This window comes from Anabrus simplex, chromosome 1 (assembly GCF_040414725.1).
Source record: "Anabrus simplex isolate iqAnaSimp1 chromosome 1, ASM4041472v1, whole genome shotgun sequence".
Lineage (NCBI taxonomy): Eukaryota > Metazoa > Arthropoda > Insecta > Orthoptera > Tettigoniidae > Anabrus > Anabrus simplex.
Window position 1 is genome coordinate 294049601 of NC_090265.1, and position 144179 is coordinate 294193779.

Here is a 144179-nt window from a genome sequence, read left to right on the forward strand (position 1 = left end):
AAACGTATTCGTCTACTGATGTCATTTTACGCCATCTCTCCGCTGACAGCTCGGAACATACCACTTAGTCGAGCAGCTCGTCTCCTTTCTCCCAAGTCTTCCCAGCCCAAACTTCGCAACATTTTTGTAACGCTACTCTTTTGTCGGAAATCACCCACAACAAATCGAGCTGCTTTTCTTTGGATTTCTCCAATTCTTGAATCAAGTAATTCTGGTGAGGATCCCATACACTGGAACCATAATCTATTTGGGGTCTTACCAGAGACTTACATGCCCTCTCCTTTACATCCTTACTACAACCCCTAAATACCCTCATAACCAAGTGCAGAGATCTCTACCCTGTATTTACAGTCATAATTATGTGATTACCACAATGAAGATCTTTTCTTATAGGCCTATTCAGACCTAGGTACTTACAATCATCCCAAAAAGGGATTATGTCTTTAATTTCATTATTTAATAATTTTAAAATTAGAAATGAATGGAATATATAAATTATCTAAAGCAACAACGATGACGTTGTCATAAAATATGGAGGAATTTAAAACAAATGTATTTCATATCATAACCATAAGCCCTGCTTAATCCAAACATCATATAAAATAAATTATTCATATGAATTGATTTGGAGGGCGATCTTTCGATTCCCTAATAGGGGCGGCTATCAGGTGGATTATCTCTCTAAAATATACGAACAGTTTTATAAATTTAGTATAATAATAATAATAATAATAATAATAATAATAATAATAATAATAATAATAATAATAATAATAATAATAATAATATTTGTTTTACGACCCGATCTGACACTGTCGTTTTGAAAGAAAACGTGAAAAAGATAGGGCAATATTTAATTAATTGTGTGCGAGTTTGGTGATTTTAGACCGCGTAAGAAATACGAGAGGTACATCCCAAGCAAAATGCCGGCCACTTCCTGCTCTAGGAACAGCCAAGCCGAGGTGGTAAAGGGATGGTCTTTTCTTCTTCGAAATCGAAAAATTTAGAAACGAGATTCTGATTTCTCAAGAGGCACATGGCCTTGGAGCTCACTTAGACTTACCCAAACAACGAGTACCATATTAATTTCTGGGAGCAAAGATGATTTGGCATAGTACTAACCACTCTATCCCACTTGCACCGAACTTAGGAAAAAAGCACTTTTAAAAATTCACGGCGTGGAGTGACAGGATATCAAGCTAAAACTTCCTTGGCCAAAGAAGGACATACGCTCTACTAAATGTTGTAGTATCTCTGAAGGCTGACTACATTTTTCCTCGTGAACTTGAAGTATGCTTGCTCTGAACCGCTTCGAAGCTAAAGAAGTGAGCAGTAGTTACAGATGTACCGAGAAGAATTCGTAGCAAACAAGATTGTGATGCAATACAAAATACTTTGCAGATTTAAAAGCCCCGCTAACTACGTTAACGGTTTTGTGAGACGCCGAGGTGCTGGAATGTTGTCCCGTAGAATGCTTTTACCTGCCTTTAATTCTATAGACTCTAGGCTAGCGTATTTAAGCAATTTCAAATACTACTGGACTGATCTGGAATCGAACTCGTCATTTTAAGCTTACAAGTCAGCAACTAGAGCTCTGCCGTCTGAGCTACTCAGTCCGCCATGAAAAACGTTCATCAGTACTATATTTCCAAAATATAGCGTATTGTTCGTTTGTGTTTTCCATTGCTTTTCATGTACTGATTCCAATAGTTTTTTCTTCGGCAAGTTAAAATGCGCTTTGTTAACGTGTAACGGTTTTGGAACATAATATTTTCTTAACAGTTATAACCACGTAGTTAGCTCCACTTTTCCTCTATAATTGCCTACGGATTAGGCTATCTAGAATAGATTATTTAATAAGCTAGTAAAATAACAGATATTCTTATTATTACGTTCGCTAGAGAGAATGGGACAAAGGAACGACATATAAACGCTTTTTCTGTCAATGAGGTAAAATCATAACTGCCACTTCCTCCTTTCTGTTAAGAAATCAACTGGTAAGGAAAATAAAAATGTGAAAATGCAATCACAGTTCCAGAAGATGTAGCGGTAAGAGAGGATTGCAAGAACAGTTGAGTTACCCTAATTTTATTCAAGAAAAGGGGCAGATTGATACATTAGTCAAAATATACGTACTATTGAAATAATACACGATGAAAACAAATTAATGAATGTGAAGGAGAAAAACGCATTTGAAATCAAGTTCGTTTTGATCGGTGGTATAATATAATGGAACAGCATGTTGACGGAAGATGGAGTTTACTAATTAGCCTGTAAGAGTAGAAGCATGGTAACCATGAGAAGTACATCAGTGTAAGCAAATACTGTTTCGTACGCAATACTAATGTTTGTATCTTAACCATGTACTGGACTGACTAATGGACGAAAACTGGTGCAGACCGAAAGAAAGTAGATGTACTAAGAAGTGGCTTTGCAGAAGAATGGTGCAACTGATGTGAATGGATGGGGCCATACCTGAAGGAGAAAATTACTGTATCACATGGGGTGCAAATGAAAGGACCAAAGCTTCCCAAACATTTAGCAAGCGGATTAGTTAAGATATAGGTGAAGTTCAATGGTGCATCATATTAATATAATGAGCTGTTGACTGAAACAAAAAATATTAATGAAAATACCTAGAGCCCTGTCTTCTGGAGCGATATTTATTTTTTCTGCAGACATCAATGGTGGAGTCGGTTAATCGTACTCCTTTTTTTTTCCAAGATAGGGATTCCGGAACATTAAATAACTAGTGTAAAATAAAACTCTTAATACTCTGATGTCTCTTAATAGCAATAGAAAGGACGTTTAAAACAGATAATAATAATAATTTATATAGTATTATATTATTAGTATTTAATTAGCGAAAAGCTATATTACAAATATTAACTTACCTTCAGTTTGTATTCTTCCAATTTTCCTGTTTCTTTTCTTTTTTTTTTTTTTACAGAGGTGGACTCTGCTATGGAGGGTAAGAGAAGTAGAGGGATACCAAGACAACGATGGTTAGACTCGGTTTCTAACGATTTAAAGATAAGAGGTATAGAACTAAATGAGACTACAACACTAGTTGCAAATCGAGGATTGTGGCGACGTTTAGTAAATTCTCAGAGGCTTGCAGACTGAACGCTGAAAGGCATAACAGTCTATAATGATAATGTATGTATGTATGTATGTATGTATGTATGTATGTATGTATGTATGTATGTATGTATGTATGTATGTATGTATGAAAAGGTTGTGGTAGGTATTTTTATCGTGTAGAGACCTTGTTGTACGAGGTCTCTTTAAGGAGAGACTACTTCATGAATAAGTCCAGGCTTTGAGTTCTTGCCGGAAAAACCCATAATTCATACTTGGCTTTGCTAAGGAGTCTCCTTCGATTGACAGCCTTATGTAAAGCTCAGGCGGGATTGTTTAAAAAGTTCCGCGAAGGTTGTGGGGTAAATAGAAGTTCGAAACTTTTGATTAATTATTAAGAAAGGCAGTATTGGGGCGATTATTTTTAAAAAGGAACGTATATATTAATCCACTATTACATGCGTGGGTGCAAAATGAACAACACGTAATATCTTCGGACATTCCATAATATTTCATTTCGAACTTTCATTAAATTAGGAACAATCACCTTAAACTGAATATAACTGAAAGTCGATCCTTATAATAATGTTATTGTTTTTACGATGTTCGGAAACACAATATTCAGTGTTTGCGTAAGTTGTTATTAGGAAAAGAGTCGCCTAACGATATGTTTATCTTTCGTTGAGGTCTTTATAAACACTGAGGGATTCGACTCATCCCGTGGATCGAGGAGGTATGTAATTCCACGTTGCTAAAGACAACACTGCAGATGACCTCGAATTCCTTGTGTAGTAGAGCACGGCCATTGTTTACGCGATGTGCTGGTTATTTGGCAATAAATAGCATGTGTTTACATTCATCACTCTGTATATCATTTTAGGTAAGCCGTCTACACCTGTTCGCATCTCGCTGCATTCTTACTATACAACACCGGACTTTGGCATCGTCGATAACAGGGCTATTTGAATCATTCAATATAATTGAAAAACAAATTATTTAGGATGGACTTCACGGTCATAAAACTGGGCTTGCATCTGTGACACATAGACCACCCGGGATCCTATCAGGCTGTGGGGAAATCTGTAGAAGTGAGTTAAAGAAAATGTTCAGAGATTTGGATAAAAAAAAAATTCTTGTAGCTGTTACGTTGAGAGTAGAGATGATCGTTCTACTTCGTTGTTCATGAGCTACTGTATTATATTGTCACGTAACAACAGGATGAAGTATTCGTCTCTTAAATTTAAAGTACGGTAATGTCTATTATCAGCTAGAACGGTGAGGTGACAGAAAAGAATACTTTTGGAACACATGCATGTTATTCTTTAAAAATGGCCATTTGTAGAGAAGGGTGAGGAGCAAATATGAGAGGCCAGAAAATGATGTAAAATATCGATCTCGTCTTGTAGATATATTGTCTTGATGCTTTGCCATTTTCTGATTAATTTTACGTACAGGAAAGGATGCGTTTCTTCCAGGCTCAGGTAACGAGCTCAAATCCCTGAGGTGTCAGTGGTGGAAAGTTCACTACAGCTACTTGGTCGACGAAAGTCCAATCAATCATTTAGGGCTGCCGCTCAGTGCCAGATTCCGTACCAGTTGTTAACATAGTCATTTCTTAAGTGATATTAAAGAACTTGGACATTTACCGAACATTTCCCTTCCTAAAGTATTCCAATCTCTAATTTGCTCTAATGTGTCCTCTTGAATTCCAATTTTATATTTTTATTACGATCTTCCCTACATTTAAAAGCCCCACTCAAGCGTATTCGTCTACTAATATCATCGTACGCCATCTCTCCACTGACGTTCGGAACATCCAGCTTAGCTGAGCAGCTCGTCTCCTTATTCCCAAGTCTTCCTAGCCCAAAGTCTGCAACATTTTCATATCGCTACTCTTTGGTCGGAAATCACACATCGTGCTGCTTTCCTTCGGATACTTTGCAGTAATCTTGTCAAGCCCTCATTTACTGGAACCAAAGTCTCATTGAGGTCGTAGCAGTGATTTATATGCCGTATCAATTACAACCTTCTTCTTCTTATTCTTATTATTCTTCTCTTCTTCTTATTCTTCATCACCATCATCTTTTCCTACCGCTTTTTCCCACACGTGTGGGGTCGCGGGTGCAAACTGCGTCGCACATGTGGATTTGGCCCTGTTTTACGGCAGGATGCCCTTCCTGAGACAACCCTATATGGAGGGATGTAATCACTATTATGTGTTTCTGTGGTGGTTGGTAGTGTGGTATGTTGTCTGAATTTGTTGAAACGAGTGTTGGGACAGACAAATACATCCAGTCCCCGAGCCAGAAGAATTAATCAGAAGCGATTAAAATCCCCGACCCGTGCGGGAATCGAACCCAGGACCGAAGGCCAGTACGCTGACCATTCAGCCAACGAGTCGGACCAATTACAACCTTATTATAATCCTTAAATTCCCTCACAAGCATATGAAAAGATCTGTAACCTTTATTTACAACCTAATATTTTTTATGGGGTGTGGCTTTCGAAAAGGCCTGCTGCAGGTCTTTTCAGTTGACGCCTTTTGCGCGTCTATGTGGATGCGGCCCTATCTGTGATGAATTCTAATGATGAAGACGGCACACACACCCACCCTCGAACGATCCGAATTAACCAATGGAAATTAAAATCCCCAACCTGGCTGCGAATCGAACCCGGGACCTCACTGAACCAAAGGGCGGCTCGCTAACCATTTATAGCCACTGAGCCGGACGACCTCGTTAATGTGATTATACCAATGAAGATATTCCCTTACATTAACACCTAAGTAATTACAGTGACACTTTCACCACATCAACACAGCGATTAAAACTGAGAAGACTTTTGCTCTTAGTGAAAAACGTTCACTGATTTTGGACTCAGTCGTTTCTAATTCCTTCGCAATGTCGTGTATGGCGGACGATTTCCATGAAATCCAGTACCTGCAGCTGGATTTATGATTAGTCTCAAGCGAATCTTTTCTCTTGTTTTACGCTCGACAAACCTTATTCGTTTTTGTTTTTTTCATTTAATAAAGCCTGTCATTGAAATCAAGTTCCACTAATAATTTTTACGGGTTTAGAAAGCGCTGACGTGCTGTAAATTGTGTCTCGCTGGAAAATCTACTGTCACAAGGTTGATGTATTTGAGCATCTTCACATAACATCAGGCTGGGTGGGAATCGAACCCGTCAACTAGGGCATAGAGAGCAAAATCTCAACCACCTAAGCCTTTCAGCCGGGTGTTTTATTTAAAAGTCTTATGATATGGTTAACAGCCTTTCACTCAATTCATATAAATACCGTTTGCTAAGCTATTTGGTCTTATGTCTGTACTATAAAGATCGTGAGATATACAGCGCATTAGGGGTCTTGGCTTCGTCGTCATCATCGTCTTCGTTACCGTTATCATCATCATCATTATAATCGTCATCATCATCATCAAAATCATCATACAATTCACCTTATTTGACCTGTACTGGTTCGCTTGAGCCTTCCTAATGAAATGGCGGTTAATTTTAATGCTAACTGAAACAATAGCAGTAATTTAAAAAAATCATATGAACCATTAAAATGCAAATAACATTAATTAATAGTAATATCGCAGTTATTCTGTTCAAATCTATACAAACAGAGTTGGTTGAAATATTAATATATTTTAGACCGTGCTTGTACAAGTAGGTTTAATATAACACGCTTGTGGCATCTATAAAGAAATGTCGTGTTTTACACTATGCATGCTGTATAATTACCTCGGAGAATGTCAAAAAGTATTTTAATTTCAGTCCAGAAGAATAATCTACTCAGCCAATTGTGGTTTTATGATAATGTGCAAGACATTTTCGAATAAAAGACAAGGAAATATAATAGATCTTGGGGAAAAAAGAGTTTAATAAATCTCTACACCAGGATGGCCCAAAATTGAATCTGGAGCAATGAAAGGTGGACTTTAGAAATAGCAAAGTAGCATTCCAATTGTTCGGATTCCACGAAATCCTGTCAGCTTACACTACGTGGTTCAAATATGCGAACATAGGAAAGGACAGAACAAGTGCCCAGAGATGTACGAAATAATCTAATAAAGAAAATAAGATTTAAAGTAGGCTAAGACGATGACAAGGAAGGTGTACTAGTGAATGTTTGTACATTTCATACATTGGTCATATCCGTAGAAAAATCTTAGTAACGCAGGGATAATTTGGATTTTGAAAAAGAAAACCAAGTGCTAGGAAGATAGGGAAAAATGATACTGGGTCCTTAAGAATGACTTTGAGGATACTGACATAAAAGAAGGATAAATTCACAAACGAAATTCGAGGAAGTGCTATGAGTCAAACTACACGAAATTACTTGTGGTAATAATAATAATAATAATAATAATAATAATAATAATAATAATAATAATAATAATAATAATAATTTTGTGTGGCTATTTCTAGCCGGGTGCAGCCCTTGTAAGGCAGACCCTCCGATGAGGGTGGGCGGCATCTGCCAAATATATAGGTAACTGCGTGTTATTGTGGTGGAGGATGGTGTCATGTGTGGTGTGTGAGTTGCAGGGATGTAGGGGACTGCACAAACACCCAGCCCCCGAGCCATTGGAATTAACCAATGAAGGTTAAAATCCCCGACCCGGCCGGGAATCGAACCCGGGACCCTCGGAACCGAAGGCCACTACGCTGACCATTCAGCCAACGAGTCGGACAATAATAATAATAATAATAATAATAGATCCGGCCCCGCGATATCGATTTAGCCACGATTAAACAATGCAAAGACAGGTCTTACGGCGACGACGGGATAGGACAGGGAGCGATTTAATTATGCCTGATGTGAAAATGGGAAACCATCTTCAGGGTGCCGACAGTGGAATTCGAATCTACTACCTCCCGAATGCAAGCCGACAGCTACGTGACTCAAACCGCGTAGCCAACTCGCTCGGTACTTCTGTTAAAGTTAAAGGAAGCCCTGTCTAGTTTTGTGTTAGAGGTTTTGCCTCCTCTCAAAGATATTCTCAGCTATTATTAAGAGAACGCGAGTGTACCCGTCAATATAATTTGTCGCTGTTTGGTTTTAAGCAGCTTGAAGCCCAGAGAGGTGGAAGAGAAAGAAGACATGAAGGAGACAGTAAGAAAGGAAGGAAGAGGATTCGTGTTTACAGCAAAGCTGCTAGACAACATTACATGACGTAGCTACTTCAGATTACATCTTCCTAGCACTAATAAGAAGGGGATAATCCGGAGAAGTAATGTGGCCATCACCTGATTTGGAGCAATCCGGAGCTCTTTCAGGATTATGATTTTATATTTATTTCCTTTAAAAGAAGTACTTATTTAATAGGGTGTGGATTGAAATATTGAGGTAAATATAATTTGTCAAATATATAATATTCCCGTCCTTCTCTTCATCCACACCGCATATACGCTGAAATTATACATTTAATAGTTACGTTCAGAGCTACACTAGAGTCCCATTTAACAGAGTTTGATGCGAGGACCGATGGTGCTTCTGTTGGACGAAAATACGGTTAAACCTGAATGATTGGATCTCAAAATGCATTAATTTATTATAAAATGTTTATTTCAAACGAAAATATCACGTTAGGATAGTACTGCAATTCATATAGCTACAAACAGGATTTCATGCCATTTAACTCAAAATATGACTCATTAAGGCTCTGGTCGAAAAAAGGCATAATACTAAAACAATGAAACTTAATTCAGCTTGTGAAAAAATATATATTTGCTTAGGATTAGATTAATGTTCACCGAGCTCGATAGCTGCAGTCGCTTAAGTGCGGACAGTATCCAGTATTCGGGAGATAGTAGGTTCGAACCCCACTGTCGGCAACCCTGAAAATGGTTTTCCGTGGTTTCCCATTTTCACACCAGGTCACCAGGTCACCAGGTCACCAGGTCACGGCCTTTTCCTTCCCTGTCCCATCGTCATCATAAGACCTATCTGTGTCGGTGCGACGTAAAGCCAATAGAAAAAAGAAAAATGAATAACGTTCTTCAGCAGCTGATCTCTAAGACGTACCGTATAATAACATTTGAACAGGGAAGGTTTCGTCTTGTTTCATGTAAACCATGATGTCTCCAAGAACATTCTAGTGGCTTCTGTGTGATTTGGTCCTCTCTTTTCTTCAATGCACGGATCACCATCGTTATCTGAGCCCAGCTCCGTTCCCTGGTGTATCTAAATCAAATCTAGTGTTTTCCCCTTTAAATATTTCTCGTTAATGTATGATAAAAAGGATGGTTAAAAACCTTGTCCATTGCTCCCAAGTAAAATAGGAACCCCCACAGTTTTCAGTAATTCAGTTAACCCAGAAATGTAGGTGAATCGGGATTCGGTTAAACGGGACTCTAGTGTACTCTAGAGCCCGAAACTCCACTCTCTATGGAATCAGAATTGGAAATCGGACCTGAGCACTGCTGGCAACAACGGTGAACAGTCCAACCTCTCCGTCACGTTCCATCTCTCTCCTCGGCCTCTACATCAGTTAGCGTGTCAATTCCCCCAGTCACGGAGTACTACTTGTTACATTACTTGCAACGTCTCAGACGTATATTTCCTAAGGCTTGCTCCACATTTTGTTACGTTGCCTCACCTCCCTCCTCTAACGAAGTTCTCTCTCAGTGTCAAAAAGCATAACAATTGCTAGACCTGCACCACTAATGAATAAAAAAAAGGACTGTTTGCAATAATATAATGAGAGCTCGAGTTGTATTCATTTTGACTATTTAGCGAATAAATAGAAATTAAATGTTATAGTAGTAAAAGGGCATAAATCTGAAACGCATACGCATTCTATATAGAGAATAAAACGTGGAGCACGAAGATATGCTGGCTTTAATCATTTAAACGTTTCGGGCTCCAGTCTCCCAGTATACAGGCTGATGGCTTCATCAGAATAACACAATTACGTCCTGTTGATTGCGCGGTCTGTGGTCAAATGTATTACTGAAGATGTTTCAGTGTCTTAATCTGGTCCAAGCCTTGTTCCACTTCTGTACGGGGTCGGATATGAAGAGGGATGAAACTTCCTAGCGAGTTTTTACAACAGGATGCCCTTTCTGACGTCATGCCATCAGAAGAGTTAATGAGATGAAATGAATTACGTGATATAAGATAGCAGGAAGGGAGCGTTGTGTGGCCATCTCGTTCGCCTGATCTCACCCCCACTTAATTTCATCGTTTGGGGGTCATGACAACAGTGTTATCTACGAGACACCTGTAGAGACTGAAAAGTAGGTCCTGGCAAGAAACCTCTCTGCCTATAACAGAGTTTAAACGACGCCAGAGTTGTTCGACCGGATAAGCGACATTTTCCTTTGCATCGAAGCTGCGGTACGCACTTTTGAACAACTGTTGTAAATGTCTGCGCAACATGTATATGCAGTGCAGGTAAATGATGGTATTACATTGCACAAAAATATTCTTAAGATATTTTGATCCCACGTTCGTAGATATCCCCTGTACCGAGGAAGTGGCCGTGCGGTTTCGGTCACTCAGCTGTGAGCATGCATTCGGGAGATAGTGGTTTCGAACCCCACTGTCGGTAGCCCTGAAGGTGGTTTTCCGTGGTCTCCCCATTTTCAACCTTAATTAAAACCACGATTGCTTCCTTCCCACTCCTATCCCTTTCCTATCCCATCGTCGCCATAAGACCTATCCGTATCGGTGCGAGTAAAGCAAATAATAATAATAATAATAATAATAATAATAATAATAATAATAATAATAATAATAATAATATAGGTACCCAAAACAAATTTGGCTTAAACCTTGCGTATGATGTGTTTCGGTATCCTTATGAACTGAAACTTTTTTCGGATGAGGTGGATTGATGGCATCAAGGAAGCCACGGCTCTCAATTTAGAAAGACTTCGGAAAATAGTTCATGACAGGAAGAAATGGTGCACTTTGGTCTATGGGATCACGGAGAGTCTAAAACGACTAAACGACTAACAAGAACAACAACAACAATCCAAGAAGAAATCTATGAAAGTGTACAGATACAATTATAATTAATTGTACATATTTATTTCATGATATGTGCAGGAGTGTAACCTAACGTATATGCACACTCTAGTGGCATATTATATTACCTCGTTGCTAATTACTGGTGAAAAGCTGGATGAGTATAGTATCAAGGATTTGAGAGACGACAGTCCTATGCGATAACACATAGGACTCAAACTGAGATATAAAGCAAAATATGTTTAAAATAAATTCATATATGATCAAATCACATTAATTACGTTATTGTATGTTTCTACTTCTTTGGTATAAGTGTTCTGAAATTGTATTGCTAAGTCCACATGCGTTTGTGCAACCAGTTTTAATGTTTATTAGCATGTGCCCCCGGCTTTGCCCGCGTTTAGTAATTCAACCGTTACATGTTTCTAAACTCTTTATTTAAAAGTAAATTAAAGCATTATATTTATTAACTCACATCTTTTTGACGTAAATTGCATGAAAGGCATTATTTTATTTTTATTATATTGTTACTTTCAATGCTTAAGATACCGGGTTGATGGATGGTACAGATAATATTAAAACCATGTAAAAAAAAACATGTTATATAATACAAAATACATTGTTTCCTTACAGCTTTGGAATAAAATATTACAGTGTCCTTCCATTTGGAGGTAAGATGTACACTGTATTGTGTTTGCTTTTCGAACTCTTGAACAATCCACGTACAGTTGACAATGGCAAAAGCACCGTTTTCGAAGATGGAGTCCTACAACTTTAAGCGATTGTCCTATGTCAAAATTTCAGGTCTCTGTGTGTTGTATATTTGACTGGGCCTTGCATACACACACACAAACACTTCCGAATATTACGGGCTGGAGGCTCCTCATGTCGCGGACCGAAAACGGCTTCCTACTCAATGGACTTACAGTCCGAGGAATAGTACTTCGCCCGCGGCATGTTCAGTCATGATGGTGGCTTCAATAATATTCGTCATGAGTTTCAGAGCCGTGTTCATTGCAGAGGGAAGGATTCATATTCCTGAGAAGGATAATTGGTGCCACAATCGTCCACTCCAAGATGTTCGAGGGTACTCCAGGTGACTCCAAATTGTTCAAAATCTCCGTCGTGTAGTTGACAGCCTCATCTCTATAACATGCCGTGTCGATAGACTTTTCAATTTATAGGAAACCGGATAATTATTGTGAGTGTTGCTTGTTGATGACGGCAGCTTCATATCTTGGTGCATGAATTGCTCTCAGACACAGCCATGCATCTTAGGTGAAAACCTGTGCCCTCCTATGACAAACATTTTAGATCTTTGCTTTGCCGTGGATTTGGCTGGGCATCGCACACGTGAACACAGACAGACAGACAGACAGACAGACAGACAGACAGACAGACAGACAGACAGACAGACAGACAGACAGACAGACAGACAGACAGACAGACAGACAGACAGACAGACAGACAGACAGACAGACAGACAGACATCATGGAGAGAAGGAAATTGGCTTCCTATTCCACGGACGTACAATGGCATCCTGACTGATATATGTATTATTCCTTGTTTATTATTATCGTCTATCTGGTGTCATATATGTTTTCTCTAAATGTATAAGTGTCCAATCCTTTTCCCCTTTCTCTACGGGGTTTGGGTATGAAGTGAGATGAATCTTCGTAGCGAATTTTTATGACCGGATGACTTCCATGACGTCAACCTAATCAGATGAGTTAATGAGATGAAATGAATGACATATGATAGCAAGAATGAAGAGGATGAAACCCGGCGCCGGCACATAGCCCACTCCTCTCGAATAGATCAAGACTTTACGTCCCGATCCGACGGACGAATCACCATCAACAGCGTCATACGCCCTCACACCATGTAAGACCAAAAGCGGTTTCCTACGCCCTGGAAGTAAAATGACTCCTTGAATATTGTGTTCTCTACCTATATTATGTACGTTGCCTAGCGACAGCGACTCTATGTATTTAATCTTGTTTACAGCACGTTGGATTGTCATATCCCAATGCACGTTTCCCGATGGTTTTTCTTTCATAACTCACCAACGAAAGCGAAAGTGAAAATTCCGGCTTCGAGTTGCATTCGGACGCCTTTCCATGTACCTATGTTCAAAATTTCAGATCTCTGCGTGTTGTAGATTTTGCTGGGCATAGCGCACAGACAGACAGACAGACAGACAGACAGACAGACAGACAGACAGACAGACAGACAGACAGACAGACAGACAGACAGACAGACAGACAGACAGACAGACAGACAGACACTTCCTTTTATAATTATAGATTATAGATTTACAATGAAAGACTTACGATTGATTTTACTTTCACTTTCAATGCCAGTTAATGCAAATTGGGAATTAATTGGCTTAGAATGCTCTATTACTTTACAGCTATGTTTGTTACTGAAGTAATGTTTTATTTGTGTTTTACATTGAATGTCTTGCGAACATAACACAGTTTGTTTATTTACAAAACTCTTTAACGCTAGTGTGTTGCATAAAACGTGCATAACATTCATCAAACAAATAAAATATTGAACACCAACACACTTTCTTACAGATACAGTAATTCCACATCATCTTCGTTCACACTGGCTTGTTCAAATTTATCACATGGTCTCAGAATATTGTAGAAAGTGTGATTCACAGCCAGAATTCAAGGAGAAGGTTTTTAATATCTTTACATTTCAAAGGAACAAGTTACCACCGTTCAGAATATTTCATCACAACAAGCGTACCGTACATTGCATGTATAATGTGTGAATTAATCTGACTGAATCTGTATGTGTAGACACTTGATAACCAGAAAGCAGTACCGTCATCATGTCTATCTAGCTTTCTTGTCAAACTTGATAGTTTGTACCCTGTCACTAAACCTTCTTGCTAAATTACTGCAACATGAAATAGGTTTGTTTGTTTTTCATCTGAGTGTGTTCTTACAGCATACTTCCGCGTCGCAAACAGCTTGGACTCGATTTTTAGAAAACCTTTCAACATTACCGTAGTCACGATATAATGGTGGGTGTGCATGACCTGCTATTCGAAAATGATGCTCAGTACTCTCTGAGCATTTTTGTTTCCCCCTGGACAATTTATCAGAATAAACAACAAGGTGTATTTAAGAATTACTCTACCTTTGCCTTTATAATAAAATAGAACCAATGTTTGGGAATTAATTAGCTTAGAATGCTCTGTTACTCTACAGCTATAAACTCAGCATCAAGAAAGACTATGTCAAAATACATAATTATCATTATTATCTTACCTCGTGACAGTCCGGCTCCTTGGTTGAATGGTCAGTGTCGTGGTCCTCGGATGAGAGGGCCCCGGGTTCCATTCCCGGTCGGGTCAGGGATTTAACTTCTTCCGATTAATTTCTCTGGCTCAGGATTTGGGTGCTTGTGTTTAACTTAATACACTTGTTAATTTATACAAAATACATTACACTAAGAACCACCAGAAAAACACGCAAAAATGAACACGTCTTTCCTCACAGAGTTGGCGTCAGCAAAGGCATCCGCCCGTAAAAATGGGCTAAATCCATACAAAGTACCGACCTTAGTTGATGGGGTAAGGCCACATATAAAAAGGATAATAATAATAATAATAATAATAATAATAATATGATGATGATGATGATGATGATGATGATATCAATACTGCTCTCTGACTTATCTGTTTCTTCCAACCCATTTGGAATCGATTCATTTGAGCTCCCTGCACTTATATTGGCAGCTTTTTCATCACTGTCACACACACATAGCTTTCTTTTGGCGAGTAGAAAATTACTACTCCTTCACTCTCCGCTATCTTGTAAAACTAGCGACATAGGACTGTCTAGTTCAAAGAAATCTATAGAACAATATTTTTACTATATTGGTCTGTTATCTGTTGACCCTGCTTGCGCTTACAGAAGCCAATAGACGTATGACTATATCTTATTTATAATTATAAAAGAAAGTGTTTGTCTGTCTGTGTGTCTGTGTGTCTGTGCGCGATGGCCAGCAAAATCTACAGCACGCAGAGGTCTGAAATTTTGAACATAGGTACATGGAAAGGCGTCCGAATGCAACTCGAAGCCGGAATTTTCATTTACGCTTTCATTGGTGAGTTATGAAAGAAAAACCATCGGAAAACGTGCATTGGGATATGACAATCCAACGTGCTGTCAACAAGATTAAATGCATAGAGTCGCTGTCGCTAAGGCAACGTACATAAAATAGGTAGAGAACACAATATTCAAGGAGCCATTTTACTTCCAGGGCGTAGAAAACCGTTTTTGGTCTTACATGGTGTGAGGGCATATGACGCTGTTGATGGTGATTCTTCCGTCGGATCGGGACGTAAAGAGGAGAAGAGTGGGCTATGTGCCGGTGCCGGGTTTCATCCTCTTCATTCTTGCTATCATATGTCATTCATTTCATCTCATTAACTCATCTGATTAGGTTGACGTCATGGAAGTCATCCGGTCATAAAAATCTGCTAAGAAGATTCATCTCACTTCATACCCAAACCTCATAGAGAAAGGGGGCAAGGGTTGGTCACTTATACATTTAGAGGAAACATATATGACACCAGATAGACTATAATAATAAAGAATGAATAATACACAAATCAGTCGGGATGCCATTGTAAGTCCGTGAAATAGGAAGCCATTTTCCTTCAATCCATGATGTCTGTCTGTCTGTGTTCATGTGTGCGATGTCCAGCCAAACCATGGCAAACAAAGGTCTAAAATGTGTGTCATAGGTGAGTACAAATTTTCACCTAAGACGCATGTCTGGGTCTGAAAGAAATTCTTGCTCCAAGACATGAAGCTCAAGAATTATGCGGTTTCCTATTAATTAAAAAGTCAATCGACACGACATGTCATACAGATGAGGCTATCAACTACACGGTAGAGATTTTGAACAATTTGGAGTCACCTGGAGTACCCTCGAACATCTTGGAGTGGACGATTGTGGCACCAATTATCCTTCTCAGGAATATGAATCCTTCCCTCTGCAATGAACACGGCTCTGAAACTCATGACGAATATTATTGAAGCCACCACCATGACTGAACATGCCGCGGGCGAATTATTATTCCTCGGACTGTAAGTCCATTGAGTAAGAAGCCGTTTTCGGCCCGCGACACGAGGAGCCATCAGCCCGTAATATTCGGAAGTGTTTGTGTGTATGTATGCGAAGCCCAGTCAAATCTACGACACACAGAGACCTGAAATTTTGACATAGGACAATCGCTTAAAGTTGTAGGACCCCATGTTCGAAAACGGTGCTTTTTCCATTGCCAGCTGTACGTGGATTGTTCAAGAGTTCGAAAGGCAAACACAATATAATATACATCTTACCACCAAATGGAAGGACATTGTAATATTTTATTCTAAAGCTCTAAGGAAACAATATATTTTGTATTATATAACATGGTCTTTTACATGGTTTTAATATTATCTGTACCATCCATCAACCCGGTATCTTAAGCTTTGAAAGTAACAATATAATAAAAATAAAATAATGTATTTCATGTAATTTACGTCAAAAAGATGTGAGTTAATAAATATAATGCTTTAATTTACTTTTAAATAAAGAGTTTAGAAACATGTAACGGTTGAATTACTAAACGCGCGCAAAGCCGCGGGCACATGCTAGTAGAATAATAAAAGGAAGTGTGTGTGTGTGTGTGTGTGTGTGTGTGTGTGTGTGTGTGTGTGTGTGTGTGTGTGTGTGTGTGTGTGTGTGTGTGTGTGTGTGTGTGTGTGTGTGTGTGATGCCCAGATAAATGTACGGCACGCAGAGATCTGATATTTTGAACATAGGTAGTTGGAGGGGGGTCCGAATGCACCTCGAAGCCGGATTTTCATTTTCGCTTTCGTTGGTGAGTTATGAACGAAAAACCATCGGAAAACGTGTGTTGGCATACGACTATTGAACGTGCTATCACCAAGATTAAATGCATAGATTCACTGTCGCTAGGCAACATACATAAGGTAGGTAAATAAGTCAAGGAGACATTTTAAGTCGACGGTGTGGGAAGCCATTTTCAGTCCCAGGCACGAGGAGCCATATTCAGTCAGTCCGTGATATCCGAACTGATTGTATGTATATGTGCGATCCGCAGCCAAATCAACGAAACGCAGAGAGATGTGTTTTCAAAACGACATGAAAAATGTACGTGAACAAACGCTTATTTTCTGCAGGATCTGCAGAAGATGCTGTGTTCCATAATATGGTCTTTAAGAAAGCGTACTAAGTGAAAATGATGCATAAATAACGGTATGGTAAACAAATAAATAAGTAATTAGGCGGTTCGTGGTGCATCGCATTAAAAGGACGTTTAAGGGATTACAATAGACGAGAACGACTAAGACATGAACAGTGAAAAACATATCAAATATTATTAAAAATAATAACAATATTAATAATAAATGGACGTACGATTCAATAATACCGTACAGATGGGGGTGCAGTTCACGACTGAGTAACCAGCGTAACGGCCTTCAGCTGTGAGTCGAGCTGATTACCTCAGACAGTAGAAGCGATATTTACTGACACGTAAATCAACTGCTGCGGGACAAAATTATGCCACCTCGGCGTCTCCGAAAACTTAAAAGTAGTTATTGCGACATAAAATAAAAAATAGTACTATTTAGTTTATGGGGTGCTGTTTCAGATCTTCGAATTACACACACAGAACAGCACACTTCCAGCCACTGCAGAAAGGCGTAATTTTCAATACATCCTTCTAAATAGGGTTGGTGTAATGAAGGACATTCGGTCGTAAATCTGGGACATATCCTAGGTCTCACAAACCTAACAACGTTGGGCTCGGATCAGAGTAAGGGATGGGCTTCTATATCCTGTGTTTATGAAGCTATGAAAATTAAAAGTTTGGCTAGGTCTCGCAAGCCAAAAACTGTCGGGATTGGAAGACTACAAAAGTAGTAGAAATATGAATGTGGTGAAGATGGTTGAAGTACAGTATATGGAAGCAATGTCAGACATGCCTACGGGTCCCGTGGTTTCAAGTTTAGAGCCTATGGTTACCACTTTTAGTGGCCTCTTACGACAGGCAGGGGATACCGTAGACATATTCTACGCCCCAAATAACAGGCACAGGTTCTCTCAGAACGTAACAAAAATGCAGCCAAAAGTAACGAAAGGCCTAACATTAAGAAACAAATTATAGAACAATTTAAAAGGCTGTGGTATCTTTCTCTACACGTGTGTGAATTTCTTACTGAATTGCTCTACGTGTTATTACCAAACCACAACAATGAACCAATTAGAGACAGGCAAAACGTCGGCTAAACCCTCTCTTAGAAGCTAAAAGTGGGAATGAAGTGAAATATATATTTCTGTAGTGCATGCAACGAGCTAAAGAGCCGGAAGTGCTGCCTGGCTGAAGTTAATTGAACCAACGTCCGCCATATTTTCAGTGGTGACATAAGCAATAGGATGTGGCTCTCGAATGACGAAAAATGTTGAAAATACGCATTATAGGATCACAGGTGAAAAATTGAAGACCCTTAGACGAAAGCTTAGAGCATTAATAATAATAGAGTGTGAATTGGTTTCCCATTTTCACGCCAGGCAAATGCTGGTGTTGTAACTTAATTAAAGCCACAACCGCTACCTTTCCAAACCTAGTCCTTTCCCATCCCTCCATCGCCGAAACCTACGGAGTTTTAGTGTGACATTAAAAAATAAAATAAAACCCACCTCACTCTGATCAGATTTTGAAGTGTATTGCATCCCCTTGCATGCCACTATAAATTGTTTAACGTAATTATTTATTATAATATAGGTGACATATCCTTTTTTTTCCATTACCGTATCGTACCGGGGTTACTAGCTTTAATATGACCTTGAAAGTTGTCCATTATGAAGTGTAACCTAATTTTAAACATTCATGCACTGACGTCTACAATAAACACTGCATAAATTTCACCAATAAATATTAGATGGAAGGAGGTCCGAATGCACATCGAAACCGGATTTTTAATTTCGGAAAACGTGTGTTGACATTTGGCAATCCAACGTGCTTCCACAACCATGAAATGTAATGTCGTATGGCTTTTAGTGACGAGATATCCCAGGACGGGTTCGGCTCGCCAGGTGCAGATCTTTCTATTTGACTCCCGTAGGCGACCTGCGCGTCGTGATGAGGATGAAATGATGATGAAGACAACACATACACCCAGCTCCGTGCCATTGGAATTAACCAATTAAGGTTAAAATCACAGACCCAGCCGGGAATCGAACGCGGGACCCTCTGAACCGAAGGCCCGTACGCTGACCGTTCAACCAACGAGTCGGACTCCACAACGATTAAATTCATAGATTCACTGTCGCTAGGCAACGTGCATAAGATAGGTAATGCAAACCAAGGGGCCATTTTAAGTCCTTGGCCAAATTCAGTCCACAATATCCGAAAGTGTTTGTCTGTGTGTATGTGTGCAATGCCCAGCCAAATCTACGGCACGCAGAGATCAGAAACCTTTGTCATAGGTGGATACAGCATTTCACTGATCACGCATGGCTGTGTCAAAGAGCAATTCTTGCTCCAAGAAATGAAGTTGTCAACGTTATCACACTATACATCTTAGCTCCAAATGGGAGGACAAAAAATATAGTTTATCCGGAAGCTGTGTTGTATTGTTTTAATATTATTTGTACCATCCACCTACCCGGTACATCTTAAGCATTGGATGTAACAATATTTTTAAAAATGAAATAATGTAATTAATGCAACGTATGTACAAACAAACGATGTGTGTTAACACGTTGAATGCCAGACCGATTTTCATAGGATTGCCGTCTAGTGCCGTGAGCTAATAACATCGAGTTACTCCCTGGTGCCAAAACGTTCACAGGCTTAACCAAGCAAATGATCGCTGAAATGAGGATGTATTTATGATATATTAGGTTAAATTATTATGTATATTAGGTAAAATATTGTGACCCCATATGGGGTCGTATTGGTCATTACGAACTGTACACGTACACGCGCCCCCATATGGGGTCGTAATTATACAGTAGTTACTGACAGGAACCTGGGTATTATTTACCTTTTCCTTTGCAGGGACGCATTAAATGCTGTTGATTATGAGAGATGTGTTAGCTTGTTCATACTGGAGCCGTAAAAATGTACGATCCCCGATTTTAGGCGAGGAAATGTTTGTAAATGACGATCTTCCGATTTTAGGTTAGGAAATTTTCGTATAGAATATAGTTATATAAAGTAATGAAAATCATGTGAATTTGGTAAATTAGGATGTAACAGAATAATATTATAAGACAAATTAGTAGTTAAGTAATACAGAACAAGTATATAATTTAGTTTGTATAAATTTTAATTTGAGTAAGAGAACCTAGCAGCGATGATTGTGCAACATGGGAAACCAGTGACTATATCGTTGAAGACGGTTATAATTTTTGCAACAGCTGGCTTAGAAACCCGGATTACAGTGGGGATACGTATGCTGAAGACAGTAACATCAACGTGGATGAACGTGCGAGATCGCTAGTTGCTCTGTAATGGGTTCAAAATCACTGTAACTGTATACTTCGTCTACATTATCATTGTCCGACTTGTTCGATATATCGTCCAGACTATCTGCACTAAATCTTTTACTGTTCGATTTACTCGTAACGACTTAAAAAAGAAAAGGAAGCTCACAGCTCTGCACACTTACATAAACAATCCGTGCGCGAGATAGACAATGACTTTGTCACCCTACAAAGCACTTTGACGTACCCATATGGGGTCGCGCCAAAACAGGAATTGAGGAATGGAAGGTAGACTATGCACGTACTTAAATAGACGACCAACAGATGGCAGGAAGAGACTTTATAGAGCTTCGAAACACATACTTACTGCGCACCCAAATGGGTTCGCACAGTTCTCGAGTTAGAACGAACGTACGACCCCACATGGGGACGTAAAGTTCAAAAACTTGACTACTCTCACGTACCCAAATGGGGTCGCATGGCACTCAACGTGTTAATAATATATATATATATAGCTTTTAAATATATGGTTTAAAACATCTAGCTGTTGAATTAATAAACGCGGGTGAAGCCGCGGGTACATGCTAGTACCGTATAGGGCAATATATCAGTTTTGACCAAAATGTGGCCAAGCCCATCAGTTTAAAAAAGTTTTATTCTATCACTCATTATGTAGTGTACCGTACCCAGGGGTAAATACCCTCTAGGACGATGCCTCCATTCCTGTATGAACATCCGATTAACTCAGGGTTGGGCACAGAGTGGGTTGGTCGTCATTGGGTCAGGCTAAAAGTCGAAGTTCTACACTTAAATATAAGTAAATGACAGGGAAATGGAGGTATAACTCGAATGAGAAACAATAATATGGGGTAGGATGAGTTTATTCATAAATATCCCCGAATCATACTACTCGAAAATCAAATAAATCAAATAATAAAATATCATTACAAAAATCTCAAAATTAAAGAAATAACTGGACATTAACAACGTTGATTGTTCAAAGAAGCAAAAGTGAAATGAAGTATCAAGCACAACATTGAATACTTGCATACGTTCAGAAATAATCTTCTTCTTATTGTCCATTTTTCATGTTATATGACAAAATACGTACGCATATACTGATACGTATTTATTTCAGATGGAGTGACACTTGAAAATAATCACATAGATAAGGGTTTGTAATTTAACTTAGAGTCGTCTCAAGATTGAACATTAAAAGGAAAATTACAATATAAAGAAAATTTACGATGAAAAGAAAAACTAAGATAAAAGAAAAATTAAGACGCAATGGGACATGATATGAATTATGAAAAATACTAGTGGCATTTGCTACGTTATATTTACAATAAACAGAACAAGCAAAATAACACATCTATTTACATCGGATAAAGAGAAAAGTCTTACATACTACACAGATTCTACGTGAATCGCGGTTCACCACAAAGGATCTAGTGAGAACTAGATTGACCATCAATATAACTCAGCACTCGGGTTGTTCCCCGTTAAACAACAAGACAACATATTCAAACAACATGAAACATCACGAAACACCTTGTTGTAAGAGAAAAATATATAATTATCCATCAATATTCATGTGGAAAACAATTGCCTTCTTCTGCTGCATTTGCGCACTCAACAGCGCGATCATCCGTCACGTATTTCCTGGTGTGCTGTGAGCTGAAAGGAAATGTTAGAACTCAACACTGTACTAAGGCTGGGATTCTGTCCGCCAAGATTGTAACACGGAAATACCATATCATTCACGCCGTCTAAGAAAACACGGCCAATACATCAGCTTGCAATGAGATATCATCTTTCGTCGGCTACACGGAAACTCAACGTATAATCGTATTCCTTCCTAGCATGCTTCGACAATTTAACACACTTCAGACTCTTTGGTCTGGAATCAATTCCGTCAATTCTGATAACTAATACTCTCTCAGAAGACAATAGCAGGTACATATCCACTGCACAAAATTCTTTCACTTATCAGGCATGCAATCGGCCTGCATAATCACTTTATAACTCCTCATGCATTATAACTTCTCATGTCTCTTACAAATCACATCAGCCTTTTACATTATGAGACCCGGTTCATTTCCTGTGCAAATCATTGGGCAAAAGAGATTCCAACCTAAATTCGAAGATCCTATTCTTTCACCTTTGTTATGCAGCTCCTTACGTACAGCTTCTGAAATACCTTGAGTCATGCAATTAACTGTTACTGTCTCTCTAAATGACCAAAAATAAAATAACGTATCAAGTGTTTAACTTTGAAAATTGGATGAACTTGTCAATCTAATCTTCCTAGCACTAATATACAAGGAAAAAGCGGAATAATACTAAACTAAATTATCATGCATAAATGAACAACAAAACAATCCTAACAAATCCCTCATTATCCCAACTATCTAATCATAAATAAAAATAAAAATAAAGAGAACATGCATTTTTCTCTTATCCGTAGATACAACAATATAAAAGTGAAACAAACACATGCCGTCAGGCTTACTTTACGTTACATAAAATCCCTATTCTAAACTGCACTAGCATTTTAACACAACCCATATAACATTCTTCCATTAACACATGCGCCTTATCTTGGACGACTCTCTGGATACATGGCAGCAGCTCACATCTCTGCCTTGCTGGGTGTCTACTCCATGTTGATCACTGCTTCAACACGTAGAAATACACTTCCTTCTTCCATAAGCGAAGCCATCTTCTTGTTGAAAGTTATTGAACACTGCAACACAGAAGGCTTTGGATGAATATCTCTTCACCGCTCAATTCTACACGTGCCGAACAACCCTTTTGTGGCTACGAACTCAGCCAAACACACTGACACATAAATACACTGTAAATTTCACACTCGAGGGTTTATGTACACAGTTTTTGAGAGCGGCACGCGGTGCGAATCGAGAGTTCCTCGCGAAACGCGACCGACACGAAAATATGAGACAATAGAACGTCTCTCCTGCACTTTTTACACTGCGGCTAATTATCACCGTCTATATATTGGTAGTGAACTTTGCGATAATATAATCTGCAATTAACTCTGCATCAGTTACTTATTTCAACTACACGACTGAAACACTGTCTATTGGTTTTATTAACCATTCTCTGTTAATGATATATTCACGTGGCAATTTTTAAGTACAATTCTCGGAGCACATCGAACAACGTTCACCTCACGTCAGTATCCACGATCAGAGTTACACTTCTACACTGTCCAAACTGCCCGATCAGAGTCGCACTTCTACACTCTCCAAACTACCCGATCAGAGTGACGCTGTCCAGAGCTTGGGTCTCTGAAAGAGCGAGACCACGTGACCCCCCCGAAGGGGGGTCGCGTGGTTTTATTATGAATCTTTTGTGGGGCCGCCGACCTTGCCTTAGGTCCTTTGCCCCATGCCTGCGGGTTGGTGAGTTGCTTGTTTCAACTTGCTTTCCTTGTTCTTCCATTGGTTATTCTCTGCAATTTTCGACTATGCCTTCTTGTGGCATTGAATTTCAGCCCTAGCTTCCAGTATTCCGGGAAGGTTGGGACAGGTTCGATTGGGAGTTTTATAACGAATTTGACGGACGATGGGTGGTAGGGTGTTGCTTTAGAGACGGTAGAGGTGTAGAGGAGTTTGTAGGCGTGCGACGGATTTGTCCATGAGGGGCATACAGTAAATAAGGGGAAAAGGGGAAATGAGTTTAGACTCGGAAGATGGTGGATTTATGTTGCGGTGGTGAGGAGAGTGAGAAGACATTTGAGAAGCTCTATGGCAGGTGCGGTGGTTTGTGATGGTTGGTTGTGGGTGGGAAGAGGGTTTATCTTTTGGTTGAGCAGTGTCGGTGGTGGTTGTTGTTGGTTGGTTGGTTGTGGGTGACGCAGGTGTTTATTGGCGATGTAGTGGGCTTTGATTGCTTTCTTGAGGAATGGGCACCCAAGATATGATGTGGCGTGATTTCCCTTGCAGTTTGCACATTTTGCCTCTTTGCGAGGGACTGGGCAGGTGGAGTGATGGTGGTTGTCGCCGCATCTGTTACAGCGGATCTCGTTGGTACAGGTAGTAGCGGTATGGTGCAGCTGGAGACAGTTGTAGCACATAACTACGAGAGAAGGCTTAGAGCTGTGTGCGGTTCTGCAGCGAATGGGGGTGGCAGAATTGATGGTTGTGGGAGCCTCAGGCTCAGATGCAGATGTTGCTGGAGGATTTTCAGTACTTTGAGTAATTTCTGAAACAGTCTGGATGAATGTAGTAGCAGTAGGGGAGGTGATTTCTAGGTCTGTTTCAAGGCTAATGTCCACTGGGGACGGAGGTGGGTCAGTTTGGACGCCGCAGTCGTATAAGCTGGGTTCCTCCTCGAGAGTTTCTTCCTTATCTGCTGCTTCTTCTAATTCGGCTACTGGTTCTTCTTCTTCTTTTTCTTGAAAGGGGCTGTCAGGGTGGGCGTCAAGTGGGTGGAGTACCAGTGGTTTAGAGACACTTTTGTCTTCTTTGAGTGGAAGTAGTAAGTCTAGGATTTCTGTGAAATGCTCGTGGGAAGGGGTAATCATTAAGATATTGGTCAGTGTTTCTTCTATGTAGGCTAAGTGAGTCTCCATTAGAGGTCTGCATTATCTCTGATTTTTACCGCCGAGTACCGCTCGCCTCTCTGGCTCTCGGGAGAATGCGGCCGAGCGTCCTGTGCAGCCGGTTGCGGGCTACCGATCATCAGCGACTGGCCGAGCGCGTCAAACGCTCGGTCGGTCGCCAGTAACCGGCGGGCTAAGTGCTAGCCAGTCAGCGAGCTGTGCTTCGCCGGACTCGAGATCATAGGCCACTACTTTACATTAATCGTTACCTATTTCTTTTACAAATGTCTTTCGTTTTTTACTATCAGTTCTATAACCTAAATATTACAATTGTATATGTTATATTTGAAGTGTGTTAATATGTTGCAGACTATTGGATTTTCGTCTTTGAGGTGATAATGTATCTAATAATTGTAACGTTATGAACTGTAATGTCTTCATATAGTATTTTGTTCCGTTCGCTAGATAAACGGGGACACAGTAACAGTGGGCTATGTGTAGCCTATCTCCAGACTCGGCCACATATACACTGTACTAATATCAAATACAGGATCAAGAAGAAATGCAGGATAGTTTTTAAACAAATACTCATCAATTTTCTTTTTACAAGCGTTAATTTACAAACAAAGTGAAAGTGGTACTGTAAATAAAATTACATGTGAATCATAACTATACAATTCGTTTTTCGTCATTGGTGCTGCCTGATGCACAGGATTCATTTGTGTTCCTGGAGCTACTACTACAGCTGGTGGTTTACACTTCTTCCTGTGAAGTAAATGAAAGTAGAATCATACATTCATAGCGTTTGAGGAATGTTTCCTTTCTTGTGATTACGTGGTATGTTCAGAATACTTACGAAATTGTGATGGATTAATAAGAGATCATCCACCTTGTTTGATTCCAAGCACGATCTTTTGCTGGACAGCAGGTGACCGGCCTGGCTAAAATTTCTCTCGCTGGCAGCACTAGTGGCAGGAATGCAGAGAACTCTTCTGACTACTACCGACAGCCTTGGAAATAACTCCGCATGCGTTTTCCACCACTTCAAAATGTGGCATTCGGCACAGCTACAGTCGGATTTGGAGAACGAAAAGTACCTGTCGAGATCATTAGTAGTATTTGTGTGTCCATCTTCGTCGTCCTCATCCGAACTCCAGTCCAGCTTGGACTTTTTCATGGGAAGAACTTGGTCACTGTTTGCTTGAATGGGCTCTAAAAATGAACAAAACATCCGTAATGCATTCATGTCACCTTTAAATATGTATAAAAGTTAGGATACTGGTTACTAAACCGGGCGAGTTGGCCGTGCGCGTAGAGGCGCGCGGCTGTGAGCTTGCTTCCGGGAGATAGGTGGTTCGAATCCCACTGTCGGCAGCCCTGAAGATGGTTTTCCGTGGTTTCCCATTTTCACACCAGGAAAATGCTGGGGCTGTACCTTAATTAAGGCCACGGACGCTTCCTTCCAACTCCTAGGCCATTCCTATCCCATCGTCGCCATAAGACCTATCTGTGTCGGTGCGACGTAAAGCCCCTAGCAAAAAAAAAAACTGGTTACTAAAAGCTATATTTCCAGTGAATTCCTATATATATCGCAAAAATTACATCAAAACGCATTGTGGAATATTTAGGTTGCGAAACCCTTCCCAAATATTGTACATTTTAGACGGCATAATTGCTGATCTAACGAAAGGTGGAAGATTAGACAAACAAACATTCGTTTTGTTGTCATTAATGATTTCCCGGGCCGTACTTAAAGACATGATACTGTATAGGCTTTTGGGCTTATGCCGTGTCAAGAAAATACAGCCTATACAGAAACATTAGTTTACTATTATTTTTTTTTTCAGTGATTCGACCTTACCATTTACAGGCACATTTGCGAGCACAATCGTCGAACTTCAGCATACGCGACCTGCTTTTCTTCTGCTGTGACTTTTTCAAATGACGTCGTGATGGCCATAGAACCATGGCTTTGTAACGGATAGCCTCCAATTTGCACTTCTCTCTGTTGAAATATGCTGCTCTCGTTTTTATTTTCGTCATGCACTGAAAATGATAAACAATATATACATAATTAAATTCCGATAATTCAGCAGGTTTATAAACGATCGTAACTTATAAAAATATTTCTTACTTCGTCGTCACTATCTTCTGGTTCACAATGATGTAACAGACGCGTGTACCAAGGCAGCACACGTTCCAGCCTTGTTACACTTTCCAAATCCAAACTCGCTTCTTTAAAGGGGATTAGAAAAGCGATAACTTCTCGTATGCACTCTTCATGGAAAGTTTCTAAGAGTTTCGATTGCCCGCGGGATTCTAATAGATCTAGAATATCGTCAATTAAACTTATGATGGAATTGAGCATTAACAGTTCCACCGCGTTACAGCTTCTTGCTTCATAGAGTGCTGCAGACGCCCCGAGTGACCCGATCTCTTTCAAATAACCTACTATAGCTCTTGCTGATAGCAGACACGACAGGATTTCAGGAGCTTCATCTTCTAAAAACGTCTCTTAACATGTGTGACGAAGCGCAATCATCAGGCAGTGATCAAAGCAAGGCAAACGGTCGTAAGATTCAAGTGCCTTCTTCATATTAGCTCCTTGGTCGGTGACAAGGTAACATTTTGTAAGATAATTCTTGTTAATTGCTAACTCAAGCAACCGCTCTTCGATTTCGTGCCGAATGTTCTCTCCTGTCTTAGATATGTCCGCAAACGCAGTTGTTAGCAAAACAAGCGTTTCTAGCTGCCACTCATCGTTAACATAATGCGATGTCAGAGTCAAAAAATTTCTCTTCTTGTAGTTATCAGACCACAGATCAGCGTCTAAAGCGCACATTTTGTTCTTTATGGCACATATTACCTTGGGCACCATTGTCGCCCGTATTTTTTCGGCCTTTCCTTTAATATGCCGTGATACAGTGGTAGGGTGCGGAAGAACATCTTCTATATTGACTTTGCCATAAGTGGCGCCGATATTGATGAGCTCCTGCGAATAATTCTTGAAGCCAATCTTACTACAAGTATTTAACGGTAGCAAATCTATTCCACTCATATCGACCAACTTATCAACACCAACTTTCTTTATGCTGCTTGGTACTGCACGTGTTCGGTCGAATTCTGATCCTTAGTTACTTTTGCAGCGCCAAATCATACCTGTTTTGCTTGGCTGGTAAGAAAGTACAGTATCACATGTGGCACACTGCACGAACCCAGAAGAAGCCTGCGTGACAGGATCCACTACAAGTGCAAAGGATTTCCAAGCTTCACTCTTCGCCACCTCTTCCGACATATCTTTCTTCTTCAGGACTAACGAGCCGCTCCTAATTCTCTCCAGAATACTTCTCTTCGTTTCTTGAATGCAGCGTTTACGACTTGGTTGATCCATAACGCTGTCTGCGCTGCTCAAAGCCCAGTCACCAACCGGTTTTACACACGATGTCTAATGCATTCCGCACTGTAGAGCGCGCGGCGGTTTTACTGTCACCGACCGGGATTATGATTACGCTCGAGCGCCCGGCAGTGCTCGACAGTTCTACTGATCACCGAGAGGTGAAGGGCGACCAGCCACATGGTGTATTAGACGGCCACAGCCTATCGCAGCGTGGGCTTTTCCCAGCCGTCGAGCAGAGGCACGAAGTGGGCAATGCTCGAGCGGGTGTTTTCTTCCAAATGCAGAGCTCTAGTCTCCATGAGGTACTTGATAGTGCCGAGGATTGTGGCCCGGTTCCCAGGCACAGTACCAACGACACGGAGGGGGTAGATAATAACCTTGGTTTCAGGGTGGAGGTGAAGCCGGAACTTGGCGCATGCGTAATGGAATGGTCCATCGAAACAGCCTTCCTCATCCAATGTCGTATCGTAGCTTGTCTGGGGCTCTGGGATGGGAGAGAGAGCTGGGGACGGAAGTTTGTAAGAGGGATGCGAAGCGGGGCTGCGATTTGGGGTAGATCGGGCACGGGTCGTGTTACTTCTGGTTTGGTAGTTTCTGGGAGGGTCTGGAACAGGGGTCCAGCTACTCGGTCCACCGGACTTGTTCCTCGATCTTGGCTTGTTGGACATGGTGGGATAATTCTTGACCGGGATTTATTGGTTGGAGGCTGGGAGGGGTAGGGATAAAATACTGGAACTGTCAAACGCACTAGCGGACCGGGCTGGGTAATTCAACTTGTTGCCTGTGTCGTGTCAGGCTAGTTTTTTGTACGTGGATTACGCCACAGGCAAGACACGAGCACAGGACACCAAGCTATTCTGACAATAAGCTCTGTGGTCACCAGAGTGACCGGTGACTGCAGTAGTCTTCTTGGCTGGGCGCAGCTAGCGGGCGCTAGCGGCGAGGATGTGTGCGTGGCGGGCTTCTCCTAGGCTGTTCGGGGCTAGCGAGTGCTAGCGGCGATGAGTTCCTCTTGACGGGCGGTGAGCTGAATGTCTGGGTATCCAGTACCAGTCGTCGGGGTCAGTCTCTCCGAAGTGCACTCGAGCGTGGCTGCACGGCGAAGGATGCTGGCGACCAGAGCTTGGGGTGCTAAGGAAGCGTAGGTAACGCCGTTGCAACTATGGGATTCCCGCTTGTCTAGACAAACCACAAATCAGAATGCTTGCCATTTATAATGACACAATATCAATTACAACATATCAATAAAACACAGTTCAGATTATATCAAATCTCTTCCTATAATTTTTATACCGTATTCCTGATTATATTTCACTTATAGACCTGTGGAAATCCGCCAAATAACAGAATTTATCTCAAGGAACTGTACACGTTGGTCAACCTGGGATTATGACTTTGCGCGATATAGACTCCATATTTGCCATATCCTCACGTTCTCATTGGCTGAATATTTCGCTTGGTCACCACTTTGTACACGTGCCGAGATGTGCCAACTTTTAGTGACGCTAAGCCATTCTCACGGTCCCGAGGAAGTATTGGGCAATATCCAGCGACTTGATGGCTCCATAAACTTCCGGTATCAGCTATCCTGCGATTCCTTACTTTACCATATATGACTGCAATTCGTATCAATAAAATGTACATATTATTTCAAATAATAATCCGAGTATCTCTTATGGGCCGGCAGGATACGGCTCAGTAGAGTAGCCTATGTTTTAACATCCCTTCGATTATTATAGATTTTAATAGATACCGAAGTGTCGGAATTTTGTCCCCTATGAGTTTCTTAAGGCCGAGCTGAGTAACTCGGACGGTGGAGCGCTGACCTATTGAGCTCAGCTTGGCAGGTTTGATTCTGTTTCAGTCCGGTGGTATTTTAAAGTCGTAGTTAGTGGGATGTAAAAACCAATAACATTATTAGTTTCTTAAGGGGAAGCCGATTCCTAAAATTAGAAGACTTCGAATTTTGTTAATATCTCCATCTTACAAGATTAATTTTCTCTAAATTTGGTGTATCATTTGTCATGAAACTCTTTTTGGAAATAAGTTTCTGACGTCTATAACAGTTATATTTCTAAACTCTCCATTTCCTAAATCAACTGAAACAGAAAACTTTCTTCTTCACGAATTTTAATCATAATGCTATTAGTTTTACGTCCCACTGACTACGTTTATTGTTTTCGGAGATGCCGAGGTGCCGGAAGTTTGTCCCGCAGGAGTTCTTTAACACGCCGGTAAATTTACCGACAAGTCTGACGTATTTGAGCGCTTTCAAATACCACCGTACTGAGCCGGGATCGAACCCGTCAACTTGAACTCAGAAGGCTAGTCCTCTACCACCTGAGTTACCCAGCCCGGCCTTTACGAATTTGTAGATGGAATTTAATTCCTTACATAGGTACTATTACCGTAAAGAATAGAAGAAGAAGTGTTATCTCTTCTCCCTGAATAGCATGTATTGAATACGGATCGGGTTGGAATTCTCCGCTACGCAGAGCTCCAGTCAACTTTGGCTACATGATCACGTGTGTTAATGTACAATATCTGAATTTTTTTATCGGTTGGAGTGTTTTTGTGGTGTTCTGTGTAAACTTTTATTGATATACAAGTGCTTATACTATTACTTGATAATACCTGAAATGCTATTGTAGGAAGTATTAAGTGAAAGGGAATTGAACTTCTTGCCGTGTGTTGAGGTTATCTTCCTGAGTGCTTAATGTGAATAGTGAAGATGCCTTGCTGTTTTGTACCAGGATGCAGATCACGCTATACGGACTGTAAAGAGGTAAGGTGGTTTTTCCAACCCCCTAAAGATGAGGAACATTTTATCAAGTGGAAAAGGGCCATACAAAGTAAGGATAGGAAACTTGCTGAAAAGTCCAACATCTGTAATGCTCACTTTTCAGAAAATTTTAATTGTTAAATTTGACAAATTTGTGATCGAAGGAAAGGAAGTACTTCTCCCAAGAGCCAACTGGCGATTGAAAGACTATTCTGTTCCACATACATTTCCTAATTTGCCTAAGTATTTTCCTAGTACTGTAACTAAAAGGAAATCCCCCCCAAAACAGAAAATCTTCTGATAATCTTCTGGCAAACACATTCCCCATATGTTCGAAATTTCTTGTTTCTGAATCCCCTTGTGATATCAGCAATATCCAGTTCACCAACACGCCTAAATCCGATTATTCTAAATCTGAAGTGTTAAAATTAAAACAACAATTAAGGAACCTAAAACGGAACTTGGCTCGGGTAAACAAAACGATTAAGTTAGTGAGGGCTAAAGTTCATGTTCTGCAAAGTGAACTTGGTAGGATGAAACAGAGACTTTCAACACAAAGTGCCTGCCAGTGTAAAGAAGGGCTATCTAGGGAAAGCATGGAAAACCTCATACTCTTGGGATTCTTTTTCTGACACTTTTGCAACATAATGTACACAATATCTTTTAGATACTTTTCTCTAGAATAATATCTTAATATAGTTCAATAATTCAGGGACAGCAGTAAGAATTAGGTTGATATATGTGACTGCTTATGTGTATATGTGTGTTGATACGTTGTAATAATTATATTTCAGGTTGGTAATATTTGCTTAGTGGTTCCAATACTTTTTTGTATAGGCCTATAGATGACGATTTTATCTAAGTGGATATATGTTGCCATGTGTGTCTGACAAAGATACCATTGTCGAAACTGTGCTATTACAGGAGACGACTTATTAAATTATATTTGGGCACAATAAAATAAGTGGAGATGTCGAAATTATTAGCGCCAAAGAGGATCTATTACGGTGTTTTAACATATAAAACAGGTCACAAGGGTTTAAAAGTCTCGTAAGAGTTGGTGCTAATTTGAATCCAAGGTCGGAGCCAGCGCTGCGTTGCGGCGGACCAGGCGTACTACGCCAGCGATATCACTTCTTCTTTTTTTTCTTCTTCTTCTATTCGTTATGCTATTACCCTAACAAAATTTACTGCATGAAGTGCTCCATTTTATGACTATTCATAACGAATTATTTTGATCATAGCTTCATGCATTGCATTCCATATCTTTAACATAAGAAGTAGTTTATCTCTATCTGATTAACTTGTGGACAAAAAAATATTTACATTTTCATCAACTTCTTAAAAACAACTTTGAAGACTTATTGAATGAAAATCGTACTAAAATCTTTCTCATTGTCTTATTGGAGCGACCGAGCTCGATAGCTGCAGTCACTTAAGTGCGGCCAGTGTCCAGTATTCGGGAGATAGTGGGTTCGAACCCCACTGTCGGCAGTCCTGAAGATGGTTTTCCGTGGTTTTCCATTTTAACACCAGGAAAATGCTGGGGCTGTACTTTAATTAAGGCCACGACCGCTTCCTTCCCACTCCTAGCCCCTTCCTGTCCAATCGTCGCCGCCATAAGTCCTATCTGTGTCAGTGCGACGTAAAGCAACTTGCAAAAAAAGAAAAAAATTGTTGGAGTGATATGATATTTGTTCCCTTCAAAAATTGGTCTTGAGTAAAAGGAAATTATAAATCGTGTCCACGTCGTCAGAATTATACGCCTCACATGACATGATTTCTACTGGTTGGTAGGCTTTCGTTATGCACTTCATTGCAAGGCCTCAAACAAGTTTTAAACTCATGGCACAATCGTGAATAAAACGTGGGTCAATACGGAAGAAAACTACTACTACGACGGATGACATAGATGAACATTCCTGAGTTCTCTAATTCGTGATTCCCTTCTACTCGGAAGAGTAATTAAATTCTAGACATTTCTTTTACATTCCGTAATGAGCGAGACGCTGTTACTGCATTATCGCGTTTTAAACAAAGACCAGTGAGCAGTTGAGAATCTTTCACTGTTTCTCTTTGTGTGTTTTAGTTGGTTACTTTTGTCTCCCAGTTCCAGAACTGCTAAGTCTCAGACAATGTAGGAGCTGGGAGAGCGAGGTAGAGCTAATGGTGGATGTCTGCTCTAGTAATTAACTGTAAGGAATTCGGGCGCTCCATTCAAGGAACAGGCTGCAGGTTATTTATGTCAGCAACCGTGATGTAATAACAACAGTCACTAGTTCTTTCTGAAGACAAACGGCCCGCTGGCTCACTCTCCAGAGGATTAATACAACATCGTGTTTCTTCGTGAGAAAAGTTTTGCTTCCGAATTTTTTAATTCCCTTAGTCCCCAGTGCTTGTGTTTGGATGAAAAACGACAAACTTACAAACACTCCCTGTTGCCTCTTCCCTTCTTCCTATTTTCTGTACCTTAAACTTTATTATAGGAGGTAACTGAACTGCTTCCTTATCCCTTAAAATTCACTCTTCTATCCCTCCAAGGTATTTTTGAGACGGGAACAGAGAGTGTCATTTTTAAATATGACAAAATGCTTATGAAGTTTAATAAAATTGGGTTGAGTACAAGTTTGAAAGTTTTCTGTCATATTTCCTCTTTAAGAAGAAAGGAAAAAAAGGAACGAGGGATGTCAGAAAGTGTATAAACCCACAAGTCACGGTCAGTCTGATACTTTAAGCTAGACGGTAACACTTCTTTCTGACGTCGCAAACAATTTTCTTGAATTGGCCGTCTGCGTCGATGTGCGAGCCGACAGTGTTGGAGCAAGTCTGTGACTCCCTGGAGACTACGGGAAGATTGACTCTTATTGGTCTCGCAAGACCTTGGTGACCCGTCCAGTACTGTAAGGGGGCAGAGTGGATGACAGTCGGACTGCACCCGCCGATATTGATAGACTCTCCCCCTCTCTCTTTCTGCCCTCTATCTCAACTCTTACTGGGAGAGGATTTGTGGATCGTAGGAGATAATAAGCTGTTATTACGAGTTCCTCTTCGCAGTCATCCTCTATCCCACTTCTGACTTTGAACCTTCTTAAGATGACACAAGTGGTATTAAGTCGTTAAACTTATCAAGGTGGACAGCTTCAAGAAGTGGAGTAGTAGAATATATGAAGCTAAATACTAATGGCTTGTGACAGTTTGGATAGAGAACTGTTACACATATCTTTTACGGGATTACTCATGTCTCAATTTAAGCTCCAAGTACGAAATAGAATTTCATTAAGTCTTTTGTACATAGTATAAAGTAAACTCTGGGAGCAGATTTTCTGCTACACTTAAACACTTTGGACCTGAGTAAACGTCCGCAGTTACACAGATCTCTGCAGTCATCAAAGATCTATTTTAACAGGCTTCTTATATGTACATAATTTTTACCTCATTTCCCCGTTTCAAGTTCATCCTCGTAGAATGAAAATTGACCACTACTCCACGTCGCTCATGCGCGCTTCTCGAACAACGTTCCAAAATCTACCGACTTCCAAAAACAGCAAATGCCCTGCGTGAAATTGATATATTAATTCCCTATCGTCTGCTCACAACTAAATTGACATGTGTACTAATTAAGGAGTAAGCTCTCTATGTCTGTTGACAACGCAGCCAGAACGTTACTAACGGCATGGACATGATTATACTTGTTTTACCGTGTTTCTTCCTTATTATTCAATTCCTAAAGAACTCGTTGATATGAAGTTTCCTCCTTGTTACCTCTTACTTTTTGTTTTTCTTATTGTTCTTATTTGTATTATTATACAGTCAGTGTTAAATGGTGTATTTCGTACCTGTGCTTGAGTATTACTAAACTAATGAATTAATTAAATAAATAAATATTCACACATATCTTCATTAGCAACTGGTATACCTTTCATTGTTCAGTCTGCCAGCCTCTCTGAATGCTATATTTGTGAGCAGCTCTGTGGATTCATCTAGCTCCACAACTCTTATCTTTAAATCATTAAAAAAAGAGTCCTCCCTCTTCTTCTCTTACCCTCCATGATCGAGCCCATTACTCTCCTAGGTGAGCTGTTTTTAACCATAAATAAATAAGGAGTATCCAATAAATTGTGTAGGCCATATATTTATTTGCCGGCCCCGTGGTGTAGGGGCAGCGTGCCTGCCTCTTACCCGGAGGCCTCGGGTTCGATTCCCGGCCAGGTCAGGGATTTTTACCTGGACCTGAGGACTGGTTCGAGGTCCACTCAGCCTGCGTGATTAGAATTGAGGAACTATCTGACGGTGAGATAGCGGCCCCGGTCTAGAAACCCAAGATTAACGGCCGAGAGGATTCGTCGTGCTGACCACACGACACCTCGTAATCTGCAGGCCTTCGGGCTGAGCAGCGGTCGCTTGGTAGGCCAAGGCCCTTCAAGGGCTGTAGTGCCAAGGGGTTTGGTTTTTATATATTTTTTACATCAGTATGAACACGCAAGCAAGTAATTTAATACAACATATAATCGTTTAAACATAAATTTTAGGTATTTTTCAATTTGGTATTCTCAGACGTTCTGCGTAGGTCAGGTGTTTACCTCCTATGAAGTCACAAATTATGCGATTCCGGCGTCTTGTCAAACAACGGTGTTAGGTGCCTCCTGCCGTCAGTGGTAGAGCGTCGGCCTTCTGAAGATCGTGACTTCAAACCTGGCAGAGGAAGTCTGGTTTTCGAAGACCGAAAAATTAGATGCATTCGACTTTACACATCATACGATGTCGGCGTGTAAAAGATGTCTTGTGACAAATTCGTATCCAGTGTTAACTCAGCAACATTCATTAAAAGACCCAGCGATGCATCGCCCAATACAGTTCCGACTTCTCTGCCACCTGGTAGAGTAAAAGGAAAGGTCTGCAATCATACACAGGTGGTCTCTAAAACTGTTGAATAGAAATTCTTGTAGAGGCGCGCGGCTGTGAGCTTGCACCCGGGAGATAGTAGGTTCGAATCCCACTATCGGCAGCCCTGAAGATGGTTTTCCGTGGTTTCCCATTTTCACACCAGGCAAATGCTGGGGCTGTACCTTAATTAAGGCCACGACCGCTTCCTTCCAACTCCTAGGCCTTTCCTATCCCATCGTCGCCATAAGACCTATCTGTGTCGGTGCGACGTAAAGCCCCTAGCAAAAAAAAAAAAAAAAAAAAAAAAATTCTTGTAAACGGAGTCTGAGGTCATATTTCTTCTACCGCGTTTTCCCACACTAGCGGGGTGATAGTTGCGAACTGTGTTGCACATGTGAACGTGACCCGGTTTTATGGATGGATACCCTCCATCACGCCAACCCTATTTGGAGGGGTGTATCCACTATTGCGTGTTCCTGTAGTGGTTGGTAGGGCGGCGTGTGTTCTGCGAATTTCAAGAGGAATGTGTCGGGAAAAACACAAATACTCAGTTAATGTTATTGCCTTTGCGTCCCACTCACTATTTTTACGGTTTTTGGAGACGCCGAGGTGCCGGAATTCAGTCCCGCAGGAGTGCCAGTAAATCTACCGACACGAGGCTGACGTATTTGAGCACCTTCAAATACCACCGGACTGAGCCAGGATCGAACCTGCCAAGGTGGGGTCAGAAAGCCAGTGCCTGAGCCGTCTGAGCCACTCAGCCCGGCACAAATACCCAGTCCTCGAGCCATGGGAATTAATACGCAGTTATAAGTACAACCCGGTAAGTACAAAGTCCGGTCAGTGTTGTGACCTACGATTCATAGCGCCCCAGGTTCGCCCCGGCTGGGCTGGGGATCTTAACCGCGTCTTCTTCTAGCTGGGGGTTGGGTGTTTGCGCTCGTTTTTATTAACGTGTTCATTTATGTACAAGACATCACATTACAAACTACTGCAGAAATACCCAATCATGAATATGTCCCTCTACATAGGTTCTAAATGCTTATTAGAAAGTATTTTCGTTTTATTCCTACAAGCTACTGTAGTAGACATTGTTTTTTGCTAAGGATTTTACGTCACGTAGTAGAAATTAGAACTGCTCTTAAATGCTGAAAGATCGAGGGTGCAAGTATACATTACGCCAGAGACTTGAACTGCCTACTTAGAACGGCAAATAAGTTATCGGAATACCGGAATCAGCTGATTTTTTTTTTTCTTGTCTACACTATGCCCTGGTCAATCGGTGAATAACAATGCAATAATTTGAATACGAAAAGCTGCAATAATCGATACTGTAACAATACAACGACTCTTAGCTATTTCGCCGGGTTTGAACCCGCTATCTTGGGATCCGGAGGCCGACACTCTACCGCTGATCCACAGAGGCAGAGGCATGATCAGTGATAGAATATACTCCGTAAAAGTCACTCATTTAATATCTCTAAGAAATGCACAAAAAATATATGTTCTGTTTTTATTATATAAAACATGCTGTAAGTTTCTGAAGTAGTCGAATTTTTTTTTAAAACGACCCTCATAATATTTACCTTTTTATATCTATAGTAAGTGTAAAATGACAGTATAAATGATGTTGCCATTGATGCTTTCACGGCCCGTTCTTATAGATATGATACTGTATAGGTTTTTGGGCTTATGCCGTGTCAAGAAAATAAGGTGAAATTCTTTACGCTTCGCAGAGAAATAAATGTTCTTTAACACGTCATTTTATTAATAATAATAATAATAATAATAATAATAATAATAATAATAATAATAATAATAATAATCGTATGGCCTCAGCTACCGTGTGCAGACATTTCAACTTGACGCCATCTGGCTGTCTGTTCGTCAATTTCGACGTTCCGTTTTACTCTAGGCCACCACTAGATGGCAGACCGAGTAAACCGAAACTCTCTTGGGCGTCTATGGCTGAGATTTAATTAATTTTGTCGGGTAAACACCAAATGTGTCACCAGAGATCTTTTACATGCCGACATCGTACGACATGGATTTTTGAAGGGCGGAAAAAAGTCCATTCGACACTCCATCTTCAGTTCAGTTCTTCAGCTTCTAGGGGATCTCATGTCATCATACTCTAATGGAATACTTTGCCTTGAATTTCCATTGTTTCATAAAAGCTCATGACCATGATAGATAAACCAAATAATTCAATGCAAGCAAATGATATAGAAAGAAAACAGGTCACAAGTGCTCCAGAACTCACAGTTACAGTAAAAAGGAAAGGAAGTTATGAACAGAATAAATTAATACTTGTTGTAGTATGGGTCAAAATGGCCAACTCGTACTACAAACAACCGTGTGACACAGCGAAACTGACCTCGAGAAATATGGTCTCTCTGGCAGGAAAAGTGGAAGCTATAGAGCGGAAAATCGGCACGCTTCAGCAATCTGACCCTAACCACACTAGTCGAGGGTAAAACAAAATTTACAAGAGTATCGTGCTATTTAAAGAAATTATTAGCTTCGTGATAGGTGTAACCGGCGAATTCCTCTTGGAGATACTGTGTCTACTGTCGGTACGAATGTAAACTCTGCGGAAGTTACAACTCCTTATAATATCCCGGCTTTGTAAATATTCTATCAATAAACCTACCAATATTTGAATTTTTTTAAAAATATTATTTCTACTTTCTCCTAACTCAGAATCGAAACAATGTAAAACCTAACCTACAACACGTAATCTACCAAACGCCTATTGAATGATATATCTAAATAAATATCACTGATTCAATTACTACAAATAAACACTGAACATCAATGCGTATAGAACTAAATGGACCACACATACAAAATGTATCTATATTTCAATAGGTATTAACTACTTTATCACTAAGATAACACAGAGCTCTTGTAACAGCCGACCACTCGGTAGCGCCAGAAATCGAAAGCCATAACCTTCGACCATTTTAATCACATTTTAAATACTTTTGTATCTTAGGTAAGTTCAGCACAAATTCATTATAGCTATTTTTCCACTAGAGCTCCTCAAATTCCAAAATTAAAGTATGAAGTTCCAATATACGTATAATTATTTGAAAAAAAAATAAGCAATTGTTTTAATGGAATGACTTTAGGTGATTGGTGATAAACTGTAAAACTAACTTTAAGATGTCTCTCTTCTACCAAGTAATTTAACTGTTATTTTCTATTTCCTTCTTTTGAGAACTTCTGCCGCCATATATGATACCACAGGACTTCACCAAGGAAAGACGTCACGGTAAAGGTGTGGTATCTGGCCCAAAATCCCGTTCCAGTCCTCGAAAACTTCTCAAATTCCATGGCAGAGCCGGGGATCGAACCCACTAATTGTGGCAGGATCGAAACGTGTATAAAGATACTAGTAAATGCGACGTATCTAATGCTTCCCTTGTAGTGGCAATAGCGATGCTTTATTGCTCGCTTACTCAATGACATGCCGCGCTGGCGTCAAAACAGCGCGGTACAGCACTTCGAAACGTGTCCGCCCATATGTTACCATCACTACTCACCGTGCGTGATTTCACAGACCTTTCCGTTCTTCAAAGTGAAATATGTCCTGGTAGTTTTAAAAATATATAATGCATCTGAAACCGACAATCTCCAATAATTCATCAACTAATCCCTATTTTGTACATTGTACCTCCCTTTGACTATCGTGACTTTATTATTATACATTTCATAATATTGTATTTAACATATTTCGATGTACATAACGTTGCTGTTAATCTTAGTTCATTTTGGAATCATGGGTGCAGTGGGTATGATATGAAAATGAGCATTTCACAGACGAAAATGATTTCGGTAGGGAAGAAACCGAAGAGGATTGAATGTCTGGTCGGGAATACAAAACTGGGAAAGATGGATCATTTGAAATACTTAGGATGTGTATTTGTTCGAGAATGGTAGTATACTAAGTGAAATTGAATTAAGGCGCAGCAAAGCCGATGTAGTGAGCAGGCAGTTGCGATGAACAGTACTCTATAAGTAGGGGCATGATTTTTTAGCATTAATTTAATGTTTGATTTCGCGAAAAGGGAACAAATAATGTACTCGTTATTTCGCTAAATAGGACTGACCCCATCGCTTTAACCCTTTCCTAAAGTTATTCAGAAAAGTTTAATTCGAGAGGTTTGTGAATGATTTATGCGAAAGATAGATAAATAAAGAGAATAAATATTGATAATCGTACATTATTCCTTATGCAATCTTCATTAGAACTATAATTTAGCCCTAATCAAGATTACATAACAAATTATTCTTTCACCTACATGGCCAAAGCTTTCACTCTACGTGGCCATATCATTAAAGGATTTTATAGAATATTAATGCGAAGAGATACTTCAGTCGGAATGGGAATTGGAATACAATTTCATGATCGTTATTTTCCATGAATTTCCCTGCGTTTCCACACTTACCGCAAAATAAGTAAACTTCACTATAAATTGGCCTTTTCGCTTTAATCCACTGTAATTCGCGAAAACAAAATCACTAACTTCTTAAACAGAATCATATAATTCGTTAAGATATTTGAAAATCGCTTCAGAAAATTTTTGTCGTGTGTATTGTTAATGCGAAAAAATGTATAAGAAAGGAGTGAAATAATATTTTCATCACCAAGCAAGTAGGAGAATAATGGGCTCGGCCATGGAAAGTAAGAGAAATAGAGGGAGACGAAGTGGCAATGGTTAGGCTCAGTAATTATTATTATTATTATTATTATTATTATTATTATTATTATTATTATTATTATTATTATTATTATTATTATTAAAAAACATACCGCACTTGGGAAATATCCCGGTGGCCATGGTCACTTACAGTGGTGTGATAACTACGAAAAATTAAAACATAATTACCCAGCAACAACAATAACAACAACAACTACACGAGCAAGAGAACAACAAACAATTCCATTGAAAGAAAATATTACAAGAAATACTACTAGTTTATTTAACATTCTAAATCCTGCGTCTTCATATACAAATTCACACACAACTGAAGTATTTCAGGTGCTTAATACTACTGCTTACAATACAATAGGTTGAGCTTACTAATAGCTTAATATGATAAGTGATAATAAAGCAATAATAAGAGATGAAACACGAATTAGGCCATAGGGCTAATTGCAAATGGAGGATTGTGAAGGTGCTTTGTTATATCACAGAAACTTGCAGGCTTAATGTTGAAAGGCTTAACAGTGTATAATGGAGATGTGGTGTCTACACATGTAGAATCTTGTGACATCATACTTAACACTATTGTAAATTTAGTGCACATAAAGTCTGTTAATATATGTGTGTGTGTGGTTGATTTGCACTCGTATACAATAAGAATGTGAATGTTTTTTGACTCACTCGAATACCTTTTATAAAATAAGAGATATGATAGCTTATATTTAACACTAGTGTTTGTACCCGTTCTTGCAGTGGATTACATGTTACCTTCAGGAATTTACGTGAAGTAAAATAGCTCTATTCACACGTTTCATGTGACATGTTAAAATGATATTTTCGTACGAAAGCGCGTGGTAGTACCATGAAATATGATGAAGCTGAACAAGTCGAGGGAGAATGATGACGATTTCCGAATTTATTCTATGGTACAGTTCCTGGTCCGAAGTTGTGCGAAAATCTCCATGGGTCTCAAGTTGGATATCGTATCTATAACCCCTGGTGTGGCGCTTTGACACTGAAGATACCTCCCTTAATATCTGTTCTATCGAAAAGAGTAAAATGGTTCTTCAGTTTTCCCCGTTGCCCACATTGAAGTGACATGCACGACATGTACCACAAGACTTGGACTAAAGATACAAATTTTCGTAATGATCTGCGTTATCAACCGTCGTACGATAAATACGTACAAGGCATAAAGGAGCGCATATAACATATTCTTAAACGTTTGTTGTATACAGTCTTTTGATAGACCTAATGTTAACGAAAATATTTGAGAATAATCTTTCTATAAATACCAACTCCGTGTGATTACGATGACATCATATGCACCTGATAACACAATCCTGAGTGAGTAGAATCCAGATACGTAGTTTTTTGAAATAAGTAGAATAGTTTTCCACTTTTAGGAATATACAAGCAGATAGATAACCATACGGACAGACAGACAGACAGACAGACAGACTGACACCAAAAGGAAAATTTCTACCTCATGTTACCTCGGTGTTCAGATACACTAGGTGCGGGTGATTTTAAATCCGAAAGAAATATGATGCATCCTCTGATTTTCTCCTGTTATAGATCCTTTAAATAACTGTACGCCTGCGAGGGTGTCCGTCTCAGGCTGCAAAGCATGAAGCCTGCAGAAAACAGTAATTTTCCCCGTCATTTGAATAATAAGCGAAATTATACATAACAAAAAGTATTTAAAACGAACGGGCGTTTCACGTATAGTCTGCAGATTTTACGTATCATAAATAGTGTAAGATAAAATTTAAATAAAAGCTCTTCTGGTCTTCCTATAAACTTCCTACCGAGCTCGATAGCTGCAGTCGCTTAAGTGCGGCCAGTATCCAGTAATCGGGAGATCGTGAGTTCGAGCCCCACTGTCGGCAGCCCTGAAGATGGTTTTCCGTGGTTTTCCATTTTCACACCAGGCAAATGCCGGGACTGTACCTTAATTAAGGCCACGGCCGCATCCTTCCACTTCCTAGGCATTTCCCATCCCATCGTCGCCATAAGACCTATCTGTGTCGGTGCGACGTAAAGCAAATAGCAAAAAAATATATATATATTGCACCCATAAGCGAATTTACGTAATTAATTTACAAATTAAAAGTTGAATATTTCGCATATGGGATACTACAGTAGGCTGGCAACTAGCAATCACAAAGGAACTTTCTGGCGCCAGTCAGGCGGCGAGTAGAATCCACAAAACTCTCCTTAGAGCACGTCCAACTTGTAAACCACCCTGAGTACTCCTTCCAATAAATTTTATGACACCGCCTAGGAGTGGCGACTTTCTTCTGGTTCTCACGAGAAAATCACGCGTTGAGGCCTGACCTACTTAGGTAGGACAAAAGGGACAACGACAATACCCGCCAATCCTTGGGAGGAAATGGAAGTATCCACTTTACGAAGAGCGCGAAAGTCTCAGCCAATCACAAAATTCTAAATTTGAATGAACTGTCATAAGCGGGAATCTACAGTCAGTATTTCGCTATCTGAAGCCCGGTGTGGTGGTGAAAAACAGTGTCCTGATTTCTTTATAATATTTGGAAAATTATCAGTGCGAATCTGTGGTTAATTAGTGCCTAATTAATAAAATTTAACTTCACACGGAGGAGTAAGTGGGCCCAGCAGAATGAAGTGTCATGGCGGGATGGAGCCATTCACCGGAAGAAAATAACACCAGTGACGCGCGCCGTTGTGTGGATTATCCTGTGATCATTTCCCACGGCGCAATATTACATGTAAGTCAGACAAAAATTAGGAAGATTTGTACATAAATTTTGAAAACCTTAACCTACGGATGTACGATAAAGTGCTCCCGAGGGCTAGATCATTACGCCACATCCCTTCCACGGAACTATTTTCTAGGTGGGGGGAGAACCCTTTACAAAACCCAGCGACCAGGGGGTTGATTTCTCAGTGTTTCTTGAGTTTCTCAGTGTGTTTTGAGTTTTCGCAGTGGTTCTTGAGTATTCTCAGTGAAACTTCAGTTTGACAGTGTGAGGCAGAGCGACAGTGAGACAGAGTGCGACAGCTAATTTTGTTAGTCAGCTTTACTTTTGGCTGGTAAGAAAGTGATTAGAGACACTTGTAGGCATTTTGAGAAGGCCTTGTATTATTTCACTTGGGAGAGTAACATTTCAGAAATGAACACTTTAACAAACTTTTGCTATTTATGCAGAAACAACAGACAAGAGCTACACTTTCAACACTTGGCTTAAATAAACTCACATTACGAGTCGAGAGGAACAAATCCATGTTTGCAGCATAATTACATAAAACCTCTCTAACCCACGGGTAGTTTCACATTTGTTATAAGCATAAATTTCTCCACAACATTGGAACTGTATTTAGCTTGCTTTACCATTTAATAAACTGTTTGGCAAGCGAGATGTTTACGGGGAGAGACTTGTAAAGACAGACAGGGAGGAGAATGACTTTTCTTTAATGAAGGCCGCAGTGGTAACCTTGAGCAAACAGTTATGTCCCGTTGGGGTGAATGTACGGTAAGCTGCTATGTAAACAAAGCTGAGAGAACGGTGGCAGACCAACAGGTGATTTCCAGGCTGGTAGCGGGGACGACCGTCTAACTTCACGACAGGAGTCTGCAGTGGAGTGCGAGAAATGCGAGTGTTTTCTGTCAACGTAAGCGTGTGTTACGCCATGGCAAATATGTGTCAAATTTGCGTGTGTAAAAATTTGGAATACCACATCAGCTTGAAGATGGAATTCTAAATTCACCATGACCGAGGCCGGAGGGTGAGTCAACATGCCTCCATCACACAGGTATGAGCATCAATAAATAATGTAAATAAATAATGTAGGACCGTGACTAATCGATGATCAATGTAGCTTAAAGTATTAGGTAGGATTGTAAATAGTTCACATCTTTTAAATAATCATAATTGTAACTATAATAATCATAATAATAATAATAATAATAATAATAATAATAATAATAATCGAATTATGTGTGCACTTCGTTTAGGTAGATGTTGTTTGCGTGTTGTTATGGATTGTTTCTGTAGTATGTCACTTTGACAGTTTAGGCAGCTATGATATTTGATCTATGAGTGTAATGCCGATTTATAAGTAATTTTTATATTTCATCATGTTATTATATCGATGGTTTTGAGTCATATTTTTGTTGGAGTTTTGATCTTGTAAACGCCGCCTAGATGATTTTACTGTTTATTTTTGCTTTTATGCGCATTCAGCTTGTTTTATGTTGTCGGATCATCCTTCAGATGACCGCGTCTGATAGTACTTATCCCGTGTCTTTGCGACGATTTTTGGTTGACGCGAGTGTTTATTTCTGTGTAGTTGCGGTTACACATCTTTCAACATCTGTGTTTTGAGAGGCAATCTCGCCACTTTTTTTTATAGAAACAGTGAGTGCCAGGAAACCATTGATGAGTCAGCTCTGATTTTTTGTGAGATGCGAAGCAGAGAATGATCAAGAGATCGAGCTAGATGATTAATGTCCCTGATGATCTACGTTGATAATGGAAATATGATATTTGGACCATGTCATGTACTGTCGTAAGAAGTCGTAATGTGCACGACAGATATTTTGCCCGCCGGATACGAGCGAGGCCGTATTGTAAGAATAATGAATAATGATGACGTCGAGAATTAATGAGCAAAGAGAATTGTGAAATGAATAATTTAACCAAGAGTGTTAAATGTGTTACGACATGGTTTATGATTGTAGGCAGAAGCCTGTATTTGTTTAAATAATTCCAGGGAAAGTAGATGCTCGGCAAATATGCTAGCCATTGTACAATGTGAGCAGAGCGACGAGTCAATGTTGTTTTTTTTTATTTTTTTATAATCATGTAAAGTCATGGATGACATGAAATAACAGTTATTGTCCACAAAGGTTAAATTGTATCACGTCCAGACATTTATCGTCTGAGGTTAGAGATTGCCGTCAAATTCGCAATATTTTTGCTACTCGCAGCGGGGTATATTTTTCTGGACACTCCGAGGTTATTGTGCGCATTCCATCCTTATTTAATTTCCAGTAGGCCGCGATGGTGGGATCTAGTTTTGCTTATTTTATTTCTTTCTGAGTGTACTTTATTACCGTTTATTTGTAGGACGTAAGCGTATGTGAATTATTTATATTTGATGTGATGTAAATAGATAGGTGTAGATAGGCTAGTTTTGATTTTTGTATTTTCTTTGTCGGAGCAGTGTTTCTCCATTTAACAGATTTAATGATGTAAATAAGATTTCAGATGTTAGGTTAATGGATCGTCGATTAGGTCACAGTCGAAACGATAGTAGTGGTATGCTCATACCAGGCATTTAAGTAATTACCAAACTTTTCAAAATCCACTACATTTTATTTAGAAATGAAGCGATCTTTAATAAACCAATTGTATAAAACTGCCGCAATGAATGAGGTAAATAAGATGGCATCTGCCTCCATCTAGTGGTGGTACCGCAAATAATGAGTTGATAATGAAATGCAGTTAGCGGCAAATTCAATAGAAATTTCAATGTACAAGGATCGCTATCATTTAAAATGTTAACATCAGGCACTTGGCCTAATCTTTTGGATTATTTTTAAGCAGTCCAGTCTATCACAGCTATGCAAGTGAAGTTTAAAAATTGGATGAGTGGTTGTAACACTCAGATTGATGTTTCAATAATTTATTTGTTTAATCATGAGGTGTTTGAATAAGACAATGGTTATGTAGGAAATGAAGGGTGTTCATGGCTGTTTTGTTTTCTTCGATTTATTCTTGATGTGATACACTTGGTTAGTGCAGTCCATGATTATTTTAAAGTTGGGTATTTTTACCAAACGAGCCACATGTGATAAATATTTGATAATTCCTATGAGTCAGTGGATTGATGACGTAACTAATTATTTTATTATGATTCAACTACTTTTAATTTATTTTGAGAGATATTTTCTACGTATTATAATTCTGTATTTCAAGAAGGTGGTCTTTCTGACCAGAGTTTTAATTGATTCACGTTATCAACTTGAAGGTAGTGTCAACATAGTCTGGAATATATTTTAATTAAGATGATTGACCTTCAGTCAGTTATTAGGCAGATTATGGTGTTTTGTAAGGCAGATCTTCAATCTTTAATTTTCGTAGTCTCATTTATTTCATTTTGTTTACATTTTTCACCAGTCTAGTTCACTTACATTCCTTTTGGCATTTTTTTTTGCATTTTTATTCAATAAATTAGTCTTTTATTTAAATTTTAATTCAGTCTTTGGGTAGCGTCATTTTTAGTTAGTTTACCCCCGTCTTTTCATTTCCTCACTCCTTGATTCGACGGGTGGCCTCTCTTCGGGGATAGCGGACGGTCACGACTGAGGAAGAAGAGTCTACATGCAGCGGTGAGTATGATTTACATGTCATTTATTACAGGAGCAGCCGGCGCACAGAAGAAGGAAGAGTTCACCGCAGTTGTTGCCTTGAAAAGGGCACAATATATATATAAAAAAATCCAGTCTCTTCAGTGATTTTTAAATGATATGCATATTGAAACCTGCTCCTGGATGAGGAGACCCCAATTACCAAGTTTGGTGGAGATATAATGAACAATGATGCAAGAAAAAGGAAAAACATCTGTTCTGGTCTTGGTATAAACCCCCAGTCTATTCAGTTATTTTTAAATGGTATTCAACTGAAACCTTCTCCTGGATGAGTAGACCATAATATGAAGTTTGGTGGAGATATAATCAACAGTGTAAGAGAAAATAAAAAATAAAAACTCTTCTGATACTCGCATAAATTCCCAGCCTACAGTGTTTTCTAAATTATATGCATATGGAAACCTGCGCTTGTATAAGTGGACTCTAAATATGAATTTGGGTCGAGATATAATCATTAGTGTAAAAATAAACTGAAAACACTATTTTGGTCTTCCTATAAACCCCTAGTATATTAAGTTATTTTTAAACGATATACATATCAAAACTCACTTCTGGATGAGTAGACTCTAAATGTGAAGTTTGGTGGAGATATAATCAATAGTGTAATAGAAAATGGAAAAAGAACTCTTCTGTTCTTGGTATAAACCCCCAGTCTATTCAGTGATTTTTAAATTATATGTATATTGAAACCTGCTTTGGATGAGTAGACTCTAAATATGAAGTTTGGTCGGATAAAGCTTCACCTACTCTAATTCTCTGAGATCTATTTTCTAGAAATATAGCAACCCATTCAGTCATTCTTTTGTCTAGTCCAATTGCACTCATTTTTGCCAGTAGTCTCCTATGATCCACCCTATCAAATGCTTTAGACAGGTCAATCGCGATACAGTCCATTTGTCCTCCTGAATCCAAGATATCTGATCTATCTTGCTGGAACCCTACAAGTTGAGCTTCAGTGGAATAACCTTTCCTAAAACTGAAGCCTTCTATCGAACCACTTATTAATTTCACAAGAATGTCTAATATAATAAGAAAGAATGCCTTCCCAAAGCAAAATAACCTCTGCCAGCATTCCGTGTATGAAAGCGTAAACTTCATTCGCACGTTCTCTATAAAGGAAGACTCGTTAGCTAGTTCATAGGCTAGTCTCGATATTGTTTTGATATACCTACGGCATGTTTTGAAAAGCATGATCTGACTGCTTCCATTGTCATTAGATCCCTTGCGCTGAGCTTTCCCCATATGTTTTATATTCCATATAGCGATGGGAACTATTTTCGCATCGAATAATATCGTGACGGTTTCTAATGAGATTCTGCATATTGTCTTAATTTCAAACATGGATTTTGTGGCGCCTGTTGCTTTAGACTTTTTATGTATTCTGAATGTTCTAGCTGTGCTCTATAATGTCAGTCCCAGATATTAAAGACGTTGACTGTCATAATGTGTTCCTCTCCTAGGTATATCCTGTTCTCTGCTACTTCACGACCTCCGTAACGGACTGTCATCTTCACAGGTTTTTCTGCGTTGATTTCCAGTTAATTTTCCTTTACAGACTTGGCCAGTTGATTGACTGCCTTTTAGTGTTCGTCTTTGTAGTAAGATATGATGATCATGTCATCAGCACAATTGTATAATTTTTCATTCCCCACCTCATTGCATGTACAACAATGTATGTGGCAACGTTAAAGAACAGTGGGCTTAGTGGGTCTCCCTGTAGTACGCCACTGATTTGTTTTATTTCCTTGGAGGTGATGACTCTGTCTGCGATTTGAATGTAGTTGACTGTCAGCACGTTGAGAAAGAGAGTTGTAAATTTGCTATCTTCTCCCGTTACAGATTTCAGCTTTGTGAGAGGTATAGATTAGTCCTGCGTTAATTGAGTGGAAATTCCTTATGGGGATCACTGCAAGTACCTAGGGGCTAATATAAGGAAAGATCTTCATTGGGATAATCACATAAATGGGATTGTAAATAAAAGGTACTGATCTCTGCCATAGTTATGAGGGTTTTATTAGGGGTTGAAGTAAGAGGGTAAAGGAGAGAGCATATAAGACTCATGTAAGAGCGCAACTATAGTATGGTTCCAGTATATGGGACTCTCACTACGATTAGAGGACTGGAAAATGTCCACACAAAAAAGCAGCACGTTTTGTTCTGGGTGATTTCCGGCAGAAGAGTAGCTTTACGAAAATGTTGCAAAGTTGGGGCTGGGAGGACTTGAGAGAAAGGAGACGAGCTGCTCGACTAAGTGGTATGTTCCAAGCTATCAGTGGAGAGATGGAATAGAATGACATTAGTAGACGAATACATCTGAGTGGTATTTTTAAAACTAGGAAAGTTCATAATATGAAGATAAAGTTGGAATTCAAGAGGACAAATTGGGGCAAATATTCGTATATAGGGATTACAATAATCTTTGCAATAATTTAAGAAAAGACTAGGGAAGCAGCAGATAGGTAATCTGCCACCTACGCAACTGCCCTAAATGCAGATCAATGGTGACTGATTTGTTTGCCGAAAGCCTTCGTATAATCTAAAAATGCGTAAAACTTTCATCGATGAAGTCTTAGAGTGGTTTCTATATCTTCGATGAGATTGTTAGTGGCTTGTACGGTGTTCCTTCCTTTTCGGAATCTGAAATGCTCGTCTGGGATCTTCTGCTCAACATCTTCAGAGATGCAGTTTGTGATAAGTCCTGTGATTAATTTCAATATACATTTTTCTATGGCTATCCCTATGTAGGAATTAAGATCCGATTGGTTTCCTTTTCTCTTGAATAGAATCATAATTGCCGAGATCCTCCAAATTTCTGTTATGTTGCCTTCTCGCAGACATTATGTCTAATATTTCTGTGATTGGCTGGAGTTGCAAACTAATTGAAATTTTAATTTGTTCGTCGCAGGTTCCGACGGGCCCCGGTGCCTTTTTGTTTTTCATTACTTGTATCTTTTTTTTTACGATTTGATTTACGTCGCACCGACACAGATAGGTCTTTCGACAACAATGAGATACGGAAGGGCTAGTGATGGGAAGAAAACGGCCGTGGCGCCTTTGTCTGGTGTAAAAATTGGAAACCACGGAAAATCATACACAGAGGTGTCTACAGTGCGGTTCGAACCCACTATCTCCCCAACGCAAACTGTTAGGTACATAATCCGAACCTTGCAAGGTAAGGTAAGGTAAGGGTGTATTTTGCCCGAAGACAGGTCCGAACCTCCGCAGAGGTGTGTCTGAGCCCTTACTCCCACTAACAGCGCGTGGCAACCCATCCAAATCTTGACCACGCCCAATGTTGCTTAACTTTGGAGATCTCAGGGATCCGGTGTTTCAACACGGTTACGGCCGTTGGCTTTGCAGGGTATAAGCAAACCTAAAGTGGGAATTTTAGATTGTGATTTAATTCATAGCAGATGTTAGAATGTTCGTATTGAGCGTCACAAGGCACTTATCTGTACTTCCATCCTAGGACTGGTAAATCGACGCAAATTTCCCCCCAATTTGACGGTCTTTCGATACTTTTTCATTGCCGTATGACTATTTGACTGAGAAAGCTGTGCCTCGGTTGTCCAAATGGTGTTCTTCCTTCAGTGAAACCTTCTGGTATTGTATGGACCAGTTTTGAATGGCGCATCACATACAGTATTCCCGTCAGGATAAACACCGCTTGCTTAGCGTATAAGGTGTAGGCCTAATAAGATCTCCTGTGGTTTTCTGTCTCAGGGATCTTGGAATTGGAGATTACATCCTTCCACGAGATTTTCATGCATTACCACCTTTCAAATGCTTCCAGATGGTCGGTTTCTGCATTGTTTAGTGTCCAGGTTTCAGAGGCATATAGTCCATACAGAAGTGTGTAACGACGAATTATTTTCTGGAGACTTAATTTACTGGTGCGTACCTGAACTTCATTAGGTAAACTAGCATATGTACCCGTGCTTCACTACGGTATTCTATATTGTATACGGATTTCTACGTAAATGACTGTACTCGCAGTAAAAATTTATTAAATTGCATGGCTGTTAGGGTTCAAGAAACACCATGGTGAGGCCCCATACGTTGTTTCCGATGTAAAGTGCGCATTGGGGAGTTTCGGTAATAATGGCAGGTTCCTTTTTCTAATGCCAGTCAAATCGAACTAAGGAGTTATAAGTAAATGACAGGCACACTTGACTATCACCAGCCACAATCCACATGGGAGTTTCGATTATACTGGCAGGCCTCCTTGAATACTGCTATTCACAATCGAGTTGGGGTCTTTCTTTCTAATAGCAGGTCCCCTTACGAACTACAATATAATTGGGGTGTCATCATTGTAATTAGAGAGGCACTCTCCTGCTACCAGTCACACTCGCGCTGGGGAGTACTCAATATAACAGCAGGCCATCTTTCCTACTGCCACTCGCATTCGAGTAGTCGAGTTTCGGTTATAAGAACAGGCCACTTTGCCTACTATCAGTCACAATCTATTTGTGGAATTTTGTTTATAATAGCAGGCAACCTTCTTTGACTACCGACGGATCAAATCGATTAAGGAAGTTTTGACTTTAATTGTAAACTCCCTTGCCTACTGCCAGTCAAATAAAGAAGGGGATTTTTCATTAGAACGGCAGGTTCCCTTTACTAATGCCATTTACAGTTGATTTGGGGAGTTTCAGTTATAATGGCATGCCCCTTTTCCTACTGGCAATCAAAGTCAATGAGGGGAGTATTAATTACAATTCCAGGCCCCTTTCCTACTGAAAGTCACTATCGATTTCGGGAGTTTAAATTATGATGGCAGGCTCCCCCTTTCTACGTCGCTACAATTCGACTTCAATGTAGATACATAGATATACTTTTATAATTCGCAGACCTTCATTTCTCGATCAAATGCCGCTGAACTATACATCATATCGACAAATAGATTGCGTCATCAGACGCCATTTTGAGTGGTCTATATGTCTGGTACTATGACATTTTCTCGTATCTCTCTATTTGTGGTCCGGTTCCATGGCTAATTGGTTAGTGTGCTGCCCTTTGGCCACAGGGATCCCGGGTTCGATTCCCGGTAGGGTCGGGAGTTTTAACCTTAATTGGTTAATTTCGCTGGCACGGGGGCTGGGTGTATGTGTCGTCTTCATCATCATTTCATCCTCATCACGATGCGCAGGTCGCCTTTGGGAGTCACATCAAAAACCTGCATCTGGCGAGCCGAACTTTTCCCCGGACACTCCCGGCACTAGAGGCCATACGCCATTTCATTTTTTTCTCTATTTATGCATTAGACTGAGTTAGAAACATTGAATATGGTGAAATTGTGGTATTGTTTTCACACATTGCTTCATTTTTCGCGTACTAATGTGGTAGCTAGAATCATAAAATGTGGCTCGTAAATGGAAACTGTTTGTGCCAATGTGCGTGCCAAATGTTATGATTCTATCTTTTCTGTAAGTGTGTCAAACTATAAAATATTCGTGTACAAATTAAAGAATTAACATACAATTTAGAAATGCAGCTCTATCTAACGTACAAGGGATCGAGATACGACTAAACGCCAAAGGACCAAAGTTGTAAATCACTCCAAATTGGGCCGCGATTGTTGTTATCCGCTTTACGATATGACTTATCGTTTGGTCACCAATTACCTCGAAACGAAGGTCTGCACCGTCATTAAAATTGCCTCCATGTTTCGATATTTTTCCGGGGTAAATAGTCGAGCATTTGAATATATTGGAATTTTTCCGTCGGTTACAGACTAAAATCTATACTTTTGCAAAAATTCAATTTTCTAACTCGTCTGGCAGATTGTGTCCGCCATCTTGATTTGCATGGGGGAGTAAAAATGAGGACTTTCAGGAAACTGTTAAGCCCAAGGAAACTATAGGTCGTCGCTTTGGAAAAATATACCCCACTGGGTGAAAGAAATGCTTGACCTTGCGTTCTTATGCTGAGCCCCAAATTTCAAAGCCGATAGTGGGTTTGATCCTGTATGTGAAGAAGTGTCACCCGTGGGAAGCTGAACATTTGCAAAGTTCGTGCCGGTAGATCTACATGTACATAAATTAACTCTTTCGGCACAAAATATCCGACTCCTCGGTGTCTTCCGAAACCATGAGACGTAAAGCAACATTATTAAAAGCAGCCTCAGACACCCTAGATTTTCAATGACGTTCACTCTTCGAGCTGAACCTGCCTGCTATCAGCATTGCTCCCCAAGTGTCTTCCTAAATCTGAGCACATTCAAACCGGCCTCACTTTCATAAGCATTCTTCAGACGCCCTAGACGTCGACTGGTGCTGTTAGGCTTTGAACGAAAGATTTTCCAATGGCAGCTCGCTTTTTAGTTGCAGGCAGAGGCAGGAAATTAAATCAGAAAAGGGAAGTAGAAGAGCAGTAAAAATTATAGCAAATGCAAGAAATCGCCTGACGGTGTGAAATAATGGGCCACACTCCACGGTACTGTCGAAATATTACGAGATATGATTAGTACTATCCGAAGAAGATTGTAACCTCCAACGGTATTCCGAAAATAGCCCACGGAATGGCAGCCTGGCGCCTCTCTCTCTCCCACCCAACGAACAACCACGAGTTTACAGGATTGATGACGAAAATGGTATTACGTTATTTCCCTGCTGGCAAGCAGTCAGAGACGTTGCCATGGTAATCGGTAAAATCGTTGTCGTTCTGCGAGGGTGTCCATCACTCGATGCAGAGCATGAAACCCGTAGAATTTTTTTTATTTTCTCCGTCATTGAAGAGTAAGCAGAAAACAATATTTGAAACGAAGGGACTTTTTACATATAGACTACAGATTTTACAGAAAATCAATGGCGTATGAGAAAATATCAAATAACTCGTTTGATTTCCCTATTTCAAATCGTATGCGTATCAACACCTGCTCCTTGATGAGTATACGGTAAATATGCCATCTGGTGGAGATCCATCCAGCCGTTTCGCGGTGATGGTGGAACAGACAAACTGACAAACAAACAAACAAACAAACAAACAAACAAACAAACAAACAAACAAACAAACAAACAAACAAACAAACAAACAAACAAACAAACAAACAAACAAACAAACAAACAAACAGACTCGAAAGCTAGAAACCACTTATACGGTCTTGAGTTGATCTAAAACGGATAAATATCTGGAAAATGGCCAAAATAAATGAAATTTCAGACAGCAGGCCCCATACAATTTTATTTATATAGATAAAATAGACCTTGATGTGTAAGCCTATTGTTGTATTTTTCAACAATCTCTTCCATTCGCTTCTTTATCTAATCACCTAGCTTATAATAATAATAATAATAATAATAATAATAATAATAATAATAATAATAATACCGAGCTCGATAGCTGCAGTCGCTTAAGTGTGGCCAGTATCCAGTATTCGCGAGATAGTAGGTTCAAACCCCACTGTCGGCAGCCCTGGAAATGGTTTTCCGTGGTTTCCCATTTGCACACCAGGCAAATGCTGGGGCTGTACCTTAATTAAGGCCACGGCCGCTTCCTTCCCACTCCTAGCCCTTTCCTGTCCCATCGTCGCCATAAGACCTATCTGTGTCGGTGCGACGTAAAGCAACTAGCAATAATAATAATAATAATAATGTTGTAATTGAAAATCCACACTCATCTGGATGTCTCGTTGCTATGATGACGAATAAACAGTCTTCTTGACATTGATAGTCTTTTCTCATTTATTTGGAGTTGGTACTACACGTCGATTGAACCCAGTGTAATGGTCACATGTATTGTCTAACAACGACCCTATGTGTACGGATGTATTCACTATTGAAGTGTGTTATTTACAAAAAAGGTGTGTATTAAGATGATCACAAACACTCGATCTCAAAATATGGCTAAAATCCGCCACCCAACCGGAATTTTTTTTTTTTTTTTTTTTTTTTTTTGCTAGTTGCTTTACGTCGCACCGACACAGATAGGTCTTACGGCGACGATGGGACAGGGAAGGGCTAGGAGTGGGAAGGAAGCGGCCGTGGCCTTAATTAAGGTACAGCCCCAGCATTTGCCTGTGTGAAAATGGGAAACCACGGAAAACCATTTTCAGGGCTGCCGACAGTGGGGTTCGAACCTACTATCTCCCGAATACTGGATACTGGCCGCACTTAAGCGACTGCAGCTATCGAGCTCGGTCCCAACCGGAAATAGCATCCAGGCCCCTCTGAGCCGCAAGCGTTTCACCCAAGAAGGACTATATAATACTGTATAATTACATCTTAGTCACTACTGATGCTGTAACAGCTTTCACCAAGAAGAGCGATATAAGGCAGATGCAAAGGTCTCTGTGGATGGCTGGGATTTGAACTTGTTTTGAGAAGCGTAGATTTCCGACGGACGGATCTTGGCAAGCAGTCTGCGCTGATAAGGAAAATGATTTAAAAGGTGAAATGGTGAAGGGCAGTGCAAAGAGTATTAAGACGCTGTGTTGTGACGTTATGGTCAACAGTGAGAAACAGCGCGCATCACAATGAAGAACCTCGTAATATTACTATTTGCTGTCTGTGTATCCTGTGCCATTGCGGCTGGCAGTGAAGGTAACACTTACTCCTGACAATACCTGAATAATTCATTGCACTCCTACTACTATTGTTTTCTGTGGTTAAAAACGCGGTGGCGTGGTGAATAAAACCCACTAAAATCTTACTCTGCTTTATAATTTACAACTGTGTAATTATATAGGGGAACAGAAACCGTTGAAGTCTGTAGCTACCCTATTATTATTATTATTATTATTATTATTATTATTATTATTATTATTATTATTATTATTAAAATCCTACACAAGGCCGAGAGGTATGAGGAGGCTCTTTATCAGAAATTCTTGAAATCAAACTAAACACAGCCATCCTCATTTTCTTGTTAATAATAATGTTATTTGCTTTACGCCCCACTAACTACTTTTACCGTTTTCGGAGACGCCGAGGTGCCGGAATGTAGTCCCACAGGGTTTTTTTTACGTGCTAGCAAATCTACCGACACGAGGCTGACGTATTTGAGCACCTTCAAATACCATCGGACTGAGCCAGGTTCGAACCTGCCAAGTTGGGGTCAGAAGGCCAGTGCCTCAACCGTCTGAGCCACTCAGCCCGACCCTCATTTCCTTCGCTGCATTGAGTTTCGCCAGATAAAATGACCACCAATACCCAGCTTCACACAAATTAGTTTACTGATCCTCAACTACTGTTATGTAGAACCAAATTCCAAATAACTCTAACCCTGTTTATGATACGGAAACAGCAGAATTGCGGATACGGCGTAAAATTACAAGAACGGGTTGGACTGAAAAGAAAAAAACCGGGAAGGTTTAAGAAGTGGTACGAGGACAACAGTTGTTTAAAAAGTGGAAGCTAGGAGAATTAAACGCAGTAGTCATAAATTTAGACTTACATTCCCACTAATATTTCCGGAGATAAAGGATCATATAATTGCCCCATCGAGATAGCGTAACTCCCACATACGTAAAGTCCACCAAATCGGTAGAGTAACGTCTGCCTCTCTATATTTTTGGCATACATTGACCAAAGGCATTTCCTTCTCACTTCTCACACTGATGACCTACTATGGAATTTCAAAATTATCACACTGAAGACTACCATGAAAATTTACAAATGTGATTGAAAATCCTTGATCAATTTATAGGTTAAGTTCGGTTTTGTTAATACTCCATTTCCTTCTTCTAATTTTGTGTTCGTAGGATGCTGTTTTAACAAAATCAATTTGGGATATAATTTTCTGTATGTACATCTTAGGTCAATATGCTGACACGCCGGCTTTAAGAGCTAGTTACAACATAACGCTGAAAATAAGGAGATTGAGAAAGCCATTTGCGGATGCGAAATAGTGAAAGAGTGCTTGGTTGACACAGCAAAACGTCTCTTCCCCACAGAAGCCAGCAAGTTTGAAAATGCCTGTCTGTCCCACCAGTCATTCGTCGCATCTGTGGCATGGCTTGTGATGTACTGTACCGTACCCAGGGGTAAATACCCTCTAGGACGATGCCTCCATTCCTGTATGAACATCCGACTAACTCAGGGTTGGGCAGAGTGTGGGTAGGTTGTCGGTTGGGTCAGGATAAAAGTCGAAGTTCTACACTAAAATATCAATCAATAACAGGAAATGGAGGTATAACACGAATGAGAAACAATCATGGGGGGTAAGATGGATTTATTGATAAATATCCCCGATCATATTACGAGAAAACAATTAAATCAAGAAATAATAATATGTCAAAATGAACTCAAAAATGTAGAAAATAAATGGAAATCAAAACGTTACTTGGATGATAATACAAAATTTGAAATAAAAAATCAAGTTCAACAAAGAACATTATATACATCAAGACTGAGCTGCTTCTTATAGTCCATTGTTTATATTGTCTGGCAACAAGTGTACGAAAACACTGACATGTGGTATTTCCGTATGGAGTTACACACTATCGCATCACAACGATACGGTTTCCAAATTTAAGTCCGAGAGTTGTCGAAATACTACCGTTAAATAAAACTTACATTATAAAGAAAAGTTACGACGAAAAGGAAAATAATTAAGACGCAATGGACGCTATGTAAGTTATGCAAAATACTAGGGGCATATCCTATACTATATTTACAACAATCCAAATAATCAAACTAAACACATCTATATACATCGGATATCGAGTAAAGACTTAAATGCTACACAGATTCTAATGTGAAACCCGGTTCACTGCAAAAGATCTAGACAGAACTAGATAAACCATCAATATTTCAGCACTCGGGCTGTTCCCTTTTAAAACAACGAGACAAGGTATACAATCACAAATAACAATGTAAAACATCATCCTGTAAGGGAAAGACATATAAATAACCCTTGATATTATGAAGAAAGCAATGGGCAACATTGCCTCCTTCTCCTGCATTTGAGCGCTCAACTGCGCGGTCATCGGCCATGTACTTCCGGGTAGATTACGAGCTGAAAAGAAATGTTGACCTCAACACTATGCTAAAGTTTAGATTCTGTCTCCCGAGGCTGTTACTAGGAAGTTTCGTCTCCTTCACACATACAGATAAACACAGGCCAGAAATCAGCTTGCCATGAGATAACGCCTTTCGCCGGCTACACGGAAACTCACGTATATTCATACCTTCTTAGCATGCTTTTACCATTGAATATCATCAGACTCAATAGTCTGGAATTAATACTGTCCATTCTGATCACAATATACACTCAGAAGACACTTAGCAGGCACACACATCTGCACAATATTCTTTCTCTTGTCAGGCATACAATCAGCCTGCATCAACACATTATAATTCGGCATGCAATCTTTATCTCATTATTTCTCATAAATCCCATTGGTCTTCCACATTATGAGACTCAGTTCATGTCCTTTACCGACCATCGGGCAAACAGAATCCAACTTAACTCAAAGATCTTATTTTAACAACGACGTTCTGCAGCTCCTTCAGTCAGCTTCCGTAAAATCATGCGTCATGCAGAATATCTATACCTGTCTCTCTGAATAACCGAAATGAAATGAACTAATACGTATTGAACGTTGTATAAAGATGAACCTGTCAATGTAGCCCTTCTAGCATATATATAAGGAAAACTCGGAATACCCTATACTAAGTAACATACGTAAATAAACAACAACTAATCCTATCAATCCCTCATTTTCCCAATCATCTAATCATAAAGCAAAATGAAAATAAAATAAACATGCATTATTCTCGTATCCGAATCTATCATATTAATAAAATTAAACATACACATGCCGTCAGGCTTACTTTACATGAAAATTAAAAATTCTATCTACACTGCCCTAGCACCTTAACATAATTTACATATCATGCCATAAATAACACATGCGTCTTAACTGAATTCCATCCGACGACTCTCGAGATACCAGGATAGCAGCTTACATCCCCGCTGATTGAGGGATTTACTCCATGTATCAGCATTAACATGTGAGAATGCACTTCTTTCTTCTGCATTCATCGCCATCATCTTGCTGGAAAATACTCCACTGGAACACAGAAAACTATGGTTGACAATATCTTCGCTGCTTAATGCTACGAGCCGAAATACCCTTTCTCTTAACAAGATCAGCTAAACACACTGATATAATTATAATACACTTCACTTAAAGGGTGAGAATACAGTTTGAAAAGCAGCACACGGTTCGCTACGGAAGTTCCTCGCGAAAAGCGCCCGTCGCGAAGTAGTGAAACAATAGCACGTCTCCTCTACACTTGCTACACATCGGTCACTAAGCACCGTCTTTATATATTTAAAGTAAACTCTGCTAAAATATACTATTCCGTTTACTCAAGAACAGTAAAATCTTCAAACTGCACAATTTAAAATATCATTTAGAACCAGATACTGTTACTGGAATCACGATCACCAATTCAGAGTTTGTGCTTGCGCACTATCCAAGCATTTAACACAGAGTGACGCTCTCCAGAGCTAGGGTTACTGAGGAGGCTTCGGTGACGCCATCTCAATAATGGGGTTCCGGGTGTCTGAACCAACCACCAATCAGAAAATTCGTCGTATATGATGACACAATATTTATTGTGATATATTTACAAAAAACAGCTCAAACACTAGCAAATCGCTTCCACCAATTTTTATATTACTTTTTCAAATATATCTGACTTCTGAAACTGTGGAAAACCGATTACCTACAGAAACTGACTTTAACAACTGAGCACGTTGGTCATTCTGGAATTAAGATTTGGCGCGGTGTGGCCTCCATGTTTCCCAAGTCCTTAATTTTCATTGGCTGAAATATATTGTTTGGTCAGCATCTACTACACGTGTCGATCCTTGCCAGCGCTTGGTTACGCCACCCTTTCTCACGGTCATACGGAAATACACTGACTGACAGAGCAAATGCAACACCAAGAAGGAGTGGTCAGAACTTAATGCCAATTGCAGGGTAGACTGACGTCACTGAGGTATGCTCATGATGTGAAATGCGCCGCTGTGCTGCGCACGTAGGGAACGATAAATGGGACACGGCGTTGGCGAATGGCCCACTTCGTACCGTGATTTCTCAGCCGACAGTCATTGTAGAACGTGTTGTCGTGTGCCACAGGACACGTGTATAGCTAAGAATGCCAGGCCGCCGTCAACGGAGGCATTTCCAGCAGACAGACGACTTTACGAGGGGTATGGTGATCGGGCTGAGAAGGGCAGGTTGGTCGCTTCGTCAAATCGCAGCCGATACCCATAGGGATGTGTCCACGGTGCAGCGCCTGTGGCGAAGATGGTTGGCGCAGGGACATGTGGCACGTGCGAGGGGTCCAGGCGCAGCCCGAGTGACGTCAGCACGCGAGGATCGGCGCATCCGCCGCCAAGCGGTGGCAGCCCCGCACGCCACGTCAACCGCCATTCTTCAGCATGTGCAAGACACCCTGGCTGTTCCAATATCGACCAGAACAATTTCCCGTCGATTGGTTGAAGGAGGCCTGCACTCCCGGCGTCCGCTCAGAAGACTACCATTGACTCCACAGCATAGACGTGCACGCCTGGCATGGTGCCGGGCTAGAGCGACTTGGATGAGGGAATGGCGGAACGTCGTGTTCTCCGATGAGTCACGCTTCTGTTCTGTCAGTGATAGTCACCGCAGACGAGTGTGGCGTCGGCGTGGAGAAAGGTCAAATCCGGCAGTAACTGTGGAGCGCCGTACCGCTAGACAACGCGGCATCATGGTTTGGGGCGCTATTGCGTATGATTCCACGTCACCTCTAGTGCGTATTCAAGGCACGTTAAATGCCCACCGCTACGTGCAGCATGTGCTGCGGCCGGTGGCACTCCCATACCTTCAGAGGCTGCCCAATGCTCTGTTTCAGCAGGATAATGCCCGCCCACACACTGCTCGCATCTCCCAACAGGCTCTACGAGGTGTACAGATGCTTCCGTGGCCAGCGTACTCTCCGGATCTCTCACCAATCGAACACGTGTGGGATCTCATTGGACGCCGTTTGCAAACTCTGCCCCAGCCTCGTACGGACGACCAACTGTGGCAAATGGTTGACAGAGAATGGAGAACCATCCCTCAGGACACCATCCGCACTCTTATTGACTCTGTACCTCGACGTGTTTCTGCGTGCATCGCCGCTCGCGGTGGTCCTACATCCTACTGAGTCGATGCCGTGCGCATTGTGTAACCTGCATATCGGTTTGAAATAAACATCAAGTATTCGTCCGTGCCGTCTCTGTTTTTTCCCCAACTTTCATCCCTTTCGAACCACTCCTCCTTGGTGTTGCATTGTCACTGTCAGTCAGTGTATGAAGCAATGTCCAGCGACTCACTGTCTTGCTCAACATCCGGTATCAACTATCTTGGGATACGATGCTGTAACATGTTAGACTGTAACTTTTATGAATAAATTTTACATATTGGGTCAAATAATACTCTAATTATTATTATGGGCCGGCAGGATACGGCTCAGTACGTCGACAATTAATTAATGCGGTGAAGGATTTCGTCACCTTTTCAATCACCTTGGATTTGAATTTGTTTATTGTATAATTATGACGTATACATCGTATTAAAATAATATAATAATATAACATAATAATGTGCGGTGTGAAATTTTCGGACTCAGAATGCTTGACTGCTAGGACTATATGGCTGGGGTGTCGTGCTATTGTTGATCGGTGGGGAGGGATAGCAGTACTCCCTTCCCGAATGGCTAGTCGAGTCGGTCACGCTGGGAGGAGCAATTCCGGAGGGGTGGTAAGCTTGATCTGCAAGCATGAGGCCAGGTCATCGCACAGTATATCAGTGTGCTACACAGGTGCGACATTCCTGGCCACCGCTGATTTAAACCTATAAAAGGGACCCGACTATGGTGGAGTTTACTACCAGGCATCCTAGAAGTGGACGATGGGATGGGATAGGACAGGGCAAGGAAGGAAGCGACCGTGGCCTTAGCTATGGCACAGCACAGTATTAGCCTGGTATGAAATTGGGCTATCACAGAAAACCATCTTCAAGCCTGCCGACAGTGGCATTCGAGTCCACTACCTCCCGAATGCATACTGACAGCTACGTGATTCAAACAATGTTCTTTTTGATTCATAGTAACTACATTTTGGTATAGGCTAGTGAAGCTTGTACTCTTCATTTTGTGGAAGTAAAGCTGATCTCATAATCCGTATCTTTGCGATATTTTTATTGGTGTGTTTGAAGTACGTTCGGGCTAGGATAGGAAGAAGAGATCTGAACTACTGTTATTGGTTTCTATGTCCCACTAGCTACTTTTACGGTTTTTGGAGAAGCAGAAGTGCCGGAATTTAGTCGCGCAGGAGATCTTTTACGTGCCAGGAATTCTACCGATACGGGACTGACGTGTTTTGAGTATATTAAATTTATGGGGGGGCGGGGGTGAGATGTGAAATAGATTGAATTATTTTTATGAGGATACTTTTTTCTCAATAACTGAAGATGTTACATACGTGAAAACTGGTATTTGTAATCTCCTTTAAAAATAAACTCGTATTGTCTTGTTCTCTGAAAATTCAGTTAGTAGGGGTGGCGGGGGGGGGGGGGGGTGAAAAGACATGAAAAATGAGTTGAAATATTTTTATGAGGATACTTACATTTAAAACTGAAGACGTTAAAGACGTGAAAATTGGTATAAATATATATATAAAAGGTAATAGGAATCCACTAAGGAAGGGTTTCAAAAAATTCTGGACCTAAGGGGATGAAACACGGGTAAAACCCCCTAAAAATATATATTCATTACACCGAAACCATTGACCAGATAAAGTTGAAATTGCACTCAGTGATTGCTTCTTTATGTACTAATGTTAAATAAGACAAATTTTAAAAAATCAGCCCTTACGGATTAAATGGGGGTTAATACCAAAACAAAACAAAATATTTCTCTCTTTGAAACCGTTTTATATACGAGGTTAAAATTTAACATGATTTTCCGCCTGTATGTCTTAAATTTTCAATAAAACGTCGTCTTAAAATAATACGCCCCTAAGGGGTTTAGACGGGGGGGGGGTGAGGCGGGGGATGACAACATTAATATTCATTTCTCTCCAACCGTTTGACATATGGGCGTGCAGTTTCACATGATGGTTGTCCTATATGTCTTAGATTTTGAATAAGAAGTGGCCTTAAAACAAAACATCGCAAAGGGGTGGGGTTGACTAGAGGATGTGGTCTTGACATAAATATTATTTTCCCTCAAACCATTCGGCATGTGGGTATGAAATTTCACATGACGCTTGCTCCTGATATCTTAGATTTTAATTAAAACGTGGGCTTAAAATAATACACTACTAAGGTTTTTTTTTTGCCGTGAATGTGAGGGATAAAAAACACAAATACCCTTATCTCTGAAATCGGCTGACATATGGGGTTAAAATTTCACATGATGTTTGCTCCTATACGGAATAGATTTTAGATAAGAAGTGGTCTTAAATTAATACACCCCTAAGGGTGTTTGGCGACTGACGACATCATCATCATCATCATCATCATCATCGTCATCACAGTGATCCAATTTCATATAAAACCTTGCACAGATGTAATATGTGAAGTGCAGTACTGTGAAAAGACACACGTGTTACGAAGGAAATGTTTGGTATAAATGCAATATATAAAGTTATTTTGAAAGCAGGTAGGGACAGCTGAGTGATACCGTCAGTGACTTCACAACAGAGCGTCTATGGTTCCAATTCCGGACAACACCATCAGTTTTCCGAAATGAAGAGTCACACCCCTTTAGTTCCGATTCGACATGAAACTGAAGATTCTGCGACTATGATCGTGATGTCAACAGTCACATATCAGCGTAAACTTTTTTGCTTACTACCGAACTGCTTTTGTTCCTTTGTTGGATGTTTGCTTCTTTCTTTTGAAAGAAGATCGCGGCCACAGAGCAGCATGAAACTTAAATTAATCTCATTGAAACGAATTACGGTCAACAGAACGTTAACGAGAAGATTTTAATAAGCGTCTGTGATGGTGGTCGGATATTGCGTTCATATAATGTGGGCGTACGACAGTAAACAACATCAGTATTGTTTAATGCGCTTCTAATGAGATTTTGCATTCCCTTAGTAAATGTTTGTACGCGTCCAGTAGACCTCATATCAAGCACAAACAACAGATCAATGAACAAGTGTGAAATCTTTTTTATGTTATTAAAATTTCACCTTGTGAAGAGGAAATATATATTCACCCTTAATAAACGGTTCTTTCTTATTTCATTCTCAATCCGTTACCCTCCAGGGTTGAGTTTTCCCTCGAACTCAGCGAGGGATCCCACCACTACCGCCTCAAGGGCAGTGTCCTGGAGTGTGAAAAGTTGGGTCGGGGGATACAACTGGGGAAGAGGACCGGTACCTCACCCAGGCTGCTTTACCTGCTATGCTGAACAGGGCCTTGTGGGAGGATGGGAGATTGGAGGGAAGAGGGAAGGAAGCGGCCGTGGCCCTAAGTTAGGTACCATCCCAGCATTTAACCGGAGGAGAAGTGGGAAACCACGGAAAACCACTTCCAGGATGGAGTGAGTGGTTCAGTGGTTCAGGCAATAAAGCACTGGGCTTTCAAGCACAAGTTGGTGGGTTCCATCTTGGCTCTCCCAGATTATCGGTTTTAGCCTTCGACACCCAGCGCACGAAGTACTCGCCTGTTACCTTTGGTGCTGTTAGTTTTACATTACGGCGGAAGATTTCCTGTGGCACAGTATATGACTTTCGTCTTCACAGGATTATGGGATTATAAATAAAGGCTACAGATTTCCGGACATGGTTATGAGGGTATTTAGGGGTTGTAGTGAGTACGCAGCCCGCCTCTGAGGTGTAGTGGTTAGTGTGATTATCTGCCACCCCCGTAGGCCCGGGTGTGATTCCCAGCTCTGCCACGACATTTGCAAAGTGGTACGAGGGCTGGAACGGGGTCCACTCAGCTTCGGGAGGTCAACTGAGTACAGGGGTGTTCGATTCCCTCTCAGCCATCCTCGAAGTGGTTTCGCTTCCTTCCATCTTCCTTGTCTATCCCTTCCAATCCTCCCATCTCCCACAAGGCCCTTGTTCAGCATAGCAGGTGAGGCAGACTGGGCGAGGTACTAGTCCTCCCCCCAGTTGTATCCCTAGACCCAAAAATCTCACGCTCCAGGACACTGCCCTTGAGGAGATTAATGTGGGATCCCTCGCTGAGTCCGAGGGAAAAACCAACCCTGGAGAGTACACGGATTAAGAAAGAAAGAAGGATAGTAATGGGGATGCAAACGAAAGGGCATATAAGTCTCTGGTAAGACGCCAGCTAGAATATGGTTCCAGTGTATGGGACTCTCATCATGATTACTTGTAGCTGGATGGAACGGCCGATTGTGTATTAAGTGGGAGTACTGTGTGTTTGTGTACTTCTGTGGACCGAGGATTGTCGTAGAGGCGGCGACCGAAACAGCTATCATGAGTGTAATATTGGAACTGCGTTAGTAATCGTGTTGTCCTGCTGCTCAACACTGTTGAGCTGTTGCTGTTTATTTATTCACTGTGTTTGACTGGACTGCCTCGGGAATCGAACCGAGGAACAGTTATCGTGTGTTGTGTAGCCAGTAGCACTGTGTTCAAACCCAGCGGTCGGCACGCAGCTGCTGTATGGAGTGACTGAACTTGTGAGTGCAAGTAAAAGTAACTGAGGAGAATGCGTCGATATCTTTACACAAGGATCTTATTTATTCATTCGATCTAACTGCCCACGTTTCTCCTTCCTTCAGTGTTATCTTCCTCAACATTTTTCGTTCCGAGACATTCAGTTCCGTCATATCATTCCTTAGAACCTTAGTCAGTATCCATCATTGATCATTGTTTGATGAATCAGTTTTAAATTTTCCGCTAGGATTGGTCCTTCTCAGAGCGAGTATCACTTGGCAGGCTTAGTACCATTTGCTAAGTCTGCCTCTACTTTATTTTCAGGTGTTACAACGGAGCCAATATTATATAAATCTGCACACTGCTTTAAAGTTGTATCCTTCGCGTAGAAGACCTCTCCTGCTTTATCTTAGTCTATCAGTTTCATCATCATCTTCTTCTTTATCTGTTTACCCTCCAAGGTCGGTTTTTCCCTCGAACACAGCGAAGGATCCCACCTTTACCGCCTCAAGGGTAGTGTCCTGGAGCTTCAGGCTCTGGGTCGGGGATACAACTGGGGAGAATGACCAGTATCTTGCCCAGCCGGCCTCACCTGCTATGCTGAACAGGGGCCTTGCGGGGTATGGGAACACTGGAAGAAATAGACAAGGAAGAGGGAAGGAAGCGGCCGTGGCCTTAAGTTAAGAACCATCCCGGCATTTGCCTGGAGGAGGAGTGGGAAACCACGGAAAACTACTTCCAGGATGGCTGAGATGGAAATCGAACCCCTCTCTACTCATTTGACCTCCCGAGGTTGAGTAGACCCCATTCCAGCCCACGTACCACTTTTCAAATTTCGTGGCAGAGCCGGGAATCGAACCCGTGCCTCCGGGGGTTGCAGGTAATCACACTAACCACTACACCACAGCGGTGGACCTCTCAGTTTCCATGGACATAAAAATTGGTTCACTGATCTCCAAACAAAGTATCTTGGCAGCTGCTTCTAACTCAGGTAATAGCAACGGGCTGGGAGCGCCTGCTGTGTAGGGAAGAGAGACTTGTGAATATACATCAATTAGTAAGTGTGTCCGTTCATGGATGAATTAAATTGGGTGTGTATATATGCGTGTGTGTGTGCATTTATTGGGTCATCCTTAAATAAATTAGAGTGATAAAAGAAAACGCTGCTTTATTCATAACAATATTGTTAGGTAATCTACATCCACCAATGTTATGCAATGAGACGCGATTGGTATTGAACATTTTGAACTCTTTGATTGAAGCTACTAATTTAACTGAATGTGGCACAGGAGAAGCGCTATTAAAATCGAAAGTTCCTATGAATCCTCCAGATTTGCCGTTTGATTTGCAACGAGTCCATAAGTATCTGCTTTACCATGACAATAAACAAAGTCAGACATTTAGCGTGGCTGGAGTTGATCTCAGTGGAGAATGTTTTTCTTTACGTGTCCCCGTCGCGTGATGCATCAAACTGAAGAAAAAACTATTAATGTCGTATACAGGAAATCTTATAAGTTCTTGGTTAAAATTTACCTTATCATCTTAAATTCATAACTGCTCCCCTGCGAAGCCGGGACGGGTAGCTACTAGCTAGCGCTATTTATAAATAATTCCCGAGCATATCGGAACTAATAGCTAATAATTGAATAAATCACTACGCTCATAATCTGATAAACAGAAATTTGTCGGACATAATTTAATTTTGTAGGCGTATCTCTTGAGATAGACAGTTCAACGGTATTCTGCAAGAAACTTCTGATCAGAACACAGAATCAAGTTTTGTGTATAAAAATAACAGTAGACCAGAACTTTCCATAATCGATGTACGTTGTATACAGTTCATGTAACAGAAACAATTATGATTATTTATTATTATGATACATGTTGAACGCTTTCTACGCAGTTTTTATTTATGTTACCCGCAAAGTAACTAACTAATAAATAAATAAATTAAATAAATAAAATAAATAAATAAATAAATAAATAAATAAATAAATAAATAAATAAATAAATAAATAAAGCCGTGTGGGGATTTACCGGTTACTTCCATCGGGCGCGTCCCATTGGAATTGGGGAAGCTCGCTGGCTCTGCCGCCAGCAGAGTCAGAGGGTAGTAGGGAAATAAAATACCACCGTGAAAAAAAACTGGTCCCTTGCCAGGGTTACGGCGAATACTGGTAAATGACCAGAAGCCAGAAAACATCTTGAGGCAACCTCTAGGGCTAACAACCCTAGTTGTAAAAGGATGGGTACCCGTCCAAAGCAAAGTCAAGTAAAAAAGCATGATGGCACAACATTTCAAGAAACATACCCCAGGGGGTAAATCTTCGGATAAATCCCTCGTCGTGAAAGCCACGGCGCACGAGTCTCGTTCGGATTCTGGGGGAGACTCGACATCATGCAAGAGACGAGTCGGAGCGTCTCGGTGTACCACGAAGTGTCAAAAACTCAGGCCAAAATCTAAAACCTTTCTAGCAACTTTCAACATAAATTCACTTACACAAACTAGCAAGCTGAAAACCCTCACCAAAGCTCTTCACGAAAATCAGATATCCATAATGGCCCTACAGGAAACAAGGTACCCAGATGAAGAGATTTTTGAATCCGAAGGCTACCGATTTTTCAAGAGCAAAGCGCAAAGAGGAATCCTCAATGGAGCTGTGATGCTTGGAACCGCGTTTGCTGTTAGAACCAAGATCCTTAAATCGGTTGCAAATTTCGAACCTGTGAATGACAGATTGTCTATACTCACAATTAAATGCGCGAACAAAACCTACGCCCTAGTTAACGCACATGCTCCTACAAACGATAAGAACAAGTCTGATCCAGACGAAGTTGATAGTTTCTGGGACCTACTGGATGAAAAATTAAACAAAATCCCCAAACACCATGTCAAGCTTCTTTTGGGTGACTTCAATGCCCAACTAGGTCGTGAGCAGAAGTACAAGAAAGTTATAGGAAATTACCCTGCTCACAAAAGAACCAATCCCAACGGCAAAAGACTGGTGACCATTTGCGAAAATCACAACCTGCAGGTCATGTCGACCCACTTTCGCCATCTACCCAGAAAGCAAATGACTTGTCGTTCTCCCGTCCAAGCTCTCGGAGAGTTCCAAATTGATCATGTTGCGATCTCCAGGAGAAACAGCCCTGAGATTATGAATGTCAAGGTAAAGAAAGGCATCAATGTGGCCTCAGATCATTATATGTCTCTTATAAAATTCAAACCAATTCCCGCAAATACAAGGAAGACAACCAAACAGATCACACGCGTCGACAATGATAAACTTCGGCAAAGGGTCGAGGAGTTACAGAAGAAGGCTAGACCAAATGACTGTGACTTTAAGAACGCCAAAAGTCTCCTTGTTGAGGCCGCCAAAGACGTTGCAGAAATCAAGAGAAGCAAAAAGCATGCCTGGTGGAATAGTACCTGCGAATCAGTCCTCCAAGAAAGACTCAATGCGTGGAAACAGTACAACTCTACGAAATCAGAAAATGATTGGGAAACCTACAAAACCCAACGTGCCCATTGAAAAGATAGAACAAAACTTTAGGAAGAATGAAAGCAGAGAGTACTACAGAGCCTTCAAACGCAAACTCACTGGCTATAAACCACCATCTCTATGCTTTGAGCGAACGGACGGCACACTGGCGACGTCAAATGAAGAAAATTGCAGCATTCTGGCAGATTACTTCAAGAATTTACTTAATTGCTCTAAACCGCAAAGCGCCATTGAGACCAAGGAACCCTTACTCAGGTACCCAGATTCCAGACCACCCGACAGAGATGAAATCAAGCGCCACATTGCCCGCCTCAAAAATAACAAAGCGCCGGGGGAAGACTCAGTAGTAGCAGAACTATGGAAATATGCCCCAGAAGAATCACTTGATATCTTGCAAAAGCAAATAGAAGAAATTTGGAACAAGGAGACCCAACCCTAAGATTGGAAAATAGCTTTGATCCATCCATTACACAAAAAAGGCAGCATGAAGAACATCAACAACTACAGAGGAATATCTTTGCTACCCGTGACTTACAAAATTCTATCACTTGCCATCCTGGAGCGTTTGGAAGCACAAGTCGAACATCAAATAGGTGAATACCAAGGAGGGTCCTGAAAAGGTCGCTCAACAGCTGAACAGATCCAAAATCTCAAAACGATCATCAGATATTGTACACTAAGGTCCAAGCAGTATGTGTCTGTCTTTGTGGACTTTAAGAAATCGTACGACTCCATTGACCGGGAAGTCCTGCTAAACATCTGAAATGAATTTGGAGTTGATTTGAAACTGTTGGCATTAATTAGAGCCACCCTGACCGATACAAAATCCAAGGTGAAGTTCCACGGATGTCTCTCGCATTCCTTTGACATCAAAACAGGAGTCCGACAAGGTGATGGGCTATCCCCGATACTCTTAAACTGTGTTCTTGAAAAGATCATCAGAACCTGGCGGGTGAGATTACAGGAAACCAACTACAGTCCATTGAAAATAGGAACCAAATCCAAGGGGATCGCAACAGACTGCTTAGCATTTGCCGATGATATTGCTGTTCTCTCAACCGACATAGAAACCGCTAGAGCTCAAGTTGAAATTTTAAAGGAAATTGCCGAACAAACTGGTTTGCAGATATCGTTTGAGAAAACAGAAGTAATGACTAACATCAAAGAGGCTCCACCAAAACTCCATACAAAATACGGGGACATCACCCAAGTAGACAAATTCAAATACCTGGGTGAGATCATCATGAAAAATGGACTGGACAAAGAAGCACTTCAGAAGCGAGTAAGCAAACTGGAAATATCCTACCAAACATCCCGCACAATCTACAACAAAAAATGCCTTTCCCAAAACACAAAGATACGTCACTATGAAACAGTTCTGAAACCAGTAGTTCTATATGCAGCCGAAACCCTGTCTCTAAATGCTAACAAAGGACTCCTTGAAGAACTGGAGAAAAGAGAACGCAAAATTGTGAGAGGAATCTTGGGATCAAAGTACAGAAATGGAATCCATCAAAAGAGATCCAACAAGGAAGTCTACAGCAAAATAGAGAAAATTACCGACACAATCAGGAAAAGACGGGCACGATTTTACGGTCATCTGAAAAGAATGGACAGAAGAAAGTTAACTAAAGAAATCTTTCACTTTTTTTATTCAAACCCCAAAACCACAATTCCCTGGTTTAGAAATACCAAAGAAGACCTGCGAATGCTACATATCTCAGCTGAAGACGCCTTTAACAGAGATCTCTTCCGCAAGAAAATATTGACGAACGGGCTAAACCGAGACGAGCAACCGAAGAGAAGACACGGTGCCCCTTGGACAGAGGAGCGTAAGCAGGCCCACTCACAAAGAATGAGGGAAATTTGGGCTCTAAAGAAGGCCAAGTTCAGTGTCAAATGCAACAAGACTTAACGTGGTCCTTGATGGCCCCAGCGAATTATATATATATATATATATATATACACTGACTGACAGAGCAAATGCAACACCAAGAAGGAGTGGTTCGAAAGGGATGAAAGTTGGGGAAAAAACAGAGACGGCACGGACGAATAATTAATGTTTATTTCAAACAGATATGCAGGTTACACAATGCGCACGGCATCGACTCAGTAGGATGTAGGACCACCGCGAGCGGCGATGCACGCAGAAACACGTTGAGGTACAGAGTCAATAAGAGTGCGGATGGTGTCCTGAGGGATGGTTCTCCATTCTCTGTCAACCATTTGCCACAGTTGGTCGTCCGTACGAGGCTGGGGCAGAGTTTGCAAACGGCGTCCAATGAGATCCCACACGTGTTCGATTGGTGAGAGATCCGGAGAGTACGCTGGCCACGGAAGCATCTGTACACCTCGTAGAGCCTGTTGGGAGATGCGAGCAGTGTGTGGGCGGGCATTATCCTGCTGAAACAGAGCATTGGGCAGCCCCTGAAGGTACGGGAGTGCCACCGGCCGCAGCACATGCTGCACGTAGCGGTGGGCATTTAACGTGCCTTGAATACGCACTAGAGGTGACGTGGAATCATACGCAATAGCGCCCCAAACCATGATGCCGCGTTGTCTAGCGGTAGGGCGCTCCACAGTTACTGCCGGATTTGAGCTTTCTCCACGCCGACGCCACACTCGTCTGCGGTGACTATCACTGACAGAACAGAAGCGTGACTCATCGGAGAACACGACGTTCCGCCATTCCCTCATCCAAGTCGCTCTAGCCCAGCACCATGCCAGGCGTGCACGTCTATGCTGTGGAGTCAATGGTAGTCTTCTGAGCGGCCGCCGGGATTGCAGGCCTCCTTCAACCAATCGACGGGAAATTGTTCTGGTCGATACTGGAACAGGCAGGGTTTCTTGCACATGCTGAAGAATGGCGGTTGACGTGGCGTGCAGGGCTGCCACCACTTGGCGGCGGATGCGCCGATCCTCGCGTGCTGACGTCACTCGGGCTGCGCCTGGACCCCTCGCACGTGCCACATGTCCCTGTGCCAACCATCTTCGCCACAGGCGCTGCACCGTGGACACATCCCTATGGGTATCGGCTGCGATTTGACGAAGCGACCAACCTGCCCTTCTCAGCCCGATCACCATACCCCTCGTAAAGTCGTCTGTCTGCTGGAAATGCCTCCGTTGACGGCGGCCTGGCATTCTTAGCTATACACGTGTCCTGTGGCACACGACAACACGTTCTACAATGACTGTCGGCTGAGAAATCACGGTACGAAGTGGGCCATTCGCCAACGCCGTGTCCTATTTATCGTTCGCTACGTGCGCAGCACAGCGGCGCATTTCACATCATGAGCATACCTCAGTGACGTCAGTCTACCCTGCAATTGGCATAAAGTTCTGACCACTCCTTCTTGGTGTTGCATTTGCTCTGTCAGTCAGTGTATATAAATAAATAAATAAATAAATTAGTACACATTAGAACTTAAAATATCCTCCGTTCATGTTTGTGGGTTACTGTAGTCACGTCCTAGTTCGTGAACCATGGGCAACGGCTGAGTGGCCTGGTAAGTGGTCCTGAGAGTCGGGATACCAGTTGCTATGGAATGAGATTGGGCATCTCGGACATATTCTGAGTCGTGGCCCTCATTGTGCTCAGGCGGCTAGGACTATACAATTCACCGGTGGTCCATAACCCGTTAGAGGAGAGATCCTCACTTGGACTATGTGCAAGTAGGGTAGCATCCTGCTTCATGAATTTACCGAGCTCAGAACATTTTAAGCAAGCCTCGGGCCTATGGGAGTAACTCCTTGGAAACAACTTGGCGAACGAAATGGAATTCGATGGGGAGCTATCAATATTAATGGGGCTTATGGAAGAAAGAAGGTAGAACTGGCTGAGTCAGCAAAGAGGATGCACCTGGATGTGCTAGGAGTAAGTGATATTCGGGTAAGGGGAGATAACGAGGAAGAGATAGGAGATTATAAAGTGTACTTGACGGGTGTTAGAAGGGGAAGGGCAGAGTCTGAGGTAGAGCTCTCTATCAGGAATTGCACGCAACATAGTTTCTGTTAGGCACGTAAATGAGCGAATGATGTGGGTAGATTTGTCAGTTGGAGGAATCAGGACTAGAATTGTGTCCGTGTATTCACCATGTGAGGGTGCAGATGAGGATGAAGTTGACAAGTTTTATGAAGCATTGAGTGACTTCGTGGTCAGGGTCAACAGCAAGGATAGAATTGTGCTAATGGGCGATTTCAATGCGAGATTTGGGAATAGAACTGAAGGATACGAAAGGGTGATTGGTAAATGTGGGGAAGATATGGAAGCTAATGGGAATGGGAAGAGTTTGCTTGACTTCTGTGCTAGTATGGGTTTAGCTGTTACGAATACATTCTTCAAGCATAAGGCTATTCACCGCTACACATTGGAGGCTAGGGGTACCAGGTCCATAATAAACTATATCTTAACAGACTTCGAATTCAGGAAATCTGTTAGGAATGTACGAGTTTTCCGCGGAATTTTCGATGATGCAGACTACTATCTGATCTGTAGTGAACTAAGTATCTCTAGGCCTAGGGTAGTGAAAGTGAAATCTGTCTGCAAACGATTAAAGGTAAAAAATCTCCAGGATGAGGAAATTAGACAGAAGTACATGGATATGATTAGTGAGAAGTTTCGAACAGTAGACAGTAAGCAGGTTTAGGATATAGAAAGTGAATGGGTGGCATTCAGGGATGCTGTAGTAGAAACAGCAAGGGAATGCCTAGGAACAACTGTGTGTAAAGATGGGAAAAGGCGAACATCTTGGTCGAATGATGAAGTGAGAGCAGCTTGTAAACGTAAAAATAAGGCTTATCAGAAATGGCTCCAAACAAGGCCCGAGGGAGACAGGGATTTGTACGTAGATGAATGAAACAGAGCAAAACAAATAGTTGTTGAATTCAAAAAGAAGTCGTGGGAAGATTTTGGTAACAACCTGGAAAGGGTAGGTCAAGCAGCAGGGAAACCTTTCTGGACAGTAATAAAGAATCTTAGGAAGGGACGGAAAAAGGAAATGAACAGTGTTTTGAGTAATTCAGGTGAACTCATAATAGATCCCAGGGAATCACTGGAGAGGCGGAGGGAATATTTTGAACATCTTCTCAATGTAAAAGAAAATCATTCTGGTGGTGTTGTGAACGGCCAAGGTCATGGGGAGGAGGAAAATGATGTTGGTGAAATTATTTTTGAGGAATTGGAAAGGATGGTAAATAAACTCCATTGTCATAAGGCAGCAGGAATAGATGAAATTAGACCTGAAATGGTGAAGTATAGTGGGAAGGCAGGGATGAAATGGCTTCATAGAGTAGTAATATTAGCATGGAGTTTTGGTAAGGTACCTTCAGATTGGACAAAAGCAGTAATTGAACCTATCTATAAGGAAGGGAATAGGAAGGATTGCAACGACTGTCGAGGTATCTCACTGATTAGTATACAAGGCAAAGTATTCACTAGCATCTTGGAAGGGAGGGTGCGATCAGTGGTTGAAAGGAAGTTGGATGAAAACCAGTGCGGTTTCGGACCACAGAGAGGCTGTCAGGATCAGATTTTCAGTATGCGCCAGGTAATTGAAAAATGCTACGAGAGGAATAGGCAGTTGTGTTTATGTTTCGTAGATCTAGAGAAAGCATATGACAGGTTACCGAGGGAAAAGATGTTCGCCATACTGGGGGACTATGGAATTAAAGGTTAGATTATTAAAAGCAATCAAAGGCATTTATGTTGACAATTGGGCTTCAGTGAGAATTGATGGTAGAATGAGTTCTTGGTTTAGGGTACTTACAGGGATTAGACAAGGCTGTAATCTTTCACCTTTGCTATTCGTAGTTTACATGGATCATCTGCTGAAAGGTATAAAATGGCAGGGAGGGATTCAGTTAGGTGGAAATGTAGTAAGCAGTCTGGCCTATGCTGACGACTTGGTCTTAATGGCAGATTGTGCCGAAAGCCTGCAGTCTAATGTCTTGGAACTTGAAAATAGGTGCAATGAGTATGGTATGAAAATTAGCCTCTCGAAGACTAAATTGATGTCAGTGGGTAAGAAATTCCACAGAATTGAATGTCAGATTGGTGATACAAAGCTAGAACAGGTCGATAATTTCAAGTATTTAGGTTGTGTGTTCACCCAGGATGGTAATGTAGTAAGTGAGATTGAATCAAAATGTCGTAAAGCTAATGCAGTGAGCTCGCAGTTGCGATCAGAAAGAAGTCAGCTCCCAGACGAAACTATCTTTACATCGGTCTGTTTTCAGACCAACTTTGCTTTACGGGAGCGAAAGCTGGTTGGACTGAGGATATCTTATTCATAAGTTTGAAGTAACAGACATGAATGTAGCAAGAATGATTGCTGGTACAAACAGGTGGGAACAATGGCAGGAGGGTACTCGGAATGAGGAGATAAAGGCTCATTTAGGAATGAACTCGATGCATGAAGCTGTACGCATAAACCGGCTTCGGTGCATGTGAGGCGAATAGAGGAGGTTAGGTTACCTAGGAGAATAATGGATTCTGCTATGGAGGGTAAGAGAAGTAGAGGTAGACCAAGACGACGATGGTTAGACTCGGTTTCTAACGATTAGAGATAAGAGGTATAGAACTAAATGAGGCCACAACACTAGTTGCAAATCGAGGATTGTGGCGACGTTTAGTAAATTCACAGAGGCTTACAGACTGAACGCTGAAAGGCATAACAGTCTATAATGATAATGTATGTATGTATGTATGTATGTATGTATGTATGTATGTATGTATGTATGTATTATAAAGTGATTTACCTACTTTGTTACTCCTCGGCGCTACGCTTCTCTGAGGACCTTGACGTCCTTACTCATAGATTCCCAGTTGACTCGGTCTGCTGCTTGTATACATGATCTCTTAACTCCAATAGCTCCACATCATCTAGCCATCTGTCCGGCTCCATGGCTAAATGGTTAGCGTGCTGGCTTTTTGTCATAGGGTTCCCGGGTTTGATTCCCGGCAGGGTCGGGAATTTTAACCATAATTGGTTAACTTCGCTGACACGGGGGCTGGATGTATGTGTCGTCTTCATCATCATTTTATCCTCATCATGACGCGCAGTTCGCCTACAGGTGTCAAATAAAAAGACCTGCATCTGGCGAGCCGAACTTGTCCTCGGACACTCCCGGCACTAAAAGCCATACGCCTTTCTTTTTTTATCTAGCCATCTCAAAAACTTTTTCTACCTCCAAAATGTCCCGTTAGAGCCTTCCATAGATGCTTTTTCTTCTTCCACCCGTCATTCATGTTGTAACCATCTTCCCAGTTCGACTGAGGAAAATGCGGCGATATCTTTACACAAGGATCTTATTTATTTATTCAATCTAATTGTCCATGTTTCTCCTTCCTTCAATGTTATCTTCCTCAAGTTTTTTCGTTCCGAGACATTCAGTTCCATCATATCATTCCTTAGTACCTTAGTCAGTATCCATCACTAATCATTATTTAATTAAGAATCAGTTTTAAATTTCCCGCTAGGATTGGTCCTTCTCAGAGCGAGTATCACTTGGCAGGCTTAATACGATTTGGCAAATCTGCCTTTACTTTATTTTCTGGTGTTACAACGGAGCCAGTATTGTATAAACCTGTGCACTGCTTCAAAGTGGTATCCTCCGCCTAGAAGACCCCTTCTGCTTTATATTACTCTCTCAGTTTCCATGGACTTAAAATTTGGTTCACTGACCTCCAAAAAAAGTATCTTGGCAGCTGCTTCAAACTCTCTGAAGGTTAATTTAGGTGTATCTGTATTTCTGGCCTTTATTTTAAACATATATCAAGGGGAATTTCCGAATGATACAACGTAACGTGAAGATGCAACTTACCACAAAATTTAACAAAGTGCCTCCAGCTTCCACAGATTTTCCCACACCCTGGCAAGGTCATGGATGCGAACTTTCGCTCGTGTGGACTTGAACCTGTTTTACGACAGGATGCGCTTCCTGTCGCCAACTCTCTCTGAAGGGATGATTTCACAATTGCTTGTTAATGTGGTGACTTATAGTGTGGTGTGTTGTATGTATATGAATAAATGTGTATCAAGCCAAATACAAACACCCGGACTCTGAATCAAAGGAACTAATCAATCACTACTGAAATCCCCTACCTGGCTGGGAATCGAATAGAGGTCCCTCTGAACTGGTGGTTGCAACGCTCTTCGTTCAACTGAGAAGCCGGTTGACAAAACCGAATGAGTTTTGAATGAAGCCTTATTATACAAAATGTCCAATTTCTGTTGTCAAAAGAACCGTAAAGGATGAAATGCTCTCTCGCTGGAATGAACTGTGGTTAACAAGTAAAAATGGCTCAGCAACCACAGACCTGTTTGTTTCGAATGTATATAGTAGGCTAGGATGTAAATATATAGTGTGCAACTTTCATTTAACTCAAGTGCTATCAGGTCATGGTAAATTCAATGCTTACTTCTAGCGATTCAAAATTCCAACACAAAATGGCTCGCTGTGCTTCTTCACTGAAGACATTCAGACTGCAGAACACGTTCTGTTCAACTGTCCTGCTTTTGACAGAGCACGTTTTGAACTTAAGATGCATTTGTTAACTTGCAGTTGTTATTTTGAAAAACCACTCAGTTTCATATTTTATAAAAAATGCTGCACTTCTCAGTTTTCAGAATTTATTGACTATGTATTTAAATATATATAATTTGATACTGTCTGCTTTATTAGCTGCTTAACATATGTATTGTATATATTGTATGTCTGGTATTTTTAAATATTAGTACGGTACTCTTAGTATTAAGGATTGTATATATCATACTTTTATTTTTCCATTTCTGTTCAAGTCTATTTTGCTGTTTATGTATTTTGAATTTTATCAGAGAAATTGTATATTTTGTATAAACTAGAACCCTAACATACCTTATGGTAAAATAGGGTTCACAGCACTTTGGAGATTAAATAATAATATACAAAATGTTTGTTAAGAGTGACTTACTGGTATTTATTGCGACTTATTTACACTGATTCCTTTAATGTACAAGCACTTTCAGATGAACAATTTATATGTAATGCAAAAAGATATTCTTTATGGTAATATTTAAATTGGTGTGCGAAATTCGACTATATCTTGTGTAATACAAACAAATTTATTTTTCAGGTGATGGAAGGGACTCATACTCCTTGAAATCAACAATCCGGATTGTTAACGCATGACCATTTGCATATTATATTCTATCAATTATAGGATATTCTTAAAAATATTGATTGCAATGAATACAATTAGAAAATATACATCTTTCAGCTACAGATTAAGTTGTGCCATGTATATATTTTGAGAACCTTGTGTTGATATAGTGAGTCGTAACAACACAACTTAAATAGCTTTGACATTATTGACACATCGAGTGGAGTTTGTGTATAACTTTATTTGAAATAATTATGTGTGCCAACAGTAATTTCGAATGATGGGCAAACGATATCATATGTGACAATGATATTGACTTATTCATGTTTGTCACCCCCATCGTTAAAAACTAAATGTGACATACGGTCTAACTGGATGGAATACATATTGACTTCACGAGTTACCGCACACAATCGTGGAACTGATGGACTGCTTGCGCAAAGGAATGTACACTATGGTGCGCGAGGAAAGGTTTAGAATGTGGCAAAGCTATTAACCAATTGATCCTTCAATGTCAACCTAATGTTACCGAGGTAAGCGTTACGTGTAACACCACAAGCATGTAGCAGTATTTGATGTTAGCTTTCAGGTTGGTTTGAAAATCTTAAAGCTGCTTTTCTGTTTGAACTCTTGATTTTTCTTGTACTGATGATGTTCCTCCAGTAAAGGTGAATATAATTTGCTTTTCATATCCAAACGATACTAATGTTTTGAAAGATACTTATGTAGTTTTTATTTTATCACGCATATTCAGTATATTAGGAATGGTTAGGTCCAAAAAAGTGATACTTCGTATTTCTCTATTAGAAGAAATGGGAAGATACATCGAAATTAATAATAATATTTAGTATGCTTGTAATATAGATGAATTCCTCTTAAAGAGAACTATTTCTTCCTCTTTATCTGTTTACCCTCCAGGGTCGGTTTTTTACTGGGACTCAGAGAGGGATCCCACCTCTACCGCCTCAAGGGCAGTTTCGTGGAGCGTGAGACATTGGGTCAGGGAATACAACTGGGGAGGATGACCAATACCTCGCCCAGGCGGCCTCACCTGCTATGCAGAAAAGGGGCCTAGCGGGGGATGGGAAGATTGGAAGGGATAGACGAGGAAGAGAGAAGGAAGCGGCCGTGGCATTCAGTTAGGCACAATCCCGGCATTTGCCTGGAGGAGAATTGGGAAGCCACGGAAAACCACTTCCAGGATGACTGAGGTGGGAATCGAACCCACCTCTACCAATTTTACCTGCCGAGGCTGAGTGGACCCCGTTACAGCCCTCGTACCACTTTTCAAATTTCGTGGCAGAGCTGGGAATCGAACCCGGGCCTCCAGAGGTGGCAGCTAATCACACTAACCACTACACCACAGAGGCGGACGAGAACTGTTTCACTACCAGTATTGCAGTATTTTTCAGCTTTCATCAAAGGAAGAACCATGTGCGTATCTTAAGGATGGCCGGATTTATTTCTTTTTGAATTCACTTAAATTTAGGGAAAAAAGCACATCTATAAAAATCACTTTAAGACTTACCGTAATACTCTGATGCCTCATAAATAACCACTTAGAGTTTAGAATCTTCAATAACCAAACAAGATAAATATATAGACCTAAACATTCTTATAAAACAGCAGAAAATGCAGATGTCTATTTAAAACGTTGACCAACCTCACCATATGTAGGGTATACCTTAGCGTAAAATTACAGTATATATATCCTCTAATATATTTCTCTTTTAAGTGGTGTACTTGAGTTCACGCGCTCTTTCATGTCTTTTTCTGTTTCAATCCCTCACCAATTATTTAGCGTGCTGGCCTCTGGTCACAGGGGTCCCGGGTTCGATTCCCGGCAGGGTCGGGAATTTTAACCTTCATTGGTTAATTTCGCTGGCACGGGGGCTGGGTGTGTGTGTCGTTTTCATCATCATTTCATCCTCATCACGACGCGCAGGTCACCTACAGGTGTCAAATCGAAAGACCTGCATCTGGCGAGCCGAACTTGTCCTCGGACACTCCCGGCACTAAAAGCCATACGCCATTTTTTACCAATTATTGATACACAAATGTTCCAAAATATTTTATTCCTATCCGGCAAACTTTATTACATTGTTTAAACTGATTACCTGCCCAAGATTAATTTCAAAATTGATCACATGTTGACCGACTCTAGATCCCAAATCATTATATTTAATTTCTATATTAAAGTATTATATAACTTTTAAGATACATTTAGTTGAGTTTGATACGATCGTAATGCTAATCGCGTGATGAGAGAGTGACATGCCTGCCTCTTACCTGGAGGCCGTGGGTTAGATTCCTGGCCAGTCTAAGGTTATTAATTCTGGACTGAAGACTGGAAAGAGATTCATCCATCTGGGGAGCTATGTTATACAAAAGGCTGAAAACTCGGCCGTGGAAGCCAATAAATGTACCTGAGGATCTCACCACGTGATATACCTTTATCCGCAAGCTGTCTGGTTGGACAGCGGTCATCTTGGCACGCCAAGGTACTTAAGCTGCTGTGCTACTGGTTTTTTCATGATCGTATTGAAATTACATTTTATAATAGGTAATTAGTTCATCAAAATCAAGAATAACGCAGCGGAGAGCTGCTACATTTCCACCCAGGTGACCAAAGATCGAATCCTGATGTTCGAGTGGGGTGGAATTTTCTGGTGAAAAATTCGGTGAGATGTGAAGGCGATCAGGTGTTAAAGCCTCAGTTAATTTCCAAAATGAAATACAGTAGGTTATCAAGAGTCACCCTAGAAATAATCGAGATTAAATGAAAATCCTTTCTTTAGAACAGCAAAGAGTTGTTTGTTTTAGACCACTCACAACGTGATTTTCGAGCAATCGAAATAGTTAAAACAGACGCAGACGATTACCTGAAATAAATAAATAAATAAATAAATAAATAAATAAATAAGTAAATAAATAAATAAATAAATAAATAAATAAATAAATACAAATAGTGACAATATTAAAGCTATGGGCCGGCTGGCAATAATGCTAGCGAGCGATAATACCGGAGGGGCAACGACAGTGTGGGCGGGCTAGTAGAGAACAAAACAATAACGCCGGCGAATTGTTGAAGCCCGCAATGAGGAATCTCCCAGAAGAAGCTGGATGCTGATTAACCCGTGACAGGGCGCGCAGAACGTTCGAATATCAGATGTCGCTCACGGAGTTTTCCTCCGTGATCATGATAAAGACAAATAGAGCTTCACTTACGATATATTTCTGTCACAATTGCTACACCTTTGTAGCTGAAATATTACAGTAACATAAATAAATGCTCATAGGCGTCATACATCTGCGTTAAACTAATTTTTCGTACCTTTTGTTCGAAAATTAAATACAGAATTATTAAAATTTATTCTAACGGGAATACAATTTGTTAAAGCTATGTTATATTTTACAGAAGTAGTAAGACGTAATTAAAACACCATAAAAACACAATAATTGCCTACTTTAACAATGCGTGACGTAACTAATTGCATAATTACACAGGCAGTGTTCCACGAATTTTCGTTCCTCTCTGTTATGTATATCGTCAAATCTAAGAACTCGCAGTAAGAACTTGAAACCCTTGAGAGCCATACAATTTCGAAAGAATTCCACACCAGTGCCAACTTTTGCTCAAATTCAGGTGGGAAGCTATCAGTATTCCTGACATATACAAAAGACCGAAGATAGCTTGAATTTCTGCAGTCGTTGTGTTCGCAGCGTCCCTTTCGCGAAATTTATTACTACGATTGTTCTCCATCCATATGTTTGTAAATTTGGTTACGTCACTCACCAGTTAAAAAAATTCCACACATCTAGTGGAGTGCATGTTTCAATGGCTAGTGTCCACACTTGAGCTAAATGTTTTTGTATTTTATTGCAAGCAAGAATTCTAACATTTTAGGCATTTTGTGAATATTCCATCTCTTCCATTACCACACTGGTTGGTTTATTGCATTTACTTCCTCATCTAGTTTACCTAGTTCCTGTAATTCAGCAACATACATTTCTGAATGGCAGTCGTCTTCCAACACAACATCATCATTGTCAATTGGCGTCTATTCTGTCTCTTTAGCGAATAACTGTCTTCGAAATGGACCTTCCGTATTTGCATTTAGCAGTTCTTGCCGCTCCTCGCGTTCTTCGCCATCCAAAAGTCTCCGAATTCTTTTGTTTTCTTCTGCCATGTCCACGCAGATTGTTAGAAAGCACTACACTACTGAAATATTTACACATTGAACAAAAATGCTTGCTTAATTTTCGTAATATACGAGGTCGCACACGGATGAAAACTCCGGCTCGCTGAGAAACGCGCGGGGTCGCACACGAAGGAATGCTCCTGGCGTTCATGAAAAGCGCGTTCACACCGACAACGTGATTGTTGCCGGGCTAAAACTTCTCACACCACTGGCCAACAGTTTGAGGAAAAGGTATTGAAAGGGACAGCCCGTAAGCACAATCCTATGACATTCCACATTCGTAATTATTTAGAGGCCGGACGAAAACTCCGTTTGCGACCTCACACGGGTTAACAATTGGCCAAGCTCCTGGAAACTACTTGAATACTCTACTGGCCTTGATAAAGAGCACAACTGGCGAATCACTACTGATCTGCATTTGGGGCAGTCATCCAGGTGGCAGATTCCCTATCTGTTGTTTTCCTGGCCTTTTCTGAAATGATTGCAAAGAAATTGGAAATTTATTGAACATCTCCCTTGGTAAGTTATTCCAATCACTAACTCCCCTTCCTGTAAATGAACATTTGCCCCAATTTGTCCTCTTGTATTCCAGCTTTATCTTAATATTGTGGTCTTTCCTATTTTTAAAGACACCACTCAAACTTATTCGTCCACTGATGTCATTCAATGCCATCTCGCTACTGACAGCTCGGAACATACCACTTAGTCGAGCAGCTCGTCTCCTTTTTCGCCGTTTTCCCAGCCCAAACTTTGCAAAATTTTTGTAACGCTACTTTTTTGTCGGAAATCACCAGAACATTTTCAGCTGCTTTTCTGTGTTTTTTCCAGTTCATGAATCAAGTAATCCTGTAAGGTTCTCATACATTGGAAACATACTCTATTTGGGGTCTAACTAGATACATATATGCCCTCTCATTTGCATCCTTACTAAAACCCCTAAATACCCTTATAACCATGTACAGAGATCTGTACCTTTATATACAGTCATATGTGATTGCCCCAATGAAGATCTTTCCCTATATTAACACCGAGGTACTTACAATGATCCCCAAAAGGAACTTTTATCCCATCAATGCAGTGATTAAAACTGAGAGAACTTTCCCTATTTGTGAAACCTGACTTTTAACCCCGTTGCCTGCTGTCCATGTCATAACATTATCGAGGTCATTTTGCAGTTGCTCACAATCTTTTAACTTATTTATTACGATAGTCAATCACAAGTGAAAGTACTGTCAATAGACGACTGCGAATCCATAGAGAGTAAGTCCGTCAGGCGGCTACGCCTAGTTAAACGAGACTTGCTAGCTGTGAACTGTTCTGGAACAATACATTACTGTGAGAAGCCACGGAGAGGACAGGAGTATTGAATTTTGAATTGAATTAAATTTATTGATAATTTACATGCCACTGAGGCTGAAAAGCCCTGTTATGTAGCGTCTTTATATAATGCAATATAGGTTTATGAACACAGAGACAGAGAGAGTGATGTGTGTGTGTGTGTGTGTGTGTGTGTGTGTGTGTGTGTGTGTGTGTGTGTGTGTGTGTGTGTGTGTGTGTGTGTGTGTGTGTGTGTGTGTGTGTGTGTGTGTGTGTGTGTGTGTGTGTGTGTGTGTTGCGATTGCGAGTAGAAACTGTGTCGAGTGGAAGACTGAAAAGCGAGTAAACTTGTCATTAACTGTAAATAGTAGTTCGATAAATTTAGTGGATAGTAAAATACGCTAATTATACGTAGGCTAATGTTAGTTTTAAGGATCCCGATAACACGCCACAATACATACATACATATTCCTTCAATATAGACTAACATTCCTTGTAGCGTTCAGCCTCCACGCCTCTGTGGATTAATGAAAAGCCTCCACAACTTCTCTTTTCAACTAGCTCTGAGTCTCGTTTAGTTCAATACATCTTATCATTAATTCATTACAAACTGAGTCTGACCATCGTTGCCTTGGTCTCCCTCTACTCCTCTTGCCTTCCAGGACCGAGTCCATTATACTCCTACGTAACCTATCTTCCTCCATTCACTTCACATAATAGCACCACCGAAGCCGGTTTATGCGTACCGCTTCATCTATCGAGTTTATTTTTAAATTACCTCTCACCTGCTAATTGCGAGTACCCTCCTGTCATCGTTCCCACCTGTTTGTACCTGCAATCATTCTCGCTCATTTCATGTCTGTTACATACAAATTTTGAATAAGATATCCTGAGCCCACCGAGCTTTCACTCCCGCACAGTGAAGTCGGCCTGAAAATAGAGACCTGTAAAACCAGTTTCATCGGGGAGCTAACTTATTTCTTACAAAATACCGTTGATCGCAATTGCGAATTCACTGCATTATCTTCGCTGCAGCTTGATTAAATTTCGCTTAGTGTACTACCATCTTGGAAGACTACACATACTAAATGCCTCTTAAGATCCACCTGTTCCAGTTTCATATTTCCTACTTGGCATTCAGTCTTCTCAGGTTTCTTCCCAAACAGCATTAGTTCATTCACAGAAATGCTAATGTTCATATCACACTCGTTGCACCTTTTCTCCAGCTGCAAGGCTGGCTTTCAGTACACAGTCTGTAATTAAGACCAAGTCATCGGCACACGCCAGATTGCTTACTACATTTCCACCCAACTCAATCTACATTTATGCAGCCACTTTTGAGACTTACTGCATTTCCACCCAACTGAATCTACATCACTTCTTGTCTGCAGCCACTTTTGAAATGCCTTCTTGGTTTACAAGGTGTTCGGTTTTCCCTATCTTTACACACAGTTGCTCCTAGGCATTCCTTGCCGTTTCTATTACAGGACCCCCATACGCCGGCCATCTACTTGAATATTCTGAACCTGCTGCCTGTCTATTGTTTGAAATTATTCAGTAATCACATTCATGTACTTCTATCCGACTTACTCGAACGTAAAATGTTCTACCCTTACCCATCTGCGCTAGTCCTGGTGATACCTAATTCACTGTTGTATCAAGAGAAATCCTCTAAATTATTTTTTTAAATGTAAGGTCAGTTATGATATAGTCTGCTATGCACATGGTGCCCCTACCCTCCTACCTGTAACGATGAATAGACTTATGCTTGAAGAATGAATTCGCAGCTACTAATACCATACTAGCCCAGAAGTCCAGTAAATGTCTGCCGTTCCCATTAGCTTGCATATTGTCCCCACAGTTACCCACAACCTTCTCCTTTTTCAGTTCTGTTTTCAATTCTGAGATTGAAATCACCCATGAGAACCATCCTATTCTTGCTGTTGAACCTGACTACGATGTTACTCAGCACTTCATTAAACTTGTACATTTCATCCTCATCTGCACCCTCACATGGTGAGATATTTCTCGCTCTAATTCCTCCAACCGTTAAATCTACCCAACTCATTCGCTCATTTTCATAACTAACAGAATCAATGTTTCTTGATATGTTGTTCCTGATGAACAGTCCTGCCTCACACTCTGTCCTCCCCTTTTCTCACCTGTTAAGAACACCTTATCTCCTACCTCTTCCTCGGTGTTTTTCTTGATGCGAACATCACTAATTCCTAACATATTCAGACGCATTATCTTTGCTGACACAGCCAGTTCTATTTTATTTACTTCATAAGACCCATTAAGTGATAGCTCCCAATCAAATTAAATTTCGTTCACCAAGTATTTTTAAGGAGTCTCTGTCCTGTCAAATGGTAGTAGAATTCCGTCACTTCCATAGGTCCAATGCTTGCTTAAAACGTGTTCGGTTTAAATCATGTGAAGTAGGACGCTACCCTACTCAGAAATAGTCCGAGTGATTGTCTCAGTTTTAGTGGATTTTGGACCACCGATGGATTGTATAGACTTAGCAGCACGAGCACAAGAAGGATCAAGAATCAGAATATTTCCGGGATGCCCATTCCTGTTTCATAGCAACTGGTAATGAGCCTCTCAGGACTACACAGCCGATGCCCATAGCTCACGAACTAGAGCGTATCTAAATCAGTAACACACACCACGAATACGAACAAATTATTAGTAAATTCGAATGACCCAGAACGGGCTACTAGCGCGCAGTCTATAGTTGTGATGACTATGGTATGAGATCAGTAGCTCACATCGCTGCTAACAGAACATGAATAGCCTAGGTACCGTAGATCAATTGGGACAGCATTGGATGCAAAATTCGAAGTCTGTGGGTTGGCTTCCCACTTATGTCCGGTTGGACATATCTTTTCCAGCAGGCATCGTCAATAGAGAGCAAAATGCCTTCGGAGCCAGTTTGCTCCCCGCTCTCGAGGAACGAGAGCAGCTTAGCGAGCAAGTAGGGGAAGGTCATGACGTAGGGTACGTGCTGAAGGCCAGTGGCGCAAGTACAGTACGACCACGTTATGCAACCCGCCTGACTACCGCTCTGTTGTCACGTGACAAACACCCGTCCCGTGCGGAGCAAGTAACACCGGCTCCCTAGAGCAACTACGCGATGACGTCTGTTTTTCAGTATCTATCGCTGGCATGTACTATACTGTATTACTCGACATGACCTAATAAGTGGAATGATTATTTCAAATTTAACCTATTACCCCTCGATCTGTATGTTCATTTTGTAACTTGTCAATGGAGTAATATTTTAAAATGCTTGCTTTTCATTTCATTCTCTTTGACATAAAGGAGATGCCATATAGTGAAACATTAGATACAAGCAGTTTACATTTGGGAGATGGTGGATTCGAACCTTACCATCCTTTCTCCACCTCATCGTCATCCAAAGCCTAGCTTATTTAACGCGACGTCAAACCACTAGCAGCCGGGCTGAATAGTTCAGACGGTAGATTGCTGACCTTTGGAGCTGAAGTTGGTGTGTTCAAATGCGATGGTATCGGAAGGCGCTCAAATGCGTCACTGTCGTGAAGGTAAATTAATGATTCGTAAAATAACCCCTGCGAGACAGAATTCCTGCCTATCAGCGTTTTCGGAAACTGTAAAAATGGTTAGTTGGACGTAAAATCATTATTATAATTATAAACCACTAGCAAAACTAATCTTATGAATATTGTAACTGAAAGTTATTTCCAAGCAAGTTTTTAAACAACCTGTGACGATAAAGTTCAGTGAATGAAGTCAGAACGGTCGATCTGGCAACACTGGCGACACACAACGCTGCATCTGCGTAGCAACAGGTTTTGACCACCTGCTCCCAACGTTGTTCAGTTGACCATCGTGTGTGTGCCGTGTAATACCTGTTTGACACAATGCGTGTTTAGTGCATTGGTTTTGAACGGCGAACAGGAACATGAACGACCAAAAGATCAATGTACAGTTTTGTTTTAATCTTGGCAAGACACCGAATTAAACGCATGCGTGTTTATGAAGATCAAGCACTGTCCTTGACGCGTGCGTACGAGTGGTTCGCCCGTTTTCGAGGAGGCCGAGGAAGTGTTTCTGACAACCCCCGTAGCGGAAGACCTGCGACCGCCGTCAGTGACGAAAACATTGAGAAGGTGAAGATATTAATCACGAACGATCGGCGATTAACTGTGCGCACGATAGCGGATGAACTGCAGATTAACCGTGAATCCGTGCGAAAAATCGTTACCAGAAGTTAGGGAAGAGGAAAACGTGTTCTCGTCTTGTGCCACATCACTTGACTGACGATCAGAAGCAGGCACGTTTAGACGCTTCACAGGATTTTGTCGAAAAGGCGGATGCGACACCAAATTTCTTTAACTGTATTGTCACTGAGGATGAAACCTGGTGTGTCAGGTACGACCCTGAAAGGAAACGGCAAAGCATGGAATGGCGATCTCCGGCATCTCCTCGTCGGAAAAAGGTCAGACCCGAAAAGTCACGCATCAAACTCGCTTTGAAAGGAAATAGATTTGACGATATTCCTGACATTCAACGAAACGTGACGAGGCTTTTGAACACCATCCCAAAGGAAGCCTTTTTGCAAAGTTTCCAGGACACGTATCGCCGATCTCAGCAGTGCATAGTTATGGGAGGGGATTATTTCGAAGGGCAGTAAGGTCACTGTTGTGCATTGTTCATCTATGTTGATAGTACGGGACTATTCACCGAACTTTATTGTCACAGGTTGTAAAATGTCTGTTGTTAACTGTTTCTTTCAGGTATCCAATTTGTACGTGGAGAAGATACCCATCTATTAGAAGCATATCTAATGTCGTTGTTTATTTTCTGTGTGCCCCGCAGCACTGGGCTTTGAGCCTGACTTCCTGTACCCTCTGGAGAACGTGACCATCGCACAGGGCCGAGACGCCATGTTCACGTGTGTGGTCAACAACCTGGGTGGATACAGGGTGAGTGCCGATCTCGCCCCAGCTCGGGTACGTGAGCACTGCCATCTTATATATCTCTCTCTCTATCTCTCTCTCTCACTGTCTCACACACACTTCTTATGGCTGTCCTCGCACCAATATCAATTTTGTATCTCACCATTAACTATTATTATTATGACTATCACTCCTTTTATATAAATTTGAAATGAAAGTAATTTTCTTTTAAACCACTGAGTAAACTTTTTGAAAACAGTTATGAGAAAGCACGCCATTTGCATTTGTAAAAATAATTTCACCTCCTTGCACTCTAGATGTTCACAGTACCTCTCACACTCTCTCATAACTATCTGACAGTGGTTGCATGATGGGCACCTTTAATTGCACCAACTGTGGGAAGATGTGCAGCAGGTATCTTAAATAAGTATAAATTTAACCTAATTCAGATTTTAAGTATCACATAGTTTATATTTTTCTGTAAGTACTTTTTGATTTCGTAATTTGGAGAAGCTGTAGTGTAAAAATTTACTATTAGTGCACAGTAACTATTTCAAAACTTGGTTCTTTGGACTAAACACATTTCGCTTGGTAAGCGGCTTATTTTCTTATTACATTTGACTTTTTCAAAAAATTCTTACAGTGTGATATGATTGTGCAATATTCCCCGATAAAGTTCATTTCACAAGCTATGAGTCACTATTCACTCGTGATACACAGCAACAAAGAGCTGTAACAAATTACTTTCATGCTATTAGTTTCTATTAGAAAACATTTTAAATGTGAATATTTTTAGTTAGAATGAGAAAATATTATGCACCGGGAGAAAAGTAATGAAAAACCATTCGTTATAATACTTATTACCTTGAATTATTCAGTACTTACTGCGGCAGTGATTATAAATTATAGTCTAGATGTCGCCCGTTGAAAAGACGTGCGCTGAAAAACTGCGTTCCCAGCGCCATGTACTGATTCATCCAGTGGCATCAGCTCAGAAAGCGCATTCCAGACAAACTCTTAGTGTCTGTGTCACTTTTCAAAATGTTCATGATGTTAAGTGTTGTCATTCTTGTCATTAATACCGTTTCATTCATAACAAAGAATTAATTCCATACCTGTACGGTCGTTCAATATTCATTAGTTTAAAGATATTTATCTGCAAGATATAATGTAGCTGACTGTTTCAGATAACAGTGACACTGGACTTCTGGCTTTGATTTAGATGCTGATTTAAATTAACCGAAATGAAAATGTACTTCTTTAACTAGGTATAATTGATAGGGCTATCGCCGACAGACTAAGGGGAATCTGCACATGACAAGCAATTTTTAAAACAAACCATTAAAATCAATGTGTTATAACCTTATACAAATACCAAGAGTAAAAATATTTTAAATTTTGCTTCACTTTGGTTATCATTCCGATTTCATAAGATGTTTTAATTTCACCAAGTGCTGATGCAAAAATGAATGCAATCTATATGTGTGCAGAATATTCCCCTTAATATGCCACAACTATGATGCAACTGTTAGACAGACCTCTATAGAAAGAATAATACAGAAGTGTGAGGTTTTTGAGTTTCAAATATCCGACATTGTTAAATACAAAATTATGATCATTGTTGAAGAATGTTGTAACGACATTTAACATTATTTGTATGTTGTTCTGTGTGAAAATCAAAGTCAAATTCAAGTATTATTTGTATTATAATGAGGTCTAACCTTTCCAAAGATTTGGTATCAAAACCTTACGATGTTGAAGTATAATCCAAAGAATCAAGTTTCCACAGCAGTAATCAACTGATGATAAAGTATGAATTAGCGCCCAAGAGACTATATTAGTTATTCTTTACATGTATTAGGGAACTTCAATCTAAAATTCAACCTAAAATTTTGTGAGAATATCAGCCTTAAGATTATCTGTGAGATATATTAGTAATACATTTTTACACAATGTGAGTTCATAAAAGTTTTCGGTAACGAAGTTTTGAGTTTACTTCTATTAGAATAGGATTACACCAACTTTTTAAGAAGAATTGAAAACTGTGTTAATGTTATCTTTCGTCTATTTTTTAAAACTTTTCTTCAATTTCCTTGCCGGCAGAGAGAGATATCACTGGAAGGTACGTCTCATAAAATTCCTCTTTTTAATTATATCTTCTAATATTTCAGATAGTTTCCAATTTATTTTTAAAGTACTTCACTATATATATAAATGTAGTTTTAACTTTATAACAGGTGATATTCCCTATAATTAAACTTCATCTAATAAGCATTCTTCCTAGACTGTATGGATTTTGTAAGAAAGTCCTCTGAATTTGGTTTTTACCTGTTAAAGTGGAGCGTAGCTCTAGTTCCACACGTTGTCATCATGAAATCTAAAAAACTGTAACTGTTTTCCTGAGGAATTGAAAGCAATTGCGTGTGATTTGCGACTGAAGGGGTAAATGTGTGACTTTTCTATGGATAAAAGTCTTCTTCTCACGTATTATATCTAAAATCAGGTAATTTTGAAGCTGAAATAAGTTTGCTGCTAATATATGAAAACTGTAGCAGAATACTAAAACTTACATTGGGAAATATGTTTCAGTTCAATAGTTGAAATTATATTAAATCGGATTATTCGATAACAACCGCTGTCATCTTCCTTTAAATAATAATTTGGATTAGAAGATTGCATCATTACTGCCATTTAGTGTCTGAACAGACGAGAATTTAAGAAATACCTGAGTAGAAGACATCGTAATTTACTTCAAACATGGAATATTTTTCAGATCCAAATGGTGGTTCATTTTTGGATTAAAAAAATTTGAGTAATTTTATATGTTTATTATCGATGTTAAAATATTTTTCTATGTTATACTAATAAAACAAATTGTCTCTTTCACTTACAAAAGCTCATAAAGGGAACCAATTGAATTTTCTGAGAAAAAATAGAACCAAAAAAGAAAACAGTAAACCAGAATCAAAATGGCAGTTTGATGCAATCTCCCATGTGCATGCGGCAGTATGACGTCACTGCCGTAGTTGTTGCTTCTGCCACTAGGGCGGCCCCACTGTGCATGTCTCAATGTGGCATGGGCTAGAAGGTAGAGTTCCTTGGATGACAGCACTCTAGTTGTGTCGCTGCACCTCACCTTCTCGTGCACTACAATGTTTATGTTGTATATTGTATATATTAGAATTTTAAATTGGCAACTGGAGTGGAAGTGTTGTACTCCTCTCTAACTATTATTTAAATTTTTGGTATAGAAATTATGTTCTTCGGGATATTTGTAACATTGATGGTAGGGTTCCTTATATGTTAACTTGTGATGCCACATAGGATTATTGACCCGTTAAGTCTTTTAAATAGGCTAATACAATTTTGTGCCTGAACGGTGAATCACATCATATTTATGAGCTGTTTGAATGACTGTACAGTCGGTGAAAAATGCACCATGGTAATTAACGAAGCTTATTGGAACACTTGAGTTCTAATTACTACTATAATTACCTAAAGCTGGTAAGGAGTTTTCTGTGTGATCTCAAATTGTCATCAGAAGGTGGTTGTCCTTAAGATAATTGCACTGGAATTCTGTGTCTATAGCACTGAGAACTACTTATCATTTTCTGTCCATTACTTGCAATTTTATCCTTCATTTTGGATAACTTTCCGTAAATACTCAAAAGATGAATGGCTATAAATTAGGAGTATGCCTCGAAAAATTCGGAACACTTATAAAGCACAAACATCCAAATACTTGGAATATGTGGAGTTGGAATTTTAATAATAGTAGCTGTTTAATTACTAAGAATGCAGAATATATACTATCAAATTTTCCTGCCCTTCAATAGAATCCCCATGTTTGAATCCTGCTACCAGCGATGTGGAGGTCGTAGTATGATATCACACCGCCTGTTTGGCTGATATCTTTAATACTAGTCTATGGTCTAAAGAATATTTGGAATAGTCCTGAATCGAGAACTCGAAATATGTTCATAATAGGGATGAAATCCAAGTCACAATGGTAGAGAATTTTCTAACCCAATTACATGATCAAATTAACCACAGATTCTGCGACATGTGATTGAGTATAGTCGTGCAAAATGATGGGTCAGTTTGAGCAGGAGGAGTGTTCAGTTCTTCGTCTTATGCCAACCGCTCATTGTGTTCTAAAAGTTTAGTACAGTACTCCCACATCATCTTCCAAGAAAAAGTTCGGTAAAATGTGGCACTAGATATGTAGCTCAGTCTATGGGATTTACAAGTGCTCTATTATCTAATTGACACTCCCTGCTTTGATACCCCGTGATTTTGACTATATACCCAAAATTCAGAATTATTCCAAACATTATTTTAGACAGTATACCGCTCTCTATTCAAGCAAAAACAGTCAATGCTGATGACATTATACGACTTCCACATTCTTTTTAACTGATATCACAGAAGACTCGTTTGAATGGCAGTAAAACATTGAAACTAATTTATGTTAAATATTTTCCGTACTAAAATTCCAATCCTCACACACAGATACTACTAAACATGGTATCAGGATGTAAATGACCACACATTTATAAAATCAAGAGTAGATCATCAATGGTAAGAGGTTGAACTAGTGAATTATTTATTGTTGCTACATTATATTCGGATTTACTAACTTGTCCTCAAGAGTTATCATATCATTAGGTACTTCCGTAACCAAACATAGACTCAGTTAACTATTCTGTCACTGAGTGGCTGCGCTAAGTAAAAACTAAGTTGAAAATCATATGGAGAACTAATTAAACAAATACGAACACCAAATGGTTACGATCTGAAGAAAGTCTGGTCTTCAGGAAAATTTCGACATAATCGAATCGATGTCCATTTTTTTCTTTTAGATGAATATTTTTCTAGTGCAGAATTAAACACTAGATATTCCCTTACTACGGTGATATAACATGACACTCAGCAGTTATCAACACCAGCTCCTTGCTTAGGAAGGTCGGCTTTTCGCACTGAACAATAGGAAAATAGAGTTTTATATAAGCTTTCTTCAGCAATGCGTGTTTGTGTGTTGTATCCAGTATTTTTTTTTACGTGTTACGCTATTACTGGAACTTATATTATTTTTTAATAACTTAAGACAGCTAATTTGATATAATGAGCGAACCCTACTTAGGAAGAGCAATGGTAACATAAGGATGGAACTCGGTTTTAAGTTGACAACAACCTGCTGTACATATAAATAACTCGTTAATATTCAGAAGATATTTCACCTCAAGACCATCATGAATATGTCAGTGGTGACGTTTACAAACTAAAATTTACATTTTCCTGATTGAAAGTTCTTTTCATAAGTCGTGACATGAATATTATTTGTACTTTTTTTGAGTAGGTATTCCGTTGTGACTGTAACCATATTTTGAGAGCTCACTGCAGAGGGGTGAAGGATAGTGAGGAATTATGCTGCTAAGTTTTGCTACGATCAGGCCGATTACCAAAAGTAGAACAAACAAAACCATTTTACTGTACAAAAATTATTAGCCTAATTCAAGAAAATCAATTCACATTTAAATATAAAGGGGATAATATCTCGAACACATCTAAGCGGGTTTCATTTAATATCCATTCTACACAGAGTGTAATTACAACCTACACTTAACTTAAAATTATCTACAATGAGGGAAACGAGAAAATAACTAAAAATGAAAAATACTAAGTAAATATAACTGCATACAATATAAAACTAGGTGAAACTCAACGGATACCCCATTAAAAGTAATCCCAGCTTACACAGGATAAGTAAACCTTTACAATTTACCATAATCAGAACGATGACAATGAATTAATTATCATGTTGTCTGGGGCTCATTAGATACCCAATTACACCGAAGACTAATCCCAATCTACATAACCGAAATCATTATATGATCATTTATAAGCGCAAGGAAATACAGAAGAATGTAATTGAAAATAGACCTTAAGTTGGATTCATCTGATATTCCATTACGCAAGGGCTTACCCCATAATACATTTTCAAAAGAAAGGGAGTAATTTAAACGTTCCCTGAAACCAGTACATGATCAAGTAATGTGCCATTTAAAATGAAATAATGTAACTTAAACGATCCCTGGAGCTAGTAGGATTATATGACCACGTAATATATGGAGTAATTTAAAAGTTCCATGAAAGTACTACATGATCAAGTAATTAGCCATCTTAAAAGAAATTAAATAACTTAAACCTTCCACGAAACTACTACAAGATTAGTTAATAGGCCATTTCAAACGAAATGAAATAATTCAAACGTTCCCTGGAACTAGTAGTCTTACATCAATAAATACGCCATTTCAAAAGATATAAAGTAATGTTAAAGTTCCCTGGAATGATCACATGATCAAGTAATATGACATTTCAAACGAAATGAAGAAATATAAACTTTCTCGGAAATTATTAGGCCAACATCATGAATTAACATGCCCTAGGAGCCGATCCACTTCTTTGGTATTAACTAGCAAATTTCGATTTTCGTTTCTCAAATTTACCTTTTTTTTTTGTTTGTTTTCGTCCGCGAAATAAAATACAACTTCGTATTTGCACTAAACCCTTCTTCATATAAATTCTTAAAATACTATTTCTGCATTTCTTGCCTAAACTCATTTAATGATGGCAGGGGATCATCGCTGTCACAAAGTTCTGATCAGACGGCCTATTTCGCACCCCCCTCCTTTCCCTCAGCAATGTGGGCGCAAGACGTCTATTTGATGATGGGCGGGAAAATTAGAGTACAACTGATACCAGGTTCAGAGAATGAAATTTTGCTAAACTGTCGAAAGGAGAAAGCTGGTTTTGCTAGTTCTGTTCCTGGAGCATCGCAGTAGGAAATCTATTAGTAGATCATAATATTACTGTCAGTTTCACAATCCAGAAATTAAATATGTGTTATATACTAAAACCAATGTCCTACTGACTGACATATAAACACCCAGCTGAGACCATTAAAGCTAGAGAAATTAAATTAATGAATATTGAATTTTCACGACCGCATTGTAATCGAAATCGACTTTCAACCTATTAGGTCGTGTTACGTACTTAACCTCTGCTCATCACGTACTATATGTAAGTAACACGACGCAATAAGATGAAAGTTGACGAAAAGTCAAATTCGTAGAGTATGTGCGTATAGGTATTGTAACCGAAACGCCCGTACTTTAATTCAGCGGAGAGCATGGGTTGACGCCAGGGCGTGTACGGTCCATGATAGGAAAACCAAAGCGAGAAGGGTAGTAGAAAATGTTCCTATTAAGTTGAACCATGTGTTTATTCAAATCAGACAAATCATATCACCTATTACAGACGAGCAGTAGGTGTTCAGAAAGTCCAGACAGAGGTAGGGAGATACGCTGTCCGTCAGCGTTTATCGATGTAGTGTTAACTGGATGGAACTCTACCACTTTGAACGTTAGCCATCCATAACCACATCCAGGAAAATGGGTAGCAAGACCTGCCTCTTGGCCCGCCAGGTCACCGAATTTAACGCCATTAGACTTCCTCCTGTGGGAGCATTTGAACCTAACAATTTACACCCTGGAGCCAGAAAATCCCGAGCGCCTTCGACAACTCATCGCCGAAACCTGCAGGTCAGTAACACCGGCTAGAATATCCATTCAGCGGCGCGCCCAGATGTGCATGAGCCACGAACGTCATCATTTGGAGCACTTGCTAACGAGATGAACAGTTGATAGTGCAGTTCGGTCCCCCGCCCCCTCCCCACCCCCCCCCATACCTAACCCGTTTTCATCCGACGGTGATGACATATACACTTTTATTAAATGAAGATGTACGTAAAATAATTTCGTATACATTAAGAGACAGCAAAAAGTAAATGAAAAAGAAAGGAGTATCCCTTCCCCCAACCTATCACATGTAAGACTGGTGCAAAGTGGCGTTCGGCTTGCCTACTACGCTATTATGCACCGCGGCACAATGCGTGTAAATTACAGTTGTTATCGTAGTTTTCATATGGCCGCAATGTCCACTTCGTATTTTACAGACGTTTCATTTACATATCGGATCATTTAGAGAGGACACTCGTGGTTTCTAATAAAATAATTAATAGTATTATGACATAAAAGCTTTCTATGTTTGTGCAGGCCGAAAATACAGAGATATCTGTTTTACTGTTTTTGTGTGGAGGACAGATGTTTTTACTTGTATTAAAAGCTGAGGTTTGCATAAGACAATTTTGTTAGGGGCAGCCGATCCACTTGGTATATGTATACAAATGAGCTCTTTAAATTATTGAAATATTTGTCATATTTAGCCATTGTATTTGGATACTTCCTTTAAAATCGTTCCTTTCCTTAGATTGAGGATACTTACGGATAAATTACGCATAAAAAATCGGCACATGAAGGGGTTTTGCTGGACTGCTGAACTCCTCCGGCAAGCAGCCAGACAAACAGACAGCCCGACGCGAATATATCCAGACGGCTGAACACGAGATAGATCTCGTCGCTTCTTTGAACTGCTTGGAACACGAGTGCAGAGTACAAAGAGGATCACGACGGTTTTAAATGTTACTTGTGATGCGAAAGAATATCTTCCCGTCCGATCGTATCTCCTCGTACATGCAAGCGCCACTCAAAGTAGAAATCCTGTATTCATAACGTAATCCTGCTGCTCTTAAATGTATCTTATCACTGCTTTTCTATCGTAAACAGCATCATCCTTGTCCGCTAGAAAGGTAGTGTACATGCAGTAGAGAGATATACAGTATATGTAGCGTTGGTTTTCTGTTTGTTTGTTTTTTTCATAACATGTCATTAGCTGCAAGGTTTCTAATCCGTTAGATGACAGTCGGAATCATCAAATAGTCATTTAAAACCGTCCTTAAGATTTTTCTACATTTAATAATTTCAGGATCTTCGTTTTTGTACAATTTTCAGGCACCCTTTTGGATTTATTGTGGACACGTACATTGATTTTTTAATTATTGTATTATTTGCTTCATCTCAGCCACTGTACTTTCTGACATATTAAGAATTTTGATATTTATTTTGTGGCTGGAAAATTCATACTCTCCTACAAATAAAGTAAACAGATTAATAATAATAATAATAATAATAATAATAATAATAATAATAATAATAATAATAATAATAATAATAATAATAATAATAATGGTTAATGCCCCTTCAGTTGCTACAAATTTTAAGATAAATCATGGTATCAGACATTTTTCCAGCAGGAATGATTTAAATCGCCAGGGGAGAATACGACAATATTAGAAATTGAAGGGGGTGAACATTAATGGGGAGGAAGTTAAAATGACAAGGTTTACTGAAGATTTATTGAAGAAAGTGAAGAATTACTACAGAAATTCTTGGAATATCTGGATTTAATTTTAAACTTTAAGAGGGCAGTTGTAACAATATACCTAAGTATGATTACCCACTAACGGACATCAATTTCAAAATCAGAGGCATTAATTTAAAAATTGTCAAAACCTTTACATATCTAGAATGTAAAATTACTGGAGATGGACGAAAAACAACTGATATGAACAACCGAATTGCTAAAGCCAAGGAGGTACTAAACAACAAAGAAAAGATCCATTCTGACCACTAAAAATGAATTCAAACAAGTGAAAATATTGTCTGGAGTGTTGCTCTGTATAGCTAGGAAATGTGGAACCTTGGAAAAATAAAAAGGGGAGATAAGAAGCTTTCGAACTGAGGAATTGGGGACGAATGGAAAAAACGCCCTGGGCTACAAAAATAACTAATGAGGATGTTATTACCAAACTTGTATGCAGGAGAAATCTTAGGAATGAGCCACAGTACTAAAACGAAGCGAGCAGTTGTTTGTTGGATACGTGTATATGGTTATGGTTAATGCTTTGGAGGAGAAACGGGGGGGGGGGGGGGTAAAAAGGGGAAGAGTGCAGTCCATTAACCAAATCATTGATGCAAGATACTATACTCATGGTTGGTCCGTATTGAAGCTGACTATAAGCAAATTAAGCATGTATTGAATAGGTGGTACGATAGAATAAATTATTTTGTGATAATTTGCTTAAAATCATTGATGGTCTGAAAGCAAAATACTGTGTTGGGAATGAAGCGACTAATAGTAGAAAGCAATGAGTGGGGGAGAAGAATAGTTGCCCACTAATTTCTGAAGTGAAGAGCAAAAATAAATTAGGTATTATCTGAGGTCTAATGGCTGGGCCGTTGACTGTGGATAGTGCGCTTGCTTCTACTTTGTCACAGCTTATATCTATTTTTTAGACTCATATGAAACCGCTCTGAGGTCTGGCTTCACAAAGTTTATCGATGTTTTAAAATAATTCCTGGTTAATTTGTGTGTTTAATCGGAACTTCCTCATAAATATATCACTAACTATAAATATTCATAGAACGGGGTGCTATTGAATCACTAAAAACTTAGCGCAGGTGTGTGAATGCACGTTTCATACACACATGCCTAGGCAGTTTGCAAGACTACTCTAATTTACTCCGGTGACTAACAATATGTCCGCCTCTGTGGTGTAGTGGTTAGCGTGATTAGCTGCCACCCCCGGAGGCCCGGGTTCGATTCCCGGCTCTGCCACGAAATTTGAAAAGTGGTACGAGGGCTGGAACGGGGTCCACGCAGCCTCGGGAGGTCATCTGAGTAGAGGTGGATGGAAGTGGTTTTCCGTGGTTTCCCACTTCTCCTCCAGGCGAATGCCGGGCTGGTACCTAACTTAAGGTCACGGCCGCTTCCTTCCCTCTTCCTTGCCTATCACTTCCAATCTCCCCATCCCTCCACAAGGCCCCTGTTCAGCATAGCAGGTGAGGCCGCCTGGGCGAGGTACTGGTCATACTCCCCAGTTGTATCCTCCGACCAAGAGTCTGAAGCTCCAGGACACTGCCCTTGAGGCGGTAGAGGTGGGATCCCTCGCTAAGTCCGAGGGAAAAACCGAACCTGGAGGGTAAACAAATGATGATGATGATGATGATGAACTAACAATATTTTATTTACAGTAAAACCAGACACATTTTCTCTTACCGATTACCGAAGTGTAAAACTAAAGCACATAGGAATTCTCCTATACATATAGAAAATAATATCTTCAACATCTCAAATGAATTTGACAACCATTACAGAGGATTTATTGACCTATAAGTGCAATTAAGTTTACAGCAGTAAGGAATGGAATGAACCTAGTGTAAACTGGTGGTAGGAATTCAAATGCGAGTGAAGTTGGCCTGTAAGGGACTTCCCTTACGTTAGGATGCTTCAAGTACACAGCAACGCAGCTTTCTGCTGATTGCATACATGGCATACCTCAGTAGAGTAGGTAGCGTTCAAATCTAAAGGTCTTGCTCCTGCTAAGGGCAGTGCTTTGCATTATGGTATTTTGCAACCTAGGCAGGATGAGACGGCAAGGCACGTGGATTGTGATCGAGCTATGAAGTTTATGTGTCATAGATAGTTATGTGAAATTCGAAGAGTGAATGTTCAGTTTCCTTGATATTTATCAGTAATTTCACATTCGAATTGTTCAACTAGTGAATTTATTTCTGTCGTGCTGATGGGTGCATGTTGTAACCTCAACAGCGCGTTCAACATACGAAATTAATATATCTACTTATAATGTGGATTATCACACCAAAATCAGCAAATCTTTTATTATTGAAAATTCATTGTGCCCTTTCAACAAGATGTGAATTCAAATGTACAGACGGCATTTCAACAGAGATTATACATTGCAACATGGCAGAGCAATTGAACATGAAAACGAAAATCCATAGTATTCGTTTTAAAAGATATTCTATTATCGCTAACAAATAGCTATAACGATGAAAGACATGCAAGTGTTTGAAGTTTAAAAATGATACGTGCACATGCACCGTAAGAGTATCCGCCTGTCACTTTTCAGGTGGCTTATGTGAACAGTCCTCAGAAAGGCGCATGTCGAATAACATGCACGATGATGGGCTATGGCTTTTGGAGAGGTCTAGTGCAGGTCTTTGAAGTTGACGCCTAATCTGCGCATCTGTGAGGATGGCGGCGTATCTAGAATGCTATCTAATGTTGAAGATCGCATACATACCCAGTCTCCGAGACGGAGAAATTAACATATTAAGGTTAAAATCCCTTACATGGCTGGGAATCGAACCCGGAACCCCTGCACCAAAGGCCAGCCTTGTACGGTAACTATTTAGCTATGGAGCCAAACATATGAACGATTTTTGCCAAGCATTCTCCGTGAACGATAGACATTTCTAAAAGCGCACCAGTGGTCGTAGGAAAGGAAGGCGTAATTTGAAAGATATTATATAATCGGAATGTAAGAGGAAGGGTTGTCCGTCCCTTGGTTCGTTCGGCTTCACATTACTTACTACAAACTAGGCGTCTTTATTAATAACACCATATTGATTACTTCATCGGAGAAAAATACGTCTGTATATGAATATATGTAATATGAAGTTTCTAATATATGATATGTTTTAACCTTTTCTCGAAAACTTTAGCTGAAATCATATAATTTCTAAATGAAACAGTACTACAATCGCGTTCTAATAGATCGTAACTTATTTCCAATCCTCCCTGAAAAGTTATATAATACTGTATGATTGCGGATGATAATAATAATAATAATAATAATAATAATAATAATAATAATAATAATAATAATAATAATAATAATAATAATAATAATAATAATAATGAAATATACATACTAACCACCATTGTGATAAAACGATTAATCTTAATGGCTTCCAATTTGATTGCCCTGGTTCCGATTCTTGGCTATGCTACGAATTTAAGACTGACTCAAGTGATATTGGTGGTGATTATTGTTTAAGAAGAAGTACAACTGGGCAACCATCCTCTCGCTACACTAACCAGAGGAAGAATGGAAATATTTCAAAACTTGAATAACGGTTGAAGCAGTATAGGCCTACACTCAACGTCGATAACATAGTTAGGGGAAATGTTGGGCACAATCCCTTCCCGACCTTACAAAAAGCGATCTTCCACTTCTTTGCCAGTCGAAAGTCTGTATGACAACAAAGAGGTCATGGCCGCTCTTTTCTCAATTCTTTTCTGAATTACAATTGCATGTTGCCAAATAGACATGTTGCCATACTTTACAATTTTTTGTTATGGTTTACTAAACTATTTATTCTTTCATTTCAAACACGAGCATTTACTTAGTACAAACACAGACAATATAAAGCGGTTGCGACGGTTCGTTTGAAGACTATCCACTGGTTACTTAGAAAACTCGACTCTTTAAGAAGCCCAAGCTCCGCTTTCACAGATGGAAACGAGACTGTTTTAATAAAACCCTAAGTTTTAAATTAAATGTCGAAGTTCATTACGTGATCAAAAGAAGCCTTTATTTTCCACAAAATAGCCCACTGTTACTGACTTTTTCTGTCAGTTATTCCTATTTACAGGTGTGCCACATATGTTGACTAGACTTAGTTCCACTCTTACGGACGTATTTTCTGGCATGTGTGTTTTGTGTGTATATTTTCATTCTTAAAAATATGAATACACACTTACCGAGTCAGATGAATTAATTACACGTGGCTAAAATCTCCTATCCGACGGTTAATCTAAACTGAGACCCGATGAAAACGGAAGGCTGCTACTGACTGTTCTGACCATTCGACCAAAGAGTCAGACCATTATTAGCCACTACTCATGAGAAGGAAATTCGTGAGGAAATACTACAGATAAGGCGGATACTTCCTTTCATGTAAGAACACTTGAAATTACATTCTATTTGGAAAATTTCGAGTTTTACAGTGAGTTTTTCTAATTGGAATAAACCAAAAGGCCACCGAATCTGAGATCTAAAGTGCTAACTGAACTATGTAGGCCTATATAAAGAACCCATCTGTGAAAGTTGAACAGAATTACCCTACTTGGTCAGTATGATAGAAAATGAAGTGGCGTATGGCTTGTAGTGGCGGGAGTGTCCGAGGACAAGTTCGGCTCGCCAGACGAAGGTCTTTTGATTTGACTCCCGTAGGCGACCTACGCGTCATGATGAGGATGAAATGATCTTGAAGACGTCAAATACTCCCAGGCCCCACGCCAGAGAAATTAACCAATTATGATTAAAATTCCCGACCCTGCCGGAAATCGAACCCGGGACCCCTGTGACCAAAGGGTAGGGCGATAATCATTTAGCCATGTAGCCTAAGGTCAGTATGATGAATTGATTCGATACGATACGCAACAGCATCTTATGAGGTTAAAGTGAATCTCTTATCTGAAGTTGGGCTGTTCAATTTTGGATCAATCAATGTTGACGTCATTCCTGTAGGCAGATTTTCTCTATTCTTCTATACACTCAATTCATGTTAGTTAAATGCAATTTTAGTATTTTATTTCTTGGTTTAGATAATCTGTTTCATTCTTAGAGAAAATAATTACAGCTAAACGATGCAGACACCTAAGTGATTCGTTCCTTTCGAAAGCGTAATGATTATGTGAATGTAACATTTCGGTTTCGTGTAAATTAAATGCTCATACACCCATAATTTTGAGGCAGTTGTTAAGCTATTATTATTGGGAATAAATTTCCAACTGAATTCTCGTGCATAGAAAAATAAATCAGAACGGTTTTCTAGGGCACCCAGTGAATCAGAACTGTAATTATGAATTAAGTGGTGTGTTCTCCGTATTAAAATGTGTTACATGTGTATTCTGCTGAAATAAATTGAATTTCTCTTCCATGATATTCCAGAAACTTTGTAAGTACGGAATTAATTCCTACATTAATTTATTTTAAATTTAGTTTTCTAGCTCCTTTTGCAGCTATACTCATCACGGAAGCAATTCGTTCGTGGGTATGGTTTTACTCTGTATCAAAGCGAAATTCTGTGAAACATTGCTCCCACCCCCTCGCCTCTCTCTCCCTCCTATCCTCCGTAAATAAACTTAAAGATAAACCCATAGATAAAGGGTATCTGATTAAACCGCAGAGAGTCAACACAGAATCTCCGGCTCCTCTATGAAGTCCGTATTGAAAGCTCGACCGTCCACTTTTGAATACACACTGCTATATTAGATCAGATTTGGAAGACTTAACCTTGTTTTTTACGTAGGTATTTATTCACCCTCAAGGTCTGCATAAATTTGTATCAGATTATATCTACAAAATCCTGGAAATCCAGCCACGGGGGATGAGCCCTCTTTTGATGCGCTACCAACAACTTTGCTGAAAACGATTTGAATCTTCTCTTTAAAGCAACACATCAAAGTTTCCTTTTCTTGTCTGTGTGTGTTCGTATACATTTTCCCGTAAAGGGGATGCATGCTCCAAGTGCAAAATCTCACGCTACTTAAATGCTCGCTATTTTCTAATAGAAGTTTACATGCTTTTGAAGACTGCATCGTCCCAAAACAATATTTTACGGTTTCAAAAACTTTCACGTTGAGAAAAATATATCCTTTATCTTTTATCATGTTACTCTCTGAAAGGCTCAGCATTTTATATGAGAGCATTCAGAACTCTCCATAGCTGAAAGGGTTTAATCCTGGTTCATATTGGTTTTGTCAACAATTTGTAGTGTAAAATTATAGGAATTTAAAAAAGCAGTAATTGCTTAATTCATGTCCTAATCGTAATCTTAATACGACTGCACGTAATAAACGTATACGCACGGTGTGTGGCAAATAGTAAATGGCACAGTATTATCGTATGATTATTGAACAGGATCGTCAGGAGCAATTTATAATCGGTACTTCACACGAGTTGTTCGTTAACAGTTAATTAGTTGATTTAACGCTTGTTCAGGTGCAATACAAATACGAGATAATCTCGACGGAGATCAAATCTCGACGAGGATCATATTCGTTGATTTCATGTATTGTAAGTAGATTGTTTCTGTTAAGAGCTTATACCTCTTACTGGAAAAAATGTAAAAGAAAATGGTGTTCTAGATATATGAAAATTATCAGCGAGGTAGGTCACCTCTCGGTATCGATATTGTAAATGATCGTAAGAACATTACAATTAGGTAATAGTTATCTACGCAACTTTTGCGCAAAGTGGATATCTTTTACACAAGTGGAGGAGTGCAGAAATTTTCACACCGTAAAATTTGCATACATAATTGTATTTATCTATAATCATAACAAAAATATCAGTTCATCGGATTGGAACATATTGAAAAGATTCAAGATTTCATATAACATAGTGGCACTGTTGGGATTTCTTATTTTACGTTATATGTACTTTCTGGTAATATGTAACATAACTCCTTGCCTTTGAAGCACATGGAAGATTATCATAGGCCAATGGTCTAGGGAAGGCATGTCAAACACGTGACCCGTGGGTCGAATGCGGCCCCCAACCCAGGGTTTTGAATTTAATAAATAATTTTACATTTAATATATTTAAAATCTTTATAAATAAATGTCTAGGGATTCTGTTGTGTTTAATTTCGTTAGTATTACCAATTTTTAAGATACCCATCCGATTTAGTTCAACTCAAGACCATATCACTGGTTTTTGGCTTTCGTGTCTGTTTGTCCGCCTGTTCCACCATCACGCCGAAACGGCTGGATAGATCTCGGCCAAACATCATATACAGAGTATACTGATCTCCTGAAAGGTTTAAATATGAACAAGATTTAAAAATCACTTAATAGAATGGGGTTTTATAGGGAAACCACAACTGATTTCTTCCATTTTCTCTTATACTACTGATTTTCTGTAAAATCTGTGGACGATATGTGAAATTTTCCTTCATTTTAAACAACTTTTGTTTGAGCATAATTTCGTTTACTCTTGAAATGATGGAGAAAATTATTACTTTGTGCGGGTTTCATGCTCTGCATTGAGTGGCCGAGAGACCGACAACGAACCTACCGGTTAGCATGGCAACGACTATGGCTACTTGCCAGCAGGGAAGTAACATAGGTTCACCTCATTTTCTATATAAATAAAATCGTGTGTTTGTACCTTGACTATTTTGGCGAAATTTCCTTACAGTTATCCGTTTCAGGTGTAATAATGACCACTTGCATATTCTTTAGCTTTGGTGCCTGTTTGTTTGATTGTCTGTTTGTCTATAACGTGAAAACTACGGGATATGTTTCTACCAAACTTCATATTTAGAATCCACCTATCCTTGGTTAGGTTTTAGGACCAAAAATGTTTCTAAATCCCTGAACTGACTGGGGGCTTACACGAAACCGAAACCGTGATTTTGCACTCCTAAAAAATATATACAACCAAACTTAATGGAAATCTACCTGCCTTAATGGAAATCAATTTCTAAAACTTTTTCATCATGTGTATCATTTCGATACGAGGATTAATAAGGGAGATATCGTTAACGGACCGTTTTTCGGTACAAGTCCCACTGGACTTAACTCAAGAGCGAGAGCGTGTAAAGCGTATTTCTTATAACTTGAAAACTACTGAAGATATTTCAACCAAACTTCATGTTTAGCATCCACCTGTCCGTCCTAATCGTTGGCTAAATGGTCAATGTACTGGCTTTCGGTTCAGAGTGTCCCGGGTTCGATTCCCGGCCGAGTCGGGGAATTTAACCTTCATTGGTTAATTCCAGTAGCCCGGGAGCTGGGTATTAGTGGTGTCCCCAATATCTCTGCAACTCACACGCCACAGATAACACTATCTTCCACCACAATAATACGCAGTTACCTTCACATGGCAGATGCCGCCCACCCTCATCGGAGGGACTGCCTTACAAGGGCTGCACTCGGCTAGAAAAAGCCACACGAAATAAAAAAATCCACCTGTACAAAGGTAGGTTTTAAGGTCCATACCATGTCATTCTCGGAATGGACTGGGGGTTTATAGGGTACCGAAACAGTCATTTTACTCTCCAACAATATATACAAGACCAACCTGACTGGAAATCGGACAACCTTGATGGAAATCCATTTCTACTTTTTTCTCATGTGCATTTTTTCGACAGGAGGATTAAGAAGCGAGATATCATGAATGGTCTGTTTTGCAGGCTAAGTCCAGGGGACATAGCCCAAAATGTGTTGTACGTGGACCAGATTCCTTATCTATCTATATAAATAAAATTGTAACTACCGTATGTCTCTGCATTGACTATTTTGGCGGAATTTTCGTACAGCTGCCCGTTTAAGGGGTAATAATGACAATCTGCATATTTTTTTAGCTATAGTTTCCTGAAACTCCTAAATTTTACCTCCCGTGCCCAAAATCAAAATTGTGGCACAATCTGCCAGATGAGCTAGAAAACTGAAATTAGGCTAAACGATATGTTTTAGCCTGTAACTGATGTAAAATTCCAAGATCTTTAAGTTTTTCGCTTTATATACCCTAAGAATATAGAAATATGGAACCAATTTTAAAGACGTTGCAGACCTTCGTTTGGAGGTATTTCGCGGCTAAACGGTAAATCCTACCACAAAACGGATGGCAAATCTTAGTTCAATTTGGAGTGATCTACAACTTTGTTCCTATGACATTTTGTTGTCTCTCACTCCCTTACCGTATATGTTAGATTTGGCTGTATTTCTCAATTGTTCGTAAATGTTGTGCTTTTTACACGCATATTGCATAGTTTCATACACGTCTGTCTGTTAGGTCATCAGCCCAGAGGCTGGTTGGATCCTCAAATAGCACCACCAAAGGTGACAACGATGGGACAGGAAAACGCAAATACCAATGGCAGCACCAAAATGATTCATACACGTATAGGTTCGAATATGGAACCCACATTGACATGGCCAATGGTTGTATGCGAACCAAATTTCATTATTTTAGCTTCCACATAAGTATGTAAAAACGAATGTAAAATGTTAAAAATGTACCCGAATTTCACCCCATTCAAACATCGTAACTCAATCGAACCCATAAATATTGGAGATAACGATAACATGTTTTACGACTAAACATGTAGAGCGATAATAGGGGCGTCTGATGGTGCAAACCGTTTGTTGATATGATGTACCGTTTAGGAGCAGTAAATCTCGAAATAAAGGTCTGCACTTACAAACGTGCCCATGCATATCTGTCATCTATATAAATAAAATCGTAACGACCATTGTTTGGTGTTTGTTTGTTTGTTTGTTTGTTTGTTTGTTTGTTTGTCTGTTTGTTTGTCAGAGTTCTCACAACTTGAAAACTGCTGGATATATTTCTACCAAATATCATATTTTGTATCCACCTGTCCTTGGGTAGGTTTTAAGGCCAATGTTGTATCTAAATCCCTAAATTGACCGGGGTTTATACGAAAGTGAAACCAAGATTTTGCACTCCCAAAAATTATACACAATACAACTTAATGGAAATCTACCTGCCTTAATGGAAATTAATTTCTATACCTTTTTTTCTCATGTGTACCATTTTGATACGAGAATTAATAAGGGAGATATCATTAACGGACTCTTTATCAGTACAAGTCCCACCGGACTTACAAACCACGATTATGAAATATCGAACATCGATAGAAAAATATCTACATTTACTCGTATCGCTAATACTGTAACTCAAAAGCGGGTGCGTGTAAAACGTACTTATTATAACATGAAAACTACTGGAGATATTTCAACCAAACTTCATATTTATCATTCAGCTCTCCAGAGGTAGGTCCGTACAGTTTCAAATTCCTGTCCCATCGTTGTCACAAGACCTATCCGTGTCGGTGCGACGTAAAGCCAATAGCAATATATATATATACTAGACCAACCTGAGCGACGTAAAGCCCCTAGCAAAAAAAAAGACCAACCTGACTGGAAGTCGACCAGCCTTGATGGAAATCCATATCTAAAATTTTTTCTCATGTGGCATATTTTCGGACATAGCCCAAAAGGTGATGTACATGGAGAAGATTCCTTTTCTATATAAATAAAATCGTAACGACTGTGTGTCTATGCATTGACTATTTTGGCGAAATTTTCATTCCGTTATCCGTTTCAGGTGTAATAATGACCATCTGCATATTTGTTAGCTTTAGTTTCCTGAAAGTCCTCATTTTACCCCTCCCCCAAAGCAAGAATGCGGCATAATCTGCCAGACGAGCTAGAATGTTGAAATTTGTCAAAATTATATGTCTTAGCCGGCAACCGACGGAATGCTCCCAAATTATTTAAATATTTATCATTTTACCCCCGAAAAATATCGAAATATTGAAGCAATTTGAACGTTGGTGCAGACCTTCGTTTCAAGTTATTTCGTGGCTAAATGGCAATTCGTATCAGAAAACGGATGGCACAATCTACGTTCAATTTGGAGTGATCTAGAACTTTGGTCCTATGACGTTTTGCGTATCTCTATTCCTTATAGGATAGATTTGTTTCAATTTCTCGATTGTACGTACATTTTGCACTCTGTATACGTACAAATTTTGTTTGAATCACTTACGAAAGATAGAATCATCTAATTCTACACGAACATCGGCCCACCGAATATCCATACGTGAGTTAATTTCAATTTTTGTAGCTGTCATATCAATATCCAAACGTAATGCACTGTGAGAAAAACTTATCCAAATTTTACCCTATTCAACGTTTCTAACTCAATCTATCCCATAAATAAAAGAGAGAGGAAAAGAAATATCATAAAACCAGCCATTTAGCCTGCTAAATGAGGAATCTTATGGTACAATCCGTTTGTCGATATGACGTATCGTTTAACAGTTCGGCTCCATGGCTAAATGGTTAGCGTTCTGGCCTTTGGTTACAGGGGTCCCGGGTTCGATTCCCGGTATGATCGGGAATTTTTACCATCATTGGTTAATTTCGCTGGCGCAGGGGCTGGGTGTATGTGTCGTCTTATGTGTCGTCTTCATCATCATTTCATCACGACGCGCAGGTCGCCTACGGGTTTCAAATCAAAAGACCTTCATCTGGCGAGCTGAACATGTCCTCGGACACTGCCGGCACTAAAAGCCATACGCCATTTCATTTCATCGCTCAGCAGCGGTTAATCCGTAAATATAGGTTTGCAATATTGTAAACATGCTATTATAATTATTATAATGGAAACTCACCAACTCGTTGTGACTGACGTTAAGAAAAGGGGCCTTTCGTTATAATGATTTGCAGTAAGGAAGGTGCCTGCCATCATAATAAAAACTCCTCAACTGTAATCTATCTGGAAGTAGGAAAGGGGGCCTGCCATTGTAAAGAAAACTCCCCAAATTGATTGTTACCGAGCAGTACGTAATGGTGTCTGCCATTATAATGAAATCTTCCCTACTCGATTGTGAATGGCAGTAGGCAAGTGAGCCTGCCGTTATCATCACAACTCCGCAAGTCGCATATTACATTGGAAAGAACGTATGGGAACCTCCCCCTGCTGTTTCTAGATAACGCTAATAGACATGCAGTTTTAAAAAAATCTTATACACTGAATGTTCAGTAATTTATATCGATATCCGTATACAATGTAGAATACCGTAGCGAAGTACAGGTAAATTTGCTAGTCCTCAATATTCCTGTAACCTCGCGGTTGTTCCTTGTGTAGACGGCGAGAGAGACGTCATGCTGCCACTCTGCGCGATATTTACGGAATCCCGTTGGAGCTCACAATCGTCGTCGTATAGCTCTAAAAGGACTGTTAAGATTTGAACAGTCCCGCGGAATGTAGCCCATGATTTCACACCGTAAGCTGTTTTCAGGCATTTGCTATAAATTTTACTGCATTTCCCTTCTACTTATGTTTTCCGCTTTAATTTATTGCTCCCGTCTTGCCTCTTTAGACATAAGTAATAACACCATAAGTCATCCTCTTATCTGTTTACGTAAGAATCTCTGCGCCTGAATTTCTCCTCTGTTTCTGCCTTCTTATATAGTGAGGGACATTTCAGTTTACAGTACATCCACTTGGTATTTACATAGGCCTGTTTGTCGCATCCGGCTGTCTTCTGAATGTAATTTTTTTATTAATTTCAACCCTTTTAACTGTAATACGTTCTTCCTTAATTACTCCGTATGTATTCGAGTGCTAATCTAGAAGCTAGGGCACTCATTCCTTTGACGAAAAATTGCAAGCTGTGCGTATGTGTAAGTTTTTGGATGTGGAACATATTGAAATATTAAGGCAATTTCAATGGCGGTGCAGACCTTCGTTTCTGGATAATTGGTGGCTAAATGGTAAGTCCTATCATAAAACACAATGCACAATCGCGTTTCAATTTCGAGAGATCTACAACTTTGGTCCTATGACATAGTGTCATATCTCGATCCCTTATACGTTAGATAGTGTTGCATTTTTCAATTTTAAATTAATTTTCTACTTTCTACACGCTTATCTTGTCGTTGGGCACACTTATAGGAAAGAGAGAATCATCAAATTCGCTACGCACATTGACACCGAGAAGTGTCATATGTTAGTCAAATTTTATGATTCAAGCTGCTGTATAAATAGAAGTATCCGAAAAATAAAGTAACGTGTGAAAACTGCACTCAAATATCACCCTATTTAATGTTTCTAACTCAAGCTAACCCATAACAATAGGAGATGCGAGAAAATGCCATAGGAGCAACCATGTAGAATACTAAAGGAGACGTTTAATGGCGATATCCGTTTGTTGACATGACCTACCGTTTAAATCTCGAAAAGTAGGTCTGCACTTCTAAACGTGCCCATGCTTATCTATATAAATAAAGTTCTAGGGTGTCCACTGTCTCTAATTTCGCTTGTTTTGCCAATTTTTCAGTTATTTATCCGATTTAGGTCAACTCAAGACCGTATCTGTGGGTTTTAGCTTGTTTGTTTGTTTGTTTGTTTGTTTGTTTGTCCGTCTGTTCCACCATCATAGCGAAATGGCTGGATAGATCTAGACCAAACATATATAGAGTATACTGATCCAGATAAAGGTTTAAATGTGCACATGATTTAAAAATCACTGAATGGAATAGGGGTTTATAGGGAAACCACAACAGTTTTCTTCCAATTTCTCTTATAATATCAATTTTCTGTAAAATCCGTGGAGTACATGTGAAACGTTCCTTCATTTTAAATAACTTTTGTTTGAGCATAATTTCGCTTACTCTTCAAATGACGGAGAAAATTACTACTTTGTGCGGGTTTTTGAGTGGCCGCCAGACCGACAACGAACCTACCGGTTACCATGACAACGTCTCTGGCCGCTTGCCAGCAGAAAAGTAACATAAGAAAATGTCATTTTCTTCAATATTACTGTAAATTCGTGCTTATTCTTTGCGTAGAAGGCGGGAGAGACGACATGCTGCATTCTGCAAAATATTTGTTATAATCCTTTTTTCTTTTAATTTCATTTTTTTTAACTGTAATACTTTCTTCCTTAATTACTCTGTATGTATGCGAGTGCTAATCCAGAAACCTAGACACTTTTTTATTTGAGGAAAAATTGCAAGTTGTTCAAATGTATGACTGTTAGGCCCCGGAATATTTCGAATATGGAGGCATTTTCAATTATGGTGCAGACCTTCGTTTCCGGACAATTGGTTGCTAAACGGTAAGTCCTATAAGAAAACATAATGCACAATCGAGTTTCAATTTCGAGAGAGCTATAACTTTGGCCCTATGACATATTTTCGTATCTCGACCCATTATACGTTAGACAGAGCTGCATTTCTCATTTGTTCTCCTGCTCCACCATCATGGCGAAACGGCTGGATAGACCTCGACCAAACTTCATATATATAGAGTATACTGATCCAAGGGAAGGTTTATGTATGCATATGATTTAAAAATCACTGAATAGAATGGGGGTTTATAGGGAAACCACAACGGCTTATTTTCCATTGTATCTTATATCGATTTTCTGTAAAATCCGTGGACTACATGCGAAATATCCCTTATACATTACGTCCCTTTGTTATGTTCAGTACATTATTTCGCTTGGTTACTGCACACTCTCTCTTTTGAATGAATGTTCCAGGCTGTTCAAATGTATTACTTTTCGGCCCCGGAAAGTATCAAAATACGGAGGCAATTTCCACGACGGTTCAGACCTTCGTTTCGTGGTAACAGCTTTCTAAACCGTAAGTCATTTCACAAAGCAGATTACACAATTGCTGCTCAATTTGTAGAGTTTTTTATTTTTGGTCCTATGCCTTATTGTCGAATACCGATTCTTTATATTTTGGATAGCGCAGCACATCTCGGTTACAATCAACTCTCTCCAACTCGGGTGGGACTATCGTTAGGAAAGGTGGCCTGCCATTATAATGAAAACTATCCATCTGTATTGTGAATGGCAGCTGGTAAGTGAACCTGCCGTTATTGTAGGAAGTCCCGAACTCGATTGTGAATGGCAGTAGTAAATGTGGTCTCCCATTATCATCTAAATTTTTCCAACGTACACTTTACATCGGAAACAACGTATTGGGTCTTTCCCGTTTTGTTTCTCGGATAGCATTATGAAACGTGCAATTTAATGTAATGTTACTAACTGCGTGTGCGGTAACTGACGTAGAACTCCGTATACAATGTATAATACCGTAGCGAAACACGGGTACATTTGCTGATATAAAATAAATCTTATTTGGACTATCAATTTCCAATAAGCGCAAATGATTAAAAAACTCAATATATTCGCGTATATTGTACATTTCTGATAATAGTGAAAAATTGTATTTGTATATTCAAGATCAGAAGTACTGCGAATGTTAATGCATTGAAAGCTTTTAAAGGTTGGTCTGGGAGGTTTCTCTAAATTTACCCCCACTTTGCACGGCTACTTACAATAGGCCCTTTGGTGAGTCACGACGTATCTTCTGTCGTCGGTCCGGCGGTGTCAGCTGGGTGCCACAAGGTCTTCATTTACTCTTGAAGTACTGTAGGTTTTTTTTCATAATATCCAGTTGTGGTTGGAGGCCCTTCCGCTCGTTAGCGCAGCGTACTTGGCCTCACTGGCTACTATGAGAGTGGCGTTTCCGTCCTTTCTATGGCCAATGAACACTACTTACTTGTACCGGCTGGGTTGCCGTTCACAGTTAGATTTGTTGAAGTGTATAATATTGATAGTGTGTATATGAAACTTATATGTGGTATCTTGCCAAATAATCGTGTTTCTTTTTAAGGGTTCCCAAACTCTCAAATTAAAACGAACAACTGCAAGTGAGCACCGCGTATTCCAAGAAAGATAGGAACTTGCTTATTTCTACTGTGAAAGCAGAGGTAAAATTATGTGTTTGATTTACATCCAAAATATAAGTACTCCAAAAGAAGTATAATTTAAGGCGCCATTATGAAACCCGTCGCCAAAACTATGAACAGTACCAAGAGAGGATAACTTATGGGAAGTAGACTGCATTTAATAAGCAACAGTGGGAATTCAGGAATTTAAAAGGAGTCAGTGAAACAACTGTTAAATTGGGCTGCGTGACAGCAGAGCTAATAGAAAAATCAGAATGTTTTCATGACAATGAATTTATAAGGCAATGTCTTGCGAAATCCGTCGAGATTGTGTGCCCGGATAAAGTTCAAAGTTTCAAAAATATTTCCTTGTTATGAAATAAAATTGCCAAGCGAGTTGTTGACATTACATGAGATCTAAATGAACAATTTCTGGAAAAAGGTGAAAGTTTCAAAGCCTCCTCTATTGAAGATGAAGTGCAGATGTTAATGGCGAGACACAAACATCTGTTTTCATCTCCGCTTGCGATAAAGACGTAAATTTAATTGAGGAGTTACTTTTTTTTTTTTTGCTAGGGGCTTTACGTCGCACCGACACAGATAGGTCTTATGGCGACGATGGGATAGGAAAGGCCTAGGAGTTGGAAGGAAGCGGCCGTGGCCTTAATTAAGGTACAGCCCCAGCATTTGCCTGGTGTGAAAATGGGAAACCACGGAAAACCATCTTCAGGGCTGCCGATAGTGGGATTCGAACCTACTATAATTGAGGAGTTACTAGCGTGTGTAGTAACAGATGGAGCTCCTTCCATGACTAATAAAGGCAACGGATTCGTCGAAAAGCTGATCGTCAAGCAAGAACAAGTCTTTGCCGATAGTAAGTTAAATCACGTTCTCTGTGTTATTGATCAGGAAGTACTTTGCTCAAAACCTGTAAAGATGGGGCCATATTTTAAAATATCAAAAGGGAGTGGTAAATTTTATTCGCTTTCCGGGCCTGAATAAACGTCATTTTTCTTCTTTGATTAAGAACAATCAATATTATAAAGGATAATGCCTCGTCGATCCAACAACTCTCTTCTTTCATTGGCTGTTCATTTCATTTCCATGTAATTGCTATAATATTAAGAACACAGGATGTGCATTTGATGGCTTGCCATACTATGCAGAAGTTAATTGAACTTTTTGTTTTAATATTTGAAACGCTTTTGGCATATTCGTGAGGAGATTAGATTAGTTCTGCAAATGAAAGTTGAGTCGGCCAATCAACTACGTGACGATTAATTGGCTTAAGGATTTGGTATTTTTGGTAGACACTACAGAACATTTATATGGTCTAAATTTAAGGTTCATGAGGTAAAGACAAGGTAATCATTTCCATGTATGACTATATCAAATTAAATTACAGCTAATGCTTTGGAAAGTGCACCTTAATCCATTTTCCTACCTGCCACGATATCAAGAAGACCCATATCGCTTCTGGATATAATATTTATACTTCTAATATAAAATAACTAATTAACGAGTTTGAAAATAGGTTTGAAAATTTTAAATCGTCTGAAGATGATTTCTCTGTGTTTAGTGCCCCATTCTCTTTTGATGTTCAGAAGTTAAACAGCGACGTACGAACGGAACGTACTGACGTCCAATGCGACACTATTGAAAAAACAAGTTCAATGAAGTTGGGATCTAGAAATTGCATTTGTATTTGCCAAGCCAGTACTCTTAAAACACGCAAGTTCGCAGCGAGAATACTAGCAATGTTTGGATCTACCTGTCTCTGTGAACGGTTACATTCACTTATGATGTCAAACAAACCGTTCATAGGTCAAGACTGACAGCACAACAATCATTTAACTGTAATGTTTTCGTTCCATATTGTGTAAAATTGAATAAAATTTTGTCCAGATAGAACATTATATGCCCACTATTAACGTCCAGTAAAAAATTACGGAAAGCCCTTTAGTTTTCTTCTTTTGCTCTGCGGCATTTTTCAGTCGAATTGGCCCTATACACATATTGAGACTGACACACCTGCCCAGCGGGAAAGAAATATCATGGCGTATTAAATTGCGTTTCTCTTTCTTTTTAATGCATATGCCTCTTTAAAATAACGTGTATAAGGTCATGTAAAAATATAATACACTTGTTGAAATGCCTTCCTTTATGTCATAGTAAGAAACAAATTTGCCCCATTATAATGTGTTATCTTCTGCTCGTATTCCAACAAGAAATAATCACTAACGTGGTGTAAATAGTAGGTAGTGTAGTGTAGTGTAAATCGTGAAATCAGTGGCGTAGACCATAAAGCGAGCGCAAGGCCGTGCCCAGAGAGAGGATTAGTGGGCTTTAAAACCCCCGAAATAAAAAATAACTTGATAAATTTAAGCAGCCAACCCTTTAAATTAAGACTATTATGAAATCAAAACTTTGGAAACTAAAATAATTGAATTTAGCCTGTAAAATTGCGCCGTCTTTAAAGATTTCTCCTTAACACAGTTAACAAATTTACTAAATAAATTAATATTTAAAGTTTGGTGAGATTTACTTGCTTTTAATCTTTCTAATACATGTTTCACCATCATTCAATTATCTCCATTTCAGACCAAGACATTCTTGTCAAAAATGTTTTGATTGGGCCTTTTATTAGCGTCGTATAAATACAGAAAACGGAAAACCTAAAGTTTTGATCTCAATATTGTTAAATGTTGGAAAACCAATATATTTGAATGGTTATATACTGCAAATTTACGATAGTCTTCACTTTTTGACACTGTTATCAGTTCATGTGAATCACGTTTCAGATATGGGTAGTTAAGAGATTCTTCTTCTTTCCTGGCCTTTTTCGAGTCATCTGGTATCGGCACTAATGTAGAGTAAGCTTTGCATTACGCATACCAGAAGCATTTCCTGAGACAAATCTTATGTGGGGGGATTTAATTACTGTTGCATGTGTCTGTAGTGATTACTGTGACATGCTGTGTGTGAGGGAATGTGTATTAGGATGATCACAAACGTGGTTAATATCCTCGGCCCATCCTTGAAATGAACCCGGAGATCTTCATCAATACGCTAACAATTCATCCTGGGAGCCGGACTTTCGGATATAATTAAGAACCTGAAATAAACATTCTTAAGAGAATTTTCAATAACTTATAGCAAAGAATTCAAATAAGAAATTCCTTTCTGGTAACAAAATATTCTGTTTCTTGTCTCAAATTTTCCGGTATCCTACCAGATTTCATCCAGAATGGTTGTCATCCAATCATGTTTAGGTGGTTAAGGGTTATTCTGCCCGAAGGCAGGTCCGAACCTCCGCGGAGGTGTTCCTGAGCCGGAGTTAAGGTGCGGTAGGGTGGCCAGTTCCTTTCCGCTCCTCCATTCCCTTACCCCCCACCAACAGCTCACGGGATCCGGTGTTTCAACACGGCTACGGCCGTTGGCCCTTCATGTTTATAAACTCAAAATAATTATTTTAAACAGTTCATGGTGGTCGTTAAAAAATTCATTTTGAATTTTCCATAGAATAGTTGCATTTTTAAAAACTTTATTTATGTCAGATGTGAGTACCTTTTAACTGGCATACACATTTTAGTTATTTTTGTTTCCCCACCTACAGGGCCTACCTTTGCAGTAAATAAGTGGAGAACTGGAGCTAAGTTTGTAAGTCTAAAATCGTATTCGAACATCACGTTCGCTTTCGTAGCCTAACTGATAGTGCTACTAGCTGCCGTCATCAGAGGCCCGGTACTGCTAGACATTTAAGAGTGGCAGGAAGGCTGGTATGAGGTTAAAATGACAGGTGTAACTCACCTCCATTGATGCTATGTGTGAAAAGATCTCTACCACTGAACCCATAATTCTAAGTTCAAGAGTTCGCCACGTCAGGACGAGGACAGGAGTTTCGTCCTGCTTCATGGCTAAATGGTTAGCATGCTGGTTTTTTATCCAAGGAGTCCCGCGTTCGATTCCCGTCCGTGCCGGGAATTTTAACCTTCATTGGTTAATTCTTCGTGTTCGGGGGCCGTCTTCAGCATTAGAATTCATCTTAGTAGGGACCCATCTTCACAGATACGCAGATTCTACATCCCCCCCGCCATGGCACTGCAGCCCTTGAAGGGCCTTGGCCTACCAAGTGACCGCTGCTCAGCCCAAAGGCCTGCAGATTACGAGGTGTCCTGTGGTCAGCACGACGAATCCTCTCAGCCGTTATTCTTGGCTTTCTAGACCAGGACCGCTATCTCACAGTCAGATAGCTCCTCAATTCTAATCACGTAGGCTGAGTGGACCTCGAACCAGCACACAGGTCCACAGGTCCAGGTAAAATTCCCTGACCTGGCCAGGAATTGAACCCGAGGCCTCCGCATAAGAGGCAGGCACGCTACCCCTACACCACGGGGCAGGTTGAAGGTCACCTACAGGGCGTCATATTATTATTATTATTATTATTATTATTATTATTATTATTATTATTATTATAAGGCAACAAGCCCCTATTATTACTAATCAGAAGGAATGTATAAAATGCCCTACATTCGAAGAATGAAGGCATCGGCTAAGTCTGGAATTTTAACCACGTCTAGTTAATTCCTCTCGCTCGAGGGATGGGTATTTTTGTTCGCCTTAACACACATCTTCATTTACATACAACACATCACACTAAATGCACCACAGAAACACATATTTCTTTTTCTTCCTTCTTAATCTGTTCACCCTAAAGGATTGTCTTTTCCCTCAGACTCAGCGAGGGATCCCACCTCTGCCGCCTCGAGGACAGTGTCTTGGAGCGTGAGACTTTGGGTCGGGGGATACAACTGGGAAGGATGACCAGTACCTCGTCCAGGCCGCCTCACCTGATGTGCTGAACAGGGGCCTTATTGGGGGATAGGAACATTGGAAGAAATAGACAAGGACGAGGGAAAGAAGCGGCCTTGGCCTTACGTCAGGTACCATCCCGGCATTTGCCTGGAGAAGAAGTCGGAAACCACGGTAAACCACTTCCAGGATGGCTGAGGAGGAAATCGAACCCCCCTCTACTCAGTTGACCTCACGAGGCTGAGTGGACCCCGTTCCAGCCCTCGTACCACATTTCAAAATTCTTGCCAGAGCCGGGAATCGAACCCGGGCCTCCGGGGGTGGCAGCTAATCACACTAACCACTACACCACAGAGGCGGCTGAAACACACATTTACTAGGGAAAAGAATGTACGATCACGTCTTACTATGTAAGAGATACTAAATTAAAGGGAGTTTCGGCATTTAGAGACTTGCGAGTATTATTTGATAAAAACTAACTTTTAACACAAATATTACAAAAATACGAAATGATGCAACCGCATGCTTGGGTTTATAATAAGGAGATCTGTATTATTTACTCAATAATACTCACTCAGTTATTCACTAGCCTTGTAAGAAGTAGATTTGCCAGAATGTAAAATATCTCCCTCGGGTGAAAATTATGACACCTCGGCGTTTCTAAAAGCCGTTAAACTAGTTAGTATGATGTAGAATTATTATTATTATTATTATTATTATTATTATTATTATTATTATTATTATTATTATTATTATTATTATTATTATTATTATTATTATTATTACTTGTATTATTACTGGTATCAAGCGACGGCAGCAACAGCCATTAAATTCAACTCATTCTCTCATTGTCGACCAGTTACATGACCGAAAGACATGCACTACTACAGAATACACAAAACGTTAAATCCCCTGAGTTAACAGCAAGAAGAATGGGGTTGATAATCGCTACGTTTAAAGGCCTCTTTAACTTTCTATTCAGCCGTTCATTAGAGGTAAATTAGCATAATAGCTCCTGTTAGTTGTTCTAGCAGCAAAACTACTTTTAAATGAATTCATTAAGCAATTCCATTAAATTATTAAGGTCATTTATTCACTTAATTAAAGCCCTCTCTTTATTTACGCATTCATTGTACGCAGGCGCAGAGTGGTTATAAACTTGATGGCAGATATTTCAGACAGATTCTCGTCGTGGCCACATACCAACATGATGAACAGCCCGTGCTATATCAGTGTCAAGTGGAGCCATTCCAATAGTCGATCTGTCACACACTCAAAATTACAACGGATATGCTCGCTCCAGTGGATATAACGGAAATAAATAAACAAGAAAAAATTATCATAAATAAAAAATGACTTACTGAATAAAATATTCATTTCTATAATAATAATAATAATAATAATAATAATAATAATAATAATAATAATAATAATAATAATAATAATAATAATAACAATAATATTAATTGTTTTACGTCCCCTAACTCCTTTCACGGCTTTTGGAGACTCTGAGGTTTCGGAGTTTTGCCCCGCAGAAATTATTTTAAGTGCCGATAATACTGACGACACGAAGCTGGAGTATCTGAGCGGCTTCAAGTAGCCTACAATCAGACTGAGCTGGGATGAAATCAATTTGGGCTCAGAAAGTCTGCCATCTACAGTCTGAATATAGTAAAAATAATGTTATTATAGAAGGTTACATTCGTTAATTTGACTGTTGGCAGAGCAAGTGAGAAGTGTTCTTATGCTCGGTGAATGAACAAATAAATAAGTAAATAATGAACTTATTGGCCTGGGCTATTATTATTATTATTATTATTATTATTATTATTATTATTATTATTATTATTATTATTATTATTATTATTGATTCATTGACAGCGTTAATCATAGCTGGTGAAACGAAAATGAATTAAATTCACTTCTGAAGGTGATAAAAGCTTAATTTATAATTTCAGAGGAGCATCCAGAGAAGATCCGATAGAAGAACCTTACAGTATTCTCCTTAATGTACAAAATTTACTGTCTATGTTGTTATCCTGTTTTAACGAAAGCCTCACATAAAAACTGGACGAAACTCCAAAAGGCTCCCTTCTCTGAACACAGTCTTGCGACCAGAATTTTCTATTCCTTCTACAGTTCATTACTTATTTTGTAAGATTTTTAAGTCATAACATGGCTGAAGCGTATGGAGAGATCACCCCATCTCAGCGAATATTGGACAAGGATTACCATATAATAAGGTTAAAGAGGTTAGGTCAGCGAGAAGGAAATATACGTCTAGAACTGTTAAGGCAAACTAAAATGTCGTCAGAATACATTTGAGACAATCGTGAATGTTCAGGGCTGCGAGTAGAGGCTTGTAAGTGTAGCTGTGGAGCAGGTACGTTTTGGAACTACATGACTCTGTACGAATGTAAAACTTTATTCCCTTTCAAATGATTTTATTCAATAAATACAATCATAGGATAACGATATTCTTCCGGTGTAAGCTAGTGGCGAGAGGACTGACCTCCAGACTCGTGGCAAAATGAAGGTGAAAGCCACCATTGACCATTTTTGACAGCACTAATTGAGACAGATGGAAGAATACACTCAAGGTGAAGATATTTTGGTACGATGACAGGAAATAATAGATGTTGTTGAAGGAAGAGGAATTCAGATCGTGTATATATGAGAAACACACCGAGCGAGTGGCTGCGGTCACAGAGATGTCAGCCTGCATTCGTGATGTAGTGGGTTCGAACCCCAATGTCGGCAGCCGTGAATATGGTTTTCCGTGATTTGGCCGAATGGTCAGCGTACTGGCCTTCGGTTTAGAGGGTCCCGGGTTCGATTCCCGGCCGGGTCGGGGATTTTAACCTTGATTGGTTAATTCCAATGGCCCGGGGGCTGGGTGTTTGTGCTGTCCCCAACATTCCTGCAACTCACACACCACACATGACACTACCCTCCACCTCGATAACACGCAGTTACCTACACATGGCAGATGCCGCCCACCCTCATCGGAGGGTCTGCCTTACAAGGGCTGAACTTGGCTAGAAATAGCCACGCGAAATTATTATCGATAGTCTCACTGCTGAGAATTTCAGAACAGCCTACAAGTCACCAGCGAGAAGTGAAGCAGCCGGCGACTTGTGTGACGTAACGCCCGAAGTGGAGTGGGAGCCTTATGGCCTGTCTATCTAGAGACTGAAGTCCAGGAGTACTTTTTAAGAATATTTCCGGAAGTAATCGGATCATCCGATAAAGCAAGATTACAACTATGGGAAACAAGGTCTCTCGCAATTCCTGGACGGATAGCAGTAGCTGAATACTTAGCACCTGGCTACAGAGAGAACTGATCAAATATGGAAATCCTTGAATAGGTTGAGATGAGGTGTGGGCAGACCTTGGTGAGAAGGGACTGCATCGATGCTAAAAATATCAAGTGTGAATGCGGGGAAGATGACAGTCCGAAGCACGTGCTTCAATGTCTGCTGTGTCCGTCCTCCTGTACAGAAATTGAACTCCTTCAAGGCGTACGGAATGCACTTGATGTAGAAAAGTTTTGGTCTAAATGTGTGTTATGTTAGTGTAATTTTAACTGTATATTGTAGATGTTCCTGACATAATAATAATAATAATAATAATAATAATAAAAATAATGTTATTGGTTTTATGTCCTACTAAATACTTTTAAAAGTTTTCATAGACGCCGAGGTGCAGGATTTTGTCCCGAAGCAGTTCTTTAATGTGCCAGTAAATCTACCGATACGAGGTTGACGTATTTGAGCACCTTCAAATACCACCGGACTGAGCCAGGTTCGAACCTGCCAAGTTGGGCTCAGAAGCGCAGCGTTCTACCGTCTGAGCTACTCAGACCGGCACGAGCATAATAATAATAATAATAAATAATAATAATAATAATAATTGTACGCAATGCGGTGATAACATTCATCATAACTGCAAAAAATGCTTACCGGTACCTATTTTTCATTAAACTTGCCGATAATAAAGTTGATCCATCCATAATTTCCCTACACTTCGCTTTATCACAGTCCGTTAACAAGGAGCTGAGAAATAATATACTACAGACAGAAGCAAATAATTCCATCAACTTCCCTTATGGGCCACCCGTACTTCAGTTGGGTCCACTGTTTTCTTGCTAAAAGTAGCGATGGTGTTTGGTACTTCTTGCCTTCTGCTCTCCTTGTAGAATTTAGCCATTTAGCATTCTTCACATGTGTGCTGACTACGAAATTTCGTCTGTACTGATCGTTGCCTACACTAAGATCCCTGAATTGAATATCCTGGTCCGACTCCATGGCTAAATGGTTAACGTGCTGGTCTCTGGTTACATGGGTCCCGGGTTCGATTACCGGGTATATACGTCGTCTTCATCATCATTTCATCCTCATCATGACGCGCAGGTTGCCTACGGACATCAAATCAAAAGACCTGTACCTGGCGAGCCGAACATGTCCTCGGACACTCCCGGCACTAAAAGCCGTACGCCATTTCATTTTTTCTATGACTTACCTTACATCAGGATCTACTGTAACTCTTGTGCCAAGCATGTTGTTGTTACTTCAGTTTCAGTCGCGTACCATTTCTAAGCAATAGTAATAGCAATATAATTCCTTAGGCTTTCATGACCGGTGTCTGCCTAGCGAGCTGGTTTCGCGGTTTGAGTCACATGACTATCAGCTTGCATTCGGGAGATAGCGGGTTTGAGCACCGCTGTCGGTAGCCGTGAATATAGTTTTCTGTGGATTCTCATTTTTACTCCAGGAAAAATTAACTCGCTGCGTGGAATCCAAAACAATCTGTAGTACTAAATCTAGCACCATACGTGTTGTTTTCAAAATTCATTTTTTTCTTTACTATCTGCTTTACGTCGCACCGACGCAGATAGATGTTACGGCGACGATGGGATAGGAAAGGGCTAGGAGTGGGAAGGAAGTGGCAGTAGCCTTAATCAAGTTAAAGCCCCAGTATTTTCCTGGTATGAAAAAGAGAAACCATCTTTAGGGCCGCCGACAGTGGGGTTCGAACCCAATATCTTCCGAATGCAAGCTTACAGCTGCGCTCTCCTAATCGCACGGCCAACTCGCTCGGTGAATTCAATTTTGGCGATGTACCATTAGAACGCCAGTACTAGTGTTTCTTAACAATAATATTGTTTTATGCTTACTCTCAGCGTTCTATGCATTGATGTTTTTCTACATCCCTACTTCCTTCCTCCTGACAACATTCAACTATCAACAAATCAACATAAGCATTATGTTCTAACATTTCTAAAATAAATTAACGGAATTTTTATACAGCTTCCAATGACCGTCATTTATCTAAATGGCTACAAAATCAATTCCCACGGGTGCCTAAGTTAGGCTAAATATAGTCGTAGTTAGGTTCAACATTTGCAATGGCATGTAAAGCGTTGTGTCTAACGAAATCACTACTCATGTGCCGATTACTTCCTTTTGTCAAGAAAATAATTATGTACTATCAGATTATTTTAGTCCACCAGAATGTAAGCACAGGATTTTGATATATTCCATACCGGTACGTGAGTACGGTTACACCTAGCCTGGGAACTGTTAACGGTTATGCACATTTCCCATCGTGCTCAGCAGCATTAGTGAGGTTTGTTAGGGACACCTGGTGTTAATTATCGGGACGATACTCCGTCTCGGAAATTAAGCTCCAGGAAGATACACACGGCTTCCGGAGACAATAACTTCAAGTTTTACTAGCGGAACTCTGTCGCAGCTAATAATGAGCTTATTGATCCGCTCAATTTAGGACCCGTTGCCTTTGTACGATCTTGCAGTAGTTTATTAAACGTAAGTGACAAGTTTCCAGACATAATATCATAATAGCCGTGCTATAGCTTCTATGTCCTGCCAAATGAAACTTATGCACTAATAAGGAATTTGACAACTATCAACGATTCAATGGTACTCTTTCCCTAAACTGTTACAAATAGTATAGGAAGGCCGTTTCTACTTTTATGGTTTGACTATGTTGATGTTTTCCTTGGTGGTGGTGGTGATGGTATTAGGGGTAAAAATAGTGACTGTGTTAATGTTTCATTTAGTGCCTCAAGATAACCTAAGCCGTTAGAAATGTATACATTTGAGTACCTATACAAACCTTCTGATTATCCATTTAGCGTGGTAACAGTGGTAGCAGATATAACTGGGTATTTGAGACTAATACTGGATCCCCAGGACTTGAATGAAGTTTCTACAGACCGAGTGTTCAAAAATTCAAGGAATAAATCATTTCCAGAATGTCAAGTTAAAGTGCCATGATACAAATCTTGTACGTATCAGCTACCAAGTTTGATAGTCCTCTGTTCTCCCTGTGTTATTAAACAAATTGGCTTTATATAGAGAAGTCGTGATTTATTTATGTTAATGCAGAAAATAAATTATTATTCTCGATTCGCTTATATTTATAAAGGTAGAAAAGACACATTTTTCTGAATACAAAACAACATTTCAAAATTTTATAAACATTTTATGGGATCATTATGTAGAATTGTTAAAGGAACATCACTCAGGTGTTGCATTTTTTCTGTACTGATGAGCTCTTGAGCAGCATAAACGGGCAGAGGGCAGGAAGGAATGAATTTTGTGGGTTGCATATCACTACATTGGAAGGGGCGGCTGGATCACGCTGTGTACTGTAGCACAGTAAAAGTTTATATAAAACCCTTTAAGAGAAGAACATTGAAATACAAACTTCTTTGATATAGGGGCAGAATTTACAGTAAAATTCACAACATTGTTCCAGGTAAATTCGTCTTATCGACTGCTGGCTTGATTTAAAGCATGTGAATAGTTATAAATGAAATATTAAGAAGGATAACGAAGATAGCTTGACCTCATCGGATTTTCTCATTGCACCTAGGACTTGCGAAGTGCGACAGCACAGCACCCCATTCGTTGTGACGTATCAACCCTGCCAGCCCTACTAAAGCTCGGTATTAAACTGACAGTCAAATTAATGTTGGAAATGTGCTCGCTAACAATACTTCTCGTTCACTGAAGGTATTATATCTGCTGTGTGTACTCGGGAATACTTGTTCTCGATAAACCGAGCGGTCTTAGCAATTACACCTCTGCTCTGGGCCTTGTGACAGATCTCTCCTCAATGGAATTTCATCCCACCATTGTGAGTTGACAAGGGAAAGTCTGGTCGCCCTTGTTCCCAGTGATCCTCGCACAATAACACGGACGGATACAATGCTGTCTGCTGGCAGTCGGCGAGATGATATTGTCCTCGGCTGTCACCAAAGATCCCACCGTGTCCATTCATTCATTTTAAACCGCACGCTGTACCTATTACAAAAATAAAACACGCTACGGCAAAACGATTTTTAATATAAATGATACTTCCATGTTCAAACAAAAAACAGTTGTAGGATTCCTTGTCGCTTTTCTATGACAATAGTTACTCGTGTATGGCGAATTCTAAACGACGACACTGCTGTCTTAATTAACTTGTAATGACTGGAAATAATAATAATAATAATAATAATAATAATAATAATAATAATAATAATAATAATAATAGTAATAGATGAGATTTCTGTGTCGATTTTGGTTCCAGTATTAATGACAAACCTATCAAACAGTGGTAAAGTGAAGGACTACCGTACGTCGCTCTTGGAAAAAAAATTGTAACTCTGTCACTATGAGTTGGCTCGTATTTAGGTATCGTTACACTCCTGGGCAAAAGAGAATCTTTGAGACCCTTTAAGGCCTTTTCCTTTTTGCGTTGTCAATTTTATGATTGATTTACGGCGATTCTCTCCTTTGTTCTCTGTTTTGGCGTAGTCTCTTCAGAGTTGTACAGGGGTGACAACTGGCATCCCTCATGATCTGATTGAAGTACTGCAACCTCGTTTTGCCTCTGACATTCGTCCCATCCACAGATCCTTCAAGGATTGTCTTCAGCATTCCTTCCTGCCTTAGTACATGCCCAGGCTACATATCCACTCACAAAGGTACAAACACAGTATTACGTAAGCAATGTCAATGTAAGCTATTTACAGTAAATAAAACCTCCTTCAAATGAATATAATGTTCAAGAAATACTATAGATCTGCATAATTACTTTCACAAGAAACGTTAACATGAAGTTACCACCAGAACTAATTGGAATTTTCTATAAATACACAATATACAACAGACTAATGCAATATGTTTATCGCTATTACTGCATAATATCTCTCCAGAGGTGTCACTATTCTCTATCCTTTTAATTTCACTCAATCTTTCGGACGTGATTCTTCTACAAATCCGCCACCTCTAAAGTCTGATTCACGAGGCAACTGCCCAGTTTTCCACCTCTTAAATACGGTCTTGATTATGAAAAATATTGATGAAGATAGCGATGTGAATTGCAGTGAAGCCACAGAAGCGCAGCCTTGTTCACCAATACAATAATAATAATAATAATAATAATAATAATAATAATAATAATAATAATAATAATAATAATAATAATAATAATAATAATATAATTTGTCGGGTAAGTACAAAATATGCCCAGAGGGTGTTTAAAATACCAGTATCATACGGAATGGAGTGCCGAATTAAGTTTTATTCCACCCCTTATAAATTCAATTACCTATGCCGAGTTTCAACCCGCAATCTTGGCATCCAGAGGCTGAATGTCAGCCACTGGTCCACAGGAGTGTTTTCTCTATACACATACTCTTAGGTTATTGTGGTATGGAATTGAATAAATAAAGGCAAATACACTATTAGTAGCTACAAAACAGCTGAGTTATTTACATTTTGAAGGTTAATACTGCATTACTTATACTACAGATTGCAGATGGCTATAAAAACTATAGCGCCTCCAAATTGTCTATCTCACCATCACTCACGCTGTAACTGTCTGGGTTGGATCAGGTCGACTGCAGTGGCACTTGGTGGGATGATCACTGAAGATAACATTAACTTAGTGGTAAGTTTAATAGTCATTTGCCTTAAAACAAGATTTACCTATTTTTAAAAAAAATAACAATTTGTTGCTGCAGTTATGAATGGAACATGGTCCATCGAAAGTACCGATTGCGACGAAATTTAGTTGGATGATCAATTATGACATCATATCATCGCTACTCGTCTGCCGTTGATACATGGGCTATAAACCCCATTTGAGTGATTCTGAACGGGAATCAGGAAATTTCCTCGTTTATAATAATTAAATTATGTTAACTGCACGCATATTTATACATACTGTAGTTGACCATGATTTCATACTATTTAAACTTCCATTATAAACGGAACAGGGTTAAAACCGTAATATTTTGATACATTCATATATTGTACGTTAGTCTTGGTAGTTTCAGTCTTCTTCTATGACTGTGAAACAAGGTCGTTGAAGGCCAAGGACAAGAAGCTCATCGATGCACTTGAAATGTGGTGTTCGCGGAGGACGTTACGGTTACCTTGGACGGAGAGCTTTGTATCCGGAAGCGCCTTTCAACTCTTGTCAGACAGAGAACCCTGCAGGTCCTTAGACATGTTTTAAGAAGAGAAACGAGTCTTGAAAAACTAGTTGTCCAAGGAAAAGTAAATGGGACGAGGCCGCGTGAAAGAGCTCCTAGAAGATGGATACGCCAGATTAAAGACATAATTCACTCGCCTGTTCGATTGACAAAAAACAGAAGGTCTCAGACAATGGTGACTGCAGGTAAAATCTATTGAATAGTAACATTATATCACGATACTCAGACATAACTTATGTCACTGAGGAAGAACGTTAGTAAAGTAGATCTGTAGAGCTTGGAGCTCAGTTCGAACTGTGAACATTTCATTTTCGGTGTAAAGTGTTTTGTAACTTTAAAATAAAAGAGTCGCTATATTTCTGCAGTAGGGGCTGCCTGGCCGAGGCCGTAAAGGCGTGCTCGGTTCGCCCGGAAGGACGTGGGTTCGAATCCTCGTCAGGAAGTAATAAATTTAAGAAACGAGATTTCCACTTCCGGAGGTGCATATGGCCCTGCGTTTCACTCAGCCTACACCAAAAATGAGTACCAGGTTAATTCCTGGGGGCAAAGGTGGCCGGGCGTACAGCTAACCACTCTACCCCATCATGTGCCGCGGTTAACAATGGTGGAAGCCTTTACCTTCCACTCCTCCAAGGGCCTTCATGGCCTGTACGGAGGTGTCTTTGTCTTATATATTTCTACAGTGCATACGCAAGGTCTTTTATGTCATTAGCCGACTGCTGCGAGTCACCCAGCTATTTCTTAGTGGTTAATTACACCACAATTGATTTTATGGCAAAATAAATATGACTATCATATTTAAGATACACAGCGTGCGGCATAAAGCACTGCCCCATTGTTGCGTGGGCATCGAACTGATTGTCGCTACTAACTGACTCCTCCTGTGAGGCATTGAAAATGAAAACCTATAACCTGTTTTCCAGTCATTGACCGGGTCAGGAATGGAATGAATGAAGCAGATATAGGCTATTAGTACGATGGGGTCACCACTCACAAAGTGATTTATTAATGACTGATAGATGCTATGAAATGAGAATGGAGAGTGTTGCTGGAATGAAAGATGACAGGGAAAACCGGAGTACCCGGAGAAAAACCTGTCCCGCCTCCGCTTTGTCCAGCACAAATCTCACATGGTGTGACCGGGATTTTAACCACGGTATTCAGCGGTGAGAGGCCGACGCGCTGCCGTCTGAGCCACGGAGGCTCCTGTGAAGCATTACCACTTGAAAAACAGTTGCAGTTTAACTTGTAGAATTGTTCAGTTGGTGCATAGGCACCAACTCATCTGGCAACAAGGTGGCGCACTAGCCCATCGTTCAGGAATTCCTCAATAATCATTTCACAGATTGGATTGGCAGACGTGGTACTACTAAGTGGCCTGCAAGATCGACGGACTTAACGCGTTGTGATATTCCCATGTGGGGAATTAAAATAGAGTGGATTCTACTGAACCGACAGACCTAGAACATTTGAAGAGTTTGATTGACAGTTTGAATACACTGTCAGCAATTACCCACAATTGTGTGAATAGATATTCATATCTGTAGTAAAAAGATGTCTGCAATGCTAGAGACTAATAGTTGGCATTTAAATCTGTTTCACTAGTTATATCGATGTTTGTAAACTGTTTTTTATAAGTTAGAATATATACAGTAAGGACGCGTATTGCACTTTGACGGTACTGACTTATGCTGCACACTGAATTAATTTATCATTCCCGCAAGTTTAATTGAAATCATTCAGGTCCAACTCAACAGATCGTTGCATGTGAGTAAGTTTCAATTTAGGATTTAGCGAAGATAGTCCCTGGTTCTCCTATCTAAAGACTTCGCTCATGATTTTCGTCATCAGCCGTTCCCTCGTATTTTAGCGCGCAATTTCCCCATACCTGGTGAGGGTAATAACTTTCCAATTACACCGTGATTGTGATCTATACGCCCCCTGTGGCTGCACGTAATTAAAGTTAGGATAGTTTTAAGAGCTCTACCTATTAAAACTGCTGTGGGATTCTTTATGCCTCATTTTGAACCGGGCAGTTATTTTTCTTAACTTAAACATACAAAGCTCATTGCAGAGCATTATACTTCGTCTATAAACATGACCACGTAGAACACCCACGTTACTGGAACCAAAATCCGTTTAGAGTGGTGAGTAATTACTTCTGCGCCAGTCTTGCAGGACGTCTTTCTTCGGGGGTAACCTGGTTTAAGGCAGTAATGAAGTAACTAAGTTCACACAATAACACTTTAATTTCACCAGGAGAAACGAGTGATGGTATAGGACTGATTCAGTGTAGAAAAAAATCCGAAATGAGCGAGAAAAAGACATGTTCACCGCATAAATGGCATACCTAGGTATGTAAGAAGGGGTCCGCAGTCGGGGCGCGACAACCGAGTGGCATAATCATTGCTCAGCAAAGTGGCTGCAGTACGAGGTCCGGTCAATGCATGTAAAATTTTTGAAATGAAAAGTATCGTACCTGTGGTTTGGATTCCACGTAAAAATGGAGGTTCCTTGGCTATAATCTTAATATCGACTGTCGCGTAAAAACTACAAATTGTTTTCTTTGTTTCTTGCTAGCTCTCCATCAAAGACTTGGACGCTGGAAGCTGCACCGTTCAGTGATCCACGGATTGAACTGCAATCCTAATAGATCCTCTGTGGTATATGGCTTATCCATTGAGCTTTTCATATACATGACTCACGAATACCTCATCCAAATCGTAGATATAGTTAGTTAGTGAGACACTTCCACAGACCCTCGATTGTTTAGGTTATTGGACAGACATACTACTACTACTACTACTACTACTACTACTTGCAGACGATGATCAACTTGTACCAAGTTTCTAAAATGAATCTATTGTGGCTTTCACTTTATTGAGATTTATTTCTTAATAGCTGTTTTGTAATCATCATTGACGGGTGAGTTTCTGCAATTGCAGCTGTAACGTCATCTAGCGGAGATGAATGGCTGCAGAAGAGCCAGCAATAGTTACCGTAATGTTACTGTTAATTCTTTTATACATATATATAGAACTAATATTTTATAGGCTTAGTACACTGTAAAGTCACGACATTAGGTTTTATTCTTTCTCGGGGTTATTGTGGTATTCAAGACATAGGCTTTCGACCGCTTCTTCTTTTTACGATTCCTTTGTTCCTCATTCTTTCTTTATTCCCTCACGTTCTTCTTTTCATTTCGATAGTCATCTAAATTATCTTCTTGACCAATAGGAGCTAATGGCCACGTGTTTTTGCAATTTATAAGAACTACCATCTTCAACAATTAGTTCCTTACCATGACAAATGAACTATATAAAATACTGAAAATTGGATATTACGTTCATTTTTGTTACACATACATAGAACTAATATTTGCGGGGATATGTGTAAGTCTGTGAAAAATGGCGAACATCTCCATTACAGTATTACTCCACGTACAGTTATAGGCCTAACACACGAAACCTAAATGATCGGAAGTTATATTTTGCACAACGTTTATTATGTAGGCTAAGCGAAAGTTTTTCTATACTGCTATTATCAATGGAATAAAATATATTTTCTGTTTTGGTCCCCTTAATATGGAGATGCCACTGTATACTAATAAATAATATATATCCCAGTGTATGACTCGGCTATCCCTGAATTTAAATATCGAGTTTTGAGAAATTCCATTCAGCCATCTTCCCATGACAGCGTGAAAAACAAACAAACAAACCAACACACGTTTCTGTATACTAATTCGAGATAAAAGTTCAGTTTGCTACAAATACTGAAGGGTAAAGACAGCATTGTAATATTTAGGTAATATACACTCACATAGTGATTAGAGGTTGTAGATTTCAGCATTTTAACACTGAAAATTTTAGCATTTCAAATTAAATTTAGTATTTTCTAGCTTTACAATAGTTAATATTTAGCATCATGCAGCGTTTCACGATGGTATGAATAAACTACCAAACCAAAACAAACCAAATCCCATGGCTCTACAGCCCCGAAGGGTCTCAGCCTATTAAGTGACCGCTGCTCAGCGCAAAGGCCTGCAGATTACGAGGTGTCATGTGGTCGGCTTTCCAGATGGGGGCAGATATCTCACTGTCAGATAGCTCCTCAATTGCAATCAGGTAGGCTGGGTGGACATCTAAACAACACCCAGATCCAGGTAAAAACTCCTGGCCTGGCCGGGAGTCGAAACCGGGGCCTCCAGGTAAGAGGTCGGTACGCTACCCTTACACCACGCAGGTGGCCTGAATACATACAACGAAAAAATTAACCAGCCTACCTACTTTTATACCAATTGACAGCATTTCGCATTTATCGCGATTGCGAAACTCTACCATCTGCAATAATGGTCCATAGATCAATTCGTAATTAAATCATGACTTTGCACAAATTAATTTTTATTTCTCCTGCCCTAACTATTACTCTCGTTAGCTTCAAACATAAATTTCAAATCTGAACCTATGATCCATCCAAAAGTAATCATAATATAAATATTTGGTAATAGATATTGAGAAATTATTCTTCATTATTAAGCTTATCTTCTGAGATAATACCCTACAAATCAAAGAATATCACCAATATTTCCTGCATCCTAAATATAAAACTTCCCATATATAAGTTATGTGTAAAAGTAATACTCCGAATATCAAAGGTACAGTCTCAAGGAAGATTCCTTCGTATTTTACGACACATAGCGATATGAAGCAAATACGTATACTTCATCAGTGCTTTGGTAAGTGTAGAGAATCCTATTTTTCAAGTAGATAGTATTTGCTATACCTTCCTGCTACAATTCAAAATCTCTCTTCTCCTGTTACATTTAAATTTTTGGCCACAACACTCAAACAGTTATTGTGTGTGCTTTCCCGGACAACTAAACTGACGTAGAGTATATGGTGACGCAACATGGCTTAGCTGTGTTGATACTGCTACACGGCTGAAAGCAATGGGAAACTACAGCCGTAACTACCTCCCGAGGACATGCAGCTCTCTCTGTATGAATGATGTACTGATGATGGCTTCCTCCCGGGTAAAATATACCGGAGGTAAACTAGTCCCCCATTCGGATCTCCGGGTGAGGACTACACGAGAGGGGGCGATCATCAGGAAGATGGATACTGACATTCTGCGAGTCGGAGCGTGGAATGTTAGAAGTTTGAATCGTTGTGGTAGGTTAGAGAATCTGAAAAGGGAGATGGATAGGCTAAAGTTAGATGTAGTTGGTATAAGTGAAGTACGTTGGCAGGAAGAACAAGATTTTTGGTCAGGCGACTACCGAATTATTAACACAAAATCGAACAGAGGAAATGCAGGAGTTGGTTTAATAATGAATAAGAAAATAGGGCAGCGGGTAAGCTACTACGACCAGCATAGTGAAAGAATTATTGTCGTCAAGATAGACACCAAACCAATGCCCACCACAATAGTGCAGGTCTATATGGCTACTAGTTCAGCGGATGATGAAGAAATCGAAAGAGTATATGAGGAGATAGAGGATTTAATACAATATGTAAAAGGTGACGAGAATCTAATTGTGATGGGAGACTGGAATGCAGTGGTAGGCCAAGGAAGAGAAGGTAGTATAGTAGGAGAATTTGGATTTGGACAAAGGAACGAAAGAGGAAGTCGGCTGATTGAATTCTGCACTGATCATAATTTAGTCCTTGCCAATACTTGGTTCAAACACCACAAACGGCGGCTGTATACGTGGACGAGACCTGGAGACACTGGAAGGTATCAAATAGACTTCATTATGATTAGGCAGAGATTCAGAAACCAGGTGTCGGATTGCAAAACTTTCCCAGGAGCAGACGTGGACTCTGACCACAACTTGTTGGTCATGAAATGCCATCTGAAGTTGAAGAAATTGAAAAAAGGAAAGAATGCAAAAAGACGGGATCTAGACAAGTTGAAAGAAAAGAGTGTGAGGGATTGTTTCAAGGAACATGTTGCACAAGGACTAAATGAAAAGGCTGAAGGAAATACTATAGAGGAGGAGTGGAAAGTCATGAAAAATGAAGTCATTAGGGCTGCTGAAGAAATGTCAGGAAGGAAGAAAAGATCAACTAAGAATCAGTGGATAACTCAGGAGATACTAGACCTGATTGATGAACGACGAAAATACAAGAATGCTAGAAATGAAGAAGGCAGAAAAGAATACAGGCGATTAAAGAATCAAGTGGATAGAAAGTGCAAGGTAGCTAAGGAAGAATGGCTGAAGGAGAAGTGCAAGGATGTCGAAGGCTGTATGGTCCTGGGAATGGTAGATTCTGCATACAGGAAAATCAAGGAAACCTTTGGAGAAAGGAAATCTAGGTGTATGAATATTAAGAGCTCAGATGGAAAGCCACTTCTAGGGAAAGAAGACAAAGCAGAAAGATGGCAGGAGCATATCCAACAGTTGTATCGAGGTAAAGATGTAGATAATTTGGTTCTGGAACTAGAAGAGGTTGTTGATGTTTTTGAAGACTTTCGTGTGGAGCGTGGCATTGTATGGAAGTGAAACATAGACGATAACTGGCTCAGAAAGAAAGAGAATAGAAGCTTTTGAAATGTGGTGTTACAGAAGAATGCTGAATTTGAGATGGATAGATCGAATGACGAATGAAGAGATACTGAATCGAATTGGTGAGAGGAGATCGATTTGGCTAAATTTGACGAGAAGAAGAGATGGAATGATAGGACACATCTTAAGACACCCAAAACTTGTTCAGTTGGTTTTTGAAGGAAGTGTAGGTGGTAAGAACGGTAGGGGTAGACCAAGGTATGAATATGACAAGCAGATTAGAGCAGATGTAGGATGCAATAGTTACGTAGAAATGAAAAGGTTAGCACAGGATAGGGTGGCATGGATGGCTGCATCAAACCAGTCTATGGACTGATGACTCAAACAACAACATTCGTGATACAGATAATTTCTTGATAAATCCTTGAATAAGTATAATGAATTTCCCTATTGAAGATTAAACATTTCAACTTTGCTACTAGTACCCTGAGTTCTCAACAGATGTCTAGCTACTTGCATTGGTCTTCATTGCGCTCTGGTGGACACATGAAACGTATTGCAAGATTAATCACAAACTTACATGTATCATGAACGTACCTCTCTTTACCCTACATGTACCACCTATTCGGTACTAAGTTGATGGTTACTATACAGTTAAAGTAATATCATTGATACAGCTAGAGAGGAAACACAGTTGTAACGAACAACACTAGTTCTCAGGATCTGAAAGTTTTGCACTACCTTCAAAGAGGCTCCGAAAGTAAACCTCCACCCTTGTGCTTCAAAAGGACATATTATTCGAAAGGAAAATACAATTAAGTTACAGTAGTTGCCTCTCAAGAGCTACAAATTCCACTCCATTTTCGCCATAACTAGATAATATTCCTCCAGACTGTATATAAACGAAAATCGTAGTACGTGTTTTCAACTCAACTTCCGGAAAAAATGTGCAGTCTGCCGCATAAGTTTGAACCGCACATTTATCTGGCTTTCCTAATACAGGCTCTATATTGTGGAATAAATCTTACATTTATCCAAGCAACATACTGAACCAAATAAACCTGTGGTGCCACAACCTATTAAAGGCCTTGATCTGTTAAGACGATCACTCCCGAGCCATATGACCTGTAGATAACAGAGATCCGAATGGTCAGCATAACGACATCCTCAGTCGTATTACTTGGCTTTCTTGACCGCTTCTGCTACCTCCCGTATCAGACAGGTTCTCAGTTGATTTCATGAGAGTGCTATCTTTTTTTTTTTTTGCTATTTGCTTTACGTCGCACCGGCACAGAGAGTTCTTATGGCAACGATAGGATAGGAAAGGCCTAGGAATGGGAAGGAAGTGGCCGTGGCCTTAGTTAAGGTACAGCCCCAGTATTTGCCTGGTGTGGAAATGGGAAACCAGGGAAAACCATCCACAGGGCTGCCAACAGTGGGGTTCGAACCCACTATCCCTAACCGCACGGCAGGCTCGCCCAGCTCACGAGAGTCAGTGAGTCCCGTCCCAGTCTTCAGTTGAGATTTAATATTCCTGGACTGACTGGGAGTCGAACCTGGGTCCTGCGGGTAAGGGCCAGGCATGCTACTAGGAATGGGAAGAAAGTGGCCGTGGCCTTAGTTAAGGTACAGCCCCAGGATTTGCCTGGTGTGAAAATGGGAAACCACGGAAAACAATCTTCAGGTGCCGATGGTGGGATTCGAACACACTATCTCCCGAATACTGGATACTGGCCGCACTTTAATTACATACCAGTCCTCCTGTCATTCTTAAATCTATGGCAGTACTGGAAATCGAATCCGAGCCCCCAAAGACGACAGCGATGAGCGCTAACCGTTACGCTACGCGGTTGAACTGTCCAGGAGGTACTAACGTGATTTTTAATCAGAATTTAAAGGACGATTCCTCGAGAAAGCTTATCTATCTATCAAGAAAATAGAACTGGATTTGCAATCCAATTACATTTTTCATTAATTATGCTAATTCTTCTATGGTGGTGGTGATTATTGTTTTAAGAGGAAGTACAACTAGGCAACCATCCTCTATATAACACTAATCAGAGGAAAAATATGGAAGGGATCCGACACTTCGAAAAATGAAGGTATCGGCCAAAGCTAGACAAGGGCCACGAAGGGCGTGAAAATGAAAGACTCCCTAGCCCTCGGAAAACTAATAGCGTTGTGGTCGGAAAAGAACAAGAGTTGACCAAGAGAGGTCGGATATTATAGATAAATGTGAGAAGCCTGGCACAAGTAAGTGGAAGCAATTCCAGGACTCAGCTAAGTGCCCCGTGGTCGCCAAACCACGCTCTAAAGTTCAGAGCCCCTGGGGCCCCTATTAGTACCCTCTTGCGACAGGCAGGGGTTACCGTGGGAGTTATTCTACCGCCCCCACCCACAGGGTGATTCTCCTATGGTTCCCTACGGATTTGATTTGCCAACATCTTTTCCCTCGTTACTAATTATTTTCTGGTATCTTTGAACGGTCTTGCGCGTACACAATGGGTAAACATACCACCGTTTGGGAAACACTGAATTATCCAATTCCCAATCAAAAGTCAAGTGTGACAACTTGGACTGCGGTGAATACAATCTACCGTAGCAATTTCCTAGGTATGTTCCATGACCTCCCAGCTGACACTTCACATTTCGCAAACCCTTCCTTTCCCAAATCTCCGCTCGCCTTTCACCGAATTAATAACTGTCTGCTGGGGAAGACCAGCCTCTCGTATTGATGAGGCATGGGGAAGCAATTTGTTAACCCCACTCGCTTCCCTTCCAGAGTAATTCAATTTTAATTCCACTCGGAGCAGTGATGGACACAAAAATTCAGGCGTGAATTAGCAAGCGCAAATGTTTGGTTCACGGCTATAAACAAGCAATTAACATAACTCACATTCGAATCAAGAATCTGTCAATAATGTTATGGCTCTGTAATCGTGAAAACTCTGTCCGTATTTTTAATGCGATATACGGTATTATTATTATTATTATTATTATTATTATTATTATTATTATTATTATTATTATTATACAAGCGAATGGACCGCTTAGGATCACACTTCATCATGACTTACTCTTCGTGCGGAGTTTTCTTTGTGTCGAACACTTCTTCATGCATTCCAGGCTCTTCCTATCTTCTTAGTTGTTCTTCCTGCGACTTGAACCCCCTCCAAATTTTTTCACTGTGATCCTAAATGTATTCCTTTCTAACAATTGGACCTCCGATATGTTTAACTTTTCCATCTCCTTCATTTCCTAACCCATGCTGTAATGGTCTTTCTTTCACCAGAAGTAATCAATTATCTATTTGGTAAGTCTGTTTGCGTTCATCCTGTACAGATGTCTGAGAAACACCAGTCTCCTTTCCTTCATGGTCTGCGAGATTCTTTCCACTTTCTGGTTAACTTATTTGTTGCTCCGAAGTTTCCATTCGCTTTCAGTTTGGACAGCTCCCATAATTTTTCTAAGGATTCTTCTTTCCAAGACCTCTGACTTCTCCAGCTTGTAGTTCAAGGATACGCATTCACTGGCATACATGCATTCTGTTTTGACCACGGTGTTGTAATGTTTTATTTTGGCATTCCATGATAAGCACTTCTAATGTAGACATTTCTTGACAAGCCATATGCTCTCTCCATTTTTTAAGATCGATGTTCAACTGCAGTTTTTTTCTAGTCCATTCTCCTGTATGGTCTCGCCAAGTTACTTGAAATTCTTGACCCTTTCTCTCCGTCCTATCTCGGTTTCCAGGAATTTTGGCCCATTTTAAATGTTCCTCATGAATTTGGACTTTTCTGCTGAGATCCTCAGTCGTGTTTGGCTGGCGATTCTTTCCAAAAAAGTTAATTTAGATGGTTGCGACCTCTGGACTTTCCGATAGTATAGCACAGTCGTCAGCAAAAGCCTGGCGGTAGACTTCAATCCCTCCTTATTTTCACCCTAGACAGATCGAGGTTATCACTTGATGTTCATTATTATGATTATGATTATTATTATTATTATTATTATTATTATGCTGGAGGATTCGAACAGTGGAGCACTGGAAGTCCAAGTTGATGGTGTCCGTTTCCGGCTCAGTCCGACGTAATTTGTAGTAGCTCATGTCGGTAGATTTACTTTACATGTAAAAACCTCTGGCATCTCTCTAGCGTCGCCAAAAACCGTAATAGTTAGTGCGACATATTATTATTAGTAGTATCACTAGCAGTTACCTACGGCTTCGCTCGCGTGGATTTCGTTATTTATTAAAAATAAACGTTCCTCGGTACTGTACTAAGACATTATCTGAAAATCTCTAAAGAATAAACGCTCACCGAAAAATCGAGTTTCAGGAACTCTTTATAATTCACCTTTGTGTTAGGCATATTGCCTTTTGGAGCTAAGATGACCATGCGACATAGAACATGTGAGAAACAATATTCTCTCAAGTCGCAAACAATGAAACATTTTTAAAAGAGATTCCAAATACCTATTTCAACGTCTGTAACATCTTCAGTTTTTGAGATATAAGTATCCCCATCAAAACAATTCAACCCCTTGATCTGTCCTTCACCCATTCTCACCCCTCCTAAGCGGATTTCCGAAGACAAAACAAAAATTCATATTCCGTTATTTTTAGAGAAGATTCCGAATACCAATTTTCACGTCTGTAACATGTTACATTTTGACATATACAGTACTGTAGATATAACGGTACTCATTTTGAAAATTCACCCACTTTATCAATTCCTTTCTCCTTTTAAGTGGATTTTCCCAAAATAAAAACTTGTTTATTTTTAAAGGAGATGCCAAAAAATAGTTTTCACGTCTGTAACATCGTCAGTTTTTGGGGAGGTATAAGTATCCTCATAAAAGGAGTTCATCTTCTTCTTCACTTCTTCACTTCACTTGTTCCAACCCTCTCCCCCCCCTTAAGTGGTCCGGCTCCATGGCTAAATGGTTAGCGTGCTGGCCTTTGGTCACAGGGGTCCCGGTCTCGATATTTAGTTCTTATTTTACAGATAAATATCCTCATACAAATAATTCAACTAATTTTTCAATTCCTTCACCCCCTTAAGTGTATTATCCGAAAACGAAAGAATACGTGTTTCTTTATTTTAACCATAATTGGTTAATTACCCTGGAACGGGACTGGGTATACGTGTCGTCTTCATCATCGTTTTATCCTTATCACGACGCGCAGGTCGCCTACGGGCGTCAAATCAAAAGACCCGCACCCGGCGAGCCGAAGTCCTCGGACACATCCCGGCACTAAAAACCATACGCCACTTCATTTCCCATATATAACATCTTCAGTGTCTGACATATAAGTATCCTCATAAACAGAATTAAACTCCTTTACTTATTTTCACCCTCCCCCCTTAAGTCGATTTTCCGAAAACTAAGAAATACGTATTTCTTTATTTTTAAAAGAGATCCTAAATACCAATTTATACGTCTGGAACATATTTAGTTCTTATTTTACAGATAAATATCCTCATACAAATAATTCAACTAATTTTTCAATTCTTTCACCCCCCGCCCGTAAGTGTATTATCCGAAAACGAAAGAATACGTGTTCCTTTATTTTATAAAGGGGATTCCAAATAAGAATTTTCATGTTTGCAACGTCTTCAGTTTTTGAGATATAAGTATACTCATACAAAGAATTCAACTAATTTTTCAATTCCTTCACCCCCCGTTAAGTGGATTTTCTGAAAACAAAGAAATATGTGCGTCTTTATTTTTAAAGGAGACTTCAAATACCAATTTTCACCTGTTTAACATCTTCAGTTTTTGATATATCACTATCCTAATAAAAAGAACTCAATCCCCTTTTCATACCTTTTACCCCCCACTAAGAGTTTTTTTAAAAATAAATACATGTTTCTTTATTTTTCAAAAGATATTAAAAATACACAATTTCACGTCTGTAACATGTTAAGTTTATGAGATGTTCTGCAGATGTTCTCATTTTAAAAATTCACCCCCTTTTTCAGTTCCCCTTAAATGGATTTCCCGAAAATAAATTATCGATGTTTCTTTACTTGTACAGGAGATTCCAAATACCAATTATCACGTCTGTAACAATTTACGTTCCTGAGATAATTATGGGCCTACTGTAGATATAATATTTTTTAAATTCACCCCCTTTATCACTCCTGCTCACCCCCGATTAAATGAATTTTCCTCAAGCAAAAAACACGTTTATTTATTTTTAAAGGAGACTCCAAATACCAATTTTCATGTCTGTAACATCTTCAGTTTCTTTTTGGCTCGGCGATGATGAGTCAGTCAGTCAGTCAGTCAGTCAGTCAGTCAGTCAGGACATATTCTTTTACATAATATATAAGTTTAGATTATTATTACATCTATAGTTTTGTCACAGTTCATCTCAGCGGCCCTGAAAACTATAGATCGACACTGATATTGGTCTTTTTCGATAATCTAGAATCCTTGATTTAACGTTGCCGTGGTTACGGCGGGTCACTTCTTCAGCCGACTCTTAGAGCCGGGGTACTGAGGTGCAAATATCTTGACAACGGTTGGTTTTACGGCATTAAAATGTGGTTTTCGGATACCGTAGGGACACACCGAGGTTTGCTCCTCGCATCGCAAGGCTTCAAATGAACTCTGTCTCGTCCTTCTACGACAGATTCGATATTACGCCTATATTAGCCTATTGCGATGAGATAAAGGGACGAAATCCAGGGAATGGTGAGGACTTAACATGTCAAACCACTTTCATAACCCTCTCAGGAGCAATAAGAAAAAGTATGAAATGTTCATGGTAATTGGTGCAGCAGTTTTTGAGTCTATAGAATACGAACAAACAAACATTCATTTTATATATAAGATTATTATTATTATTATTATTATTATTATTATTATTATTATTATTATTATTATTATTATTATTATTATTATTATTATTATTATTATTTGAGAAAAACCGGAAAACTCATCACGCAAAGCTTACTTAGAAGTTGTGCATTTCCTTCTTTGACAGACAGCCTTCAATTTTTCACTCATCGTGGTTTTTCGCTCTTCTGTCCACTTGGCTCCTGTCTTCTTCTTGTGGTTACTCTCTGACTATACTTCCAGCTTGCTGATTTCCGTTCTGTAGCAGGTTCGGTCTGCATTGTCGGCCACTTTGATTTCTGATTTTTCCAGGTCTTGGCGGATTTCTGATGTTTTGATGTTTTCTGTTGCCTCTAGTAAGATTCTTGTCAGTCTGTTTTCTGGAAGGCATTTGATGTGTCCGTAAAATTTATTTTTCTGATCTCGGCCGCAAGGTTTGAGAGCTCCTCGGTTTTTGCAAGAGATTGCAGTCGGTATCCTTCGTCAGTCAGTTTTGGGCCGAGAATTTTTTTTGATGATTTTACGTTCCTCTTTCAGGATGTCTTCGAGTACTGTTTTTCTGTGGAGATACAGTGTTTCAACCGCGTATAATAATTCAGGTTTGAGCACGGTGTTGTAACTTCGAATTTTGGTGAAGAATTAGAGGCATCTTTTGTTGTAAATGTTTTTTTTTTTTTTGCTAGGGGCTTTACGTCGCACCGACACAGATAGGTCTTATGGCGACGATGGGATGGGAAAGGCCTAGGAGTTGGAAGGAAGCGGCCGTGGCCTTAATTAAGGTACAGCCCCAGCATTTGCCTGGTGTGAAAATGGGAAACCACGGAAAACCATTTTCAGGGCTGCCGATAGTGGGATTCGAACCTACTATCTCCCGGATGCAAGCTCACAGCCGCGCGCCTCTACGCGCACGGCCAACTCGCCCGGTGTGTAAATGTTTTGCGTTCGGCTGAGGGCTCTCTTTATTTTCTGGATGCGGACCTCGATGGCCTTCTGTGCTTTTCCTCTTGGTACTGCAATTTCTTGACAACTGATATCTATTTCCTTGTTCTTTCTCCCTAACCTAATGGGTTTGTGAAGTCCCTGTGCCTTCAGTTCCTCTTTCCATTCACTGATCATTTTGTCCAGTATTATGTTGTAAAGAATAGGCGATAGACCATTACCTTGTCTTACTCCCGTTCTAATTCCAAATGAATGTGATAGTTCCCCCATGAATTTGATTTTGGATTTATTGTCCGTTAGTGTCTGTTTGATGAGGTTTGTCGTCTTCTCGTCAAGGCTTTTCTCCTCTAGTTCTTGCATCAGCGATTGTCTGTCTACAAAATCGTAAGCCTACTTGAAGTCTACGAGAGTACAAACGATCTCTTTGCTTCTCATTGCATGATATCTCAGAATTGTTTTCAGATTGAGTACCTGTTCAGCACAAGATCTTCCAGGTCTGAAGCCTGCTTGGTATTCTCCTATCGTGTGTTCCAGTTGCGACTGTACTCTATCGCAGGCTCTGTGATAGCATCTTGTATGCAGATGATAACACAGAACTCCTGTATAGTAATCTACATTCGTTCTATCTCCTTTTTATGAAGAAAATGTATGACTGCACTTTTCCAGTCTTCAGGCAGTGTTTCAGTTTCCCAAATATCTTGTGTATTATCTTCGTGATTTCACTGATTGTTTTCGGTCCAAATTCCTTTAGTAGTTCAGCTACGATTCCATATTCTCCTGCAGCTCTACCGTTCTTCATTTTAATGATTTGTGCCTTGATTTTATCTGGTGCTTCTGTCTTCTCATCTCTGTTGATTTGTTGTATCCTTAGGAATCTCTCTGTGGGTTTATTATTATTATTATTATTATTATTATTATTATTATTATTATTATTATTATTATTATATGCAAAAAGACCAAAAAACTGATCACGCTAAGCTCACTTAGAAGTTGTGCAATTTCCATCTCTGCCAGACAGCCTTCAATTTTCCTCTCATCGTGGCTCTTCATTCTTCTGTCCACATGGGCCGATGACATTCGATGTTAGGCCCCTTTAAACAACAAGCATCATCATCATCATCATCATCATCATCATCATCATCACATTATCATCATCATCATCATCATCATCTGTCCACTTGGCTCCTATCTTCTTCTTGTGGTTCTTCTCTGACTATACTTCCTACTTGCTGATTTTCGTTTTGTAGCAGGTTTCATCTGCAATGTCGGCCACTTTGATTCCAGATTTTTCCAGGTGTTGGCGGATTTCCGATATCCATCTATTTGTTTTGATGTTTTCTGTTACCTCTAGCAAGATTCTTGTCAGTCTGTTTTCTGTAAGGCATTTGATGTGTCCGTAAAATTTCAGGCATCTTTTTCT